This window comes from Bufo bufo, chromosome 3 (genome assembly GCF_905171765.1).
Source record: "Bufo bufo chromosome 3, aBufBuf1.1, whole genome shotgun sequence".
Taxonomy (NCBI): domain Eukaryota; kingdom Metazoa; phylum Chordata; class Amphibia; order Anura; family Bufonidae; genus Bufo; species Bufo bufo.
In genome coordinates, this window is record NC_053391.1 from 460633093 (window position 1) to 460767877 (window position 134785).

The 134785-nt window shown below is 43.6% G+C and overlaps 1 protein-coding gene across 1 annotated transcript; it reads right to left on the reverse strand.

Moving 5' to 3' along the window:
- Window positions 1-3129: 3129 nt before the first annotated feature.
- TFDP1 (transcription factor Dp-1) lies at window positions 3130-106438 on the reverse strand. The gene is made up of 12 exons (XM_040425172.1): window positions 105923-106438; window positions 99824-99888; window positions 90401-90467; window positions 73649-73746; window positions 68314-68435; window positions 52847-53012; window positions 37254-37400; window positions 35282-35350; window positions 34908-35059; window positions 6219-6385; window positions 5316-5397; window positions 3130-4290 (listed from the first exon to the last, which is right to left on the reverse strand). Exons 2-12 carry the CDS (start codon window positions 99833-99835, stop codon window positions 4149-4151), a joined length of 1224 nt encoding a protein of 407 aa, XP_040281106.1. The 5' UTR covers window positions 99836-99888; window positions 105923-106438; the 3' UTR covers window positions 3130-4148.
- Between the last annotated feature and the right edge of the window lie 28347 nt (window positions 106439-134785).

Below are 134785 nucleotides of genomic sequence, written 5' to 3' on the forward strand. Positions count from 1 at the left end.
ATATACAAACATTGTGAGAGTAGCTCCGGGTACACCCACAAGTTCCGCATTTACAAAGTGAAAGATTCCCGGATAGAACCCCCAGAATGCCACCCCCACCTCTATGTGGTTAACTATTATACCAGCATACCCCTATTCATGTCCCTAACTGCCTGAGATACAGTGGCTTGCGTCATAGTGTGCAAAAATCAGAGAGGACTCCATAGATCCCTGGTAGGGTACCACTGAGAATGGGTGAAAGTAGTGCCAAGCAGGATATGTTGGCTAATCTCTCAATTTTATACCAGTACGAGGGTTAGTAAGACTGCAGTGTGCACCGGTTTTTGTTAGTATAATTTTACTGTTTATTACATCCACACATTTGCTATCCTGTGTAGGATGTCCATTGTGGTACTTGTGGTCCGCTGCAGGCATCCTCCATTGTATGCATCTTTGCTGGGGGATTGCCATTAGCAGCAGACCACAAGTGCAGGATCTGCCCCCCTGGTATAGATGCAGCACTGCATATGGGGTTGAGCACTTGCTGCTTTCTAATACCATGCCAATCTGTAGTTTGGATAAGGAAAGACCATTTACCACTGCGAAACCTGCCCTGAAAAACCTGGCCTGTGCATGCAGAAGTGTTTAAAAATCTACCACTCATCCATAGAGTATTAATTTAATGTCATCCATGATGTATCCTGTAGTTTTACCACCTTATATCTCTGATTTAGTCTGCATAGCTGACAGATCCATTTTTCACCAACCACTACATATTCATTTCTGTGAAACACCTGTTTGGTCAAAAGTGCCCTTTCCACCCCTTAAAATGTTCGTATGGGGGTGCTCTTTCCAAAATGGGGTGACTTCTTAGGGTTTTTAATTTCTGGGGACCTCAGGAATGTTTTAAATGCGACATGGTACCTAAAATAAATGTCTGCCAATTCAGTTCAATTCAGTTCAGCAAAATCCATATTTTGCTGTTTGACTCTAGAGCCCTGCTGTGCACCCATACATTGGGAAAGTGAAAAATGTGGGTGTAAAGCAACTTTTTTTTATAGAACCAATGCAATTTTACATTTTCACTGCCAAGTGTTTCCTAATTCTAGGAAACACCTTTGAGGTCAAAGTGCTCACTACACACCTTATAGGATTCCTTGAGGGGTGGTTTCCAAAATGGGGGTCACTTTTTGGAGGTTTACACTGTAGTGCAACCTTAGGGTGTCTTCATATGCAACATAGCTCCCAATTACCATTCCAGCTAAGTCCCCTCTCCTAAAGCCATATGGTGCTCCTTCCACACTGAAGCCTGCTTTGCGCCCATTCATCAGTTTTTGAGCACATATGGGGTGTTTCTGTAAACTCCATATTCAGGGTAATAGATGTGTTTGGCTGTTAACCCTTGGTGTTGCAGAAAAAAAATAGATTAACATTTAAAATCTGGTACAAGTAAAACATTTTAATTTCATTCCCAATTTGCTTTAATTATCGTGGGGCACCTAAATGGTTAAAGTTTGTAAAATCAGTTTTGAATACCTTGAGGGGTGTAGTTTCTAAAATGGGGTGATTTATGGGCAGTTTCTAATATGTAAGCCCCATAAAGTGAATTCATAACTGAACTGGTCCTTAAAAAAATTGGGTTTTGGAAATACTTAATGTTAAGATTTGCTTCTAAACTTCTAAGCGTTCTAACGTCCCAAAAAAATAAAAACGGCATTTTTAAAATGATCCAAACATGAAGTAGACATATGGGAAATGTAAAGTAATAACTATTTTTGGAGTTACCATCTATTATAAAAGTAGAGAAATTGAAATTTGAAAATTTGCTAATTTTTCCCAATATTTTGTAAATTTGGTATTTTTTTATAAATAAAAATGAAATATTTTGACTCAATTTTACCACCGTCATGAAGTACAATATGTGATGAGAAAACAGTCTCTGAATGGCTTGGATAAGTAAAAGCATTTTAAAGTTATTACCACATAAAGTGACGTCATTTGCTAAAAATGGCCTGGTCCTTAGTGTACATTCACACAACCATATCATTTTATCCGCGTCCGAATGGCATTTTGCGGAATAGATGCGGATCAATTCTTTCCTATGGGTGAATAAAATGTGCGAACAACGTTCAGCATGTTGTCCGCATCAGTGTTTCCGCATAAATATGAAGCTTGAACTACCATTGTGTGCATGGATCAGTCCGCAGCCTCATTCAAGTCAATAGATCTGCAAATTGCGGATGACATACGCAATGGTTTTCGTATGTCTTTTTTTGCGGATCCGTCTCCGTATTGTTGAAGGACTTAATTATTTTTTTCCCCTTCTGTTTTTTGCAGACCGTAGAAAAATGGAAGACATACAGAACACAAACTGAAGTCATTCAACTGCAAAATGCGGACACACGGTTCTGTTATTTGCAGACCGCAAAATGGAAAGGATTAAAACACGGTCGTGTGAATGTACCCTTAAGGTGAAAAATGGCAGGGTCCTGAAGGGGTTAAACATAACCTGGCTGCGGAAGGGTTAAAAATTTGAAAAAATGTCACAGTTTTTATAACCTTTACAATACAAGAGAGAGATGGGTTACAACACCCATAAACATAAGTCACACAAAATGCAGCATACACAAACTATGAAAAATAAATATAACAATGTTGCCTTCAGTAAAACATGAACTACAGTTGAACACAAAATCTTTGCAACCCTGGATGGCAGATAATGTGCTTACCATTAAAGCTCACAAGTGTCCTAGAAACCCTGCTTCCAAACTGCTGTGGAAATAAGCAGATTTGCCATTCTGGACGCAAGCTGGGTGACAAACCCTATGGGAGCTATACCAGAAAGGTCAGCCCAAGGACTACATGTGGAGTATTTACTTGGGGGTGGTGGTGTCATCTCTACTAATATATATATATATATATATATATATATATATATATATATATATATATATATATATATATATATTATATTGAAACAGTATACATGAATATGACGGCACATTTAATAGCAAGTACCAGGAAACCTTACAAAACCATAAAAGTTTTCAAACCATATTGCATATTAATGCATACTTTTAAAATTAATTTCAAAATAGCAGACCTTTCTAAAATTTCTTCGCAATTAAATTCAAGAACAACTTTTCAATGCCCATGCACTTTTTATTAATAAAACTAACAGTGCCAAGTTAAACAAATCATTTATAAGTCTCTGTATAGTTAATAAAATTACATAAGTGTATGTATGTTCCAATAAAAAGAATATTGTACTTCAGCAGGCAGCTGACAGCATTTGTGCAGTTAACCATTTTGTGAATTGTTATCCAAAACCACTACAGCTTGCCTTTAAATTCATCATATAAAATATGAACTGCTAAAAATTATTCACAAATCCAAAATGGCAAGGGATGGGGGAAAAAATAAAATAAAAAGCTTAAAACTCTATAATTTCAACATTATAATAGATTACAATGCAAGTTTAGGAAACAAATACAAAACATTTGCTTCAGAACACAAATGATAATTATGTAAACTATATATAACAAAAAATAAAATCAAAGTTTTACCTGGAAGAATTCAGGCAAATTATACTATAAGCAATATTTATATTTATATACTGTATATAGCAACCTTCAAGACATTTCACATAGCTGCACCAGCACTGCAGAAATATCCTTTGCCAGAAAATGTAATTTCCCCAAAACATATATTTTACAATAGAAAGCATAAAAATGGCTATAGGTCAAATTATGAGTGTTTCATATGCAAATTGAAAAATGTGCCTTTGGACGCTGCATGATTTCACAAAACCATACTTTACCCCACATTATCGAAGAATTCTGAGAAAAATGCCAATTTGAAAGTGTGGTTTCATTTCTTTATACTTCAGCATAAAGTTTTATTTTGTATTTAAGGTGGACAATACATTAGAAATTAAAAACTTTGGGGCAGGGAAAAACATTTAGAATAATAAATGTAACCAAACATCCACTGCACAAAAATGGAGATAGGAAAACAAGTCACCTAGATTAGAAAAACCTTTGCTTTGCTACGACGAATTGCCTTGGCAATTTAATTTCATAGAAGTGATGTTAAAACAGAGGAAAAGAAACACACAAAACAAAGTTCCTGTAGCTTTATAGTCTTTTTTTTACTGAATACATTTCACATCAGTCATCATCATCATTCTCATAGTCATCATCATCATCATCTTCCTCCTCTCCAACATAAGAGACAGGCGTCTCCACCCTGGAGCTGCTGTACTGTGATCCGTTGGAACTAGTTGCCAGCATCCCATCAGTGGTCAAGTCACTACAAAACAAACTATATTACTACACGCATCTTTCTTGCACACAACGGACTGCTTAAAGGGAGTCTGTCACCTCCATATGGCCATATACAGCGCTTACATGGCTCTGTAGCACACCTATACAGGATTGTAACGGTACCTTTGTGCTTTTCTTTAGACTTGCACAAGCAGGAAAAACGAAGTTTAATTTATATGCAAATGAGCTCTCGCAAGTGCCCAGGGGCGGCGTTCAGTGTGTAGGTGCCCAGGCTGCTCTGCCTTCTTTTCACTTTACTCCTCCCCGGCCTCTTCCTTTGCCCTATCGATGAGGCAAGAGACTTGGAGGGCGGGCAAAGGAAGAGGCCGGGGAGGAGTAAAGTGAAAAGAAGGCAGAGCAGCCTGGGCACCTACACACTGAACGCCGCCCCTGGGCACTTGCGAGAGCTCATTTGCATATAAATTAAACTTCGTTTTTCCTGCTTGTGCAAGTCTAAAGAAAAGCACAAAGGTACCGTTACAATCCTGTATAGGTGTGCTACAGAGCCATGTAAGCGCTGTATATGGCCATATGGAGGTGACAGACTCCCTTTAATGAAAACCTGTTACCGTCAGTGACAGCATAAAACAATGTCATATTTGGAAAAGCGTATCACTTTTTGTATGTTAAAGGGAATATGTAAGCTCCAACACCCCTCCAACTAGAGTGTATATGCCATTTTTATCCTCATCCACGCTTGCATTCCCGTGCTCGCACATAATGGAGAGGAGAGTCCTCTCAATGCATTTTACTGCTGGTTTGTCAGCACACAACAATGGAATACAAGCGAGGATGAAGATAAAAAGGACCAAAAACTTTAATACATTCCACAACGGTCAGACATTGACATGTACAAGCTGCAGGTCCACATAGCATTGTATCCTGTGTAAATCTGCAGCTGTAATGTGTGTATACAACTTACTGTAAAACAATGGTAAGGGAGAAATATGCACACTGGAATCTCCTACTGAACAAAGGTCTGAAGAACTTCTGTAAAAGCAAACTACTTACCTGGCAGAAAACCTTCGGCCATTCGACACTGAACCTGACGTAGACGACACATACACACTGCTGATGGATCCCTGAGCCATTTCTAAAAAGGAAAAACTGTTTAATAAAACAACTCAATACTTGGGGTTCACAAATTCCACGTTTCAGTGGAGCTGATGCGCATGAATGTCAACAACTCCATTAACTTCTATGGTACTGTCACAGAAGGTTTGAAGACACTTTTTGCTCATTCAGTTGCCCTTTAAGATTGACCAGTACTGTTCGTGTGAGCAGTGCTGGTCAATCCGAGAGCAGCAGGACGCATTTTGGACTAGCAAGTGCACCCCCTGCATAAGGTAGTCTTGCCATCTTGGATGGCAGAAGGCGAGCCTGGAAAAGGTCATGTCTGTATACGTTAAACGGATTGCAAACACATGCTGTGAGCCCACGGTTTATTTACCACACTGTATTATGCTGCAATACATGTTTATACCTTAAAATGGTAAGCTAAAGCATAGTCACTATATAGAAAGGTCTGTTTTCAAGCAGCAAACAAGTTGCTAGGACAAGCACAGTATTAACCTCTCCATCAGCGACAGTAGCCACTTACAGGGGCAGGATCTCCTGGTCGGCAAATGCACAGGGGCCCACACAAGCCCTCATGTCACTGGCCAGGCACATAACCTGATGCCCTCAGCATCAACTAATGCTAGGAGCATCAAATACTTATGCATTTGGCTGGCAGCTACAGGCACAAGGCCTCAGGACTGCAATGCAGTTAAATACTGCAGCAGGAGCGGCACTATTTTGTGCTGCACTACGGTATTGCTCGCCCTCCTACTACTGTTGTCCCACTTCTTTCAGTTTGAACCCATCTACAACATAGGTCTACTTTAACGTCCCAGTCTGCCTCTGTCCACTTACCTGTAACATATGGTTCTAGAGCCTTTGGTACTAAGCTTCTTGCAGTTTTTAGATCTTCTGCTGAACAGCTACCAGATTCCAACCCACATGCCATTCCCATTCTTTTCAGTACTTCAATATCATCATGTATTTCAAATGTGTTGTCAAAATTAAAAAGATATTCAAACCTGAAACAAACAGATAAAGCATTAAAAGATGCTGTATGGAAAAAAGATGCTGTATACATTAAAAGCTGTATGGAAGCAGATGGACAATGATGCTGAATTATAGCGTACAGAGTAGGGCTGCAACGATTAATCAAAGTTATCGATAATATTCGATAACGGGATTCGTTGTCGACGAATCCCATTGTCGAATAATCGGCCGATTAGTTGCTATGCGGGCGGTTTACTTTAACTTTAAATCAGTGCATCTTTATTACCTTACAATGAAGTTCCAGTAACAGGCAGAGTGGGCGGCGTAACGTCACTTACTCACGTGACACGCATGTTCCGCCTGCTTCATTGATAAAGTGGGCGGAGCAGGGGCATCACGTGAGTGAGTGATGTTACGCCACCACCCGCTCTGCCTGTTACTGGAGCTTCATGGGAAGGTAAGATGCGCTGATTTAAAGATAAAGTTACTGCCGGGCCTGTTATGGGGAGGGGGATCTCTGGCTGGCGCTGTGGTCCCCCTCCCCATAACAGAGTCATCCACAGATCCCTCCCATAACAGCGTCATCCACAGATCCCTCCCATAACAGCGTCATCCACAGATCCCTCCCATAACAGCGTCATCCACAGATCCCTCCCATAACAGCGTCATCCACAGATCCCTCCCATAACAGCGTCATCCACAGATCCCTCCCATAACAGCGTCATCCACAGATCCCTCCCATAACAGCGTCATCCACAGATCCCTCCCATAACAGCGTCATCCACAGATTCCCCATAACAGTGTCATCCATTATTTGTTTTAATATGGCCTTTGAACATAATCTTTCAAGTAAAATCATATAAACCCTTTTTTTTTTTTTCATTTTAGCGTTTTTCCCTGATCGATAAAATTATCGACAACTAATAGATTACTCAATCGTTGGCTGCAGCCCTAGTACAGAGTTTAAGTTGCTCCGGATGTAGAATAAAACAGTGAAAAATCCTGTCTCGACTTTCCGGTAATGATTTTACCCCTCAGATTGACAATTTTACTCATTTCTATTGAAACCTGAGGGGATTGAGCCATTTGAGCCCCCAGATGAACTTTACAGCATCCATTGGTTGCCTAAGTTAATCAACTATCCATTAGGTAGTAGAATCTGGTCCGATTTGTACCCAATGGATAAAAATTTGATCACAATCTGCATGTGCTGTGTACAGTATTGCAACTTGTCAACATGGCTGAAACTCAATACCAGAAAGAGCCCACAGACAATACCGACACGGTTACTCATTGTCAAACATACTGGTTCTCAGAAACTTAAAAGTGATTAATACGGTATACTACCTTTACAGATTTCTGGTCTGGATTTTTCACAAATTTATAGAGGACATTGTATATGACATCCTATGTGCTTACAGGAACATTGAGGTTAAAGCACAGTATTTTTATTTATTTTTTAAAGTAAAAAATTTGCAGTACAGCCAAATACAGTCCGGTCCATAAATATTGGGACATCGACACAATTCTAACATTTTTGGCTATCCACAATGGTTTTGAAATAAAACGAACAAGATGTGCTTTAACTGCAGACTGTCAGCTTTAATTTGAGGGTATTTACATCCAAATCAGGTGAACGGTGCAGGAATTACAGTTTGCATATGTTCCTCCCACTTGTTAAAGGGACCAAAAGTAATCGGACAATTGGCTTCTCAGCTGTTCCATGGCCAGGTGTGTGTTATTCCTTCTTTATACCAATTACAATGAGCAGATAAAAGGTTCAGAGTTCATTTCAAGTCTGCTATTTGCAACGGAGAGCTCAGCAACACCAAAAGACCCGGAAGACCACGGAAAACAACTTTGGTGGATGACCGAAGAATTCTTTCCTGGTGAAGAAAATTCCCTTCATAACAGTTGGCCAGATCAAGAACACTCTCCAGGAGGTAGGTGTATGTGTGTCAAAGTCATCAATCAAGAGAAGACTTCACCAGAGTGAATACAGAGGGCCTCAAAAACATGGGGGTATTACTATGTATTACAGAAGTAGAGAAACTGAAACTTTGAAATTTGCAGATTTTTCAAAATTTTGGGCAAATCTGGTATTTTTTTATGCAAAAAAAATTAACTTTTTTGACCCAATTTTAGCAGTGTCATGAAGTACAATATGTGACGAAAAAAACAATCTCAGAACGGCCTGGGTAAGTCAAAGTGTTTTAAAGTTATCAGCACTTAAAGTGACACTGGTCAGATTTGCAAAAAATTGCCAAGTCCTTAAAGGGGTTATCCCATCATAATGATCACTGTTAAATCTGTTAATGATTTGACAGTGATCATTTTTGTAAATATACTTTATTAACAAATTCCCACCGATTAGGATAAAATTCATCCCCACTTACCTTATTGTTGTGACTCGGTCTCCCCTGGTTACGACCACCGCTCTTCTGCAAAATCCCGATGGTCGCGCTTGCCCAGAAGACTCCTTTTCTCCCGGCCGGGCCACTCGCTGTCCTGAACGCGCACGCTGCCGCGCATGCGCGACGGTGACTTCTTCCCGGCCAGAATAGTACAGAGCTGCGAACGCGCACGCCGGCTCTATACTATACTGGCCAGAAATAAGTCACATTGCGCATGCGCGGCAGCGTGCACGTTCAGTCCAGTGCGCGGCCCGGCCGGGAGAAGACTTCAATCAAGATGAAGCCCGCCCCCAGCCATAATCCAGGAAGTGAACGCGCGGTGGCAGCAGGTAAGTATAAAAACGCAAAGTGGGATAACCCCTTTAGGACCCAGGACGTACCGGTACGCCCTATTTCCCGAGTCCTTAAGGACCCAGGACGTACCGGTACGTCCTGACTTAAAATCTGTATTCCGGCGCCCCAGGGGTTAATTGGAACGGGATTTCGGCCTTTGCAGCCCCCCGATGGAGAGGGAGAGAGCCCCCAGAGAGCCCCCCTCAGCCCCGTGCTTACCCTTCCCCGTCTGCGAAGTTCTGAGCAGACGGGGAGGGTTCCCATGGCAACAGGACGCCTGCTCAGGCGTCCTGCTGTCCATGGTGCTGAACAGATCTATGCTGAAAGCAGAGATCTGTTCAGTGTAAGTAAAATACAGTACAGAACAATATATATTGTACTGTACTGTATTATACAGACATCAGACCCACTGGATCTTCAAGAACCAAGTGGGTCTGGGTCACAAAAATGTAAAAAAAAGTGAAAAAAGTTAAGATAAAAAAAAAACATTTTTTACTGAATAAAAATTAAAAAAATAAAATACACTACACATATTAGGTATCGCCGCGTCCGTAACGACCTGATCTATAAAACGGTCATGTTACTTTCGCCGCACGGTGAACGCCATAAAAATAAAAAAATAAAAACTATGAGAAAATTGAAATTTTGCCCACCTTACTTCCCAAAAAAGGTAATAAAAGTGATCAAAAAAGTTGCATGTACGCCAAAATAGTACCAATCAAACCGTCATCTCATCCCGCAAAAAATCATACCCTACTCAAGATAATCACCCAAAAACTGAAAAAACTATGGCTCTTAGACTATGGAAACACTAAAACATGATTTTTTTTGTTTCAAAAATGAAATCATTGTGTAAAACTTACATAAATAAAATAAAAAGTATACATATTAGGTATCGCCGCGTCCGTATTGACCGGCTCTATAAAAATATCACATGACCTAACCCCTCAGGTGACCACCGTAAAAAAAAGCCATTTTTTGCCATCTTACGTCACAAAAAGTGTAATAGCGAGCGATCAAAAAGTCATATGCAGCCCAAAATAGTGCCAATCAAACCGTCATCTCCTCCCACAAAAAATGAGACCCTACTCAAGATAATCGCCCAAAAACTGAAAAAAATATGGCTCTTAGACTATGGAGACACTAAAACATTTTTTTGGTTTTAAAAATGAAGTTATTGTATAAAACTTGCATAAATAAAAAAAATTGTATACATATTAGGTATCGCCGCGTCCGTGACAACCTGCTCTATAAAATTACCACATGATAAAACCTGTCAGATGAATGTTGTAAATCACAAAAAAAAATAAACGTGGCAAAAAAGCTATTTCTTGTTACCTTGCTGCACAAAAAGTGTAATATAGAGCAACCAAAAATCATATGTACCCTAAACTAGTACCAACAATACTGCCACCCTATTCCGTAGTTTCTAAAATGGAGTCACTTTTTTGGAGTTTCTACTCTAGGGGTGCATCAGGGGGGCTTCAAATGGGACATGGTGTCAAAAAACCAGTCCATAAAAATCAGCCTTCCAAAAACCAAACGGCGCACCTTTCACTCTACGCCAAGCATGTCAAACTCAAAGGCTAACATGGGCCAAAAAAAAAAAAATTTAAGTTTATGTGGGCCGCATCAAAAAAAAAAATTTTTTTTACAATATAATGCAGACGGATCCGTTCTGAACGGATCCACCGTCTGCATTATATGAGCGGATCCGTCTCAGACGGATCCGCTCTGAACGCAAGTGTGAAAGTAGCCTTAGGGGCGAGAACCTGGGATCTTTCATCCCTTGTCCTATTCAGCTCTATTAGGGTGAATAGGACTTCAGGGATGTTACCATGGCAACCAGGGCTTCTGTAGCGTCCTGGCTGCCATGGTAACTGATCGGAGCCCCAGGCTTACACAGCTGGGGCTCCGATCAGAAGCTGCCACTGCACCACCAATGAGGGGGAGGGGAGAGGTCCCTGTGGCCACTGCCACCAATGATTTTAATACTGGGGGGGTTGAGAGGGGCTGGCGCACTGTGCCACCAATGATTTTAATGGGATGGGGGGTTGAGGGGGGCACACTGCACCACCAATGATAAATTTCCCCTTTATACAGGAGGCTGGTACTGGCAGATCAGCAGTTAACCCCTCAGGTGCAGCACCTAAGGGGTTAACTGCCTCTGATCGCAGCTCCCTGTCAGCGGCAGGGTGCCGGCAATGCGATTCTGCTGCCGGCACCCGCCTCCTGTATTGTGTTAAAGACTGACTCTTACTATCAGGCCACACAGAGCGGCGCCCAGCGATGTCTCAGCACTCACCATTAGTTCTGTTCGCCGCTCCGTTCGCCTGCAGTGCTCCATTACTGTCTCCTCTCCTGCTCCACATGCTGCTGATTACTATCGGAGCGATGGGAGGAGACATCAGCTTCACTAGTGGGCGTTCCTTCTTCCTGGCTGTAGCGCTGTCCAATCGCAGCGCAGGGAGAAGGAACGCCCACTAGTAAGGCTGATGTCTCCTCCCATCGCTCCGATAGTAATCAGCAGCATGTGGAGCAGGAGAGGAGACAGTAATGGGGCACTGCGGGCGAACGGAGCGGCGCCCAGGACTAATGGTGAGTGCTGAGACATCGCTGGGCGCCGCTCTGTGTGGGAAATGGGAATAGTCCGTCCTATCATTGGTGGCTCAGTGCGCCCGCCCCTCCTCCGCCCCTCTCTCCTCATTGGTGGCGCAGTGCGCCCGCCCCTCCTCCCCCCCTCTCTTCTCATTGGTGGCAGCGGCAGCAGCACAGGGGGGAGGGAGGACAGCTTCCTTCTCCCCGTGCTGCTGAGAGAACATGAGCGCGCCGATAGCAGCGCTCATGTTCAGAGATACTAGACTGCCGGGCCGCAAAGATATTCATTGCGGGCCGCATGCGGCCCGCGGGCCGCATGTTTGACACCCATGCTCTACGCCCAGCTGTGTGGCCGTACAGTAGTTTACGGCCACATATTGGGTGTTTCTGTAAACGGCAGAGTCAGGGCAATAAAGATACAATCTTGTTTGGCTGTTAACCCTTGCTTTGTTAGTGGAAAAAATAGGTTAAAATGAAAAATTTGACAAAAATATGAAATTCGCAAATTTCCTCCCCATTTGCCAATAACTCTTGTGCAACACCTAAAGGGTTAACAATGTATGCAAAATCAGTTTTGAATACCTTGAGGGGTGTAGTTTCTTAGATGGGGTCATTTTTGGGTGGTTTCTATTATGTAAGCCTCGCAAAGTGACTTCAGACCTGAACTGGTCGCTAAAAATTGAGTTTTTGTAAATTTCTGAAAAATTTCAAGATTTGCATCTAAACTTCTAAGCCTTATGACATCCCCAAAAAATAAAATATCATTCCCAAAACAATTCAAACATGAAGTAGACATATGGGGAATGTAAAGTCATCACAATTTTTTGGGGTATTACTATGTATTACAGAAGTAGAGAAACTGAAACTTTGAAATTTGCTAATTTTTTTCAAATTTTTGGTAAATTAGGTATTTTTTTGTGCAAAAAAAATAATTTTTTTGACTTCATTTTACCAGTGTCATGAAGTACAATATGTGACGAAAAAACAATCTCAGAATGGCCTGGATAAGTCAAAGCGTTTTAAAGTTATGAGCACTTAAAGTGACACTGGTCAGATTTTCAAAAAATGGCCTGGTCCTTAAGGTGAAAATGAGCCCGGTCCTTAAGGGGTTAAGGTAAAATAGGGCTGAGTCCTTAAGGGGTTAAAGCACATCTTGTTCGTTTCATTTCAAATCCATTGTGGTGGTGTATAGAGCCAAAAATGTTAGAATTGGGTCGATCAGGGTGGATAAAAATCAATGATTTATAAAATGCTTTTTGAGGAAAATATATTACCATACAAAGGTTATTCCATCATGAAATAAAGATTATTTTTTTAATTATGTAGAATAAGGCTGTACGTGGACTCCCATATTGTTGAATGGATTAGGCAGTGGCTGAGGGACAGACAGAGGGTTGCAGTCAATGGAGTATATTCAGACCATGGTCTTGTTACCAGTGGGGTACCTCAGGGATCTGTTCTGGGACCCATATTGTTTAATATCTTTATCAGCGAAATTGCAGAAGGCCTCGATGGTAAGGTGTGTCTTTTTGCTGATGACACAAAGATTTGTAACAGGGTTGATGTTCCTGAAGGGATACACCAAATGTAAAAGGATTTAGGAAAACTAGAGGAATGGTCAAAAATCTGGCAACTAAAATTTAATGTTGATAAGTGCAAGTTAATGCACCTGGGGAGTAAAAACCCAAGAGCAGAATATAAAATCAGTGATAAAGTCCTAACCTCAGTATCAGAGGAAAGGGATTTAGGGGTCATTATTTCAGAAGACAAAAGGTAGGCAGACAATGTCATAGAGCAGCAGGAAATGCTAGCAGAATGCTTGGGTGTATAGGGAGAGGAATTACCAGTAGAAAGAGGGAGGTGCTCATGCCGCTCTACAGAGCACTAGTGAGACCTCATTTGGAGTATTGTGCTCAGTACTGGAGACCATATCTCCAGAAGGATATTGATACTTTGGAGAGAGTTCAGAGAAGAGCTACTAAACTGGTACATGGATTGCAGGATAAAACTTACCAGGAAAGATTAAAGGACCTTAACATGTATAGCTTGGAAGAAAGACGAGACAGAGGGGATATGATAGAAACTTTTAAATACATAAAGGGAATCAACAAGGTAAAAGAGGAGAGAATATTTAAAAGAATAAAAACTGCTACAAGAGGACATAGTTTTAAATTAGAGGGGCAAAGGTTTAAAAGTAATATCAGGAAGTATTACTTTACTGAGAGAGTAGTGGATACATGGAATAGCCTTCCTGCAGAAGTGGTAGCTGCAAATACAGTGGAGGAGTTTAAGCATGCATGGGATAGGCATAAGGCCATCCTTCATATAAGATAGGGCCAGGGGCTATCCATAGTATTCAGTATATTGGGCAGACTAGACGGGCCAAATGCTTCTTATCTGCTGACACATTCTATGTTTCTAGGTGTGTAATTTTTTTGGTAAATAAATTCCATGAATCCATTCACAAGGTCATGCTCTTCCAGAGGTTTTTGTAAGATTATTGGGCAGTTTCTCTGCCTACAAGATATCACAGATGCTTGGTTTACTTTTGCAGTTCTCAAAACTGAAATTGGCTCAGCAGAGATCACATGCCTCTACACAGCAAAAATATTATAACATGAACAGAGTTGAGAAAAATACCTTAATACTAACTTCTACAAACCTATGAATGCAGAATCAACCTAATCAAACTAATATGAAAAGTTGTTATTCTAAAAATCTTCATCTACTTGCATATTAGGGCTCTTTCACACTTGCGTTCTTGTCTTCCGGCATAGAGTTCCGTCGTCGGGGCTCTATGCCGGAAGAATCCTGATCAGTTTTATCCTAATGCATTCTGAATGGAGAGAAATCCGTTCAGGATGCATCAGGATGTCTTCAGTTCCGGAACGTAACGTTTTTTGGCCGGAGAAAATACCGCAGCATGCTGCGCTTTTTGCTCCGGCCAAAAATCCGGAACACTTGCCGCAAGGCCGGATCCGGAATTAATGCCCATTGGAAGGCATTTATGCGGCTCCGGCCTTAGGCTAAACGTTGTTTCGGTGCATTGCCGGAGCCGACATTTAGCTTTTTCTGAATGGTTACCATGGCTGCCAGGACGCTAAAGTCCTGGCAGCCATGGTAAAGTGTAGCGGTGAGCAGTATACTTACCGTCCGTGCGCCTCCCGGGGCGCTCCAGAATGATGTCAGGGCGCCCCACGCGCATGGATCATGTGATCGCATGGATCACGTCATCCATGCGCATGGGGCGCTCTGACGTCATTCTGGAGCGCCTCGGGAGCCGCACGGACTGTAAGTATACCGCTCCCCCGCTGCCCGCTCCTACTATGGCAACCAGGACTTTAATAGCGTCCTGGGTGCCATAGTAACACTGAAAGCATTTGGAAGACTGTTCCGTCTTCAAATGCTTTCAGTACACTTGCGTTTTTCCGGATCCGGCGGGCACCTCCGGCAACGGAAGTGCACGCCGGATCCCAACAACGCAAGTGTGAAAGAGGCCTTATAAGTTATACCAGAAAGAATTAGTCTTTATGTAGAAAACTATGATTTAAATCAAGCCTTACTGACTAGCGATTTAAATCAAAACCACGCTGGTGTCGAAGTACCAATATTTATGGACCTGACTGTAGCTATATAGTATAGACAAGTCCATCAAATTCAAGCAAGCTACATGATGTGAACACGTCCTCAGACGACTATTCCACAAACTTGGATTTTTTTGTTTTAAGAAATATTTTTTATTGAAATAAGGAAAGGATAACAACCATTACTCCAATACTCTCAGAGTGCAAACAGAACAAAAGAAGTCCTAATAATCTAGAAAGAAAATGTAGAGTGCAAATGAAAAAAGAAATGTACAAGCATGAACACATACATATGGTGGAATTTATCAGGAGGGGAATATCTGGCCAGTTCTGCTGTGTGATATGCCACATTTATCAAATGTCACATGCTGTTTGATAAATTTGTGTCACCCTTAAACCTAACATGTCTAGAAAAGAAAGCTACCCCAGTTTTCCTACTCTACCCTCCTACTGAGATTTTGACTTAAAGTCTGAGGGATAAATCTGGAGTAAAGCTCCTTAACATAACTACTACACCCACTTTCCCAACCCTATTTAAAAACTGGAGTGGTGTAAAAGTGCAAAAGGTTGCAATATTTTTTGAAAGAAAGCTCAAAAAAGGGTCACAAAAGCCTCATTTTGTGACTTTGAAGCCAAAATGTAGGAGTGAAGGCTTGATAAATCAGGGCCACAGTTCCCAGATATATGCAAACACAAGATATTTTGCTTGTCAGGAATATGTATAGTTGTAGGCTTGTCATAAGAGATGGAAGTATTACCTCCAATAGTCTTGTCACATACAGAGGTTAAACTTTTTCTTCTCCAGGTGGACACTGTGCCCCCTTGTCTCTTGAGGGGGATTATACATGGAACAGCTTTTCACCATATTTATTGTACAAGCGATTTATCCATTTGTATAGTTTAAGCATGACATCTTTTCTTAAGACTAAATAAATGTAATTTTAATCTTATCCCAAATTAATTTTTTTTCAATCTCTCCTTAGAACTAATACCCTCCGTGCACCTCATCAGGTGAGTCGCTCTTTGTACTTTCCAGCTCCAGGGCATCCTTTCTATAAACTAGTGTCCAGAACAGATGTGCATATTCCAGATGAGGCCGCACCAAAGCTTTGTAAAGTGATATTACATCCCTTCCCCGCAAGTCCATGCATCGTTTAATGCATGACAATATCCTGGTAGCCTTAGAAGCAGCTGATTGACATTGTATGCTGTTATTCAATCTATGATCAACAGGTACACCCAAATCCTTCTCTACAAGCGACTCTCCCAGATTATTACTACCCAAATGCATAACTTTACATTTCTCCACATTGAACCTCATTTGCCAAGTTGATGCCCAAACACTCAAGTGTTCAAGACAGCTTGTAGTTTATGAACATCTTCCACAGACTGCAGTACTACATAGCTTGGGGTCATCTGTAAAAATAGAAATGGTGTTATCAATTCCATCCTCTATATTTATTTATTAACCGCTTTACGTCCGCCCATAGGATATAAACGTCCTATGGGTGGACGTCTATTTCTGAACGGACGTTCCAGAACGTCTTTTCAGAAAGTGCAGCTGCACGCTAACCGTGCAGCTGCTGATCGGGTTGCCCGCTGTCAGTGACAGCAGGGCAACCCTAAGACAAGGTAGGGACAGTGCCCAGGTGTCCCTGCCTTCTAGATCGCTGCAGACACAGCGCTCACCGAGCGCTGTGTCTGCAGAGAAGGAAGCGCTATGCGCTTCCTGTTCCGGCCAAGCGGTCATGTGACCGCCGTGACCGGAGAGTGCAGGGGCTGTGTGAGGTCTCTCAGAGACCTCGATCAGCCCTGCTGTGAAGCTGTACAGCGCAGAATTATGCTGTACAGCCTCTCTAGGGGTGCATTTGTCCTGTAACTGGGGCTACTATGTCAGCCCCAGTTACAGGAGAAATCAACAGTGAAAAAAAAAAAAAAATAATAAGTGAAGCAAATGTCCCCCAGAGGTCTTGTATGACCTTATGGGGGACGAAAAGTGTAAAATAAAAAAAATAAAATAAAAAGGTTGAAAAAAAAAAAAAAAAAAAGTTTCACATGTAAAAAAAAAAGTCCAAGTAAGGAATGAAAAAAAAAAGTTAAAAATAGAAAAAATAAAAAAAGTATACATATTAGGTATTGCCGCGTCCGTAAAAACCAGCTCTATAAAAATATCACATGACCTAACCCCTCGGGTGAACACTAAAAAAAAAAAAAAAAAAAAAAAAAAAAAAAACAGTCAAAATGTCAAAACAAGCAATTTTTGTCACCTTGCATCACAAAAGTGATCAAAAACGCGTATGTCCCACAAAATAGTACCAATAAAACAGTCACCTCATCCCGCAAAAAATGAGCCCCTACATAAGAAAATCTCTCAAAAAATAAAAAACTATAGCTCTCAGAACATGGACACATTAAAACATAATTTTTTTGTTTCAAAAATGCTATTATTGTGTAAAACTTCAATAAATGAGAAAAAGTATACATATTGGGTATCACCACGTCTGTAACAATCTGCTCTATAAAAATGTCACTTGACTGAACCCCTCAGGTGAACGCTGTAAAAATAAATAGAAACTGTGCTAAAACAACCAATTTTTTGGTCACCTTGCCCCATAAAGTGTTATAATGAATGATCAAAAAATCATATGTACCCAAAAATAGTACTAATAAAACTGGCACCTTATCCCCTAGTTTCCAAAATGGGGTCACTTCTTGGGAGTTTCTACTGTAAGGGTGCATCAGGGGGCTTTAAATGGGACATGGCATCTAAAAACCATGTGGAGTTCCTTTTCTTCTGCGCCCTGCCGTGTGCCCATACAGCAGTTTATGACCACATGTGGGGTGTTTCTGTAAACCGCAGAATCTGGGTAATAAATATTGAGTTTTGTTTGGCTGTTAACCATCGATGTGTTAAAGAAAAAAATTGACTAAAATGGAAAATCTGCCAAAAAAGTGAAATTTAAAAATTTGATCTCCATTTTCCTTTAATTCTTGTGGAACGCCTAAAGGGTTAACAAAGTTTGTAAAATCGGTTTTGAATACCTTGAGGGGTGTAGTTTCTACAATGGGGTCATTTATGGGGGTATCCACTATGTAGGCCCCACAAAGTGACTTCAGACCTGAACTGGTCCTTAAAAAGTGGGTTTTGGCAATTTTCTTAAAAATTTGAAGAATTGCTTCTAAACTTCTAAGCCTTCTAACGTCCTAAAAAAATAAAATGACATTTCCAAAATGATGCCAACATAATGTAGACATATGGGGAATGTTAAATAATAAATATTTTATGAGGTATCACTTTGTTTTAAAAGCAGAGAAATTAAAATTTAGAAAATTGCGAATTTTTCAAATTTTTGGGTAAATTTGGGATTTTTTCATAAATAAAGGTGAAATATTTTGACTCAAATTTATGACTTTCATGAAGTACAATGTGTCACGAGAAAACAATCTCTGAATGACTTGGATAAATAAAGGCGTTCCAAAGTTATTACCACATAAAGTGAGATATGTCAGTTTTGCAAAATTTGGCCTGGTCAGGAAGGGGGCAAATGGCCCAGATGGCAAGTGGTTAAGTTAAATAGTAGAGGGCCCAGCACTCAACCTTGGGGTACACTACTTATCACCTGGGACAATTCAGAATAGGAATCATTGACCACAACTCTGGTCACGGTCTGTCAGCCAGTTTTCAATCCAATTACAAACTATACTTTCTAAGCCTATAAACATTGGCAAAATCCACCACCACTATCCACAGCCGCCCCTCTGTCCAGGCTTCTACTCACCTCCTCATAAAACAAATTGGGTTAGTCTGACAGCTTTTGTCCTTGGTAAACCCATGCTGGTTATCACTTATAATATGAACGGTCACATACTCCTGTATATAGTCCCTTAAGAGCCGACAGCCACATACTCCTAAAACCCCATTCTCACAGTCTAAGCGTAGAAGGGCAAGTGTCTCTCTTTAGAAATCACCTCAGACTCCCTCTTCTGAAAGGTGGGTGGGTAGTATTCAGTCTAACACAGGGGTGCATAACCTATTTTGGTCTAAAGGCCATACAGTCAAATTGAATCAATCCCAAGGGCTGCAATAAAGTTTAAGGGAGTATTACCATCTGAGACATTTATAGCAAATACTTTGAAATGCCATAAAATGTCTAATAGGTGCCAATTCCATTTCCAGGACTGGAACCCATTTAGAGAATGGGAATCCTCATTTGCACTCAAGAATTTTAAGGGGCTGTATAATCTCAGACATTTGGGGAACATCATCACTAGGATATGCCCCAATGTCTGATAAGTGCGGGTCCCACCTATCTTTATAACACAACACGCATGCGCAGTTGTCCTCCATTCACTTGTATGGGACTGCCAAAAATAGCCGAGTGCTGGCTCGACTACTTCCATCAGGCCCATAGAAGTGAATGGAGCGGTGGCCACGCTTGCGTAGTGCGCACTATTCATTTTAATGAGACTACCGAAAACATCTGAGTGTGCTCCCATAGGAACGAATGGAGGGAGGGCGGCCTCTGCGCACAGTACGCCCTCCATTTTGCAGGCTACGTGCTAAAGATAGGTGCAGGTCCCAGAGATGCCCCCATCATCTGAGATGAAACAACCCCTTTAAGAGATGACACATACATACATACATACCAGTATTCCAATACTGCCCAAAAAAATAAAAATAAAAACAAAGATAGCCATGCATTCATATTCTACTTCATCTACTCTTTAGTGGAGTTCCACACTGGTGAAGATACCCCCTTTCTGCAAATATAATGGGATTCCAAAGACGGCCACAATACTTGCACACCACTGAGCTGCATGACACTACTCCTCTAACACTAATAATAATAATAATAATAATAATAATAATAATTAAAAAAAAAAAAGGCATGGTGGTCTGCAAATGTTCCTCAGGCATTGGACTCTATACCCTGGTCTAAAACAAAGGATGTAGGAACCACTTTTAAACAGTCACATGGGTGGAGATCAACGCTGGTGTAAAGGAAAACTGGTTTAGTTGCCCATATCAACCAGATTCCATCTTTTATTTTCCAAAATAGCTCTGAAGAATGAAAGGTGGAATCTGACTGGTTGCTCTGGGCAAGTCAGTCAGTTTTCCTTTACACCAGTTTTGAAAAATCCCCCCATGGTGCTGTGCCAGAAATAATAGGAGGGAAAATAACTTCTAAAATTATATGGCTCTAACCCTAGTGTTAAAATGTAACTGTCATTTCAGATATTTTTTAAGAATAAGCTGCCACGTGGGTGTACATGAGGAATGACACTTTCCGACCATAAAATTATCTGGCAATTTTAGCAGTTTTCCACTATGCACCTTGTCTGAGTTTTCAGAGCTAATGGGCAGAGGCTAGCTGGTTTCATGTCTGCCCAGTCACAGGATATGAAGAAACAGGAAAATCTGCTTGTTATAAGGGCATTTTACATAATTAAGTGCCGATTGGTTCTGTCCCCTCTAATTATTATATCACCTTCTATATTCTTTGCAGTGTAGTGAGTTACAGATAGTTAGACATATACAAACCCCCCATTGGGCTGAGAAGGCTGCATTCCCAAGTGATTATCTCCAAAACATACATGCTGCGCACTGGACATTCTTAGGAGGAGGGGCAGAAAGGTATCAACTTTTCTGCACAAAGAAACAACCGAAACTCAGCCGAGAACATCATCTAGGTAGGATGTTGTAAGGTCACACTCTCTCTCGAATCAGCATGGGGTGTCGGCCATGTGCTACAACATGGCGACAGAAGTCCCCCAATTGTGTTGCAGTCCAGTGTTTTACTTTTACTACCCTGGATGTGATTTTTCTGTTTCATATTTATCACATTTAGTAAATATACTTATTCACTTAGCTTGTGTAAGCTTATTTATTCCCAGATCTTTTTAACTCCCGTTTAAACGCTGCTCCTTAACTCGGTAAACTCCGAATCAGCAGCTGTAATGGAGGACATTACACAGCAAAACTAGGCAGTATAAAAATGTGAATCCAGCAGTTAAGGTTACTTTCACACTTGCATTGTTAATTCCGCTATTGAGATCTGGCAGAAGATCTGAATACCAGAATTAAATCGGTACTTAGAAATTTGCATTTTTTTTTTTACAAATCTTAGGTAAATTTGCTATTTTTTTATAAATAAAAATGAATTTTTTTTAACTTCATTTTACCAGTGTCATGAAGTACAATATGTGACGAAAAAACTATCTCAGAATGGCCTGGATAAGTCAAAGTTATCACCACTTAAAGTGACACTGGTCAGATTTGCAAAAAATGGCCGGTTCTTTAAGGTGAAATAGGGCCGAGTCCTTAAGGGGTTAAAGGACCAGTTAAGGTCTGTAGTCACTTTGTGAGGCTTACGTAATGGAAACCACCCAAAAATGACCCCATTTTAGAAACTACACCCCTCAAGGTATTCAAAACTGATTTTACAAACGTTGTTAACCCTTTAGGTGTTCCACAAGAATTAATGGAAAATGGAGATGAAATTTCTGAATGTCACTTTCTTGGCAGATTTTCCATTTTAATAATTTTTTTCTGCTAACAAAGGAAGGGTTAATAGCCAAAAAAAACCTCTATATTTATTGCCTTGATTCTGTAGTTTAGGGAAACCCCCCATATGTGGTCGTAAACTGCTGTATGGGCACACGACAGGGCGCAGAAGGAAAGGAACGCCATATGGTTTTTGGAAGGCAGATTTTGCTGGACTGGTTTTATGACACCACGTCTCATTTGAAGCCCCCCGATGCACCCCTAGAGTAGAAACCCCCTAAAAAAGTGACCCCATTTAAGAAACGATAGGATAAAGTGGCAGTTTTGTTGGTACTATTTTAGGGTACATATGATTTTTGCTTGCTCTAAATTACACTTGATGTGAGGCAAGAAATAGAAATTCAAAAATGTAATCTCCATTTGCCATTAACTCTTGTGGAACACCTCAAGTGTTAATTTCACACCTGCGTTCGGTGCGGATCCGTCTGGTATCTGCACAGACGGATCCGCACCTATAATGAAAACGCTTGTATCCGTTCAGAACGGATCAGTTTGCATTATTCTTTTTAAAAAAAAAGTCCAAGTCAAAACGGATCCGTCCTGACTTACATTGAAAGTCAATGGGGGACGGATCCGTTTTCAACTGCACCAAATTGTGTCAGTGAAAACGGATCTGTCCCCATTGACTTACATTGTAAGTCAGGACGGATCAGTTTGGCTCTGCATCGTCAGGCGGACACCAAAACGCTGCAAGCAGCGTTTTGGTGTCCGCATTCAGAGCAGAATGGAGCCAAACTGATGCATTCTGAACGGATCCTTATCCATTCAGAATGCATTGGGGCTAAACTGATCCGTTGTGAACCGTTTGAGATCCCTGAAACGGATCTCACAAACGGAATTCAAAACACCAGTGTGAAAGTAGCCTAACAAAGCTTGTAAAATCAAAAATCAGTTTTGAATACTGTTAGCGGTGTAGTTTCTTAAATAGGGTCACTTTTTTTGGAGTTTCTACTGTAGGGGTTCATCAGGGGGGCTTCAAATTGGACATGGTGTCAAAAAACTAATCCAGCAAAATCTGCCTTCCAAAAAAAACACATATGGTGTTTCTGTAAACTACAGAATCAAGGCAATAGTTTTGTTAGGCTGTAACCCTTGCTTTGTTACTGGAAAAAAATGGATTAAAATTGAAAATTTGCCAAAAAATTGCTGTTTTTGCACAGTTTTTAGTTTTTGTGTTTTACAACGTTCATCTGACAGGTTAGATCATGTGCTATTTTTATAGAGCAGGTTGTTACGGACACGAACGTACCAAATATGACTACTACTTTAGTTTTTTTGTTTAACCTCCTCAGGACCGCCGCACGCAGGATTGCGTCCTGGCGGCGGCCCTGTTATTCCTCCTGGACGCGCCATCGCGAGAGAGGCGAGATTTCCTGTGAACGCGCGCACGCAGGAGTGCGCGTTCACAGGAACCGGAGGTAAACGAGTGGATCTGCAGCCTGCCAGTGGCGATCATTCGCTGGCAGGCTGTAGATGCAGTTTTTTTTTAACCCCAAAAAGGTATATTAGACGCTGTTTTGATAACAGCGTCTAATATACCTGCTACCTGGTCCTCTGGTGGTCCCTTTTGCTTGGATCGACCACCAGAGGACATAGGCAGCTCTGTAAAGTAGCACCAAACACCACTACACTACACCCACCCCCCCCTGTCACTTATTAACCCCTGATCACCCCCTATATAGACTCCCTGATCACCCCCCTGTCATTGATCACCCCCCCTGTAAGGCTCCATTCAGACGAAAACACGGACACCCGCAATGTGCTTTCCGCATTTTGCGGATCCGCACATTGTCAGAACTATATAGAAAATGCCTTTTCTTGTCCGCAATTGCGGACAAGAATAGGACATGTTCTATAGGCTCTACAAAAAACGCAGTGTTCGACCTATCAGGCCTGATCTTGTGCGCACACTTGCGCTCAGTCCGCCCCACCGCAGTCACTGCAAAAACGCCGTAAAATCGCTGCGGCGCTATAAAAAGATCACTTGAGGGGCATGGAGAGTTCATAGAAGATTTTTATTTTTGTCACAAGTTAGCGGAAATTGATTTTTTTATAATTTTTTTTTTTTCTTACAAAGTCTCATATTCCACTAACTTGTGACAAAAAAAATTTAATCTTACATGAACTCACCATACCCCTCACGGAATCCAAATGCGTAAAAAATTTTAGACATTTATATTCCAGACTTCTTCTCACGCTTTAGGGCCCCTAAAATGCCAGGGCAGTATAAATACCCCACATGTGACCCCATTTTGGAAAGAAGACACCCCAAGGTATTTCGTGAGGAGCATGGCGAGTTCATGTAAAATTTTATTTTTTGTCACAAGTTAGTGGAATGAGACTTTGTAAGAGAAAGGAAAAAAATAATAATAAATAAATAAAATTTTCCGCTAACTTGTGGCAAAAAAAAAAAATATTCTACATTCTACCCTGTAAAGCCTAAAGGTACTCGGACTTTCGGCCCCTTTACGCACCTAGGCTGCAAAAAAGTGTCACACATGTGGTATTGCCGTACTCAGGAGAAGTAGGGCAATGTGTTTTGGGGTGTATTTTTACATATACCCATGCTGGGTGATGGGTGAGAGAAATATCTCTAAAATGACAACTTTGTATAAGAAAAATTAAAAAAATGGGAAAAGTTGACTTTTACAGAGATATTACTCTCACCCAGCATGGGTATATGTAAAAATACACCCCAAAACACATTGCCCTACTTCTCCTGAGTACGGAGATACTACATGTGTGACTTTTTTGCAGCCTAGGTGCGTAAAGGGGTCGAAAGTCCAACGAGTACCTTTAGGCTTTACAGGGTTGCTCACAATTTAGCCCTACCCCCCCCCAAATGCCAGAACAGTAAACACACCCCACAAATGACCCCATTTTGGAAGGTAGACACCCCAAGGTATTCGCTGAGGGGCAAATTGAGTCCATGAAAGATTGAACTTTTTGTCACAAGTTAGCGGAAAGGGAGACACTGAGAAAAAATAAAAAATAAAATATAATCATTTTCCGCTAACTTGTGACAAAAAATAACTTCTATGAACTCACTATGCCCATCAGCAAATACCTTAGGGCAGTGATGGTGAACCTTTTTAAGGCCGAGTGCCCAAACAGTAGGGATCGACAGATATCGATTTTTTAGGGCCGATGCCGATAATTTGTCAACTTTCAGGCCGATAGCTGATAATTTATACCGATATTCTGGGAATTTCCATTTTTGAGAACAAAAAAAATTCCTACACAAATCTGCTGAAAATTAAATATGTTTATTGTTAATGTGTATCATTTTATTTTTTTTGTAAATCTTTTTCATTTATACTTAATATTTTTGTGTGTTTTTTTTTTTTACTAACTTTTAGCCCCCTTAGGAACTAGAACCCTTGTCCTATTCACCCTGATAGATCTCCATCAGGGTGAATAGGAGCTTACACTGTCCCTGCTGCTCTGTGCTTTGTGCACACAGCAGCAGGGAGCTGACCATGGCAGCCAGGGCTTCAATAGCGTCCTGGCTGCCATGGTAACCGATCGGAGCCCCAGGTTTACACAGCTGGGGCTCCGATCGGAGGAGGAGGGGACCCTGTGGCCACTGCCACCAATGATTAATACTGGGTGGGGGGGGGGGGGGGTGCACTGAGCCACCAATGAAGATAAGTCTCTCAATCATTCATATACAGGAGGCGGGAGCTGGCTGCAGAATCACATAGCCGGCTCCCGACCTCTATGACAAGTAGCTGCGATCTACGGTAGTTAACCCCTTAGGTGCCGCAGATCGCAGCTACCGCTCATAGGGGTCAGGAGCCGGCTATGTGATTCTGCAGCCAGCTCCCGCCTCCTGTATATGAACGATTGAGAGACTTATCTTCATTGGTGGCGCAGCGGCCACAGCCCCTCCCCTCCTCTTGTACTTCTTCCTCTCACTGGCTGCAGCATCACAGGGGGAGGGAGAAACTGCTTCCTTCTCCCCTGTGCTGCTGAGGGAACAGAGCGCTGAGAGCAGCGCGATCTGTGTTCTCCATACGTTATCGGTATATCGGCAAAATTGATGCCGATAACGTTCAAAATCCTCAATATCGGCCGATATCGGTAAAACCGATAATCGGTCGATCCCTACCAAACAGTAACCCAAAACCCACTTATTTATCGTAAAGTGCTAACCCGGCAATTTACCCTGAATACAACAGTCCAATATAGTATATCTTCCATGTACTTTATCATTTAGCTATAATAACCTGCCTACATTCAATGCGCTGCCTGTGCTGTTCATAGTGTGCCCTGCACTGATGAATGGCAGGAAAAGTCTAAGTCATATTGGTACACCATAGACTTTCCATGGTGTGGGTGCCCACAGAGGGCTCTGAGTGCCACCTCTGGCACCCGTGCCATAGGTTCGCCAACACTGCCTTAGGGTGTCTACTTTCCAAAATGGGGTCATTTGTGGGGTGTTTTTACTGTCTGGGCATTGTAGAACCTCAGGAAACATGACAGGTGCTCAGAAAGTCAGAGCTGCTTCAAAATGCGGAAATTCACATTTTTGCACCATAGTTTGTAAACGCTATAACCTTTGCGCAAACCAATAAATATACACTTAGATTTTTTTTTTTATCAAAGACATGTAGAATAAATTTAGAGAAAAATTTATATAGAAATGTAGTTTTATTTGAAAAATGTTACTACTGAAAAATGTCATTTTTTTGCAAAAATTTCATTTGGGTGGTAAGTTGTATGACCGAGCAATAAACAGTGAAAGTAGTGTAGGTCAGAAGTGTAAAAAGTGGTCTGGTCATTAAGGGTGTTTAAGCTAGGGGAGCTGAGGTGGTTAATAAAGCATTTAAAAAAAAAGAAAGTTTTTTAATGCCTCCACATTCTGAAAGTCATAGTCTATTTTTATTTTTTTGGGCGACTGTCTTATGTACAGTGCTCCAGACTAAAAAAAAAAATACCTAGTAGCCATTGGCTCCTGAACTGAAAAATTTAGGAGCCAAATCGAAACCGAATCAGATCGGCGTAGGGTTGTTTCAATAACAAAATTTTGATTCGCTTTCGTCACCATAAAAAAGTATTGCGATACTCCATACCACGCAAAAAAAAACAACACCCAAAAAAGCCATGTGCATTTCGCATTTTATGAAACGTTCGGCCCATAATAGAACAGTGCTATCCTATTTTTTGGGGTGACTAAAAAATGGCGAATGCTCACCGCATAGGAGATATCTTTTTATAATTTAATAGTTTGGACTTTTCGGACGCAGCGCTATGTAATATGTTTATTTATTGTTTATATATTTTATATGTAAAATTGGGAAAGGGGGGATTTAAACTTAATATTTTAGGGTACTTTCACACTAGCGTTTTTCTTTTCCGGCACAGAGTTCCGTCACAGGGGCTCTATACCGGAAAAGAACTGATCAGGCATATCCCCATGCATTCTGAATGGAGAGTAATCCGTTCAGGATGCATTAGGACGCCTTCAGTTCAGTCGTTTTGACTGATCAGGCAAAAGATAAAACCGCAGCATGCTACGTTTTTTTTTTTGAAATATAGTTTTTTTATTGTTTTTCTCCCAATCCAAAAAAAGTAACAATTCGACATCATATCATTGCATACATGAAGATGACTTTGACATAGATAGATCAGCATGTTACCTCTCTGGAATATTAACATAAATTAACATAGTGTAACATTTCCCCCCTCCCCCCACCCTTCCCAGCATCAGCTTAAGCGCCATACCTGGCTTCACATTACTATATAAGTTCTTGGCAATACCTATGTCACTTTCAAGACTCCCAGTCTATCCTTTAGGTCTTCTAGCATATACCACTCTGTCAATTTAAAAGGAGACATAATCCGGTTGTGTTCTCCTTGATCAATATGACCCAGAATAAATTTGCGCCATGTTAAGTATAATTTTTTCCCTCTAACCTCTTTTTGTTGTATCGCTTCCAGCCATTCTAGATGAAATACACGTCTGAGACGCGAGGTGACCATAGAAACAGAGGGGATCTGAGATTGAAGCCATAGACTTAACAAACACTTTTTGGCCCCTAGCACAATCTTGTGCTCCAGTGGCGAAAGAGATGCCGTTGTGTAGCAATCAGACTGGTCCTCCTTATTGTATTGGACATGTAAGATCACCATTGCAGGAGTGATTTCCGTCTCATTCCTACCACACTTTTTCAGAAGATCCGAGACTCCCTCCCAATATGACTTCAATCTCGGACAGCTCCATAATCCATGGTATAGATCCGATCTAGGAGAATCACATTTTGGGCATGCTACCAATCTGTCTTGTCTTGTACCTGCATTTGGGACATCAAAACCATATAATGCGTGGTGCAAAACTTTGAAGTGGGTCTCACGCCAATTTTCATCTGGAACAGCCTGATGTAACGCCCCTATGCCTGCCCAAACCAACTGATGCACATCTTTAACCTCCAATAGTATTTCCCACTTCCTAAACATTTTCTTGGGGTCAATTCTCTCCCATTTATTTCTTAAGGATTGATAAAGAAATGAAATTGTCGGTCTAACTTTTAACCGCAGGAGTCTATCAAATTCATTTGCACTCCATTCTTTTGTTAGATCCTTACACAGTCCCTTGCCATAGGACATAAGTTGCATGTACGATAGAAAAGTTAGACCTTGCAATCCCCACCTCTCCTTCATTTCCTCCTGCGTTTTCCATCTGGGTTCTGTCTCATGGAATAAATCACCCATTTTCCTTATCCCTTTACTTAACCACATTGCTATACCTTTGCTATTCCTTCCTGGCTCAAAACTAGGATTGGCTGCAATTGGGAGATGTTTAGATATTCGATAGGGCAAATCATACATCTTCCTCAGAATTTTCCATACTATAATAGTATCTCTTAATAATAATGACTTTTTAATTGATCCCGGTAGGTTAGGTATATTAGTATGTAATAATGCCATCAGGTCCCAAGGTTTTGCTAACTGTTTCTCCAAGCTGAGATTTGTATAATAAGAAGTCTGATTAGCCCAATCTAATATGTATCTGCTATTACACGCAATATTATAACCCCTAACGTCCGGAAAGTTGATTCCCCCTACCTCCCTTCTCAATTTCAGTTTGCCCAGAGCAATTCTCGGTCTCTTGCTTTGCCATATAAACCGCACAAATTTGCTTTCCAGTAATTTGACATCATCATGTCTTAGTAACAATGGAATAGTCTGCATTGGATATAATAATCTAGCGACTCCCATCATCTTCACCAAGCAGCATCTTCCCATCAGGGAGAGGGGCAGACCTTGCCATCTATCCAGATCGGCTCCTATGCGGGACAGTAACGGTGGGAAATTTAATTGGTATAAAGAGTGTGGGTCCCTCCCTATTTTCACCCCAAGGTATGTTATGCTAGACTTAGCTATACTAATTCCTTGATCCCTTTTTACCTTTTGTAAGATATTATTCATGGGCACCAAAGGTAGGAGTTCACATTTGGAAATATTAACCTTATAACCTGAGTAGCTTCCAAAAGCCTCTAGAGCCTCGAATACAACTGGGATGTGCTCCCCCGGTCTGGCCAAAAATAACACCACATCATCAGCAAAGAGCGCCGCCTTCACTTGTTTAGTTCCTACCTCAACACCCGTGTATAAATCTGACGAGCAAAGAAGCCGCGATAGGGGCTCAAGCGCTAGGTTGAAAAGCAAGGGAGAAAGCGGGCACCCCTGTCTTGTACCCTTTTCCAATTTAAACGGTTTGGAAAGATAGCCCTGGGTGTATACCCTTGCTTTTGGGTTATTGTATAAATTTGTAATAAATGTCCTAAAAGCCCCTTCAAACCCCAGTCTGTCCAGTACCGCCTCCAGCCATGCCCACCTTACGTTATCAAAAGCTTTTTCTGCGTCTAAGGTGAGCATGGCTGGATGTTCCCCTGGCTGAGGGTCATTCCTAACCCTATCCAGAACTGCTAAAACTGTCCGAATATTTTTGACCGCTGAACGGCCCTGAACAAACCCCACTTGTTCATCACCTATCAAAGATGGTAAAAAAGAAGCTAGCCTGTCCGCAACGATTTTTGATAGGATCTTTGTGTCTACGTTTATTAGGGATATAGGTCTATACGAACTAGGCATAAGGGGGTCTTTCCCTGGTTTAGGCAGGAGTTTAATGTAAGATACATTGTCTTTATCCGGATGGGATTTGCCCTTCAATACATCATTATAAAGCTGTACCATTATTGGGGAGATCTGTGCAATTAATATCTTAAAATATTCTCCCGTGAAGCCATCAGGCCCTGGAGCTTTTGCGTTCTTCAGACCCCTGATGACCAGCTGGAGTTCCTCCACGGTCACATCCGCGTTCAATTTCAGAAGCTGTTCCGATGTCACCGTGGGCAACTCCACCCTATCTAAGAGAGTATCCACTAGTGATGTTGAGGAATGATCTTTATATAATGCCTCATAATATTGGCCTACTATCTCGCTAATGCCTGCCGGGTCAATGACTACCTTCCCTTCATCGTTTTTTAGACAGGATATATATTGAGGCTTTCTCTGTCCTTTTGCTAAATTGGCTAGCAAGCGGCCCGCTTTATTACCATAACGGTATAATTTGGCTTCAAATTGGGTTTGTCTGAGAGATTCTTTATGTTTTTCACTAACTTCAAAGGCCTGACGTGCCTCTACCCATTTTGCCTTATTATCCACTGTAGGCATTTCAGTGAATTGCCTGTACATTTGTCTTACTCTATTGCTTGCTCTTTCTAGTGACTGCTGGCACGCTTTTTTCCTGCTAAAGATGTAGCTCATGATGCGCCCCCTCAAGACCGCCTTTGACGTTTGCCAGAAGAGCTCTGGCTTGTCCATGTGAACCTGATTATCCTCTTTATATTCTTCCCACCAGCCTATTAACTTATTCTGAAAATCCTCATTTCCCAACAGACCAGAAGGAAATCTCCACAGATAATCTGAGCCCTTTGCGAAAGTGTCTCTCAAGTTCAGGGTTACCGGAGCATGGTCTGATACAATAATGTCCCCCACCTCAGCATGTTCCACCAACCCAGATAGAGAGCCCTGTATAAAAATGTAATCAATGCGTGACCAGGAGTTTTGGGCATGAGAGTAGAAGGAATACTCCCTGTCATCTGGATGAAGCTGCCTCCAAGGATCCATCAGACCCACTGACTCTATCACCTGTCCCAAAACTGCGTCATGAGCTACTGTAGTTCTGCCTCCTTTCGACTCAGTCTTCCTATCCTCCTGCCCTACCATAACTGAGTTGAAGTCTCCTCCCACTATTAGGTTTGAGGTCTTGTCTAGTAGTAATTTACTTTCTAGCGTCCTGAAAAATTGTGAGCTATTGGCGTTCGGACCATATACATTGAAAACAGTGTATTCCATATTTTGGACCTTTATCGACACTTTGACCCACCTCCCTTTGTCATCAGCTTCTGAACCCAGCAAGGTAAAGTTGAAAGCCTTGTTGAACAGAATCAGGACCCCCGCTTTCCGCTCTGAGGAGGACGAGCCTATCACCTGGCCCACCCATAATTTCTGCATCCTACCGAAATCCCCTGCTGTTAGGTGAGTTTCCTGGAGTAGCGCTATATCAGGCTTTAATTTTTTAAGATGGCGGAGGATCATCCATCTCTTCTGCGGAGAGCGGAGGCCCTTCACATTTCAACTAACTATTTTCATATTTAATAATAACTACAAAGCTTGATTTCCTCATGGCTAGGATAGTGACTGGATAAACATAGCTTATTACCAAGATACTCCCAGGATAGGCGCCGGCTAATGCATCGAAATAAACATGAACATTATCACATACATTTTTGTAAACTACCCCCCCCCCCCCCCCCCCCCCCCGCCCCCATTAGGAACCAACCTGTCATTATGACACATATTACCTACTTAACAGCCTCCTTCCTTATTCCTGACTTCCCTTTTTCTGGGCTGCAGTACTCAAACACCTGTCCCCCATACTTTATACTACCCTGACCGCAGTGCTTTCTAAATCATATAACCATGTAATCACATTGGCTAGACTATAGATTTCCCTTCTGCGTATATTCCCGCTCCCACTGCGCAGGTTAACCCATGTCCACATTTTGTTGCTGGTAGAAACAGGAAAAATAACAAGAAGTGGGCTATCAACAGCTCATAACGGGACTTAGCATAGCTACCAGCAGCGTCCACTTTATCTTGACCAAGAGTCCCTTCTTCTTGCAGGACGAGGTCCTCTCTTATCAGCCGGGACCACCTCCCAATCTCTTCCCCGTCTATCTGTGGGGGGTGAGCGTCTCCACTCCGGGCTCCTTGCGATCTCCCTGCTCCGTTGTCGTTGTCTTGGCGACCTCCCTCTGCGTCGTGGCTCACCTTCTAAGTTATTATCACGCAAGAATTCCTCCGCCGCTCCCGGATCTTGGAACGTTTTGACCTCGCCGTCCGCATTTGAGATTTTCAATATTGCCGGATACAATAATTGGAACCGTATCTGTTGCTTGTACAGTTCAGAACAGACCATGCTGAATTCACGCCTTTTTTTTGCCACCATTGCAGAATAGTCGGCGAACAATAGTAAGGTATGTCCTCTGACCTTTAGTGGACCTCTGCGGGCCCTAAAAGCTCTTAGAATGGCTTCCTTGTCATTATAATCTAGGTACCGCATGATGACTTGTCGCGGTCTAGACTGAAGGTTTTGTGAAATATTGCGATTTTGTGCTTGAAAGTCCATGGCAGGGCCTACTCTGTGGACCCTCTCCACTATATGTCTGCCATTCAGGTTTAAGGCTTGAGGCAACTCTACCTCACAGATTTCTTTCAAGGCAGGCTGCTTAATGCTTTCTGGTAAGCCCACTATTCTTAAATTGTTCCGCCTGGACCTATTTTCCAGGTCCTCCAGGCGGTCTTTCAGCACTATATTCTGTTTAAAAAGATCTTGAGCTTCGTGGGTATATCTGGTCACATCATCCTCCATCGCTGAAACCCTTTGCTCCAGCTCCTCTATGCTTGCCTCATGTCTTGCCACCGTGCTGTGCAGTTCATGCAGGGACTGTGTGAGGGTCTTGGCTAGAGTTTCTCTGATATCTGGGGCAAGGTATTTAGCTACTTCGATAGCCAGAGTCTTGTAGTCTATGCTACTCAGCTCCCCAGTGAGCTTGCTGCCACTTTCCACCACCTCTGTGACCTCTTGGGTCGCGATCGGGGAGTGAGGGCGGGTATCCGCCATTTTGTCCAGCACGGCACTTGCGGTCTTTTTTGTCCCGCTCACCACTTGTCGTCTGCCGCTCCTCAGTAAATACCGATCCATGGACCGTCGTCCGCCGCTCAGTGAGATCCCCCAGATGACTTTCGGGGTCTCTTATTGTTCTCTATTTCGGAGCGCAGGTGAATTTACAGGGACAGGCGCCGGAGCTCACTCACTCCGCGTCCTGCATCCCAGCGCCGGAACCGGAAGTCCTGCATGCTACGGTTTTATCTCCGGCGGAAAAAACTGAAGACTAGATTCCGGCGGATCCGGCAGGCAGTTCCGACGACGGAACTGCCCGCCGGATCACACTGCCGCAAGTGTGAAAGTAGCCTTAGTGTTTGTGTTTTTTCTTTTTACTTACTATTAGCCCCCTTAGGGGCTGGAACCCTTGTCCTATTCACCCTTAGGCTTCTTTCACATGGGTGAGATTTCTGCGCGGGTGCAATGCGTGAGGTGAACGCATTTCACCCGCATTGAATCCGGACCCATTCACTTCTATGGGGCTGTGCACATGAGTGGTGATTTTCACGCATCACTTGTGCGTTGCATGAAAATCGCAACATGCTCTATGTTGTGCGTTTTTATGCAACGCAGGCCCCATAGAAGTTAATGGGGCTGCATGAAAATCGCAAGCATCCGCAAGCAAGTGCGGATGCGGTGCGATTTTCACGCACGGTTAAGATTAAAGTCTATTCACTGTGTTATTTTCCCTTATAACATGTTTACAAGGGGAAAAAATAGCATTCTTAATACAGAAGGCTTAAGGTCAATATAATAAACATTGGTGGCGCAGTGCGCGCGCCCCCCCCCCCCCCTCAGTATAATAAACATTGAGTGCGCCCCCCCCAGTATAATAAACATTGGTGGCGCAGTGCGCCCCCCCCAGTATAATAAACATTGGTGGCGCAGTGCGCCCCCCCCCCAGTATAATAAACATTGGTGGGGCAGTGCGCCCCCCCCAGTATAATAAACATTGGTGGGGCAGTGCGCCCCCCCCAGTATAATAAACATTGGTGGGGCAGTGCGCCCCCCACCCGTATAATAAACATTGGTGGGGCAGTGCGCCCCCCACCCCAGTATAATAAACATTGGTGGCGCAGTGGGCAGTGCCAATGAGGGCTAAAAAAAAAAAAAAAAAAAAATTATACATTAACTCACCTCCTCCAATTGATCGCGTAGATGCCGGTCTCCTGTTCTTTCTTCAGGACCTGTCAAAGGACCTGTGGTGACATCGCTGTGGTCATCACATGGTACATCATATGATCCATCACCATGGTAATGGACCATGTGATTAGCTCAGTGACATCACCACAGGTCCTGAAGAAAGAACAGAAGACCGGCAGCTGCGCAATCAATTGGAGGAGGTGAGTTAATTTTTTATTTATTTTTTTAACCCTCATTGGCACTTCCCACTGCACCACCAATGTTTATTATACTAGGGTGTTGGGGGGGGGGGGCGCACTGCGCCACCAATGAAGATAACTGAGCTGTTAATACAAATACAGGAGGCGGGTGCCGGAATCAAATAGCCGGCACCCGACCTCTATGACAGGGGGCTGAGATCAGCGGCAGTTAACCCCTCAGGTACCGCACCGCGGCACATCAAGGGTTAATGTGCCAGCATCAGCGATTTCACTGATGCCAACGCATGCAGCAGGGGTCCGGCTATCAGTGAGTGCTGGACCCCTGCCGCTCATCTGGCGGGCGCTGCTCCTGCACCCTCCCGATCACCATGAAGTACATGTACGTCATGAAGTACATGTACGTCACGAGTCCTTAAGGGGTTAAAATCAGTATACACAAGGCTGAGAAAGAAACTTCAAATTTTTAACCCTATTTACTTACTTGTCATTAGAAATGCTACAATCAATCACAGTTTTCTTGCTGGTGTTCACTATGATGAAAGGTAAATGTATGACTGAATTGGCAGGAGGAGATCGATTTGCTTGCTGCTCTGCCTGACGATTTCTTTGAACTAGGTTTTTGAAGGCAATTTGCTGAAACACAAACAGAACACGTGCGTCCACTAAATCAGTATATTGGTTATGCCATTTATGGATATGTTCACCAATTCTCAGTCCCCATAAATGTAAAGGAAAATTTTGCTTCCAAATGACATTCTACAATGTTCCAGGGTCACATTCAAAATCGACATAAAAAGTTGTGCAAGTCAATTATGTAAAAAATGACAAGCAGGTCACTATGCATGCTGAGATTACCTGTAGTATAAGTTCCTGTAGCTGGGACTGTTTTTGTTTTATTCTTTCAAGACGTCTCTGTCTTTCAACCTGAGAAAAGAAAATTCCAATAACTAAGAATTATTTCTGTGCCCGAGATAGACTAAGCCAACATTTTGTGTACTCTCCGCACCAGTCTAGCATCCATCATATATGCAGATGTCACAAAAGGTCCAAGTTCTGAAAACCACTTTCAAGAGTACACTGCTCATAATAAAAAATTTCCAGAGGTTAGAGGCTAAAATGGTCTACATATTTGTCCTGGTTCATTTTTTAATCTTGTTTTATAGGGGCAGATTTTTTTTTTAACCCCTTAATGAGCAATGACGTACTGTGTATATCATGATGGGTTGCTAGTTACCGTATCATGACATACACAGTACGTCATGAGATAAAAGCATCACCGCAAATGTACTTGCAGCGACACTGGCATCTAAACAGGTGTCACGGACAGCTGAGTTGTCCAGGCACTCTGCAGGGACCAATGAGCGTGGTCCCTGCCTTTAGATCGCTGTGATTGGTCAGTCAAATCCAACTGACCAATCACAGCATTGAGCAACACAGCTCCGATCTCATCAGTGAGTGTTGAGGAGATGGGTGCTGCGCTGTTGTGAAGTCCATGCAACACCGATCCCCCCAATTTAGGATGGCAGCTGGTGGAGGAAGGTACCACTGACCAGGCTTAAAAGGTTGCATGTCAGCATAATGCTGGCAGTCATAATACACTGTGCTATGTGAGTAGTGATCATGTAAGTGATCAAATGATTGTCCTGTGTTTCCCCCCTTAAAGTGTGTGGAGAATAAAGCTTTGCATGCTTTGTACTGCGGCATCCATAACAACCTGAACTATACAATTATTGCATTATTTATCCTGTACTGAGAACTAAATTATAATTTTTTTTCATAAAAAAGATCAATACGTTTTATGTACCGATTAAAACTACAAGTTGGCCTGCAAAAATAGGAGGCTTTCAGCAGCCAGTATGGCAGTCAAACATACTAAGTGGCACATCTGCCATTTAATAAACTCCTGTTAAGAGTATGGCGACACGTGGCATGAATACTGCAGATTCTCCACAGCACAACACTAGGATGAAAATTCTGCAGCATTTACAGTACCAACAAAGTGTAAGGGCTGTATCACACATTCCAAGGATCAGCCAGGTAAACGCTAACAAGCATTCCTAGGAAAGCTCAATAGTGATCAGAAGGTGTAAAGGCGATTGTTTGGGTAATCCATCGTTCATGTGGTCACAAAAACCGCCGCTTGCCGGCAGCAGATCGTGCCATCTAATCACATTCTGCTGCCGGCAAATAATGATTTTGTATGAGGACAAGCGATGGCATTAGTGATCCCTTGTCCTCATACAATGAAGGAGATTGCTGCAGGTAAATGCAGCGGCCTCCTCCAATGACAAGCAGGTGATTGTCAGGAAGAAACGTTTCATTCCAGAGAATTGATCAAAAACCCTATACAAATGGTGCAGAGAAAACCAACAGTGTAAATTGACTTAAGCTGTGGGTTTTAAATTCCCAGTATGTCAATTTTACATGCAAAGAAAAAAAAAAAAAAAAGACCCACTGTGTTCCCAGCAGCAATGCACTAGGGTTGTTGCGGCTATCGAAATATCCACAACACACGACCACTACAGCCAAAATCCAGCCTGTGATGCACTGAAGATGCCTGCAATGGTCATTTATTGTTCACGTGACGTCACTGCTGCAGCTGGGAAAACGGAGCGGTGGTGCGGTATCTCATGTATTCTTTATGGTTAGTAATGTGCCCCTTTGGTCCTGATCCTCTCTTCATAAAGTGGAGCACTAGGCTCCTAGAAAGTTTAGGAATCTGTACACTGCTTGCTTGGCTCTGAGGAGGCACCATCATAACCAAAGAGCACAGAGCTCAGAGTGCCTCTTATAAGATCACAACTTACACTTCACAGACAAAATGTACCTCTAAATTTTGACATTCCTGAGCAGAGTTTGTTGGTAGACCAATCCACTTTATTTCCTTTTTTTCTTTAGAAATAATGTTCATAGCCATAAGTACATTTAAGGCATCATAAACCCGACGTCTGATGTTCTTCTGGTCATAGGCCTGCTGTAAATTAGAACATTTACAACGTTACAAATTTCTCATATTAAATTTGGTCACCCAACTACAATAACAAATTCCTTATTAAAATAAAGTACAGCACAGAAAATATTCTAAACTGTTGGAGAACTATATGTGAGACCTAAAGAAGGAAGTTTAGGGGCTCTACTAGATTACTGCACTTTCGGTCTCTTGTGTAAGGCAGAAACTCGATCTTTAGCAGCACTATGTAAGTGAGGAAGTACAGATGAAAAAGGAGGCCTGAGTTTGGTGAGATGTCTAAGAGCTGCCCAGAGGGATCTGACAGATGCTGACGGAGCTCTATCACAGGAAGCCAGCCACACAGGGGAGACTGACTGCCTGTCTACAGTGGAAAGAAATCTTCATTTTTAGAGCCCTTTAAGAAATGAAAGCAGAGCTCTGACTGATGGGCCATGGGTAACAAACAGTTTTACTGATGGTTTTGATAAATGAGGCCACGTATATGTCCAAAAAATGCTGCAGTGCTTGTTGACGGATTAACATTATACACATTCTACATATGTCCACTAGAGGGCAGCAAAACCTGGAACCCATAATTTGTAGCAGCTCTTGGCTCAACATACAACTGCTGTACACCAGTGGTAAGAGAAAAACCTTCACTTCCTGCAAGGGCAGAACAGGAAATGGGCAATGCTTCATAAATCAAGGAGAGTTGGACTGTGCCAGCAGAAGGACCATGGGAACACAGAAGAGGGTCCCCCCTGAAAACTGAATGCAATATTACACTGACTGTATGTCTAATACACAGAAATAGTTATATTACTACACTGTCTGTGCTGAATGCATTACCTGCTAAGCACAAACTGAACCAAATATTTGGATCCAACCATGTTAACTGTATATATGACTTTTTCCCATTCAGCTCCTGGCTTCCCCTTAACAAGCCTCTGCAATAGCACACATTTGGAGGGGTGGTTTCAAAAGTGCAGTGAATCCTCTGCTTCACTGAGTAACCATTCATTTTAACCTTTATATAAAAAAAAATTAAAAAAATAAAATGTAATTTTATCTGCGTTAAAAATTTTTCTTTTTTTTTTTCTTTTACAGAGGAACCCAAAGCCTAGCTGATATGTTTCCATCTGCTTAAACAACCTGGCCTCACATGACCCTGAAAGGGAAGAATAAAAAATAACAGCCATGTGATCCATAGAATACATGTTATGTACACTGAGTTGGCAGTTACGAGAAGCAACCTAACAGAAAAAAGGGTTAATATGGTTTTAACAGGTTATGCCATCATGACGCAACTGTATGTCATGGATAGATTTGCATTAAAGGGAATGGAAACCCTTGCATTTTACATATCTTGGGCTAAAAAAAATAAGGAGATTTTTGTATAACTTACCAGTAAAATCTCTCGCTCTTCATTGGGGGGGACACAGGAACCATGGGTATAGGTATGTCCTCTAGGAGGGGTTGACACTAATAAAAGCTGTTAGCTCCTCCCCTGGCAGCTATACCCCCTCCAACCTGGAGAGAGAGCTTCAGTTTGTGCACAAAGTAGTAGGAGAAGTAAACCAACGAAACAACGTGGAACACCAACCATGCCAAGGACCCAACGGGGTTCAAACCAGCAACAGCTACAACTGTGGTTGAACAACAATACTGGGTGGGTGCTGTGTCCCCCAATGAAGAGCGAGAAAGATTTTACTGGTAAGTTATACAAAAATCTTGTTGGGGGACACAGGAACCATGGGACGTCCGAAAGCAGTCCACAGGGAGGGAAAAACCACAGACCCATGGAAGCAAGCATCCCTGCAGGCATCTAAGAAACTGCCGCCTGCAAAACCACGCGGCCCAAGGCAGCGTCCACCGATGCCAAGTATGCATCTGGTAAAATCTTGTGAATGTGTGTAAGGAGGACCGGTAGCCGCGTTACACAACTGCGCAGACGAAGCACGATTCCTCAGAGCCCAAGAAGCGCCCACCGCTCAGTGGAGCGAGCCGTGACACCTAAGGGCGGAACCCTGCTGCGGGTGCGGAATGTACAGTATTTGCAGACCGAATCCATCGTGCAATTGTCACCTTGGAGGCCGCCAATCTCCAGCGTGGACCCTTCGGGTGACAAAAAAAAAAGAAAAAAAAAAAAGAAAAAAAAAAAAGAAAAAAAAAAAGGGGGGGGGGGGGGTGTCCGTACGCCAGAAGGAACTGGAGGCTGCCAATAATGATCAGAGCCCTGACCACGTCAATGACGAAACTCCCTTCCTAGGGAGTAAAGGAGAGGGACAGTGAAAGAAGGACAACTTCTTCATAGATGTGGAAGACACAGACCACCTTCGGGAGAAAAAAGAAATGGGCCGGAGAACCGCCTTATCCTTGTGAAGACCCAGGAAGGGTTCTCTGCAAGAGAGCACCACGAACTCGGAAACCCATCTGATGGATGTGATAGCCACAAGAAAAAACTACCTTCTAGGGCAGGAGCCGGAGAGAGATCTCCCCAAGGGCACAAGGAAGAAGACTGGAACGCTGGGAGAACTATATACAGATCCCAAGGCGGTAAAGGATGGTACGGAGGAACCGTATGTGCCACTCCCTGAAGGAAGGTTTCCATGGCCACCAGAAGACATTGGAGGCTGCCCCAGGATAGAAGCACCAACACCTGACCCATCAAAGTACTAAGGGCTAAACGAAGGTCCAACCCTGATTGTAGAAAGTATAGGATCGTGGGGAGAGAACAAAACGGAGTGAGGGAATGTCCCAGCTTACACAGAAGCCCAGGAGGACCGCCAGGTCCTATAACAGATCCTGGGAGGTGCAGGCTTCCTGGTCTGAATCACAGTGCGGATGACGTTCGTCGAAAACCCTCTCCATGAGGTAACCCTCTCCTCTGATGTAAGACAGGACCCTGTGAAAGAAGGTAGTCGCTGAGTGGCAGTGACCAAGGAACGTCTCCTAGAAGGAGAACTAGGTCGGCTTACCACGCGCAACAGAGCCAATCCGGCGAGACTAGTATTTGTTGGAATGCCCTCCTCTGATCCTCCATAGAACCCTGGTAGGAAAAAAAAAAAAAACACGTAAGAAGGAAGAAGTCCCGCCAAGGAGATATCAGGGGGTCCATGCCGTATGCTTCCGGAACGCCTGCTCAGGAGAGAAAGGTGGGGAGCTTCCGTGATGATACCGTTAGCACACCCAGACCAATGGAAGGAGTCCCTGTAGAGGGAGGTATGTGGAGGGCACCACCGCCCACCAGTCGGGACCAGAGCTGGTCTGGAATGGAAGGCCACCAAACGAATACCCCGTGCAAATGCAGATGAGGGAAGGTAGTAACGTAGGAACTACCAAGGCATGCGGGGTGTCTATGAACCATGAGCCAGAGGAGGAAAAAGACATGAGAAGAATAAGCTAGGTCAGAGACCGGCGCTATACAGAAGTAGCCAAGGATTAAGTGGCTGCGCAAAAAAACTGCCTGAGGTGGCCATCACCTGACGAAGCGCTGAGCAGTAAGAACCCAAGTATGTAGTGGTAAGGCAATACCGCTCCCACAGGAGCAGCCAGCGTTCGGCCCGTCAGCGCAATACTGAGGGGGAGGCCTTGAGACTATCTGTAGAAGCCATGTACCATACTGCCCCAGGTTAAGTAGAGCAACCTTAAAAACTCTACCTGGAAGGGCGCTGGACAGGAGCAACTGCCAAGCTAGCGCCAGGGTAGGACCCCTACCTGAGGTGACGTCCCACTGCTGCGACCACTAACTCAAGCATTAGCAAAGGGCTGCAGCTGTGGAGGAAAACAAGCTGTAGGCGCTAAACCAGAGTGCCAGCAGAACCACTTCCCCAGAGAAGGAGAAGTGGTGATAGAGAATATAGTCAGTGAAACACTTGACTCGCTGGAACGTACTCACCATATATGTGAAATGGTGTACGCACGACGTATTGATGTGGACAATATCTTGACCGACTGGAACAATGGAGGCCCCCCGGAGATTGGTGTCTCTAGGACACAAGTGATGCTAGTAAACCCTCTGAGAAGAAGAGGATGTCATAATCATGCTCAAAACCAGCACCAAGAAGAGAAGGATACAATGAGGGATAGCCCCCGTGTCCACTGGCGGCACCCATATAGCACTAGAGTAAGAGTGCCGGGCACTGTCAAGTACCGACTGTTGCCGCTCCCTCTCATGAAATAAGCGAAGGCACCTAGAGCCGTGGCGCAGTTGAATTGCAGTATCTGAAGATGTTTAGTTATTCCCCTGCTAGAGGATAACTTGTGAAGGGGGGAATGCAAACAGGAAGCACGGTGATGTGCAACACTCTGCCTATGGAAGGATAGCGCGACAGTCGGGACCGTATCCAATGGTGGTGCAATTACCCTACCTATGGAAGGAGGAATGCGTACGTCAAGTACATAAGCCAGTGGTGGGGTAAATGCCCACGGCGAGAACTAGTGCATATGGTGAGTCCTGTACCCTGTGGGAGTGCATTAGCATCTAACAAGGGGGTAATGCATACAGCACACCTTGCAACCGGTGAGAATGTCATCACGCCACCTATGGAAGCGGCTAATAAATACGGCAGGTACTGAACCCAGTGGAGATGCAATTCCGCCACTTACAGAAGGGGGAATGTATACATCCAGCATTGAAACCAGTGTTATTGTACTTAGTCCACCAGGGCAGGGGACAATGTATAAGGCCAATACTGCATCCTGAAGTAGTGCAATCACTCCGCCTATGGAAGGGGGTAATGCAAATGACAAGTGCTGCTGGCCACTGTAGGCGCAATCTTAGAAGATTGCAGGGTCTTAGTGACTCCACCACCTCCCTCGGACGGACCCATCCCTGTGAGAGAGGGTACGTCTGAGCATGACATGGGGAGAAAGGGAGGGGGTGTTGAGATATTTGAGGGGAAGATGATTTGCTGTGGTCCGCTAGCGCGTAGGTCTACCCCTCAGAATCTTGCCCCTGGCAGTTGCGGACTGCGCAGGTGGGGACCTATCAACCAAACTACCAAGGGGGTGGAATGGGAACTTCTAGAGGTCCGTCCACCGGATCCATCAATCAAACTACTCCGAAGAGTGCTTGCACAGGTGGAGAATTATCAACCAAACGACCCGGGAGGGTGGATTGGGAAGTTCCAGTTGTCCCCCACTGGATTGCGCAGGTGGGGAATTGTCAACCAAACGACCCAAAAGGGTGGATTGGGAATGTCAGCGGTCCCTTATTAAATGCGCTGGTAGAGAATTATCAACCAAACGACCCTGGAGGGTGGATTGGGAACCATGAGAGGTCCTCCCTATCCGAGATAGGACACGGCCCCAGTGTGGTACCACACAGACAGGGTGGTCCTGCGGCTGAGGGGGACGACCCGTATGGACGCACATTTATTTAAATTTATTTTATAAAACCAAGATGCCGGCCTCAGAGCACAAGAGGCAGGAAAGGGTTATTCCTCTGCATTACCAGCTTGCACAAGGGGTAGATCCCCAGATATGCTGGCCTAAAGAAGTGGCTGGGCATGGAAGGGTTAAAAAAAACTATTTTGAGGACCGGGGGCGGGCTCAGTATGCTTCTGGGGAAGGGAGAGCAGGGCGGGAAGAACTTTGAAGATCTCCAGTCTCAGATGCCGTCTAATGGTTATGGGGCTGCAGTCAGTATCAGTAAGGGCCTTCATTTGGGTCGAGGATCGCCCAGTGTCTTGACGGACAGCCAATTGGATCCTCCGGCTCAGTGCTGATGAAATTTTGTTGGGTCTTCCACTTGAATTTTTTGTTCCATAACCCTCAGAATCTTTTAAGAAATTCCAAATGACTGTCTTACTGCGTCCCACCTCAGCAGCGATGGCGCGCTGTGAGAGACCCTGCTTATGCAGTTCAACAACCCGTCCACGTTTAAAAAGGGAGTTTTTTTGCCTTTGCCATCACAACGTGTGACTACCTGACAGAGAATGACAATGAATCCACATCTTTGCACAGATTTGGCCTTTTAAAGGCATGTGGTCCTAAACTTTGGATCAGCTGAAAAACAGCCTGTTTCAGTTTAATTATTTTCAATTAATTGAATGCTCAAAAAATGTTTTGTCTCACTCATTTCTTCTTGTTGCATGTTGAAGCTCTACTTGGAACCTTGTTAAGATCCAACAATGTAAAATAGGATTTTTTGCCATTTTTCAAGTGGTCTTAAACTTTTGATCAGGACTGTAAATACCATCATATAGCCCATGTAAACGGCTCACTTTTTTAATATGCTGACAGGTCCTCATTAATCCAATTTGTATTTCACGTGCCCTTGTTAATTGTTTCTATATGTTACACCAACAGCTCTCTTCCCTGACTGCCACATACATGCTCAGCCAAGCATGCATGTCTGCAGTTAGTGGAAAAGTATAGTGCAAATAATAATAAAATATATAAAAAAAATTATTAGGGTACTTTCACACTTGTGTTGCTGGATGCCGGATCCAGCAATTTGTATGCAAACGGATAACATTTGTAGACTGATCCATCTCACAAATGCATTGCAATACCGAATCTGTCTCTCCGGTTGTCATCTGGAAAAAACGGATCCGGTATTTTTCTTTTTCACATTTTTAAAGGTCTGCGTATGCGCAGACCACAAAACCAGATCCGCATTAATGCACTTCAATGTAAAATAATGCCGGTGTAACGTTACATTACCCTACTTCGTGAGATTTCCCTACCTCCTAACTTCCGGTCGCACCGCTAAAGACGTGAGGAGGCGTTCCTGAGTTTTGATGATCTGCGCATGCACAAACCAGTTTAGGGAAAATCTCACTGCGGCATTCAGCTGCACACCGGGAAACTGTGCATGCGCCGGAGAGCCTCAGTAGGGAAATATTACGGCCCAGTGCGCAAGCGCGGCAAACTCCAGAAGATCCATCCGATCTCCGCGCCTGTGCAGTGTGGGGGTAGGGAGATCTCATGGCCATATTTTCTGTTAAATAAATACATATAAATATTTATTTATTTAACCCCTTAAGGACTTCAGCCCTATTTCACCTTAAGGACTTAGCCATTTTTTGCAAATCTGACCAGTGTCACTTTAAGTGGTGATAACTTTAAAACGCTTTGACTTATCCAGGCCATTCTGAGATTGTTTTTTCGTCACATATTGTACTTCATGACACTGGTAAAATGAAGTAAAAAAAAATCATTTTTATTTATAAAAAAAATACCAAATATTTTTTTTAAAAATTGCAAATTTCCAAGTTTCAATTTCTCTACTTCTATAATACATAGTAATAGCTCCAAAAATAGTTATTACTTTACATTCCCCATATGTCTACATGTTTGGATCATTTTGGGAATGATATTTTAGTTTTTGGGGATGTTACAAGGCTTAGAAGCAAATCTTGAAATTTTTCAGAAATTTTCAAAAACCCAATTTTTAGTGACCAGCTCAGGTCTGAAGTCACTTTGCGAGGCCTACATAATAGAAACCACCCAAAAATGACCCCATTCTATAAACTACACCCCTCAAGGTATTCAAAACTGATTTTACAAACTTTGTTAACCCTTTAGGTGTTCCACAAGAATTAATGCCAAATGGTGTTAAAATTTCAGAATTTAGATTTTTGGGCAAATTTTCCATTTTAATCAATTTTTTCCAGTAACAAAGCAAGGGTTAACAGCCAAACAAAATGCTATATTTATTGCCCCGATTCTGTAGTTTGCAGAAACACCCCATATGTGGCCGTAAACTACTGTACGGGCACACAGTAAAAACGTAGAGGGAAAGGTGCGCCGTATGGTTTTTAGAAGGCAGGTTTTGCTGGACTGGTTTGTTTGACACCATGTCCCATTTGAAGCCCACCTGATGCAACCCTAGAGTAGAAACTCCATAAAAGTGACCCCATCTAAGAAACTACACCCCTCAAGGTATTCAAAAATGATTTTACAAACTTTGTTAACCCTTTAGGTGTTGCACAAGATTTAATGGAAAATAGAGATACAATTAAAAAATTTCACTTTTTTGGCAGATTTTCCATTTTAATATTTTTTTTCCAGTTACAAAGCAAGGGTTAACAGCCAAACAAAACTCATTATTTATGGCCCTGATTCTGTAGTTTACAGAAACACCCCATATGTGGTCGTAAACCGCTGTACGGGCACACGGCAGGGCGCAGAAGGAAAGGAATGCCATACGGTTTTTGGAAGGCAGATTTTGCTGGACTGTTTTTTTTGACACCATGTCCCATTTGAAGGCCCCCTGATGCACCCCTAGAGTAGAAACTCCAAAAAAGTGACCCCATTTTGGAAACTACGGGATAGGGTGGCAATTTTGTTGGTACTAGTTTAGGGTGCATATGATTTTTGGTTGCTCTATATTACACTTTTTGTGAGGCAAGATAACAAGAAATAGCTTTTTTGGCAGTTGTCTTTGTTATTTACAACATTCTTTTGACATGTTAGATCATGCGGTATTTTTAAAGAGCAGGTTGTCACGGACGCGGCGATACCTAATATGTATACAATTTTTTTATTTATGTAAGTTTTACACAATGATTTCATTTTTTAAACAAAAAAAATAAAAAATCATGTTTTAGTGTTTCCATAGTCTGAGAGCCATAATTTTTTCAGTTTTTGGGCGATTATCTTAGGTAGGCTCTAATTTTTTGTGGGATGAGATGACGGTTTAATTGGCACTATTTTGGGGTGCATATGACTTTTTGATCGCTTTCTATTACACTTTTTGTGACGTAAGATGACAAAAAATGGCTTTTTTTACACCGTTTTTATTTTTTGACAGTGGTCACCTGAGGGGTTGGGTCATGTGATATTTTTATAGAGCCGGTCGATACGGACGCGGCGATACCTAATATGTATACTTTTTTTTATTTACGTAAGTTTTACACAATGATTTCATTTTTGAAAAAAAATAAATAAATACATGTTTTAGTGTTTCCATAGTCTAAGCCATAGTTTTTTTCAGTTTTTGGGCGATTATCTTGGGTAGGGTATGATTTTTGCAGGATGAGATGACGGTTTGATTGGCACTATTTTGGCGTACATGCGACTTTTTTGATCACTTTTATTACCTTTTTTGGGAAGTAAGGTGGGCAAAATTTAAATTTTCTCATAGTTTTTATTTTTATGGTGTTCACCGTGTGGGGAAAGTAACATGACCGTTTTATAGATCAGGTCGTCGCGGACGCGGCGATACCTAATATGTGTAGTGTATTTTTTTATTCAGTGATAAAAAAAAACACTTCTTTACTTTTTTCACTTTTTTAAAAAAAAAATTGACTCAGACCCACTTTGTTCTTGAAGATCCAGTGGGTCTGATGTCTGTATAATACAGTACACTATATAGTGTTTTGTACTGTATTTTACTTACACCTTGTCTGAACAGACCTATGCCTTTAGCACAGATCTGTTGAGCACCATGGACAGCAGGATGCCTGATGTCCTGTTGCCATGGGAACCTTCCCCGTCTGTTCAGTTGTGGCCACAACTTCGCAGAGGGGGGGGGGGGGGAAGGGTAAGGAAGGGGAACTCCCTCCCTCTGTGACCCCATCCTGTCTGGGGGCTGCAAAGGCACAGCAGCCCCCCGATGGGAGAGGGAGGGAGCTCCCTGACAGTTAACCTTTTCCATACAGCGGTCCGTAGGGACCGCGGTAAGGAAAGGGTTAAACGGCTGACATCTGCACAGATGTCAGCCGTTTATATCAGAGTGTCAGCAATGTGCTGACACTCTGGTATACCACTGGCCACCAACGAATTTTCATAGAGGAGGCGGGCGATCGTGATCCCGCCTGCCGCACCGCCCACAACCCCCACCTGCCGGCAAAAAATCATGCAGGGGTGCAAGGGGGGGGGGGGGGCAAAATCGATATTCTAGGCACACTAAAGTTTCTGATCCCCGCGGGGATCAGAAACTGCAGGAAGCGCAGCAAACCGCAGGTCTGAATTGACCTGCGGTTTGCTGCGATCGCCGATACGGGGGGGGGGGGGGGGGGGGGGGGGGGGGGGGGGTGTGGGGGGCGGCATCCTGTTCGGATTAACCCCGGGGGCGTCGCAATCGCGATTTAAACTTAGGACGTACCAGTACGCCCCGAGTCCTTAAGGATTCGGGAAAGTCCTTAAGGGGTTAATAGAAAATATGGCCATGAGATCTCCCTACCCCCACACTGCGCAGGCGCTGAGATCGGATGATCTTCTGGAGTTAGCCGCGCTTGCGCACTGGGCCGTAATATTTCCCTACTGAGGCTCTCCGGCGCATGCGCAGTGTCCCGCTGTGAAGCTGAACTCCGCTGTGAGATTTGCGCATGAGCAGATAGTCAAAACTCAGGAACGCCTCCTCACGTCATTAGTGATGCGACCGGAAGTTAGGAGGTAGGGAAATCTCACGAAGTGGGGTAATGTAATGTTACACCGGATCCCACATTTTCTCCATCCAAACACCGTACAGTGACTGAACTGAAGACATCCTGATGCATACTGAACAGAATGCTCTCCATTCAAAATGCATTAGGATAAAACGGATCAGTTTTTTCCCGGTATTGAGCCCCTAGGACGGAACTCAATACCAGAAAAGTTTAACGCAAGTGTGAAAGTACCCTTAAGGGCTCATGCACACAACCATAGCAGTTTTTATGGTCCACAAAATCCAGATCTACAAAGCACAGATAACAGCCGTATGCGGAACATCCTCTCATCTATAGAATAGTCCAATCCTTGTTCATAAAATGGACAAGTATAGGACACGTTCTATTTTTTAGGTGCCGCAGAATGGACAAGTGAATGGCTCTGCATCTGAACCGCAATAACTGTGGATGGGATGTGGACAAAAAACATGGTTGTGTGCAAGAGCCTCAAGTCCCCAATGGTCGTTTCTGACATTGGAAAAATAAAAGACCAAAGAAATAATACCGAAATAAAAACTGAAAAAGCTATACCAAAGATAACTCAACCCAAAAAAGTTACCCATGTGAATTGTCACGCCGCTAGCCAAGACCAGATTACCAGTGGACAAGTAATATATCAAAAATAACAGTATACAATGACAAATAATGGGGGTCATTTATTAAAACCAGCGTTCTAGACGCCGGTCTTAAAGAGGACCTTTCACCCGGATACATGTATTGAAATGGTTATATTACCTTACAATACGGCCCCCAGTGATGCCTTTCCGTTTTTTTTTCAAAAGCCCCCCCCCCCCCTTTGTCCGCTGTGGTCCCCGTTTGTTTTGGCGCCTCATATGCTAATGAGGTGATTCGGTTCAACTAATCGGGGACTTGAATTTGTTTTGGGCGCGGTTATCTTGTCCCTGGCTGCGAGCGCATCCAATCAGAGTGCCCCGCTCTTAGCCAGGGGGAAGGAGCTCAAGTTCTCGCGAGATTTGCGAGAACTTGAGCCTTTACACATCCCGAGCCGTGCGCCATCTTGGACTTTGAAAAAAAAAAAAAGCGGATAGACGTCACTGGGGGCCGCACTATAAGGTAATATAACTATTTCAATACATGTAACATGGTGATAGGTCCTCTTTAAGGCCTCATGCACACGACCGTTGTGTGCATCCGTGTCCGTTCTGTCATTTTTCACAGTTTAGCGGAGGTCCCTTTCATTTCTATGGAGCTGTGAAAAAAAACTGATAGTCCTCAGTTTTTTCTCTGCGTCTGTGATCCGTGATTCCAGTCCGTCAAAAAAATATAACCTGTCCTATTCTTGTCAGTAGAAAACAGAGGACGGACCCATTCAAGTCAATGGGTCTGTCAAAAAAACGGATGCGCAACTGGTATGTCATCCGTGTCAGTTTTTTTCTACAAGACCTTGGTGCAATAAAATTACACTTTTCATTAACCTTCCTTTTTTCCCCCCGTCAGACATAAAAAAAAAAGGAAGATACAAGGAAACACAACTGACGCAAAATCGGACACCGACCACTGAAGCCAAATCACTGACAGTGAAAAAACACTGTCGTGTGCATGAGGCCTAAGGCCCTGTGCTGGTGGTGAATCCGCTGGAGTTATGTAGAGGTGCCAACTTCTACATGACTTTGGTGGATCCAGGGAGCTGGCATAGATAAAGACCATTTTTTATGCCTAAAACAGAAGTAGAAAATGATGAATAAGACTGGCCTGCTGGCCCTTTCCCTTTCGCCGCCCACCTTTTTTTTTTAGACATGGTGTGAGCAGGATAAAGCAGATTGCGGTGCAATGGTTCTTCTGTGCCAGAAATACTCCCAATATAGATGTATTTGTTAGTAACTAAGCCCAATGAGTCTATTTTAGATTATATTACCATAAATAAAATGTAAAAAAATAATAAAATATTTATAAGCCTAAGGATGCCTTCAAACGCGGCAGAATTAGTTGCAGAAATTTGAGACGGAAAACTAGTTCCATTTACCTGAATGGGTTTGGTTTTGGCTGCAAGCACATGGATTTCTTCAAGTGCCATTCAAGTGAATTGAACCAATATATGCAGATATTTTGTGCAACAAAAATCGGCTGCATGTGAAGGCACTGCAAAAACCTAAAAAAAAAGTTTGAGCATAAAAATGGATATTCCTGACAAAAATGATGAAAAAAAGCACATTGCTAGCCGAATAAAGTTATAGCAGTTAAACTAATTGTTTGAAGACCAAAATTAACCCAGTCCTGAACCAGTTAAAGGGGTTATCCCATGAATTTCTAAAGAAAAAAAAACCCTGAAGTATCAACTGTATCAATACCAAAAAAGTGAGTTGGCAGCAGCTTGCTACAAGAAAAGCACCTACATCTCCCAGCTGCACACAGAGCTTCCACTACAGCACTATGGTATGTGATGCCACCCAATTTCCTTCGTCACTGTCTAGAGAAACACAACTATATCTTTATATGAATTTAGAAGTAGGGACAAGCAAATTAAAGATGTTTGGGCAACTGGACTAGGAGATCACTACACCATCACTGGGAAAAGGGCATGCAGGAGAAGGTGGATGAGTATTTTGGCCACAGGAGAAACAGCAGGAGGCCCTACTAGAGAAAAAAACATAAAAATCTTACAATATTTTTATTGCATGAACTATATATTGCAATACTACGTAATTTTAAATGCCCTTCAACATTCAAACACTTGAGTAATTAAAAGGGGTTCTCCAGGAATTTTAAAAATGAAAATACTTAAATATTACTTTATTATAAATATATTCCCAAATACCTTTCATTAGTTATAATAGCTCGTTTTGTCTAGGAAGCAATCACCAGGGGAAATAAAATGGCTGCCGTCCTAATCTCTCCTATGATCCTGAAAACAAATGATCAGAATTTCAGCCGAATCTCTGTAGGAATGGAGTTCATGACAAGCAATTAAGTATAGAGAGGAGGTGGGGATCTGACTAATGAGGAGCAGCAGCACTTGTATGCAGTCTCCATTACCAAGTGTGTCCCAGCCGTCCTCTGCTCTTCATGTCTCCTCATGAACTCTATTCCTACAGAAATTCAGCTGAAGACCTTCTAAACTGTATTCAGAATCGTAATCCCTGACAAGTAGAAGAGGAGGATGAGGCAGCTCTTTAGCTCAGTGTTCTGAAGTAACTTGTCCTGCTGTGTGATTAGGACAGGTTTTGTGTGTGCTAATAGGACAGCGGCCATTTTATTTCTACTAATGATTGCTCCTTAGACAAAATGAGCCATTATAATTAATGAAAGGTATTTGGGAATATAATTTATAATAAAGTAATAAAGTATTTTCATTTTCTTAATTCCTGGAGAACCCCTTTAAAACAAAATATGATGAGACATGATAAACTTATCATTGGAGAACAGTTACATTTAAAGGGAACATGTCACTTCCAAAAACCCTCCCAAGCCACCAGCAGTACCTGAGTAGCCAGCAGTGTTTCTGACTATCATTTTCTTCCTAAAGGCAGATGCGGCAAAAGCTCTGAAAACATTCCTTTATCCCCTGCCGGCAGCAGCCTCCTTGCTCCAAGCCATGGTAACCACGACCCCTTCCCTGCGACTGACAGCGCTAATGCAGAGAGTTCGGCTTACTTTGCCGAACTGCCGACTGTCAGTCACAGCGAAGGGCCAGGGAAGGGGGTGTGGTTACCTTGGCTTTGAGCAAGTCGGCTGCTGCCCCCTTGACTTCAAGCATGACTAGAAAATCGCGTCGGCAGGGGATAACGGAACGTTTTCAGAGCTTTTGCAGCATCTGCCTTCAGGAAGAAAATGATAGCCAGAAACACACTGCTGGCTACTCTCAGGTACTGCTGGCAGCTTGAGGTGGTTTTTGGAAGGGACAGATCCTCTTTAAAGAGGACCTGTCTCCTTTCCGGATGTGTATTTGCAACTACTTGCCCTGTAATAACCCTTCAGAAGCATCTTTTCATAAAACCCTATGTTGTGAGGTTCCTCTGTAATAAATTTGGAACTGGGTGTTACCAGCTGGAGATGTGTCAGTACACAGTCTGACACCAGCAGCACAGCTTGGACAACATCAGAAAGTGCAAGGCCACACTGGTGACACCTAGTTGCAGAAAAAGTTATATGAAAAAGATGCTCTAGAATAGTTATTGCATGGGGCATAAATTAGTAAAACAGACATGTCGGGAGTGGTGACAAGTCCTCTAAAGCAGTGGTCCCCAACTGACAGGCCGCAGCAAAAGGGCCCATCGCCGACAACACGATTGCGCCACAGTAATAGCCAATTACATATCTGCACCAGCAGCGCTTCACTTACCGCTGCCTGCTGCAGACTAACAGACGCGTTGGTCCCGCCCCCATCAGCGCCGCTGTGGGAGAGGATGGGCTCCGTGACTCAGTCACTCCTCCGGCACAGAAGCCGAAGCTGCATTGCTTTATCCCCACCAGAGCCCATGTGCGGCTGCAGATTAGAAGTGTCATTGTGGCAACTAAGAAAGAGGACTAGCAGCAGCCAAAGCTCCATCAATACTACATTTTGATGAATGTTGAGGGGACGCGGGGCAGGGTATGTATAAGTGAGAGGCACTCGGAGCAGCAGAGAGATTTACTGAAGCCAGCAGCAGCCATTTGAGTCAGATTACAGCCATTCTGCAGTTTTGGCTCTAATCGGACTGAAATGGCTGCTGCTGGCCTTAGTCCTCTCTCTGCCTGCTCTGCCTCTTTTTTCACAGGTGCCCAGCCCAGCACAAAGTATATTTGACCCTCAAAATGGTGTATTATATTAAATCGCACATCAAGTGTTTCAATATCAAAATGGTGGATTATTAATCCTTCTCTACACAGGTGCCCAGCCCACCAAGTTTTTGAACCTCAAAAAGCCCCGCCCACCCCGGTCCCTGGGAAAATTGTCTTGCATTAAACTGGTCCTTGGTGCAAAAAAGGTTGGGGACCACGGCTCTAAAGGGAACTGCAGCATGTGCACGAGAAACTGGGAAGAAGGCTGAAAAGTCATTATACACAACAGTAACAGTACACTACTGACATGTATAACTGTCCATACAGCATGTGTGCGCTGAGGCAGAAGCTCCAGCTGAACCGCCAACTTACCGATTCATTAGGCGATATGTGATTATCTGCTGAACTAAATTCTGCCACCAGTTCATCAGCCACCTCATTATAAGACGTTGTGCCCTTTTTCTGTACTTTTTCACAAACCTTCATAGAAAAGTGACGTAAGCCCTTGCCATTTTTCTCTCCTTTTTTATTCCTTTTCCTATATAAAAACAGAAAATAAAAAGTATATGGCATCAGGCATAGCTTCTGTGGGATGTACAGCTGATCTGTCATATCTAACAAGCCCCACATGCATTAACTGGGCAGAACGCTATATAGCAGCAGGAGTCGTCCCACAGTAGTGACTGACACACAGATGTCAGTGGTCTCTCATTTACTGTGCGGTAGTTTTTTAAAACGTATATCTTATCCTTTGCAGTGAAATATTGTGCTGCCTCGCTGATATGAGTTATCTAAATATACAACTCAAAGTTATGTGTCTGCTGTGCTCAGGAGGAAAGGACGGCGTGGATGCATTTGCACACAGGAGCCTGTCAATCACTTCTGAGATGGGTGGGGAACATAACCGTGGCCACACATTAAAAATTTCACAAAATTGATTTCAACCAAAATGATTCATTAAAAATCGGGGGAACTTTCACAGCAAATGATAGTTTTATCCAACCAATGGCAGGCTATTATTGCTTACATGTCAGCCATGATGGAAATTTCAACCAATGGCTGGACAAGAGCTCTTTACCAGAAAGATTAGGCCATCGCCTGTAATGACTGCCCTGCAGCATGGTACAGATCCACAGAAGAGCATATGGGATACGTACTACGCTCACTGCTGCTTGATCATGGTTTGACCAAAACGTTAGGTGCCCTTTAAAGAAATTTTCCGGTACTAATGATTTAGCAATTGCCGAAAGTATGAATTTTCTGACCGATCCCTTTCACATCAATCACTGCTCACTCAATGAGTGGCTGTCTCACTTGTAGGATTGTGTGTATATATACACACACACACACACACACACGTGTAAGCTATTCCCCTCATCAGTCTGCATTTTGTAAAGCAGATTGGTGTCCATTGCGTCAGATCAGCTGTAAGCAATCCTTAGGCCCCTTTCACATGAGCGTCACGGATTAGATCCAGATGCGTTCAGTGAAACTCGCACCATTTGGCAAGCAAGTTCAGTCTGTGTTGTCTGCGATTGCCTTCAGTTTTTTCCGAGTGCAATGCGTTTTGAAGAGTTTTTCACGCGTGCGATAAAAAAAACTGAAGGTTTACAAACATCTCTTCGCAACCCTCAGTGAAAAACGCATCGCACCCGCACTTGCTTCCGGATGCAATGCGTTTTTCCCTAAAGCCCCATTCACCTCTATGGGGGCGGGGCTGCGTGAAAAACGCAGAATATAGAACATGCTGCGATTCTCACGCAATGCAGAACTGATGCGTGAAAAAAATGCTCATGTACACAGCCCCACTGAAATGAACGGGTCAGGATTCAGTGCGGGTGCTATGGGTTCACGTCACACATTGCACCCGCGTGGAATACTCGCTAATGTGAAAGGGGCCTTTAGGAGTGTAGATCAACAATTTCCAATTCAATTCTCATTGTTACACTGACTAATGCCTGGGGTACAAAATATTGTTACCGTGATCATTTATCCACCCCCCGTACAGGTGGCATTTTGTCATCAGCATATTCCTTCTTTACACAGGGCAATGCGCTAACAAAATAATTTAGGCGGACACCCGCTCAGCTGACAAACAAGTGTATCAGCAGATCCACAGGCCTTTTACATTTACATGGGCCAGTAAATGGCTGAAAGGAACGCCCGTACCCAATCACTAAGGGCCCGTGCTCCAGATTAATCTCGGTGTGGTGAATGGGCACAGCATTTCTATAAACATAGGAGGTACGGGGCTGATGACTGTCTAGAGCTACTTATCGAGAGAATTTATTAACCTTTATTGATATCTTTAAAACCATCCCAGATACTGAAAAGTAACACGCATAGTGACTTTATGAAGGGTTGTGGAACCGCGCTGCTCTGGACTGTGTCTCCCGACAAAAGTGGATGGCATAGGGTGAGCCCCTTTTCCCAGCACCCAAAGGATCCAATCCTCCACAGATCTCCTCTTCTAAGGGTTCAAATGGGATAGGCAGAATAGTGAAGCACCCTTTGCAATCTTTTGTTAAAAGGTTTTATTATACTCACAAGAGTTGGTAGACAAAAAGCATGTAATACAAATATCAGAACGTCAGGTTCCTGCCCGACCCGGGTTTCGCTGCCTCGCTTCTTCAGGGGCACTAACTGCGCATGCTTACACTCAGGCCCTTAAATAGCCCAGTTGATCTCAATCAATAAGCCGGTGTGATTCCGGACCATGCAGCAGTTTACAAAACACAATTATCTATCTTACATTTTCAGTTTATCATTAACAATCCTTTATGTATTCACATCCGCATTAAATATACAAAATAAATAAAAAGGGGAAATGACTCCCTCTATTACAAAATCATCCACATATATATCCTTTTGGTTACCGCAATATTGCACATTATATTTCAGCCTTATTTCACATTAAAACTATACCATCAAATACCCAAAATTTCCTCCAGCATACAGTATCTATATTGCCGTCCCTTATGCTCCACCCACTCCTAAAGCATAGTACCGGTGTCCTCCACCCACTCCTATAACGTCATCCGGGTATCCTTGACCCCGCCTCCCTCCTCTGTCGTGCACAGCATGTGGCAACACCGTCCAATTAAACGGTCCGGCCACCATGACGTCACCCACAGGTCCTTAAGAGGCCAGGTAAAGGAAAGCCAGATGCCGCTACGGTAAAGACAAACTTCTATAGCATATAATATATATATCTAGGGGCAGTCCCTTATACTGCCCACTCCTGGATCTTAAATCAAATAATCTCCACCTGCTCCTATAACGTCATCCGGGTATCCTCGACCCCGCCTCCCTCCCCCGACGTGCGCATCATGGGGCATCACCGCCCAGCCCCCATGACGTCACCCACAGGTCCTTAGGAGGCCAGGTAGAGGAAAGTCAGGCGACGCTAATGGTAAGAACAAATTACAGTATACATGGTTTCAAGTCAAATTCAATGTTTAGCCCGCCTGGTTGTAGGGTTCCTAGTTGATAGATCCACTCTACCTCTTTTCTATTGATCTGTGCCAAAGCATCCCCTCCTCGCCAATGTTGTTTAACGCTTTCTACTCCGACAAATTTTAAGCCCCGTGGATTTTTTTCGTGCTTTAATTTAAAATGAGCTGATACACTATGGGTCATCAGGCCTTTTCTTATGTTACGCAGATGCTCTTGTATTCTGACTTTCAGCTTCCTGACCGTCCTGCCCACGTACTGGAGCCCACAAGGGCACTCCAGCACGTATACAATGCCCTCTTTTTCACATGAGCAATCTCCTCTTATGCGAAAATCAGCCCCATTCTTTTTGGATGTTACGGAATTAGTGTATCTCTGCCGTTCTTTCAAATTCCGATTCTTACACCCTGCGCAAAATCCGCACCAGGTAAATTTTCCTCCTTCTTTATGTGTCTTTATATTTATTGGGGGATGGCACTATGTACAAGTTTTTGTTCTAATGCTTGCTGCTTTCTTAAAAATAAGAGGGATTCGTAGGTATCGTTTTTCCTAGTATCGGATCATTCTTTAATATTCCCCAGTTCTTTTTTACCATTTTCTTAATGTTATCGGACATAGAACAGAATTTAGTTACAAAGGAGAATCTGTAGTCCCTATCCACCTTTTTGCTTATCCCTTTCATATGTTCCTTTCCTCCCCCTTTTCCTAACTCCACATTCTGTATACACTCATCCAGACTAGCCTCATCGTAACCTCTTTCCAAAAACCTATCCTTTAATACCCCGCATTGTGTCCTATAGTCACTCGTCACTGTGCAATTACGGGCCATCCTCTTGAACTGACCTTTCGGTATGTTCTTGAGCCATGGGCCGTAGTGACAGCTCTTTGTATCGATGTAGGAGTTCACATCTGTTTCTTTGAAGTACGACTTAGTCTGATTGCAGAATGGACCAATGATTCTGTAAAATGTTGGACATTTTTATGGGCTTTATCAAAAGTTGCGACAATTCTGGGTGTGGGGTCTTCACAGTTGGTATTGGAACTAGGAGCAGTGTACGATCTGCACTCAGAGTGGTGGAACGCATTCTTTAGAGTGTATTGTGGGTACCCCCGATTCATGAATCGGACTCTTAAGTCAGAAGCAGCGGCTCTAAAATCACCCAGCTGTGAGCAGTTCCTCCTTGCCCTCAGGTACTGACCTTTCGAAATACCTCTTTTGAGGGCCAGTGGATGACCACTTTCCCAATGCAGGAGATTATTGGTCGACGTTTTCTTCCTGAATAGGTTCGTAGTGATCTTCCTGTCAGTACCAATGGTGATCATTAGGTCCAAAAATGCAATCTGTTCTTGTACCTCAAAACGTGAAAAACAACCCCATCTGGTTCACATTTAGTGCTGCCACAAATGCCATAAAATGCTCTCGTGTCCCTTTCCACAGTATCAGCACATCATCAATGTACCTAATCCACAGTTGCACGTTTGATGTGTACTGCTTCTACTGTGAAGACCCAACACCCAGAATTGTCGCAACATTTGATAAAGCCCATAAAAATGTCCGCGACATTTTACAGAATCATTGGTCCATTCTGCAATCAGACCCAGATATTGGAGAGCTTATTCAGGATTATCCTTCAATTACGTACAGACGTAGTTCTAATCTACGTGACCGCTTGGTACATAGCCTATATACACAACCTCAGTCTGAGACCTGGTTGGAAAATACCTTAAAAGGCAATTTCCCTTGTGGTTCATGTATCATCTGCAAGTATATCCTGAAAGGTGGATTTTTCACCAGCAACACAACGCGAAAAAGATACAAGATACGTTCATTTATCAGATGTACGTCTATAGGTATTGTGTATTTAATCAGTTGCCGTTGTGGGTCACAATACGTTGGTAAAACAAAATGTGAACTGAAACGCAGATTTGGTGAACATATGTCTGATATCCGGAATAAGCGTGACACATCAGTGGCACGTCATGTATGTGAGATGCATGACGGTAACCCTGATGTGTTGAGAATACAGGGAATTCATCAAGTGAAAATATCCGTCCGTGGAGGTGATATTGATATACCCCTTCTACGTAAAGAAGCAATGTGGACCTATAAGTTGCAGACAGTTCAACCACAAGGGCTTAATGAGGCCATATCATATGCCAGCTTTATCTGATGTATCAGCCACACTATAACTAGTAGGATGTACTGTATCCTACATTAGAGTTGCATGTTTGCCTTTGTTGTACTGCTCCATGGCATTATTCATCTATTACTTTTTCCATTTTCCAGTGCACTTATGTGTGTACATACCTATATACCATCATGTACACTGTTTGGATATTATGGATTTGTTTAGCTGAGGTTTGAAGTAACAAGGTTACAGCCTGTATTGAGTGGCGTTGCCCCTCCCCGCTGGTGGTACAACGCTCAGACGGGGATCGGCATTTGCTATTTCGTGTGTATCACCATTAATTGTGGGTCTCGATTACCGGACATGTCCTTGTATCATTGGACAATACATGGGCCGCGAGTGTGTTTCCCCCAATAAATTGCGCTATACTTGCCGAGAGGGGTAAGTATCAGTACGGCTTCCTCCGGTCAGAGGACGGAACTATTCAGTCCGCCCCTATTTCTGATTAGCTGTGGATTCGGCACACCCCTCCCGATAGGCGGGTCTTCGCGCGCGGCCATTACAACGCCGGAGCCATAACACGCTACAGTGTGGCATTTTTGTCCTGACTTAAGCACACAAGCTCCTGAAGATACGTGACAATCACATGTCGCGTGGAAACGCGTAGAGCTGCTGCTATCTATTGGAGCACGGCTCTCTAGGCAGGGTGCACTTGATGCAATACTTTACCCTGAAGCCATAGTGTGTATGAATTGAGCCAAAATATACTGGCTATAGTGATTGTGTATTTGTGTATAGCCTTGATACACTGGCTTCAGGTGCTGGGTTGTGATGTACACACTGGCCGCAGTTACACACAGAGGCTGGTCAGATCACTGCACTACATTATAGTACAGACGTGTCCCTAGAGACTTTATCTATGTAGAGACAGTGCAACCAACTGTGTGTAGGATCACGCGACCTATGACCCAGGTGGCACAACTGCACCTGTGTGTATATTATATGTATCGACCGATATTGATTTTTTAGGGCCGATACCGATAATTTGTGAACTTTCAGGCCGATAGCCGATAATTTATACCGATATTCTGGGAATTTTCATTTTTGAGAAAAAAAAAATTCCTACACAAATCTGCTGAAAATTAATATGTTTATTGTTAATGTGTATTTTTTTTTTATAAGTCTTTTTCATTTATACTTAATATTTTTGTGTTGTTTTTTTTTTACTAACTTTTAGCCCCCTTAGGGACTAGAACCCTTGTCCTATTCCCCCTGATAGATCTCTATCAGGGTGAATAGGATCTCACACTGTCCCTGCTGCTCTGTGCTTTGTGCACACAGCAGCATGGAGCTGAACATAGCAGCCAGGGCTTCAATAGTGTCCTGGCTGCCATGGTAACCGATCGGAGCCCCAGGCTTACACAGCTGGGGCTCCGATCGGAGGAGCAGGGGAGAGGGGATCCTGTGGCCACCGCCACCAATGAGTAATACTGGGTGGGGGGGGGGGGGGCGCACTGCGCCACCAATGTTTTTACTATTGGCCGGGATTGGGGTGGGGGCGCACTGCACCACCAATGAAGATAAGTCTCTCAATCATTCATATACAGGAGGCGGGAGCTGGCTGCAGAATCACATAGCCGGCTCCCGACCTCTATGAGCGGTAGCTGCGATCCGCGGCACCTGAGGAGTTAACTACTGCGGATCACAGCTATCGCTCATAGAGGCCGGGAGCCGGCTATGTGATTCTGCAGCCAGCTCCCGCCTCCTGTATATGAATGAATGGCTTATCTTCATTGGTGGCGCAGCGGCCACAGCCCCTCCCCTCCTCTTGTCTTCTCTTCTATCATTGGCGGCAGCAGCAGCACAGGGGGAGGAGACACTGCTTCCTTCTCCCCTGTGCTGCGAAGGGAACACAGAACGCGCTGAGAGCAGCGCGTTCTGTGTTCCCCATACGTTATCGGTATATCGGCAAAATAGATGCCGATAACGTTCAAAATCCTCAATATCGGCCGATAATATCGGCCAAACCGATAATAGGTCGAGATATATAGATATATATATATATATATATATATATATATATATATATATATATATATATATATATATATATATATATATATATATATATATATAGTAGAGAAAGTAGAGTATACATATATACACACACACACACACACACACATATATATACACACACACACCTAATAGAATCACCGGCTAGAAACACACTAGCGTCCATTTACACAGAGTCCGTGCTCCAATTTTGGACTTTCATATTAGCAACTACCAGCTAGCAAGCCAGATTTTTAGTCCAGTCTCTCAATTGCACATAGGATTTATGACCGTCCTCTGTGCATTTTTGAAACTGGTGCCTGATGGTCACAGACTGACATATAGGCTTTTTGCCCCCTTTTAAACAGACTATAATAAAAGTTTTGTTTTAATTTTTAAACGTTCATCAGGCTGTGAATTTATTAGTACCAAGGAACATCTACCTACTTATTTGTCTTAGTGTGAAATTGTTGTAATCATACTGACGCAGAGAATGAAGGGCACATGTCAGTTCTGCCACAAACTGAACGCCATGGGAACAAAACCCATAAAACAGTGGAGGAGTCGCTTTTTATTTTACCCAATTTAGATTTTTTTTTCCCGCTTCCCACTACATTGTTTGCCATATTAAATGGTGGCATTAGAAAGTACAACTTGTCCTGCAAAAAATAACCCCTTATACAGCTATGTTAACGAAAAAAATAAATAAGTTAAAGTTATGGCTCAAGGAAGAAAAATGAATACGCAAAAACCTATGGTATTCTAAGGGTTAAAGTAGTATGGACTTGTCACTGTACCATTCATAAAAGAAAAGTGTAAGGCAGGTTCTGTATAGACTAGTTTGTTTATCTTGGGACAGTTGGTCCCCACATCAAAACATCCTCATGGCTTACCCGTTCTTGGTGTTGGGACAAAATTACTATTTACGAGGACATCCCTAATGCTGCTCCCCATCCTAAAGCCGATTTCAGGTCTGTCACATAAAACCTGTGCTAGTCGTCAGATTATGGCTCACCGCCTCCAAGAAAGCATCCTCTAGATTACGATCCAAAAAAAAAAAACACAGAGCACAGAACCGCTGCCTCAGGTCATCCGCCTGGTGTCATTCTTTTCATGTCAGAACATAAGACGCTCCCACTCTCAGGAGGCTCGCCCACACTGGACCAGTGGGAGTTTGTTTTTCTTAGCCAAGAGCCTTTTTACTCTCCTTTGATAAGAGGTGTTCAGCCACTGGAGTAGGCAGAGTTATCTATATAAAAAGCCCACTCAACACAGTCCTTCTAGCCAATATTATACATTCAGGGCTGTAAGTGTTGGTACCGCTGAACTTTTTTCAGAAAATTAAGTATTTCTCCGAGAAAATTATTGCAATTAAACGTGCTTTGTTATACACGTTTATTTCCTTTATGTGTATTGGAACACAAAAGCAAATTAGACATAATTTCACAGAAAACTCCAAAAATGGGCCAGACAAAATTGTTGACACCTTTTCAAAATTGTGGCTAGACAACTTTATTTCAAGCATGAGATGCTCGTTCAAATTCACCTGTGGCAAGTAACCGGTGTGGGCAATATAAAAAAAAAAAAAAAAAATATCACACCGGAAACCAGATAAAATGGGGAAAAGGTGACTCAGTCTGAGATTTGTGCATTTGCCACACTAAGCATGGAGAACAGAAAGATGAGAAGAGAACTTGACTTCTCCAAAGCATTTGACACTGTACCACATAAAAGGTTAGTATATAAAATGAGAATGCTCGGACTGGGAGAAAACATCTGTATGTGGGTAATTATTAGTGGTACACACTCAGATTGGGTCACTGGTGGGGTACCACAGGGGTCAGTATTGGGCCCGATTCTCTTCAATATATTACACACTAAATGGTAAAACACTGGGTAACACTGACATGGAACAGGACCTTGGAATTTTAGTGAACAAACTAAGCTGTAGAAACCAGTGTCCGGCAGCGGCTGCCAAGGCCAATAAGACAATGGGCTGCATCAAAAGGGGCATAGATGCCTGTGATGAGAACATAGTCCTACCACTTTACAAATCGCTAGTCAGACCACACATGGAGTACTGTGTACAGTTCTGGGCTCCTGTGAACAAGACCGATATAGCAGAGCTGCAGAGGGTTCAGAGGAATTAAAGTAATAACTGGAATGGGGCAACTACAATACCCTGAAAGATTATCAAAATTAGGATTATTCACTTTAGAAAAAAGACGACTGAGGGGAGATTTAATTACTATGTATAAATATATCAGGGGTCAGTACAGAGATCTCTCTCATCAGCTATTTATCCCCAGGACTATGATTGTGACGAGGTGACATCCTCTGCATCTGGAGGAAAGAAGGTTTGTACACAAAAATAGAAGAGCATTCTTTACGGTAAGAGCAGTGAGACTGTGGAACTCTCTGCCTGAGGAGGTGGTGATGGTGAGTACAATAAAGGAATTCAAGAGGGGCCTGGATGTATTTCTGGAGTGTAATATTACAGGCTATAGCTACTAGAAGGGTCGTTGATCCAGGAAGTTATTCTGATTGCCTGATTGGAGTCGGGAAGGACTTTTAGTTCATTTTAAGTGGGGAAAATTGGCTTCTACCTGACAGAAAGCTGGGTTAGCATCCTGACCCCAAACAAGAAGCACCCAGAAATTGATGTGAACAAAGCACTGGAGAGTTCGGATGTGGCCAGCAATAAGTCTGGATCTAAATTATATTGAACACCTCTGGAAAGATCTTAAAAATGCTGTTGGAAAAACGAGATTTTTGTAAAACTTACCAGTAAAATCTCTCTCGATCTTCAATGGGGATACAGAAACCGTGGGTATAGCCATGTTCTCTAGGAGGCGTTGACACTAGTAAAAGCTGTTAGCTCCTCCCCTGGCAGCTATACCCCCTCCAGCCTGGATAGAGAGCTTCAGTTTGTGAGAAGCAGTAGGAGAAGCAAGTAAAGCAACGAAAAAACGTGGAACAGCAACAATGCCAAGAACCAAACTAGGTTCTAACCAGCAACAGCCACAACTGTGGCTGAACAACAATACTGGGTGGGTGCTGTGTCCCCCAATGAAGAGCGATAAAGATTTTACTGGTAAGTTTTACTAAAATCTCGTTTTCTCGTCCGTATTCATTGGGGGACACAGAAACCGTGGGACGTCCGAGAGCAGGACACAGGGAGGGAAAACCACAGACCCATAGAGCAAGCGCTCCTGCAGGCCACGATGAACTGTCGCCTGCAAGACTACGCGGCCCACGCAGCGACCGTCAATGCATAAGTATGCACCCGGTAATTTCTTGTGAACATGTGTAAGGAGGACCGGGAGCCACCTTACACAACTGTGCAGCCGAAGCGAGATTCCTCCGAGCCCAAGATGCGCCCACCGCTCAGGTGGAGTATTCGTGACAGCCAAGGTCGGAACCCTGCCTCAGGCGCGGAATGCTTCAGCAAATGTAGACCGAATTCGGCATGTGATTGCCACCTTGGAAGCCGGCGGAAGGGACCGGAGGCTGCTAAACAGATCTACAGAGCTCTGACAACGTCCAATGGTATGACCCCAGTTCCTTAGGGGGAAGGAGATGGGCACAGTGAGGGAAGGACAATTTCCTCGTCAATATGGAAGTCAGAGACCCCGTTCGGAAGAACAGAAGGGACAGGCCAGCTAACCACCTTGACCATATGAAGAACCAGGAAGAATTCTCTGCAGAGCGCCGCCAACTCAGACACCCGTTGATGGAAGTAATAGCAACCAGAAAAAAACTACCTTCCAGGGCAGGAATCGGGGATTGGGGGGGGGGGGGGGGGGGACACCTCCCACAAGGGCTCCAGGGAACCTGAGAGCGCTGGAAAGGATAGAAGGCGACGACGCCTAACTCTGCAAGAACTAAGGGCCAGACCAAGGTCCAACCCTGATTGTAGGACAGAACCGTGAGGGAGAAAAATGAAGTGGCAGAACATTCCACAGAAACCCAGGAAGAACCTCCAGGTCCTGAATAGAATCTGGATGATGCAGGCCTGCGGATGACATCCGCCAAAAAAAAAAAAAAACCTTCACATAGAATGGCGGTCTTAATAGCCACACCGGCAACGAAGAGACCTAAAATACTAATGAAAGATCGGACTCTGCGAAGGAAGGACATTTCTGAGTGGCAGTGACCAGAACGTCTCCAGGAAGGAGACTAGGTCAGCGTACCACGTGCGACGGACAATCCCCAGGGCGACTAGGATAGTCGGAATACCCTCCATCCTGATCTTTCGTAGAACTCTGGGTAGGAAGGGGGAAAAAGCAAGGAGGGAGAACCCTTACCAAGGGAAACAGGGCGTCCACTCCGCAAGCTGCTGGATCTTTGCTCGGGAGAGAAAGGTGAGAAGCTTCAGAGACACAGTCTGGAAGCCATCAAGTCCACACGCCCAAGTTCGAACACAGGGAGAGGCCGGCAGCAGTTTGTCCGAGGGGGAGGGAAACCGGCTGGTGGGATATGGCGAGCTCCACATCTCTCCTTTTGCAGGTGAATCCTTCCCATTGGTCCTGGGTGCGTTACCTGTATATATTTTATATTACCTCTCTTGAGACATCACTAATGTCTAGGTCATGTCAGCCCTCTGGTGACCATACTTCCCACCGCCCATTCCAGGGGTAGACTGCGAGACTCCCCACACCAGACGGAGCGGGGTTGCTGTCACGTCTTGCCGTGTTGATAGATGTTCCCTACCAGGAATGGAACGTCTATCAACACGGCAAGACGTGACAGCAACCCAGCTCCGTCTGGTGTGGGGAGTCTCGCAGTCTACCCCCGGAATGGGCGGTGGGAAGTATGGTCACCAGAGGGCTGACGTGACCTAGACATTAGTGATGTCTCAAGAGAGGTAATATAAAATATATACAGGTAACGCACCCAGGACCAATGGGAAGGATTCACCTGCAAAAGGAGAGATGTGGAGCTCGCCAGATCCCACCAGCCGGTTTCAAAACTCTGGAATAGAAGGCCACCTAAGAATACCCTGTGCAAATGCAGATGTAGGGATTGAGTGGCTGTGCCAAAAACTCCGTCAGAGGAGGAAGACCAGTAAAGGGGAGCCACAGCTGTATCGCTAACCCAAAATCCAGTGGAGGAGGGAGCCACACCGCAGAGGCCACCAATTCAGATCTAGAAGAATCCGACACCTGACGAAGGAGCTGTGCAGTAAGAAAACATAGTATGTAGTGGTAACGCAAATACCACTCTCCCAGAAGTAGCCAGTGCCTGCCTCGTCAGCGCAAAACTAAAAGGGAAGCCGTGAGGCCATCCGTAGAAGCCATGGTACCATACTGCCCCAGTTAAGAAGCGCTAGCTTTAATACTTTACCTGGAAGGGCTCTGAACAGGAGCAACAGCAAACTAGCGTCAGGGTAGAACCCCCAGCTGAGGGGAAACTACAGTCAGTCAACACTCGACTCGCTGAAACGTACTCGCCAGAATATGCGCAATGGCATATGCACTACGTATTGATGAGGAAAATGTCCTGAACGACTGGAACCGAAGAGGCCCATGGAGAAGGGTGGTCTCCAGGACACATGCGTTGCTAGGCAGAGGATGTCACAACCATGCTCCAAACCAGCACCGAAAGATAAGGATACCAAGTGGAAACCGCGACCGTATCCACTGGCTGCACCCATACACCGCAGATGCAGAGCACCAGCGGGTATCAACTGTCGCCACGCCGCCCTGAAGAAGCTAAGGCAGCTAGAGCCGTAGCGTAGATGAACTGTAGCAATCTAAGCTGCTCAGGTATACACCCCTGTAAGCGGATCACTTGTGGAAGGGGAATGCAACAGGAAGCACGGTGATGGGAGAAAGACTAGGTACAGAACCCAGTGGAGATGCAATGCCGCCACCTACAGAAGGGGGGATGCATACGTCCAGCACTAAACCCAGCGTAACTGTACTTGGTTCACCTACCGCAGGGGGCAGAACATACAGCAACTACTGTATCCGTAGTAGTGCAATTACCCCACCAAGAAAGGGGTAATGCCTACAGTAAACACTAACCGGTGATAATGCCAGAACGCCACCTATGGAACAGGTCGATGCATACGGTACATACTGTACCCAGTGGAATGCAATACCGTCCCCTAAAAAGGGGGAAACGCCCACTGGCGTCACTGAATATCGCTCTAGCATTTAGTTCACCTATAATGCCTACGGTAGTATGTGTATGCAGCAGTGGTGCAATACTCCACCTGAAGGATGGGGTAATGCAGACAACAAGGACTGCTGGCTACCGTGGATGCAATCTTAAGGTTGCAACGGATTCAAGAGCGAGCCCGAATCACAATATCCCAGGGAGGCGAGGCGTCCACTGTTTTCCCATCTGAAAAAGGAAAATAAATAAAAATAAATAATTCTTCAGGAGATCCCTGCAGAGCAGGGAGGTCTTGCCTCCTATTGACACTAGAAAAAAACAGAAGCTCTCTCTCCACAGGCTGGAGGGGCTATAGCTGCCAGGGGAGGCGCTAACAGCTTTTACTAGTGTCAACGTCTTCTAGAGGACATCGCTATACCCACGGTTTCCCAATGAATATGGGCGAGAAAAGGCACCCATTAAATATGAGAGACCTGGAGCAGTTTGCAAAAGAAGAGTGATCCTAAACTCCAGTTGAGAGAAATATTAAGTTGAGGGTGGCAGTAAATTTGTCTGCCATTATTAACAAATGGATCCCACAGGAGGTTACCACGCTAATCATTAAGGAGAGAAAAGAAAAATCCGGTGGTCTCTAGGACCTTAGCGTGTTGTTGCAACCTCACCGGCAGTACATTAAAACGAATCTTTATTATAATTCCTAAAATGAACATGTGAATCTTGGGATCAAACAATTAAAACTATCAGGAGTGGGTCATGAACGGGATACAATCTTTAATACGGAGATGTGATTCACTTCTTCAACTAATGTCACCCCAAAGGGTTTAAGCCGCACACTAAGTGCTCACATACATCGATTCCAAATCCCTACATAGCCTTCCTGCCTAAAATCTGAAGCCTGCTTCCCTACATGTTAATAAGACCTCAGATCAAACCCCTATATCAGCCCCTATGCCTCATCAGCCTCCATATCATCCCTTATGCCGCTCATTATCCCCCATTGCCTCATGCCAGATAAAATAAAACACTTTGCTCTCCTGCTCCTGGATAACGCCACTCCTCACCACCCTGTATTCCTCCTGCTGTCGGCTGTGCTGTGAACTGGGGCACACAGTGCCCTCACGCTGTGCGCAACCACAGCACAGCCGAGGACCAGGAAGTGGCGAGTACAGAGCCTTCAATGCTTCCTGGTCCTCCTGTACTAATGAGCGCTTCCATAATGGAAGCACTCATTAGTTGTCGCCCCATAAGACGCTGGGGCATTTTAACCCACTTTTGGGGAGAAAAAAAAAATGCGTCTTATGGGGCGAAAAATACAGGTGATCTGCTCGTATCCAGCTCAGAGTTAGCTTTAGGACGATATAGGACATACAGCACCTGCTCCTAACACTCCATTCCTAACTGCTGTAGGATGTCATTCAGCTGTACACTTAGGCGAGACTAACCAAACTAGTACCCTTAGCACTCAATATATGCAGCAGGCTGTATAGCAGCATAAGAACTTGTTAACTAGTTCATGAACTGGTAGTCTAACACTCACTCACTACGTATATTACTTTACAATATCTGGGCTTATATTTTAAACCATATCAATAAAGGTTATGTTTTATCAACACCTATTATCTCCTACTAGTTTGAAACATTGAGTCAGACAGTAGAGATGCATCCTCTACTTATCTAAGGGAAGCAAGAATGGATAGAACTAGTTTCTCCAATCTCTGTCTCCCACAACAGGTGACAGCAGGGTTCCCCTAAAAACATGAGATCAGTGTGAAGTTTTAATGTGACGTGAGAAGACCGCCTGCAGAGCGAATACTGTTGCTGAGGCAGCCATAAGATGGCCCCATTGATAAAATTTAGACTTCTGGTAAGAAAATGCAGATGGTAACAGAACAGTCAAAAGTCCTAAAGAACACAGCACTGTCTGAGAATTATTATACTAATCAATGTTCACCTAAAATATTAGGCTTGACAGCAATGCACAAGAAAAAAAATAAAAAGCTTCATTTTGTTTCCTGGTATGTACTTTCCTTTGCTACAAAAGGAAAATTTACTGGAATACACCAAAAGCATGCATCTTACCCAGCAGACCATGGAGAAGTGTCTGTAACTTGGTTCTGTGAAACAAAGTGCGTGTTGGGAGTATGTGGACTTCCTAATAAAATCGTACTCTGTGCAGACTGTCTTTGTGGTGTGGTAATGACCTGTGATTGAAAGAAAAAAGCATGGACAATTCTGCTACATGTTCAGAAGAGGCAAGGGTTCAGCCACATGTTTATAGTAAAACACCAAACCTAATGCTGATTGATGTTCTAATAGCATATAGACTCCACAACACACAAAACGTCCATTTACTCTACACAAACCTTCCAAATGGATAACAGTCATTTATGTAAGTAAAGTCCTGGAACACAAGCTCTTTATGGGTCAATAGGCCATGAAAACACATTGTATAAAAGTTCACATTGACCAGTGCATCTATTTTTCCAGGTAGCCGCTCAAGTTCACAAAAGCAGGAAGGACATTTCCCCCCCCCAACAATGGGACTGCACTGCTCAGTAGGGAGCATCAAGGGTGAAGCTGTGAAACATGCACTACATGGGTAAAAGCATTGTGACACCTACACGTTATACCTACAGGAGCTTTTATGACATTCCATTCTCAAGGGGTCCATACACATTTAACAACTGTTGGCTGAACGATCGTTCGGCCGAAAGCTCTCACACCCGACTCCCTGACAAATCGCTCATACACGTTGAACTTGGCTGAACGTGTGTTTTTAATTGGGAGAGATGAGAAAGATGTTGCCAGACAACTTCAGGCAGCAGCTTATCGTCTGGGAAAACAAATGGATTGGTTAAAAATATTCATTCTGACCGATCCTCAAACTGTCTGCCTTAAATCCATATGCATTAATATGAAGTTGGTCCCCACCTTCCAGCTAAAACAGATTTCACTGTAGAAGACTTGAGTGTCTGTGGGACATTTGGCCCATTCATCCAGAAAAGCATTTGAGAGGTCACAAATATTGGAGAGAGGGGGCCTTGGCTCAGTATTTAGTTAATCTAAAAAAAGTGTTCGATGTAGTTGAGGTCAGGGGCTCTGTGCAAGCTAGTCAAGTTCTTCCACACAATTCACCCAACCATGCCTTTATGGACCTTGCTTTATGCACAGGGGGAAATAATGCTACGAGTTTGATATTCAGGGACTGCCCTCAGTTACAATGACATTTTAATGATTTAGCATATCAAGACATTGTCAACAATTGTATGCTTCCAACTTAGTGGGAACAGTTTGAGGAAGCCCCTTCCAGAATAACTGTGCCCCAGGCACAAACCAAGGTCCATAAAGGCATGGTTGGGTGAATTGTGTGTGAAAGAACTTGACTGGCCCACACAGATACAGGACCTCAACCACAGTGAACACCTTTGGGACAAACTAGAACAGACAGCGAAAGCCAGGCCTCTTGTCAACAATCCGTGTCTGACTTCACAAATGCTTTTCTGGATGATTGGGAAAAAAAATTAACAGTCACACTCCGAAACCTTATACAAAATTTTTCCCAGAAAAGTGGAAGCTGTTTTAGCTGCAATAGGAGGGGGGGGGGGGGGGGGAGAGAGCTCCATATTAATGCCTATGGATTTAGAATAGAAAGTCAAAAGCTCCTGTACGTACAGTATCTCACGAAAGTGAGTCCACCACTCACATTTTTGTAAATATTTACTATATATTTTCATAGAACAACACTGAAGATCTGACACTTTGACTACTTTACATTGTATCAGTGTACAGCTTGTATAAGTGTACATTTGTTGTACCCTCAAAATAACTACACACACAGCCATTAATGTCTAAACCACTGGCAACAAAAGTGAGTACACCCCTAAGTGAAAATGGTCAAATTGTGCCCAAATTGTCAATATGTTGTGAGGTCACAATTATTTGCCAGCACTGCCTTAACTCTGTTGGGCATGGAGTTCACAAGAGCTTCACAAGTTTCCACTGGAATCCTCTTCCACTCCTCCATGACATCATGGAGCTGGTGGGTTTTAGAGACCTTGCGCTCCTCCACTCTGTTTGAGGATGCCCCACAGATGCTCATAGGGTTTTAGGTCTGGAGACATGCTGGGCCAGTCCAGCACCTTTACCCTCAGTTTCTTTAGCAAGGCAGTGGTTGTTCTACAGGTGTGTTTGGGGTCTTTATCATGTTGGAATACTGCCCTGCGGCCCAGTTTCCAAAGGGAGGGGATCCTACTCTGTTTCAGTATGTCACAGTACATGTTGGCATTCATGGTTTCCTCAATGAGCTGTAGCTCCCCACAGCCGGCAGCACTCATGCAGCCACAAACCATCACATCCCCACCACCAATGCTTGACTGTAGGCAAGACACACTTGTCTTTGTACTCCTTACCTGGTTGTCACCACAGATGCTTGACATCATCTGAACTCTAAGTTAATCTTGGTCTCATCAGACCACAGGACATGGTTCCAGTAATCCATGTCCTTAGTCTGCTTGTCTTCAGCAAACTGTTTGCGATCTTTCCTGTGCACCATCTTTAGAAAAGGCTTTCTTCTGGGACGACAACCATGCAGACCAATTTGATGCAGTGTGCGGTGTATGGTCTGAGCACTGACCTTGCACCCTTTAACCTCTGCAGCAATGCTGGCAGCACTTATATGTCTATTCTGAAAAGACAACCTCTGGATATGATTGGCCACCGTGCTGCTGCTCGGTTTCAGGGTGTTGGCAATCTTCTTATAGCCTAGGCCATCTTGTTGTAGAGCAACAATTCTTTTTTCAAGATCCGCAGAGAGTTCTTTGCCATATTGAACTTCCAGTGATCAGTATAAGAGAATGATAACACCAAACTTACTACACCTGCTCCCCAATCATACCTGAGACCTTGTAACATTAACGAGTCACATTACACGGGGGATGGAAAATGGCTAATTGGGCACAATTTGGCCATTTTCACTTGGGGTGTACTCACTTTTGTTGCCAGTAGTTTAGATGTTAATGACTGAGTTATTTTGGGGGCACAACAAAATTTACACTGCTATACAAGCTGTACACTGACTACTTTACACTGTAGCAAAGTGTCAGATCTTCAGTGTTGTCCCATGAAAAGATATAATAAAATATTTACAAAAATGTGAGGGGTGGATGCTAGCACATCGCAATACCCAGTCCTCATAGCTCTGTGCGCCTTTATACATATTTGATACATATACAAATTAACCTGAGATGAGTCCTGTACTTGAGATAAGTCAGGGACAGGACTCATCTCAGGTTAATTTGCATATGTATCAAATCATTTTTTTTTTACACAATAAAAGCACACAGAGCTATGGGGACTGGGTATCGCGGATGTCCTAGCGGCCATCTATCAACCCATGTCCGCAGCGCTGTACAGAAATTCCCGTTGACAGGTTCCCTTTAAAAGCGGTTACTCAGCTCTTTGAAACGGATAGCCATTAATATGGATCTGTGAGGGACTTGATCAGCTGTTTGAAGGGGCAGCAGTGCTCCTATAAGCACTGTGTCCTCGTCATTATTTACATGCGCTATACTTCAGAACAATGCCGTTTTATAAGTGCTTTGCAGTGCAGCTACATTACCAAGGACAGGTGCTACTAGAAGTAGGGAGTTGTGTAGTATGGAGCAAGAGATAAGGAATGACGGGGATCCTTCAAACAGCTGATGTGCTGGGTATTGATCAGATGATACGTAAAAATGGATGGAGACAGCACATCCTCAAGTGAAGATTTATTCCAGATGCAACGTTTTGGCTTTACATTGTATCTGGAATAAATCTTCACTTGAGAACGTGCTGTCTCCATCCATTTTTACGTATATTTGATCAATGTGGGGAAGCTTACCACTCCCCTGGAGACGTGCACCTATTGCTCACTAAACTAGGTGTGCTGTCCTCCCTCCTTTTTTCCCAAGTGTTGGGTATCGAGTCAGGACCTCGCCAACCTAAAACTGATGGCCTATCCTAATGAACACATCACTATCGTACCAAAGCATATTCAAACAGACTATATAAAACTGATGAAAAAAAATAAATGATGCCTCATCCTCATCTGGCGCAGCATTTCTTACTAAGGAAGCACTGTTCCAAGGGAAGTATCTAATTTACTATGATTTTCATACACAACAGTGTATATGAGCATCTACAGAAGCTTATAGTACTTATATCTAATGCTATAGGGATCTTGCCTGGTGAAACATTCCCTTCCATGTACTGGTAAGCAACTTGTATAAACATGGTGACATCCATGTGACCACTCTGCCCGTGTGCACATGTCGGCTTGCCCAGCGCTGTGAACACATGATCAGATACAGACCGTGCCAAAGCTTATATACGATGAGGTCACATGACATTGTTTGTACATTTCGTCACATGCAAGTCTCCAGAGCTGGAGTGTGGGGAGGGCCAGCAACCCTGGCGAGTCTCACACTCTGCACTTTAAAATAAATTTTATTGTAATGATTAGGGCAATGTCACAATTTGCATTAAGTTAGCAAAAACCTCAGTGTTTTGCCTAGATTTCGCTTTAATCACGTGAATAAACTGCAATTTGATTGCAGAGTCAAAAAGCCTTAAAGGGATATTCCAGTTACAACAAGTTTTCCCCTATCCACAGGATAGGGGGTAAACTATCAGATCGGTGGAGTCCTACCGCTTGATCAAGAAGAAGGGGGGCCCCGTTCCCTGTGGAGACTCCCTGAAATGGATGGTGCGGCTGGTCGGAAACCTGCACCACCTCTCCGTTCATTTCTATGGGAGTGCCAGAGATAACTGGGTGCAGCGTGCATTTCCAACCAGCGGTTCCATCCACTTCAGGGGGGTCCCAGAGTTTTTGCAATTGGTAGGGCCCCAGCAGTAGGACCTCCACCAATCCAATAGTTATACCCTATCCTGTGGATAAGGGACAACTTGTTATTACCGGAATACCCCCTGAACTTTGAATTTCTGCAAGGAAAAACACCAGAAAAAACCTGCTTAAAAAAAACAGTGTGATGCTACAACGGGTGCCAAGATTTTATGTGCAGATTTACATAGACTACAGACTTTAGATGGCCTAAAGTCAGAATTTAAAGTCTCTTACGGAATAATCAAGAGCAAGGTTAATATGGAACTGAAGATAATATCGGGAGTTATTTTAAGCACTACTTACCTTGACCCTATTAGTTGCTGAGAGGGGATTTTTTTTATTATTATCTGTCTTAAGTCCAGGTGACCTCGCTCAATGTTAGCAGCACATAACCAGATGCAAGCAGCTTGCTATACATTAGACAGGGCACATTTCTATGGACCTGGAGATACCAGAGGCAAGTGTAATAGAGTACATGACAACAAATATGCCACGTCCAACAGTAAAGATTACCACAAAAGAGAAATTGCTTACCACTTGCTGAGAAATATTAACATTGGACTGTCCAAAAGTTTTGGGCAATAGCTGTTTTCCGACGGAGGATGGATGAATAGCCAACAGCGACACTACACCTGCAAATTACCAAAGATACAGCAACTCATTTCAGCAGGAATTAGCATCAATTAGGAGCAAAAGTAAAGCAAACATTTCATACAAAAGCACCTATTAATCTAGAAATATATACAGAACAGGGTGCATCATTACAAATGATCGCTTCCCAAAGGGGGAATTATTTGTTGCACATCTGTTCATCTTAATTTGGGCTTGCAGAAATTCAGGCACCATGGAATAGATTGTACTGGTGCAGAAACAAGTCTGCCAAATGTGAACAGAGGCCAGACAAAGACGAGCGAGTTCATTGTGAGAAACTCGCAGCATGCGTCAGCGAGTGGTCTCCTTCTGATAATTGCACAGCATAAGGCCCCTTGCAGACGAGCGTGTCCACATGCATTGCAAATCCGTTCAGTGAAAAATGCGCGATTTCGCAGGCAGAGTCATTCAGTTTTGCCTGTGATCACGCTCATTTTTTTCCAAGCGGGTGCAATGCGTTTTTTCACGTGCGTGATAAAAAAAAAAACGGAAGGTTTACAAACATCTCTTAGCAACCATCAGTGAAAAACGCATCGCATCCGCACTTACTTGGATACAATGCGATTTTCACGTAGCGCCATTCACTTCTATGGGGCCAGTGTTGCGTGAAAAATTGCAGTATATAGAACATGCTGCGATTTTCACGCAACACACAAGTGATGGGTGAAAACCAACGCAGTCGCAGATGTACACAGCCCCATTGAAATGAATGGGTCCGGATTCCGTGCGGGCGCAATGCTTTCAGGACACGCACTGCACCCGCGCGGAATACTTGCTCATGTGAAAGGGGCCTTATACTGATTTATAATGCTGTGTAACCCTTAGAGTCCTGGAATCAACTAAATTACACTGACATAATGCTGCCAGTGTAATTCAATAGATTCCAGGACTCTCAGGCTCACACAGCATTATACATTATAATCCTGTATGAACCTATCAGAGGTCAGAAAGGGAACTCGCACTGCCACATGCTGTAAATTCCTCATATTGAACTTGCAAAGTAAAAATAAATAAAAAATAAATATATTACACAAAAAAAAAAAAAAACACTAAACACGCTGCCGTAGCCTTGAATCCCAGTTCCATCAATACATTTCCAAATTTCAAGAGGAGCTTACTGTCCTCTCACCCAACATGTCTGTTTTAGTAACTACTTTCATTACCCAACCTATATTAGGGACGAGCGAATAGACTTCTGATGAAACATCCGAAGTCGATTCGCATAAAACTTCGTTCTAATACTGTACGGAGCAGGAGCTCCGTACCGTATTAGAATGTATTGGCTCCGATGAGCCGAAGTTAATGCTTTGTGAAGTCTCACAAGACTGCGGTTAATAACTTCGGAAATTAATTTGTACTGTAAAAAAAACATTTCCCCAATTCGGGTTTGGTTCCAAGGTACCATTTGGAACGGAACCAGAGTTCGGGAAATTGTTTTTTACAGTACAAATTTATGAAGTTATTGAAAGTCCCGTGAAACTTCGCAAAGCAATAACTTTGGCTCATCGGAGCAAATACATTCTTAATACTATGTGAAGCATAGAATCTACCCAAGATGGATTTCTCTGTGACGGTCGCGTTGTAGTCGCAGCATGTCACATGTCGCAGTGCAACACCATAGACTATCATTATAAAAGTTGTCACGCGACATATGTAGCAGTGCAGTTGTGCCCTATGTGTCATGAGACTTATTGTCGTCGTGCAGTCCTAGCCTAAAGCTGACCTACAGCAGTGAAGAAAAATGACAGTTATGGAACCCTGGAGTAAAACTGTGTGTATGTGGAGACTAAGGGCCTAAGAGCTTCTATTGGCGGATAAGGGACATGTGACCGTGTGTATGACAGTTGGGACATGAAGAGAAAGACTTGCAGTCTTGCATTGGCTAATGCAGATCATTTTTTGGGAATATCTTATGGTACGTCCTAGAGAGCCATGACCCCACAAGATTTCTTTCCAGGTAGCAAGGGATGTTTATACCAAGTTTCGTTTAAATCGATGGTTACGTTTTTGAGTGTAGTGCAGGTGCCATTTTGTGCTTCAAGAATTCAGTGCTCTGGATTTTTTTTTATTGAAGCACAATTTCTGTAACTTACCCCTAAGTCAATTACCATAATTTTCGCCCTATAAGACGCACTTTTTCCCCCAAAGGGAGGGGGGGTGAAATAGGAGTGCGTTTTATGGGGTGAATGCTGCATTTTGCCGAACTGTCAATGATACACCCGCCACGCGGCGTATCAGCTAAGAGGGAGGAGGGGCCGGCATCTGGTTTTATGACGACAGCGGGGCCCGTGCAGCGACTGTATTCTACTACATGGGCCCCGGTCACTGTATATACCGTAATCTTATCTATAATTGTAGGCATTGTTAATATATACAAATTCAGGGTAATCAGCGCCTGTATTACTTACAACAAGCGCTCGGTAGCAGAGAGGAGGGAGGAGGCAGGCCGGGCGCTGGCAGCGTGAGTCACTACGTCACGCGCCAGTGCCACCCACTTTATGAATGAAGCAGGCAGCGTGGGCGCATGACAGTGACTCACGCTGCCAGCGCCTGGCCTGCCTCCTCCCTGCTACCGAGCGCTTGTTGTAAGTAATGCAGGCGCTGATTACCCTGAATTTGTATATATTAACAATGCCTACAATTATAGATAAGATTACGGTATATACAGTGACCGGGGCCCGTGTAGTAGAATACAGTCACTGCACGGGCCACGCTGTCATTATAAAACCAGATGCGACCCCCCCACCCCCTGTATTGGGGGTCATTCACACTACAGGGATACTTATGGAGGGGATCTGTGGATGACACGTGTATACATACATACATACACACACACACACTAGTATTTTTTTTTTTAAACTTCGAGGACTCCTGCATAATGGAAATTAGACGGATCCGTTATGCGGCCCATAGACTTCTATTATGACGGAATGCCTCGTAAAGGCATTCTGTTACGCATTCTGTCAAAGAATTCCATTATGGCCCGTGGTAACAGAATCCATCACAGAACTGTAGTAAAACCCGAATCCCGAACTTAAACCTGTAAAACCCAAGTTTGCTCGTCCCTACAATCCATTAAACGCACTGCAGGCCCCTAGTCTGGTTTGTTTTGGCAGAAGAAAATAGTGTTCTTTATTAACGGGAGTGAGAAAAACTAATGCACATAAATGCAATGCATTTGTCAAGGAACAGTTTATTGCGGCCTGAAAATTGGATACAGCCATGTGTATAAGACCTAAATCTCTCTTCAATAGTTGCATCACAGATTCAACCATAATGTAAGTTACTAATGCCATAAAACTGACAAGCATGTGACGGCAGACAGCGCCACTGAGTGGACAGATTTATCATTGCTAGCCATCACTTACAATACAGCAGTATGACTTGCTTCAACATCTATTCTGTAATAAAACCCATATGTTTTTTCCGATTTCTTTTTTTTTTTTTTTACTTTGAAAGCTCCTTGATGAGACTTTCTACAAATTTCTCAAATTGCTGTGGATGGCTCCGCAAGGCCTTCTTCTCACAAACGTTGCGTGGCCGAGAATTGCACAATACTGTACATATAAAAGTGGGGGATAGAGAATCTGCAAAAAATAGTTGACTTTTCCTTGCCCTTCTACTGAGCATGTAAAAGAAAAATGGTATTTTCAACCTTTTTTTCTGTCTGATCCCACATTAGTAAAATAACTTGCAGCATTAAAGCATATTAGCTGGCCAGATACACGAAACTGATGACAGATCATATCTAGGTGAAATCATCTGTGAGAAAGCTCATGGAAGAGATCATGGCTGTGACCAGACTTCTCTCATCAGGGCACAAAGCGGACGTAGTTGGATTTTGGAGCACCAGCTATAAACTGGATCCAGTCATCAGCACAACAGATACCTTGGCAGAGACTGATGAACATTGAAAGTCGGTGTGGCCCATCAGACACCGTATTCAGCTATGCATTATGGTTTCTCTCAAACTGAAGAGCCTTAAAAGGGGCTATCTGATAATAATGACATTTTACCAAGTGCCAGCAGCTTGCCCCACTAAGCTAAGGATTTATACATATCTGCTCCCTGCCACTAGTCGCCCAAACTACTTCCATGTTCATTCCAGTCCCCGCGGTGTTGACATCTGACGCATCATGGTCACTTGATCCACTGCAGCCAATGACTGGCTTCAGTGGAAATGTAGTAGTCACGTCACCGCTGAAGCCAGTCATTGGCTGCAGTGGATCATGTGACAATGCTGCACTGGAAATCTAGACTGCGAGGACCAGTATTGAACATGGAGGCCGCACAGAAGACCGGAGCAAATATGTATAAATCCTTAGGTTAGTGGGGCAGGCTGTTGGCACTTGGTAAAATGTCATCATTACTGGAGAACTCCTTTAAGGTTCTTCACAGTTTAGGACACAAACCACAATGCATAGCCGAATATGGTGTCTGAGGGACCACACCACCTCTTAATGAAGTTCAGTCTCTGCCAAAGCATCTGTTGCATCAATGGGAAAGATGGTGATGACCAGATCCAGTTTATGGCTGGGGCTACAATGCGATTTTGGTGCTAGCTCCTTTCAAACAACCGGAGATCATTGTGTAGCAGTGGAGACTGAATGGAGGCCTCAAATGCAACCTGTTTCCGCTCCCAAGAGGGTCAAAGGGGAACACCCTGTTGTGCCATCATGACGGATGAACTGGAAAATACGGAAGACGTCTGTGCACATTCTGTATTTTGCGGAACGGAACAACTGGCCCCTAAAAGAACAGTACTATCCTTGTCCGTAATGCGGACAATAGGACATGTTCTGTTTTTTTGCGGAACGGAAATACAGAAACGGAATGCACAAGGAGTAACTACTTTTTTTGCAGACTCATTGAAATAAATGGTTCCATATACAGTCCGCAAAAAGAAAAAAAGGAAAAAAAAAAAAACAACTCACATGGGTCCAGAAAGCTCCACTTTAACTAGTCCAATTGCACTACTAGATTCTCTTCAGGCTGGCAGCTCAGAGGGCATGTCCTTTCTGCTGCAGCTCTATCCCCGCAACAGCCACAGCTTCAAACAGAACATATGGCTGGTGACCGTTGAAGATTACGGTAATCTGTGCACGTTCAACCAAAGTGAGACAGACAAAAAAAAAAACAAGCAGCAGGTGGCACTATACAGATACATTTTAATGAATAGCTCACACTGTCTACACTAAAGATTTTTATTACATGCAGACCCAAAAGTATTCTGAGAGACCTGAGCTCCTGCACTTTTCTCTCTCCCTGCCAATGCCAACCTGTGCAATCAGTGCAGGCACGAGGGGAGGGGAGGGTGAGCGACCTTTGAGGATGTCACCAGTGGAAGGGCAGAAATGTGAGTTTTTAATAAAAAAAAGTGTGTATGTGCAGGATTAGAGGCTCATTATTAGTGTATCCAAGTTCAGGCCAGCAAGTGGCATCACTGAACTGGGATATAGCGATTTCTGTGCAGAATAATGGAGTAAATTCCATTATTCTGTACAAGTTGCAATCTGATGACTGCAAGTAGTGGTCCATAAACAATTTATGGGCATCGGCGTGTGCAAAAAAAAATTAAATGAGCCACTACATATCTCCTTAGAAATAACTATGAAAAAAATTTATGCGGGTCAGAATATGGCAAAGAAAAAAGTTTTTTTTTATTTCCAGTATTAAAATGCAAGAAAAACAATACATATGTGGCGTTTCAGGATTCATAATGACCTGGAGAATGACGAGTACAAGTTTTACCGTAAAACTGTGGGAGAATTGCGTTTTTTACCAATCCACCTCATTTTGAACTTTATCCCCACACCCCACTACATCCTATGCAATATTAACTGGTGGCATTAGAAAGTACAACTTGTCCTGCAAAAAACAAGCCCTAATACGGCTATATGAATGAAAAAATAAGTTATGGCTCTGGGAAAACAGGGAGGGAAAAAGGAAAACGCTAAATCATGAAAGGGTTAACGGGGGAGGATGCAGCTGTGCTGGGGAAAGAATGGTTAGATGGCTGGAGTGGTTTTTAAATTAAATCTTGGAGGGGATGATCCAAGGTAAAGAATGGAATACATAAGGGGACAGTGGGGATTTAGTGGTGACTGGGGTCAGTGAGGAAAGTAGGGGACCACATAAGCGTACACCCAAGAAAATACAGCTGTTGGTAACATTAAATGTCTGCTGGCGAATGCCAAGTCTGGCAAATAAAATGAATTGGAAATTTTAATGACAGACAGATTATCATTCAGTGGGCAGAAGCCTGGCTGGATGAATGTCATTACTGCATAAAAATGAGAAGGGTTATACTGTATTTAGAAAGGCCAGGAAAAAAATAAAATAAAAAACTTCTAGCACAACCTGTTAGGGGCGCCTTCATAATATGGCGAGTTTCATTATAATAATCAATAAGGTTCTAGAAAAGGGAGATGCAAAAACCTGGAACTTCTGAAAAGCTACAGGAAGAGCTCAGTCTTCTAGACAGGGATCATTTTCTGGTAAATAGGGGCAACAAAGCTAAACAGGAAGCTTTTAAAGAGGTATTATATGAATAATATAGTAAGTTTTTACCCATAGACAAAAGTCTAGGAATATAAGAAAACCTATATGGATAAAAAGATTGAAAAAGCTCAACAGTTTAAAAAAAAAAATAATAATCCTTAACCCCTTTGGGACACAGCCTTATTTTTGCAAATCTGACCAGTGTCACTTTAGGTGGTGATAACTTAAAAACATTTTGACTTATCCAGGCCATTCTGAGATTGTTTTTTCGTCACATATTGTACTTCATGACACTGGTAAAATTAAGTCAAAAAAAATTCATTTTTATTTATAAAAAAAAATACCAAATTTACCAAAAATTTGTAAAAAGAAAAAATGCAAGTTTCTAATTTCTCTACTTCTATAATACATAGTAATACCTACAAAAATAGTTCTTACTTTACATTTCCCATATGTCTACTTCATGTTTGGATCAATTTGGGAATGATATTTATTTTTCTGAAATTTTCAAAAACCCACTTTTTAGGGATCAGTTCCGGTCTGAAGTCACTCTGTGAGGCTTACATAATAGAAACCACCGAAAAATGACCCCATTCTAGAAACTACACCCCTCAAGGTATTCAAAACTGATTTTACAAACGTCGTTAACCCTTTAGGTGTTCCACAAGAGTTAATGGCAAATGGTGATAAAATTTCAGAATTTAGATTTTTTGGCAGATTTTCCATTTTAATAGTTTTTTTCCAGTAACAAAGCAAGGGTTAACAGACAAACAAAATGCTATATTTATTGCCCCGTTTCTGTAGTTTACAGAAACACCCCATATGTGGCCGTAAACTACTGTATGGGCACACAGAGTGAAAGGTGCGCCGTATGGTTTTTGAAAGGCAGATTTTGCTGGACTGGTTTTTTTGACACCGTGTCCCATTTAAAGCCCCCCTGATGCACCCCTAGAGTAGAAACTCCATAAAAGTGACCCAATCTAAGAAACTATACCCCTCAAGGTATTCAAACCTGATTTTACAAATTTTGTTAACCCTTTAGGTGTTCCACAAGATTTAATGGAAAATAGATACAATTTCAAAATTTCACTTTTTTGGCAGATTTTCCATTTTAATAATTTTTTTCCAGTTAAAGCAAGGGTTAACCGCCAAACAAAACTCAATATTTATGGCTCTGATTCTGTAGTTTACAGAAACACCCCATATGTAGTCGTAAACCGCTGTACGGGCACACGGTAGGGCGCAGAAGGAAAGGAATGCCATACGGTTTTGGAAGGCAGATTTTGCTGGACCGGTTTTTTGACACCATGTCCCATTTGAAGCCCCCCTGATGCACCCCTAGAGTAGAAACTCCAAAAAGTAACCCCATTTTAGAAACTACGGGATAGGGTGGCAGTATTGTTGGTACTAGTTTAGGGTACATATGATTTTTGGTTGCTCTATATTACACTTTTTGTGAGGCAAGGTAACAAGAAATGGCTGTTTTGGCACCATTTTTTTTTTTGTTATTTTCAACATTCATCTGACAGGTTAGATCATGTAATATTTTACAGGTTGTCACGGACGCGGCGATACATAAATAAAAAAAATAGTATACATATTAGGTAAGTTTTACACAATGATTTTATTTTTGAAACCCAAAAAATCATGTTTTACCGTCTCCATAGTCAGAGCCATAGTTTTTTCAGTTTTTGGGCAAATATCTTTGGTAGGGTATGATTTTTGCGGGATGAGATGATGGTTTGATTGGCACTATTTTGGGGTGCGTATGACTTTTTGATCGCTTGCTATTACACTTTGTGATGTATGGTGACAAAAAATAGGTTTTTACACTTTTTTTTCCGGTATTCACCTGAGGGGTTAGGTCATGTGATGTTTTTATAGAGCAGGTTATTACGGACGCGGCGATACCTAATATGTATACTTTTTTTATTTATGCAGTTTTACACAATTATTTCATTTTTGAAACAAAAAAAAAATCATGTTTTAATGTCTCCATATTCTGAGAGCCATAGTTTTTTCCAAGTCGTTACGACGCGGTGATATCAAACATGTGTAGGGAATTTAATTTTTTTCATTTTTAATCAGTGATACATGTGTTTGATTTTTATATTTTTTTTTTTACATTTTTTTGACCCAGACCCACTTGGTTCTTGAAGATCCAGTGGGTCTGATGTCTGTATAATACAGTACACTGTATAGTGTACTGTATTTTCACTTTACAAAGTCTGATTAGACTTCTGCCTTTAACAGAAGTCTAATCAGCACCGTGGACAGCCTCTGATCAGTACCATGGACAGCCGGACGCCTGTGAAGGCGTCCGGTTGCCATGGTAACCATCACTCGCTGCCACAGCAGAGCAGTGGGTGATGGGGAGTGAGGGGGGGCCCCTCCTCTTTCCCATCAGGGGCTGAAAATGCACAGCAGCCCCCGATGGGAGAGAGCTCCCTCCCTCTTAACCTTTTCCATACAGCGGTCTCTATGGACCGCGGCATGGAAGGGGTTAAACGCATTGGCATCTGTGCCAGCACAGATGTCAGGTGTTTCAAGCAGGCGTTTTTATCAGGTGCAGGCACATCAATCATCATTTCAGGGCAGCAGATCATGCAGTATAAACGGCCACTTGCCATTGCTTGTCGTTTTATTTGCGAGTAGTCCATGAGACTCCAATTAACAATATTCTGCAGGTTATGTCAGCTCTAGTGCTCAGAATACATGCCCCCTATTATTCACCGACTGCAATTATAGACATTTCTTAAAAATTCTTAAGGGAACCTGTCAACTTTTCACTGACGGCAGTATAAAGTGACAGAAATGCTGATTTCAGAGGTGTGTCACTCAAGAGCTAAAAGTAAGTGGTTGCTGAGAACCGGCATCATAAACATTGCAGCACAGGCCTTGTAAAGAGTCAAATCTACCGAAGAGTCATGGTTCTTCATAATCTCCTGCCCACCTGCTGATGATTGGCAGTTCTCTACTAGAGAGAAAGGGAGAAAACTACATGGAAGACTGTCAGTCAACAGCAAATGGGCAGGGACAGCAGGAGATCATGAATAACCATGACTCTCCTCAGGTGGCCATGACTCTTTTCCAGGCCTACTCTACAATGATTGTGATGTTGGTTCTCAGCAACCACCTACTTTTAACTTATAAATGACAGACCGCTGAAATAAACTCGCCTGCCTCTACTTTATTCTGCCGATAGCATGGGCAGCAGAAAGTTGATGACTGGTTCCCTTTAAAGTGGTTTTCTGACCCAGCCTCAGGATAAGTAATCAGTATCTGATCAGTGGCGGAGAGAGTCAGACTGCTGGGGCCCTCAACGATCAGGTGTTTCAGGTTTACCCTAGGCCACTGACGTTACATTCATATGTCCCAGGCGCTGCTCAGTTCCATTCAAGTGAATGTGGCTGGCAGAGGACGCACTACGTTTTTTTCCAGAAGAGTAAAAATACTCTTATTACCATTTTTGAGGAGTATTTGTACCCAAGGAGGAAAGTTGCAGTAATACAAATACATAACATATAGGCCTACACTTGCTCACTTCTGCGTTGGAGGCTGCGTTTGGAGCGTCTGTTGCAGATTCTGTCCAAAGACCAGATAAAAAAGCCTCACATGCAGCACTTTGGTAAAAAGACAGATCCCGAACGGAAACTGAACAGAATTAATCATAGTCGGCGGAGTCTGTTCAGCTTCTTCCCCGTCAGGCTGGGTTCACATCACATTTTTGTCACACATTTAATGAAAAAAAAAAAAAAAAAAAAACGTACGGTGTATAAGATAACAGACGCCATACTGTGGCACCTGTTACCATAGAATTCCATTTTAAAAATTAGTATACCGTACGTTAGTCTACACGTTTTTTTTGCTGATCTTTAAGGATGGAAAAAAGTGGTACGCTACGCTTCTCCATCCCGGAGAGTTCTGCAAACTTTTTTTTTAACGTAAAAAAACGTGTGTATAATAAAAAAAAAAAAAATATATATATATATATCATTACAGACCAAAAGTTTGGACACACCTCATTCAAAGAGTTTTTTTTCATGACTATGAAGGCATCAAAACTATGAATTAACACATGTGGAATTATATACATAACAAACAAGTGTGAAACAACTGAAAATATGTCATATTCTAGGTTCTTCAAAGTAGCCACCTTTTGCTTTGATTACTGCTTTGCACACTCTTGGCATTCTCTTGATGAGCTTCAAGAGGTAGTCCCCTGAAATGGTTTTCACTTCACAGGTGTGCCCAGTCAGGTTTAATAAGTGGGATTTCTTGCCTTATAAATGGGGTTGGGATCATCAGTTGTGTTGAGGAGAAGTCAGGTGGATACACAGCTGATAGTCCTACTGAATAGACTGTTAGAATTTGTATTATGGCAAGAAAAAAAGCAGCTAAGTAAAGAAAAACGAGTGGCCATCATAACTTTAAGAAATGAAGGTCATTCATTTAGCCGAAAAATTGGGAAAACTTTGAAAGTAAGGGCTATTTGACCATGAAGGAGAGTGATGGGGTGCTGCGCCAGATGACCTGGCCTCCACAGTCACCGGACCTGAACCCAATCGAGATGGTTTGGGCTGAGCTGGACCGCAGAGTGAAGGCAAAAGGGCCAACAAGTGCTAAGCATCTCTGGGAACTCCTTCAAGACTGTTGGAAGACCATTTCAGGGGACTACCTCTTGAAGCTCATCAAAAGAATGCAAAGAGTGTGCAAAGCAGTAATCAAAGCAAAAGGTGGCTACTTTGAAGAACCTAGAATATGACATATTTTCAGTTGTTTCACACTTGTTTTTTATGTATATAATTTCACATGTGTTAATCCATAGTTTTGATGCCTTCATAGTCATGAAAATAAAGAAAACTCTTTGAATGAGAAGGTGTGTCCAAACTTTTGGTCTGTACTGTATGTATGTAATATATATATATATATATATATATATATATACACATACATACACACACACATATATACATACACACACACAGAGTCAGGTCCATAAATATTGCAACATCGACACATTTTGAGGGTATTTACATCCAAATCAGGTGAACGGTGTAGGAATTACAACAGTTTGCATATGTGCCTCCCACTTGTTAAGTGACCAAAAGTAATGGGACAATTGGCTTCTCAGCTGTTCCATGGCCAGGTGTGTGTTATTCCCTCATTATCCCAATCACAATGAGCAGATAAAAGGTCCAGAGTTCATTTCCAGTGTGCTATTTGCATTTGGAATCTGTTGCTGTCAATTCTCAAGATGAGATCCAAAGAGCTGTCACTATCAGTGAAGCAAGCCATCATTAGGCTGAAAAAACACAACAAACCCATCAGAGAGATAGCAAAAACATTAGGCGTGGCCAAAACAACTGTGTGAAACATTCTTAAAAAGAAGGACCGCACCTATGAGCTCAGCAACACCAAAAGACCTGGAAGACCGCGGAAAACAACTGTGGTGGATGACCGAAGAATTATTTCCCTGGTGAAGAAAACACCCTTCACAACAGTTGGCCAGATCAAGTACACTCTAGGAGGTAGGTGTATGTGTGTCAAAGTCAACAATCAAGAGAAGAAAAGTGAATACAGAGGGTTCACCACAAGATGTAAACCATTGGTGAGCCTCAAAAACAGGAAGGTCAGATTAGAGTTTGTCAAACGAAATCTAAAAAAGCCTTCACAGTTCTGGAACAACATCCTACGGACAGATGAGACCAAGATCAACTTATACCAGAGTGATGAGAAGAGTATGGAGAAGGAAAGGAACTGCTCATGATCCTAAGCATACCACCTCATCAGTGAAGCATGGTGGTGGTAGTGTCATGGCGTGGGCATGTATGGCTGCCAATGGAACTGGTTCTCTTGTATTCATTGATGATGTGACTGCTGACAAAAGTAACAGGATGAATTCTGAAGTGTTTTGGGCAATATTATCTGCTCATATTCAGCCAAATGTTTCCGAACTCATTGGACAGCGCTTCATAGTGCAGATGGACAATGACCCAAAGCATACTGCAAAAGCAACCAAAGGGTTTAAGGAAAGAAGTGGAATGTTATGCAATGGCCAAGTCAATCACCTGACCTGAATCCGATTGAGCATGCATTTCACTTGCTGAAGACAAAACTGAAGGGAAAATGCCCCAAGAACAAGCAGGAACTGAAGACAGTTGCAGTAGAGGCCTGGCAGAGCATCACCAGGGATGAAACCCAGCATCTGGTGATGTCTATGCGTTCCAGACTTCAGGCTGTAATTGACTGCAAAGGATTTGCAACCAAGTATTAAAAAGTGGGAGGCACATATGCAAACTGTTGTAATTCCTACACCGTTCACCTGATTTGGATGTAAATACCCTCAAATTAAAGCTGACAGTCTGCAGTTAAAGCACATCTTGTTCGTTTAATTTCAAATTCATTGTGGTGGTGTATAGAGCCAAGAATGTTAGAATGGTGTCCATGGCCCAATATTTATGGACCTGACTGTGTATTAAAAAAAAAAAAAAAAAAGGTATTTTTATATAAACACACAACGGAACTCTATGGTGATGGATGCCACTGCAATACAAAGCACAGCCGCTATGCACGGCCCCAAAATATTCATTTCTATGGGGCAGAGCTCGCCTAGGCCACGTGACCAATGAACGTGTCATCACTGGCCTAGGGAAAGCTATGAGAAGACCAAAGCGCTACTTCAAGCACCGCTGCCTTCTTGAACAGCTGATTGGCGGAGGTACGGGTGTCGGACCACTACCGATCAGATAATGATGACCTATACACAGGATAAGTCTGTATTAAAATGTCGCAAAACCCCTTTAAACCTAACACTTGTCTAGAAAAGCTATCGACTGGAGGGACCGTACACGAGCATGTTGAAATCTGACCGTATTCTGGCTCCAAAATGCTCATTCTATACGATATAGATCATTAACATCAATATTTGGTCAGTAATTTATCTTGATTTATGTGCATATTCCTTCCTTCATTTTGATGCACTCCCGTAGACTACAATAAGTATATTTGGAAGCAAATATGAAAAAAAAAAAAAAAAAAAAAAAAAAACACACATGCTGCCTATTTAAATACTGATGGAAGTTATACACCTATGTTAATAGCCCTATTCACTGGATCCATATGCGAGCGAGAATTTTGTGTACTGGAATCCACTGCCGATGTCAATGAATAGAGCTATTAACATGGCGTATAATTTCTGCCAGTACTTGAGGTACATAGCATGTCCTAGTTTTGTGCATATTTGCTTCTAAATACGCCCACTATAGTCTTTGGGAGTGCAAAATCCTGTGTGAAAGGGGCCATTAACATTAGAAGTAGATTCCAGTACACAGAATACACAGCATCTAAGGTGTTAAATGGTTTCAGATCAGCGTTCTCTGACCACTACAGCAGTAGCTGTCAGTCGGTGACAGGATCCTGCAGTGTTTGTGTGGCCCAATATTAGCTCCACCTGGAGGTGACAGAGGATGCTCACTTCATGTTAGAATGGCAGCTGCCTTACCATGTGTAGAAGCCAAAACGTGAAAGAAAAAAAGATTACATATAAATGCCAGACACTAGCACTACTAGACTTGAGTGGAGTCTATTAGTTACCAACGTCCAACCATAACCACGGCTGGACTCCACTCAAGGTTTGGTCTCACAACTGGATGAATGAAGCACCATCAGTCCCTTCACCTACTTCTAGAGTAGAATATTTGAAGTCAGTTTTGCTTCAGTCTGTGTTGGTGTACTTTATGCCACATTTAGATATCCTTAAAAAAGGGTTCTCCAACATTTTAATACCAATGATCTATCCTCTGGCTCCTCGTCCATGTGACCGATGAACGCGTTGTCCCTGGCCTAGGGAAAGCTACAAGAAGGCCACTACTGTGAGCGCCACTGCCTTCTCAAACTGCTGATCGGCAGAGGTCTCAGTGTCGGACCACCATCGAACAGATACTAATCACCTATCCAGAGGATAGGTCCATCAGTATTAAAATGGTGGAAAACCCCTTTAAACCTTACAACTGTCTAGAAAAGCTACTTACTGGAGTGAGGTTGTGACAAAGCCCTAGTGATAAATCTGGAGTGAAGCTCATTAACATCGCTAACACCCACTTTTCATAACTGCAGTGAGTGGTGGAAAAATGCTAAGTTTTGAGCAAGTGCAAAAAGTCTGGCGTGAAGGCTTGATAAATCAGGTCTCATGTATATATTTTATATCTGCATGTTCTCTGAGGAGGTTATTAAAGGGGTTGTATCACTTCAGCAAATAACTTTATGTAATAAATACAAGCCACTTACTAACGTATTGTCATTACTAGGGATGTCCTGATACCAGTATCTGTATTGGGACAGATACCGGACATTTGCACGAGTACTTGTACAAATGTCGCAGATACCCGATGGTCGGGCAGCGGTGGGTCCCGTGTCCCAGATGATCAGCGAAGAGGATGGCGGCGGTTCCCGTGTCGGCTTCCGTGTGGCGGCAACGCTCCCAGCCGATCAGCGTGGGGACCACAGCGTGTCCCAGCTGATCGGCGTGGGGGCAGGACTTCTGTGCGGTGGCTCCCAAGTCCCATGCGGTTGCCTAGCACTGGGAGGAAGTTAAAGCCACTTCCTCCCAGTACTCTGGTGCATCCACATGGGAAGGATTACAGCAGGCCAGGTGGGTATGGTGCATGAAATGGAGGAGAAATTCAGTTAATTTCTCTCCATTTCATATTCAAACAGTAAATATAAAATAAGGTGGGGGGGGGGGGGAATGGTCATATAATAGTGATTCCCAACCAGTGTGCCTCCAGCTGTTGCAAAACTACACCTCCCAGCATGCCCAGACAGCCAAAGGCATGTCTGGGCATGCTGGGAGGTGTAGTTTTGCAATAGCTGGAGGCATATTGGTTGAGAAACACTGTTATATGCCCATTAATTAACCCTTGTACAAAGGAAAAGTAAAGCAGTTGTCCATAGCAACCAAATTCCAGCTTTAATTTTTCTCATTGCCATCAGCAACTGCGCCGCTGTTTCCTTGTACAAGGTTTGATAAATCTCCCCTATGACTAAATTAAACTGAAATTTGCTGTAAAAACATTACCACACCAGAATTGGTTTCGGTGAGTACATAAATAAAAGTATTGGTACTCTTATTTGGTCTTAAAAAATTGTATCGGGACATCCCTAGTCATTACCCATATTGCCTCCTGGATTCAGTTTTCCATCACATTATACACTGCTCGTCTCCATGGTTACAACCACCCTGTAATCCATCAGCGGTGGCTGTGCTTGCACATTATAAAAATTTAAAAAAGCACCAGCCTATGTGTGCTGCCATAGTCCGGGTCACCAGAGAGGCCAGCATTTTTTCCTAAAAAGTGTGCAAGCAAGACCAACACTGATGGATTAAAGGGTAGTCATAACTTGTATTCACTTTCTTTACATTGTAAATGCCACTTGCTGAAGTAAGACAACCCCTTTAAAGAGGACCTGTCACCTCTCAGTACATGCATTCCCCCATATAATAATTCTGGAACATCTATTCCTATGTCTCTATGTTGTACCGTTCCTCTATTATTTGCACTAGAAGTTATAAATGAATTGCTATTAGCCTTCAGTAAAGGTACAGAGGGGAGGTAACCAGTGGGGGAAGGGGGGTACCTGCATGGTCTATAAATGGCAGCACTGATTGGATATAGTGAGTCTGTGCAGGTACACACCCCCAACTGGTTACCCCCCCCCCCCCCCCCCCTGTACCCTTACTGCAGACTGCTAGCAATTGATTCATAATTTCTAGAGCAAATAATAAAGGAACGGCACAACATACAGACATAAGAATGGATGCTCCAGAATTGTTATTACATGGGGAATGCATGAAGCTATACATGTCAGGAGGGGTGACAGGTCCTCTTACTGACTACCTACCAGCCATAAGGCACAAGTCAACCATGAACATCACAATGGAGCCGCTTTAAGTCGTGTTTTCTGATACACAAGGAAATTTTACAATTCATTTGAAACCTTTTTTTTCTTCCCCTTATAAATAAACAGGTAGAATAGAAGACAGTGTTTGGATACCTCTGCAAATGAATTGGTTTCCAAAATAAAAAGGAACAAGTTCTGATAAGAAATGCTCCAAAAATTTTACTATCTTACCTTTTCCTGGACTAAGATTTTGATCTACAAAAACTTTCAGTTCTCCATTTGCTTCAATTAATCCAGCCTAAAAATAAAAAAAAAACATGAATGAGATGATAAATCTGCCACACGGGATAAATACAAGGCATTTTCCATTCACAGACCTTTATGAACCATCTTGTTCACAAAGTCTGTAGCTGACCAATAGGCTTCCACCAGCAGCACAGTCTTCATGCTGCTCAGAATAGTCAAATATACTTCATAATACTCAATCACTACAATCAATGGGCCACCTATATAATGACTGGAGCTCTTCTAGCTAGCTGTTAGGCTACTGCTACACGACCACATGTTTTGCGAGACATTTTATAATGATAGTCTAAGGCAGGGATGGGCAAACTGCGGCTCTCCAGCTGTTGTAAAACTACAACTCCCAGTATGCCCAGTCTGCCTACAGCAGGACCTGATGGGATTTGGAGTTTGACAACCGCTGGAGAGCCGCAGTTTGCCCATCCCTGGTCTATGGTGTTGCACTGCGACATGCTGCAATACAAAATTAACAAAAAAAATCAATTCAAGATGAATTGTTCTGCGACTGTCACGTCACAGCATGTTGCAGTGCGACACCATAGACTATCAATATAAAAATTGTTGTGCAACTTTTGTGCAAGTGTACCCTAGGTGTCGCACAGCACATATCGCCGTAGCCTTAAGGGCCCTTTATACGGGCTGATAATCCTCTGAACACTCATTAGTGATTGTCTGGCAGTGTAAATGTACCGCATATTTACACAGCACGCTCTGCTGCCGGCAAATGGCGATTTCTGTGTTTGCACAAATGACCAGATTATCCCCAATGAATGAGCATTTCGCTCGTTCATCGGGTAATCTGGTCACTTGTGCACACACACAAAATAAAAAAAATTTCAAAAAATTGCCATTTGCCAGCAGCAGATCAAACTGTGTAAACACGATCTGCTGCTGACAAACAATGATTCAGTATGAGCATGAGCCATGGCATGAGCGACCACCTCACTGCATCCAAATGTCCCCTCCACCAGTGCGCAGCTTCCTTCCCGACAATCTGCTGCTCTGTCGTCCCATGTAAAGGGACCTTGGGCCCTAAAGTAGCATATAAAAAGGGGGTCGGCTTATCAGCTAACCCCTTTAATGACATTTCTAAATCTAGCCATACATTGTAGATAGCAATCAGCCGAACCACCCAACAGCCATCTCTTAGGCCTCTCATATACATGCATGCTTGCATGTGTTTTAAATGGGGAGAGGGCAGCAGGACATTTCATCACACCTCTGGTGGTGGCTTCTCTCCCAAGAACAAAAGGATCAAACATGCTGAAATTCAAGTGCCAGAATCTTCTGCTTTCAACACTGGCCATCTGGGGGACAGTCAGGAGGAGCCCAATGGATGGCAAGTTCCACCAAAATGGTCACATTTGGCAGACATTAAAGTGTAAACAGCAGAATCACTCATAGCATCTAAAACCAAGCTGTATATAAATTGCAAAAAGCATTAAATGCTCATGAGCCGATGACTGGGGCAATTACTGGCAACAAGCAAACGTATGCAGCCAATCACCCGACAAAGGGGCAAATGCCTATTCGATGGACGATAACATTTTTCAGCACACAATCACTGTTTGCAGGCAACGTGTCACCCTGTGTAAATGGATTAACTGCAACAATAAATCTTTATGGGGACAAACAACTGCAGTAACAACTGTTCATCCCAATACAGAGGGGGCCACAGCCTTATGTCAGCTCAGCAAGCAATCAGGAATTAAGGGTTAATTCTCACCTTCCTGTTCATCGGTCCATGTAAAAGGGACTTTATGTGTGACCCTCAGATTAAAAAAAATATTCACATTGGCTGGGGAACAAACAGAACACATACTGTACAAGGAGCGCTGCTTATCATTTTTTTCATCCTCGGATGCACCAGTTCCCAAGCTCCGATTGCGCCATCCAAGGGGTGGCTGCACCGCTTCTTAAACTACCTGATGCCTACCTTGCATTTGGCAGTGCATGTAGCAGTGTCATACGCTGTGGATGGCCCCTAGGGGGTCTTCTCTACTTGTAGATGCATTCTACCTGTTCTGAGACTTGTAGGTTGGTTGAACAGACAGACGTGTGTTATGGTAGTGGATATTAGGGATTAACCGATTATCGGTTTTACCGATATTATCGGCCGATATTCAGGATTTTGAAAGTTATCGGTATCTATTTTGTCGATATACCGATAACGTATTGCTGCTGTCAGCGCAATCCGTGTTCCCTCAGCAGCACAGGGGATAAGGAAGCAGTGTGTCCCTCCCCCCTGTGCCACTGCCACCAATGAGAGGAGAGGAGGGGCTATGGTCACTGCGCCACCAATGATGTTAAATGACTCATTTATTCAAATTCAACAGGAGGCAGGAGCTGGCTGCAGAATCATATGCGGCACCTGAGGGGTTAACTACCGCAGATCGCAGCTACCGCTCATAGAGTTCGGGAGCCGGCTATATGATTCTGCAGCCAGCTCCCGCCTCCTGTATATGAATTAATTAGAGAGTTATTTAATTGGTGGCACTGCGCCCCCCCACCCCAACCCCAGTATTAATCATTGGTGGCAGTGGCCACAGGATCCCCTCCTCATTGGTGGTGCAGTGGCAGCTTCTGATCGGAGCCCCAGCAGTGTAAGCCTGGGGCTCCGATCGGTTACCATGGCAGCCAGGACAGTACTGAAGCCCTGGCTGCCATGGTAAGCTCCCTGCTGCTGTGTGCACAGAGCACAGAGCAGCAAGGAGAGTGTGAGGTCCTATTCCCCCTGATGGAGCTCTATCAGGGTGAATAGGACAAGGGTTCTAGTCCCTAAGGGGGCTAAAAGTTAGTAAAAAATTTATATTAACTATAATTGACAAAGAAAGATTTACAAAAAAAAATAATAATTACCCGTTAACAATAAACATGTTCATTTTCAGCTGATTTGTGTAGGAAATAAAAAAAATTCAAAAGTGAAAATGTACTGAATATCGGTATAAATTATCGGCTATCGGCCTGAAAGTTCACAGATTAATGGTATCGGCTCTAATTAAAAAATCAATATCAGTCAATCCCTAGTTGATATCTCCCTGGTACCAAAGACTGAGTGTGGAAAAACTAACTAACAGAACACGGTGGAAGCAGGTTTGGTTACAGTAAAGAGGATCTCACAGTGGTCACCAGTTATGAGAAGAGAAAAGCTCCATTAGTTAATTGGGGGAAAAGGCAGAGAAATAGCTTTAACCGCAGACCGAGCCGCTCTGGCAGACATATTGCAGCCATTTGATAAGCATTGTGACCCCAACAAGAATAAGACTGGAGAGATAGGTCCTTCTCAGAAGAATCAGGAGAATGTGGACAGAACTCAGGAGACTGGCTGCAACATGTGGATTTGGAGACAAAGACAGAATAGTGAGTGGCATCAGAGACTAAGAGCTGGTCTGTTTATTTTTATTTAACCCCTTCAACCACCGTGATGTAATGGAATATAGAGAGCGGGCTGCTGCAGTAAGCCTGCTCCATATGCGGCAGGTGCCAGCTGTACCATACAGCAGGCACCAGGCCACAATGACGGGGCGGGGGAACAGCAATCCCATCATTTAACCCCTTAGATACTGCGATCCACACGGATTGCAGCACCTGTGAGGCAAGGCAGAGGGATGCGGCCCCCTCTGCCTTCCAATCAGAGCCCCCGCAGTGAAATCGCAGGGCTCTGACTGGTTACCATTTGGAACCGAACCCAAGGTACCATTTGTAACCAAACCCAAGTTTGGGAAATGTTTTTTTACAGTACAAATTAATTTATGAAGTTATTACGCGAAGTCTCGCAAGACTTCGCAAAGCAATAACTCCGGCTCATCGGAGCCAATACATTCGAATACAGTACGGAGCTCCTGCTCCTTACAGTATTAGAATGAAGTTTTATGCGAATTGACTTCGGATGTGTCATCCAAAGTCGATTCGCTCATCCCTACTGATGACGTACAGTTATGCTATATAGCATTAAGGGGTTGTCCAGAATTAGAAAAGCATGGTTGCTTTTTTCCCCACCACCACCACACCTGTCCATGGGTTGTGTCTGCAGGTTGCAGTGTACCGACACTGAACTGAATGGAGCTGAACTGCAATACCACACACAACCTGTGGACAAGAGCAGCCATGTTTATCTCATCCTGAACAATCTAATATTCTCTGCTTTCTTGGTCATATTTGGTGACAAATGTGTGTCCCAGTAGATTTCCCCCACCTCCTTCTCATAAATGTGTCTGTAAGGTTACTTCTGCCACTTCTCAGTTTGCCGTAAGAGATCTGGAATGCTAAGCCACAGCACCCCAGCCATCTGCCAGCTCAAAATGGAAGACTTCTTGAAGGGCCAGTTCACAGTGTTTTGGCGTTGATTTTAGAGCCTCAAAATCTGATCCAAAAATAACAAAAAAAAAAAAAAAACAGCCTCCCATACAAATCAATGAGAAACAGCACTTGCTTTTTTTTTTTCCCCACTTGGGCGGAATCAGCGTTGATTCTTTCACTGGAATAAATGCGAAGTGTCAAAAAACGCTCTGTATATGACCATATGGGATTTGGCACAAGCTAGAAATGCTGTTTTGTATTGAAGTAAATAAAAAAAAATAAAAAATAAAAAAAAATAAAATGCATTCCACACTGAATGTTAGGGTACTTTCACACAAGCTTTTTTCTTGTCCGGTATTGAGTTCCGTCCTCGGGGCTCAATATCGGAAAAAACTGATCAGTTTTATCCTAATGCATTCTGAATGGAGAGCAATCCGTTCAGGAGGCATCAGTTTAGTCCCTCTTATGTTTTTTTGGACAGAGAAAATACCGCAGCATGCTGCAGTTTTCTCTCCGGCCAAAAATACTGAACAATTGGTGGAATGCCGGATCCGGCATTAATTTACATTGAAGTGTATTAGTGCCGGATCCGGCATCAAGTGTTCCGGCAAGTCTGATCCGGCTTCACTGTCTATGCATGCGCAGACCTTTAAAAATGGAAAAAAAAAATTTTTTATACCGGATGACACTGGAGAGACGGATCCAATATTTCAATGCATTTGTCAGACGGACCCGCATAGAATGAACAGAGCAGGTTCACAAGCGAGCCTTCTCCATGCATGGTGGGTGCCGGCTGTTAGGCCCCTTTCACACAAGCATGATGGATTAGGTCCTGAAACTCGCAGATTGGTCTGCAATTGCGTTCAGTTTTTTCCACGTGGGTGCAATGCGTTTTCTGCACCTGCTTCCAGATGCAATGCGTTTTTCACTGAAGCCTCACTCACTTTTATGGGGCCAGGGCTGTGTGAAAAACGCAGAATATAGAAAATGCTGCATTTTTCACGCAACGCAGAACTGATGTGTGTAAAAAACGCTCATGTACACAGACCCATTGAAATTAATGGGTCAGGATTCAGTGCGGGTGCTATGCGTTCACGTCACGCATCACACCTGCGCGGAAAACTCGCTCGTTTGAAAGGCTCCTTACGCAGTTAACACATGGTTACAGCAGCCGGGATCAAACATAACTCAAATCCAGGCCGTTTAACCAATCAGATGCTTCAGTCTATAGTGGCCATGGTATCTGAGCAGTTAGAGGGAGCGTACTTCTGTCCCCCCAAATGACAACCCCGTGACCCAATTGCAGAGTACTGACAGGTAGCTATGGCAGCTGAGGGCCTTCCTAAGACATGAAGACCTCCCCTGTTACGACTCCTGCCCCTGGCAAAACAAATTCACGGCAATACAGAAGTATTGTCGACTGCAGTTTCAGAAGTATTGCTGTGAATAGTACAAGTGAGCAAACAATCAGCTGAACACATTTTTTAAGACAATGTTAACCATGAAAACTAGAGATGAGCGAATGTCTGCTTACGAACTATGTAGGCCTCCATAGGAACTACAGCACTGATACACCGGGTCTCTTCAGGGCGAAGGAACGGCTCCTCGGATTGCCACATGGGGGAGCCGTTTCTGACCCAGAAGCACGCACTTCCGGTTTTTCTGCATTTAGATGTTGTGGTCACATTTGACCCTGGCACCTAAAGGGTGAAATGCCTGCAATTTATGTCACTGATGGCGTCGGTTTAAGACCTGGGCCTCCTTATAGTTAAAACCCTTCATTCCGCTGTACATGTACGGGGTAAAAAAATAAAATAAATCATGACAAGAATATAAATTTGCCATCACCGTGGTGGTTTTTATTGCACCGTGAATGCTGTAAAAATAAAACCCAAGGAAAAGGTGGAATAGCATTTCTTTTCTCATTCCTACCCCCACAAGTTTCAAGAATATATATAAACCATTAATTCCACTGAAAAGTACAACTTCTCCAACAAAAAAACAAGCCTTTCCACCGCTCTGTTGGCAGAAAAAATAAAACTTATCGGAAACAGACTTTGGCGTCACAAAGTATTGCCTTCATTTTTTAAAAGAACATAACCAATATAAATTTGCTATCATAACCATACACGGCACTTTACTGAACTGTGAACACTGTAAAAACTGGGGCTGAGAGTAAAACAACAATTCCATTACTGCTCGTCTAGCATAAAAATAATACATTACAATTGAGAAAAGTCGTTAAAGGGAACCTGTCACCGGGATTTTGCGTCTAGAGCTGAGGACATGGGTTGCTAGATGGCCGCTAGCACATCCGCAATACCCAGTCCCCATAGCTCTGTGTGCTTTTATTGTGTAAAAAAAAAAACAGATTTGATACATATGCAAATGAGCCTGAGATGAGTCCTGTCCCTGACTCATCTCACGTACAGGACACATCTCAGGTTAATTTGCATCAAAAAGCCTTCACTTGACCCATCTGCTTTGTCCAGTTATCGCCCCATATCACTTTTTCCGTATGCCTCAAAGCTACTTGAACAACATGTCCATTCTGAACTGTCCTCTCACCTCTCCTCCGGCTCCCTCTTTGACCGGCTACAATCTGGCTTCTGACCCCACCACTCGATTGACACTGCCCTTACCAAAGTCACCAATGACCTACTAACAGCCAAATCCAAGAAACAATACTCGGTCCTCCTTCTCCTTGACCTGTCCTCTGCCTTAGACACTACCGACCACTCCCTTCTGTTGCATACTCTCCTCTCTTGGCATCACTGACCTGGCCCTCTCCTGGATCACATCATACCTCACAGACCGGACGTTTAGCATCTCCCACTCTCACACCACCTCCTCGTCTCATTCCCTCTCTGTTGGTGTAACGCAAGGCTCTGTCCTAGGACACCTGCTCTTCATCTACACTTTTGGCCTGGGACATCTCAGAGTCCCATGGCTTTCAGTATCACTCTTATGCTGACGACACACAAATCTACCTCTCTGGTCCAGACATCACCACCTTACTATCCAGAATCCCACAATGTCTATCTGCTATATCATCCTCCTCCTCCTCCTCCTCCTCCTCTCGCTTTCTAAAACTTAACATGGATAAAACAGAATTAATCTTTCCCCCATTTTGCCCCCCCCCCCCCCCCCCCCCTTCCCAACAGACCTATCCATCACGATCAATGGCTGCACACTCTCCCCAGTCAACCAAATCCGCAGCCTTGGAGTGACCTTAGATTCTACCCTCTCCTTCCGACCGCACACCCAAGCCCTTTCCACCACCTGCCGCCTCCAACTCAAAAATATCTCCCGCACCCGCGCTTTTCTTAAATTTGAATCTGCGAAAATGCTTGTACATGCCCTCATCATCTCCCGTCTAGACTACTGCAACACTCTCCTCTGTGGCCTTCCATCTAGCACTCTCGCATCCCTCCAATCTATCCTCCACTCTGCTGCCCGCCTAATCCACCTCTCATCCTGTTACTCCTCTGCCAATCCCTTCACTGGTTTCCCATTGGCCAGCAAATTCAGTTAAAAAATACTAACAAATACATACAAGGCCGTCCACAACCTGTCCCCTCCCTACATCTCTGAGCTACTTTCCCGAGACATCCCCAAACGCAATCTCCTCCTCTCCTCTTATCGCCTCTTCCCACAATCACCTCTAAGATTTCTCCCGTGCATCCCCCACACTCTGGAACTCGCTACCCCAACATATCAGACTCTCACCTACAGTGGAATCCTTCAAAAGAAACCTGAAAACCCACCTCTTCAGACAAGCCTACAACCAGTGACCCTGCTGCCTCTATACCACCATGACCAACTTCACCCCCACCTACTGTGTCCTTCTCCCATACCAGGTAGATTGCAAGCCTCACGGGCAGGGTCCTCTCTCCTTCTGTACCAGTCTGTAGCTCGTCTTGTTTATGCTTAGTGCAATTGTCTGTATTATGTATGTATACCCCTTATCATATGTACAGCGCTAAGGCATGAATGGCGCTTTAATAATAAATAATATGCATCAAATCTGGGTTTTTTTACACAATAAAAGCACACATAGCTATGGGGACTGGGTATTGCGGATGTGCTAGCGGCCATCTAGCAACCCATGTCCTCAGCTCTATACACAAAAACCCGGTGACAGGTTCCCTTTAAAGGGCTTCTGTCACCCCACTAAAGTGATTTTTTTTTTGGGGGCTAGTTAAATTAGTTATATAGCGATATATGAAAATATACTTGTGTTACTTACATTGATCCAGCAGTTTATTCAAAAAACAAAGTTTTATCATATGCAAATTCGGTCTCTACCAGCAAGTAGGGCGGCTACTTGCTGGTAGCTGCTGCAGAAATCCGCCCCCTCCTCTTGTTGATTGACAGGGCCAGCCGGGGTCTCCTCCTCCGGCCAGCCCTGTCGGCGTTTCAAAAATCGCGCGCCTATGTTGAATCGGCGCAGGCGCTCTGAGATGAGGAGGCTCGTCTCCTCAGAACTCCCTCAGTGCGCCTGCGCCGATGACATCACCGAAATAGAAGACGTCATCGGCGCAGGCGCACTGAGGGAGTTCTGAGGAGACGAGCCTCCTCATCTCAGAGCGCCTGCGCCGATTCAACACAGGCGCGCGATTTTTGAAACGCCGACAGGGCTGGCCGGAGGAGGAGATCCCGGCTGGCCCTGTCAATCAACAAGAGGAGGGGGGCGGATTTCTGCAGCAGCTACCAGCAAGTAGCCGCCCTACTTGCTGGTAGAGACCGAATTTGCATATGATAAAACTTCGTTTTTTGAATAAACTGCTGGATCAAAGTAAGGAACACAATTATATTTTCATATATCGCTATATAACTAATTTAACTAGCCCCAAAAAAAAAAATCACTTTAGTGGGGTGACAGAAGCCCTTTAAGTTTCGGGGAAAAATAACAGATTTTAATTTTAAGCCATATTGCCCAGCGCTAAACTGGGTTGCACTCCTTTTGAAGTGATTCTTATTCATCCAATAACACTATTTGTTCCACATTTTTAAGAATTTCTGACATGCTAATAATGTTATGATACTTACATCTTTTGCCATGATACCAAATATGCAAGAATTAAGAGAGCAGGACTGCCACCCAGATGAATCTTCTGCAAACAAGAGAAAAAGAAATGGAATGAACAGAAATAGTAGAGATGAGCGAATTTCCGCTTATGAAATTCGTTCACGCTTTATTTACTGGTATAAACTGAATTGTGTTATGGATTCAGTTACCGCGGACCATAACGCAATTCTATGACGGAATGCCTTTAGAGGCATTCCGTCATAATAGAAGTCTATGGGCTGCAAAACGGATCCTTCCCGTTTCCATTAGGAGAGGACATGAAAACTGGACAGAGCCGTTATGCAGGCCATAGACTTCTATCATGACGCACTGAATAACGGAATGCTTCTAAAGGCATTCAGATATGCATTTAGTCATAGAATTGCGTTTTGATCCGTGGTAACTTTTTATGGGAGCCCAGTCTAAGCGCTGCACAGGCCCCCTGTGCAGCTGGGAGTGGGGGCCCGGCTCTCATAAGAGCAGCACTCCTGCTCCAACAGCCCGGACCGGCAGGGGTCAAGGCTGTTTAACACTTTACATGCCACAGGCAATGACGCCTGCCGCATGTACAGTGCTGACAGAGGGAGCGGAGTTCCTCTGTCTCACATCGGCACCCCACAAATGCAATCGCGGAGTGCCGACATGTGTGAAGAGTAGCTGGGGTCTGATGTAGGCCACAAACCAGCCTTGAGTAGTTTCCAGCAGGCTGTGCCAGAGTAAAGAACTCACATTAAAATGCAATGCACTATAGGGATAGTGCATTGCATTTTAAAATCAATCAGAAAGTTGACTGTTTTAGTCCTTGTGGGACTATTAAGTGGTAAAAAAAAAAAAAAAAAAATTCCAGTAAAAATTAAAATATGCCGTTTTTTTCCATTGAAAATACGCTTTTCAATGGAAAAAAAAAAATTTGGAAAAGAAAATAAAAACACCTCACCCATATGTTTGCCATTGCTGCGTCTGTAACGACACACACTACATAAATATCATGTACATTATCCCCTACAGTGAACGCCAAAAAAAAAAATCTAAATTACACTTATACTTGGAAAAAAAAAACGTAACAAGCGATCAAAAAATCATCATTTACTCCAAAATGATACCAATGAAAACTACAAGTCGGCCCACAAAAAGCCCTCACACAACCCCATAGAAAAAAAAAAAAAAAAGTAGTTATGGGTCTTGGGATGTGGCAATGAAAACTTTTTTGTTAAAAAAAAAAAAAAGGAAAAGTGGGTTTTATTGAACAGTAGTAAAACAGAAAAAAGACTATATGCATTTGGTATCACTATTCTCTGGATCAGTACCATTACAAAGATATTATGTCATCTATACCGAAAAATGAACGTGAAATTTAGAATATAAAACCTACAACTTGTCCCACAAAAAACAAGCCCTCATAAAGCTTTAAAAAAAAAAAAACACTTGGTCAGTAAGGCCCAAAACAGGCTGGTCACTAAGCGGTTAATAGTCCAGCTGGGCATTACCGTACCAGTTGAGGGCGTGTCCCTGCATAGCACTGCCAGCGTCAGACTGGGCATAGACAAACTCAACTAGTAGCACTCAGATGGACTTTTACTGCAGACTTCCAGCAATTCAGTCAAACTTTGGTATGAATAATAGAGGAATGGCACAACTGAGTTATAGCAAAAGATGTCCAAAAATTATTACATGGGAAATGCATGTAGTCACTAAAACAAACGTCAGGAACAGTTATTTAGCCGAGCGGACTGGGCCCCTTTCGCTCCGCTCACTTGAAAGCTCTGAAGAGCAGCATGTTGTTACAGGAGAGCCTTCAGTGAAGCAGGAGCCCCCTCCGCTCAGCTAAATCCTGGCATAGCGCAAACACCTATTTTTTGTACTTATGGCCATAAAATAAAAACTTCTGTTACTGGTACCTCCAGTGATGCAGCTGATTGCTTCCTCTGCCAGACTTTTAAGGGTACTTTCACACTAGCGTTATTCTTTTCCGGTATTGAGTTCCGTCCTAGGGGCTCAATACCGGAAAAGAACTGATCAGGCATATCCCCATGCATTCTGAATGGAGAGCAATCCGTTCAGGATGCATCAGGATGTCTTCAGTTTAGTCTTTTTGACTTTTCAGGACGGAGATAATACCGCGGCATGCTACGGTTTTATCTCTGGCCAAAAAAACTGAACACTTGCCTGAATGCCGGATGGAGCATTTTTTCCCATAGGAATGTATTAGTGCCAGATCCGGCATTCAAAATACCAGAATGCTGGAGCAGACCAGTAAAAATGTGGAAAAAATAAAATAAAAATTGAAACGGATCCGTTTGCCCGTATGACAAACGGAAAGACGCATCCGTATCCTGATCAGTCTTAAAATGCATTCAGTTGGCATACGTTTTGCCGGATTCCTCTGCCGCAAGTGTGAAAGTACTCTAACACGAGGGGTCACAATCTAATTTACACGTCTCAAACACACTGCAGACATTGTTCTTACAGGAAGCCGATTAACCTATCATTAGGTTTATAGAGTTAAGGGCGTGCCAAAAATCCACAAAAAAAAAGCCATCATGTGAACATCCCCTGAAATTGTGGCAAAACCAACGGCAGGGCCATAACTGCAGCTAGCAATATACAATACTACTAATGGCTCTGCTTCCCATCTGCAAGAAAACACAGATCAAGTGCAGTCAAAAAAGTATGGTCATGTGCATGAGACCTTAGCTAGCATGCTGTCCGTTCACCCTATGTTTATGTGGGCTTTCTCCAACACACCAAAGCCTGGCATTTCTTAGATGCCATGTGAAAGGATTGCAGCAGAATCTGTGGAAAAATCCTCATCTGACATCCCCAGGCAAATCTACTGTAGAAAGCTCCAGCCACAATTGACAACGGCCTAAGGCCTTATGCACATCAGCCTATGTATTTAGTAGACTGCAAATTGTGGATCTACAGAATACGGATACTGTCCGAATAGATCATCAGTGTCTGAACAGTGGGGGTCCGACACCTGGGACCCCTGCCAATCAGTGCCTCGGCCTTCTCTCCGTTTCCCTCAGGCCCAGTGACGTCACGGCTAGTATCACTATCCTGGGCGGGGCTAAACTCAGTTCACTTGAATGGAGCTTAGCCCCGCCCAGGCCAGTGATACTAGTCGTGACATCACTGAGCCTGCGGTAAACAGCGAGAAGGCCGCGGCGCTACTGCCACAAGGACCTGCTCATTTGTAAGATTCTGAAAATAAATAAATGACAGACCGCAAAACGATATGGTCGTATGCAGGAGCCCTAAGGGCTTCTTGAGAGGCACAATACGTACAAAGAGAACCCATGACACCAAAGAGACGGGAGCTGTAACATTTAGGTGGTACAGGACTCTGGTGTAAAAACCAGGATCTGTCACCTAAGATAATGCATTCTGAACTTGCTTTGAGGCTCCTACAGCGTGTGCAGAAGTCTCTGTACAGCAAGAAATTCTAAGATTCAGGGAGCCAGGCAGCTAATAATGCAATAAATCTATGGGAGAGAGAAAAAAAAAAAAAACAGCTGCAAGAATTCTTTGGCTCATAGGCCCCGGGGATGGTAGGAGACATTCAAGTAGTGGCAGGAAGGTCACTGTGCTGCAATACCAAATGGGGAAGGAAGAGAGACTAAGGAGCCCTTTAGATTACTTGAAGTACACGTTAAGACAAAGATGAAAAAAGTGCAAAGCCGAGCAACATACTGCCTGACCGCATACACACCCCAGACATTTTCATGTAAACTATGCCACATATAAGTTTGGGGAAGGGTTGGTATTATTTCTGGAGAGGAGCAAGTTTGTGTAGAATCTGGTGTGCGAGTCAAATTTGCTCAAAAATCAGACATCTGCACCAGTAGTGGCGCAAAAGCAGAGGCTCAGCTGCTGCTACCTGAGCAACGCAGACACAAACTGTGCATGCGCCCCTCACCTCTGGGTAAACCCAGAAGTGCAGCAGCAGCACATGTACAGTAGACATCTGTACTGCTCAGGCATCAGCAGAGGAGCCCCTGCGCATGTGCTGTTAAGTAGAGCAATGGTGCCTGAGCAGGACTGACAGGGCCCAGTGGGATGTCTGGTCCTATCAATCGAGAGGGACGGAGGAGTCTCTTGAGCAGCGAGGGGCTGGCCACAAGGAGGATGATTTGTACAAATGGATTCACTTATTACCATTTCTCACTGAAGAGAATCCGGGTGTATGGAGACTTACTTTCAGGCAATGCTCAGGTCAGACCAGAGGCTCCTCCAAACTGTAGACTGCCGCTTCAGGGTTTATGCCCCTTAGAACTGAGAAAGCGTACAGGATCCCCCTGACCTGGTCTAAGGGCTCATGCACACGACCGTGTGTTGGCCAGGCACAGCCGCCGCCTGCGGATCGCAAACCCATTCACTCCGTAGTGCTTCCGATTCGCATCTCCCGGATTACACCAGTAATGCGGGACGCAATACAGCCGGGCAACGGCCGTGTGCACGAGCCCTACGGCAGGGATGCACAGCCTTTTCTAGCCCAAGAGCCACACTGTCATACTGAACTACTCTGAAGGGCCACAACAGGGCTGGGACTATACAGCAACATGTATTGTGGGCCGCAAATCTCAGAAAAAATATAAAAAATAAAATAGCCAAAACAACTTGCCATCATGCGACTACTTGCACTGGGATCTGTATTGGTCCGATGCCAAAGTTGCTTGCAACCAAAAATCTGATTTTTTTTTTGACAATTGTGTTACAGTAGGTCCCATTGTGACTAAGCAACGCAACTTCACAATCCTACTATGTGGCAAAATGCCTAAAACTTATAGGGCTATCACGATCTGAGACATTTAAGGCATATCAAAAGGATGTCATAAATGTCTGATAAGAGCAGGCTCCACTTCTAGGACACCCAACTTTTGGGATGATGGAGGTCTTCTCCACCAATGAGCCCTTCAGAGGATAGAAGACCAGGCATGCATGTGCCTCTCTCCATCATTGGTTATAGATGTAGTGGTAGCTGCTTAGCATTTCACAACTACTATAAACTACAATGGAGAGAGCCACATGCATAGATGTCCACCTCTAACTCATAGAACCCTTTCTAGAGTGGCCAACAGGGTTCAGACCCCCATTCTCCTGATATACGAGGGTCCCAACATGCTCTTCTGCGGGGGGCCTCACAGAATGGCATCTTTGGCTGCAGGTTGTCCATCCCTGGTCTACAGAACCTCATCCAGTTCTGTACCGATGAGGGGCATGGACCCAGGAACAGTTGTCTACAGTCAGGTCACTCTTCTGGTAGAGTCTCCGATTAGGCCTAAAGTAAAAAAGCAACGCACAGACTACAGGTAGCGCTATATAGGGAGTGAACTACACATACATATATAATGGACATGCAAGATCCAATCCAAAATGATGTAAGCGCAGTGCTTGAGCACTACAACCACCATAAAGACAGGGCTGGCCACCCGCTGAGGGAGCATGGGAGGCTTTCCGATCACTAGCCGACCACATAGGAAACAGTATGTGCAAAGCTGCCTTCTCATTGCACAGCTGGCACCCTGGGCCCCAGCACCTAGAGATCATAATTTATGAAGCGCTGAGTTCACTCCAGGTCGAGGAACCCTGCATCTGTTCCAGTCCCCCCCAAAATAAGCTCTTTCAGAGAAGGACCCTAATCCAGCGGGGAGATTGGGGTCTAATGGAAAGTCACGTGCTGCAGTAAGCCAAGGACCCCTGAGGAGGAGGATGGGGGTGCACTTTCCAACACACACCCCCCTTCATATAACCCTTACTTTCCTGGAGCAAGGGACACCCTTCCTCTTCAAAGTATACAGGAGGAAGAGGAGGGCCAAGTAGTGAAGCCAACAGGAAACCGAGCCATGGTGTGCACACAGGCCCTGCAGTGTAGGGGCCCAGGCCTCAGGCCCGCTGCTCATCAGGAGCCCACACGACATCCCCGGTCACCCATTTAGCTGCCCAGTCCCCGGAGGTGGCACGGAGTAGGCCTCTGCCTGCACACACAGCGCCACAACATGTCAGGGTGCAGGCCCGTGTCAACAAAGGGCCCCGCCAGGGACCAGAGCCAGGACTAGCGTCCATCCAGCGCCGCTCACCGTGTGCTGAGCTCAGGGCCTCATGCAGGAGACCAACCTCTCGGCAGCGCTCCAGTTCCGTCACCACAGGGGCTCTGATACAGCAGGGGGTGCAGCCCGGTTCATGGGAGTGGGGGAGGCGGAGAAGGGCCAGCAGCTGCCGAGCACGCAAACGTGACTACGAGGCCTAGGCCTGTCACGGGAAGAGAGGTGCGGGAGCGGGCAGGACCAGTGCGCGGGGATGCAGCATCCTCAGCGGCAGGAGGTTGGCCCTATTTGTGACAACAGCCCGGTACGGGCCCCGTCCACACTGCGGCCGCACGCGGTATCTGCGCGCCCTGCCGCTCTCCCTTACTGCCCCGGCTGTCAGATGCTCGGACCCGGTGATTAGCTCCTCTTCTGCCCGCGCACCGCCGCCTCCGTCCCAGACCCGTCTCCTCTTCCTGCTCTCGCTGTATTCTCCCTTCCCGTCACCTCAAACAAAAAACCGAGCTTGGCGGCGTCTGGCCGACCTGCACGGTGATTGGCTGCAAGGGGTTTTACGTCAGGGAACGTAACTCCGCCCCGCGCCGGCTCCGGTGTGCCATTCTCCATTCTGTTTGGGTAGAATCCTAGCTGGGAGTGACGTCACGGCAAGTTCCGACTGCTTGAGCGCTGATTGGCTGTCCTGAGCGTCAAACGAGGGGGAAGAGGTGTGTTTATGGGAACTCGTGCACGGGGACGTGACGTAATCAACTGCCTGAAATATTTACCTGGCTCAGGTCCAGCTGCTCCTGAGTGGCCCCTGGGAGGGCTGCTCACCTGTGGCTACCTGGGAGCGGTACGCTCTGTTCTTCACTTACCCAGTTTAAAGTTGTGTTCACAGAACTCGTGTACAGACTTCTACAGCTGGAAATCTATTCTAGGCTTCTGGATCCGTTGTTTTGGCAGGAAACACATGCATGTTTGTAAAAGTTACAGAACTGTGTCCGAAATCTGCCCGGATACCGGTTTTACACAGTGATAAGTGATTACAGAGCAGTTACGGCACACGGCCGTAAGCGCGTTGCGGTCTACAAATCGCGGATCCGCAAAACACAGATCCTGGCCAAGCGCATGCCACTTTCTTTTTTTTTCACTTCTGTAAAAAAAAAAGTCCTATTCTTGTCTGCAGAATCAGGGATGACCAACGTGCAGCTCTCCAGTTGTTGAAAAACTACAACTCCCAGCGTGTCCAGACTGCCCACAGCTATCAGCCTACATCAGGGCAGGGTGGGAAGTGTAGCTGGAAACCCACTGGTTGGCCTTCCCTGATCTACAGTGGCGGAAATAATTATTTGACCCCTCACTGATTTTGTAAGTTTGTCCAATGACAAAGAAATGAAAAGTCTCAGAACAGTATCATTTCAATGGTAGGTTTATTGTAACAGTGGCAGATAGCACATCAAAAGGAAAATCGAAAAAATAACTTTAAATAAAAGATAGCAACTGATTTGCATTTCATTGAGTGAAATAAGTATTTGAACCCCTACCAACCATTAAGAGTTCTGGCTCCCACAGAGTGGTTAGACACTTCTACTCAATTAGTCACCCTCATTAAGGACACCTGTCTTAACTAGTCACCTGTATAAAAGACACCTGTCCACAGAATCAATCAATCAAGCAGACTCCAAACTCTCCAACATGGGAAAGACCAAAGAGCTGTCCAAGGATGTCAGAGACAAAATTGTAGACCTGCACAAGGCTGGAATGGGCTACAAAACCATTAGCAAGAAGCTGGGAGAGAAGGTGACAACTGTTGGTGCGATTGTTCGAAAATGGAAGGAGCACAAAATGACCATCAATCGACCTCGCTCTGGGGCTCCACGCAAGATCTCACCTCGTGGGGTGTCAATGGTTCTGAGAAAGGTGAAAAAGCATCCTAGAACTACACGGGAGGAGTTAGTTAATGACCTCAAATTAGCAGGGACCACAGTCACCAAGAAAACCATTGGAAACACATTACACCGCAATGGATTAAAATCCTGCAGGGCTCGCAAGGTCCCCCTGCTCAGGAAGGCACATGTGCAGGCCCGTCTGAAGTTTGCCAATGAACACCTGAATGATTCAGAGAGTGACTGGGAGAAGGTGCTATGGTCTGATGAGACCAAAATAGAGCTCTTTGGCATTAACTCAACTCGCTGTGTTTGGAGGAAGAAAAATGCTGCCTATGACCCCCAAAACACCGTCCCCACCGTCAAGCATGGGGGTGGAAACATTTTGCTTTGGGGGTGTTTTTCTGCTAAGGGCACAGGACAACTTATTCGCATAAACGGGAAAATGGACGGAGCCATGTATCGTGAAATCCTGAGCGACAACCTCCTTCCCTCTGCCAGGAAACTGAAAATGGGTCGTGGATGGGTGTTCCAGCACGACAATGACCCAAAACATACAGCAAAGGCAACAAAGGAGTGGCTCAAGAAGAAGCACATTAAGGTCATGGAGTGGCCTAGTCAGTCTCCGGACCTTAATCCAATCGAAAACCTATGGAGGGAGCTCAAGCTCAGAGTTGCACAGAGACAGCCTCGAAACCTTAGGGATTTAGAGATGATCTGCAAAGAGGAGTGGACCAACATTCCTCCTAAAATGTGCGCAAACTTGGTCATCAATTACAAGAAACGTTTGACCTCTGTGCTTGCAAACAAGGGTTTTTCCACCAAGTATTAAGTCTTTTTTTGTTAGAGGGTTCAAATACTTATTTCACTCAATGAAATGCAAATCAGTTGCTATCTTTTATTTAAAGTTATTTTTTCGATTTTCCTTTTGATGTGCTATCTGCCACTGTTACAATAAACCTACCATTGAAATGATACTGTTCTGAGACTTTTCATTTCTTTGTCATTGGACAAACTTACAAAATCAGTGAGGGGTCAAATAATTATTTCCGCCACTGTATATACACTGCTCAAAAAAATAAAGGGAACACTTAAACAACACAATGTAACTCCAAGTCAATCACACTTCTGTGAAATCAAACTGTCCACTTAGGAAGCAACACTGAGTGACAATCAATTTCACATGCTGTTGTGCAAATGGAATAGACAACAGGTGGAAATTATAGGCAATTAGCAAGACACCCCCAATAAAGGAGTGGTTCTGCAGGTGGTGATCACAGACCACTTCTCAGTTCCTATGCTTCCTGGCTGATGTTTTGGTCACTTTTGAATGCTGGCGGTGCTTTCACTCTAGTGGTAGCATGAGACGGAGTCTACAACCCACACAAGTGGCTCAGGTAGTGCAGCTTATCCAGGATGGCACATCAATGCGAGCTGTGGCAAGAAGGTTTGCTGTGTCTGTCAGCGTAGTGTCCAGAGCATGGAGGCGCTACCAGGAGACAGGCCAGTACATCAGGAGACGTGAAGGAGGCCGTAGGAGGGAAACAACCCAGCCGCAGGACCGCTACCTCCGCCTTTGTGCAAGGAGGAACAGGAGGAGCACTGCCAGAGCCCTGCAAAATGACCTCCAGCAGGCCACAAATGTGCATATGTCTGCTCAAACGGTCAGAAACAGACTCCATGAGGGTGATATGAGGGCCCGACGTCCACAGGTGGGGGTTGTGCTTACAGCCCAACACCGTGCAGGACGTTTGGCATTTACCATAAAACACCAAGATTGGCAAATTCGCCACTCGCGCCCTGTGCTCTTCACAGATGAAAGCAGGTTCACACTAAGCACATGTGACAGACGTGACAGAGTCTGGAGACGCCGTGGAGAACGTTCTGCTGCCTGCAACATCCTCCAGCATTGGGTCAGTAATGGTGTGGGGTGGCATTTCTTTGGAGGGCCGCACAGCCTTCCATGTGCTCACCAGAGGTAGCCTGTCTGCCATTAGGCACCGAGATGAGATCCTCAGACCCCTTGTGAGACCATATGCTGGTGCGGTTGGCCCTGGGTTCCTCCTAATGCTAGACCTCATGTGGCTGGAGTGTGTCAGCAGTTCCTGCAAGACGAAGGCATTGATGCTATGGACTGGCCCGCCCGTTCCCCAGACCTGAATCCAATTGAGCACATCTGGGACATCATGTCTCACTCTATCCACCAACGTCACGTTGCACCACAGACTGTCCAGGAGTTGGCAGATGCTTTAGTCCAGGTCTGGGAGGAGATCCCTCAGGAGACCGTCCGCCACCTCATCAGGAGCATGCACAGGCATTGTAGGGAGGTCATACAGGCACGTGGAGGCCACACACACTACTGAGCCTCATTTTGACTTGTTTTAAGGACATTACATCAAAGTTGGATCAGCCTGTAGTGTGTTTTTCCACTTTAATTTTGAGTGTGACTCCAAATCCAGACCTCCATGGGTTAAAAAATTTGATTTCCATTTTTTTATTTTTGTGTGATTTTGTTGTCAGCCGATTCAACTATGTAAAGAACAAAGTATTTCAGAAGAATATTTAATTAATTCAGATCTAGGATGTGTTATTTTTGTGTTCCCTTTATTTTTTTGAGCAGTGTACAATCATTATCCCATCCCCTTTTTTTAATTATATGCCCATGCGCCTCCTGCTCATGGAAGGTTTGCTGGAATAGTGAGGCAAAAAGTCCTTGCCTGCTCACCCAGCTAGGTAGCAATCCATATCAAGATCACTTTGCTGTTGGTGGATGGACCCAGATAATTTTTAATCAAAAATATATCTGCTAAGAACCTCTGATTGCATTTTACATGAGATATTAGTTTGTATATAGACTATACACAGTTAGTTTGAAGAATTCTGCTAGCCTGCCTGACTTTCCCTTTAAATGGGACTGTGCACCTGCATTTCTGTTCTACCATGTTGTTCTGTGGTTGTTTTATACTATTACTACCTGCAGCAGCACCTGGGGATGTCAGTGTCTATGTAGAGGCTGATCTCTGTGTATTGTGTATGCTTTTTCATATTTTTTTTTTTCTTTACACTAAAGTTTATTAATAAATAGAACCACCTAGAGACAGGCGGCCATATAAACACACAGTGATATAGTTACTGTAATAACCACAATAAATATCATGATTCCACCACTAGTCCAATTTACATATCACATGAATGTGTCCTTTGTGCTGCCCCAGCACATATATGTCATGTAACACTGCATCAGAGTGTCACACCACTGATGCCATGTTTAAGTTAGGCCATGCATACATTACACAGTACTGATACCTGGGCTATACCATTCTACTGCATACAGGGGTTAACTGCCTGATATAAGAAAGGTATGTATGCAGAAGTTTAAATATGTGTATATTAGAAAATTGCATGATTTCCTATCATATAGATAAAAAAAACTGCAATACCCCATTAGTGATCTGTGGGTTCAGTTGGTTTGTGGACTTTTCTCTGTTAAGGGACTCAAAACGCAGCTTGGAAATTCAAGTCGTCATGGAGGAGGGAAGTCAGTGGCTGCCATCTATCTGCTCACCCCCAACACCCACTAAGGAAGCCAATTACCCAGCGAAAACAAAAGTACCCAGAGGAAACCCATACAATCATGGGGCATACAAATTCCATGCAGGTGTATCTTACATGTTACTTTAAGGCCTAATGCACACGACTGTTGTCCTGGTCCGCATCCGACCCGCAGTTTTTGCAGCTCGGGTGCAGACCCATTCAATTCAATGGGGCCGCAAGGAAGATGCGGACAGCCCTCCATCCTATTCTTGTCCGTTTTGCGGACAAGAATAGGCATTTCTACAACGGGCGGCGTCCGTGTTTTGCGGATCCGAAATTTGCAGACCGCAAAAAAACTGAACGGTCGTGTGCATGAGGCCTAAGAGCGACACAAATGACTGTTCACAGTAAGCCCTGGCACTGAGTACCCAGTGAGTGCCATGTGTCAAGAAGAAAACCCACACACATCCTCCAAACGTGTGAGCAGTCAAATACAATGTCAGCCGCCTTCGCCTTCTAGAACTTTATTTTTCTAGCCGTCTATGACTGACTGAACATGAAACTTGCCTGCAATTTAAGTGTCTCTGCCCTTCCTGTTCCGAATGACAGAAATACTTGCTGTGTGACCTGTAGATGTGAAAGGGTTTGATGAGGCAATGCTGAAAGTCAAGGCAGCAGCAAACAGTATACTAGTATTTTACTTGTATTAACACTTTAAACCCCAAGCCAGTACTCCCCCTCCTGCCCAGGTCATTTTTTGCAAATCTGACATGTGTCACTCAACGTGGTAATACCCTTGGAACACTATTACTTATCTAAGCCATTCTGAGATTGTTTTCTCGTGACACATTGTACTTCATTACAGTCGTAAATTTGAGTCAATATATTTCACCTTTATTTATGAAAAAAACAAAACAAAAATTTACCAAAAACTTTAAACAATTTTCAAAATTTTAATTTCTCTGCTTTTAAAACAAAAGTGATACCTCATAAAATATTTATTACTTAAAGGGGTTGTCCAGGTTCAGAGCTGAACCCGGACATACCCTTATTTTCACCCAGGCAGCCTCCCTGAGCATCTCATACTCCGATGCGCTCCTTTGCCCTACGCTACATCGCGCAGGGCACAGGCTCCTTTGTTTATCATAACAAGCTTCCGCCCGGCAGTGTGTCCGGTGACGTCACTGACTCTGATGGGCGGGCTGTAGCGCTACTCTAGCCGTTTTACTGGCTAGGGCAGCGCTAAAGCCCGCCCATCAGTGCCGGTGACATCACCAGGCTTCCTGGCAGCCCCATTGAGAGCCCCGGTACGTCACCGGAACTCCTAAAAATGCCTTTACCCGGCATGATTTAGCGCAGGGCAAAGGAGAGCATCGGAGCATGAACTGCTCCGATGCTCAAGTCAGGGGGGCTGCCTGGGTGAAAATGGGGATGTGTCCGGGTGCAGCTCTGAACCTGGACAACCCCTTTAACATTCCCCATATGTCTACTTTATGTTGGCATCATTTTGTAAATGTAATTTTATTTTGTTAGGATGTTAGAAGACGTTTTAGAATTTTAGAAGCAATTCTTAAAATTTTAAAGAAAATTTCCAAAACCCATTTTGTAAGGACCATTTCAGTTAGACCTCCTTCACATGAACGTATGTGTTCTGTTCCATGCATTGGGTACTGCAATTTTCAGTCCCTAATGCACGGAGAACGTCTGTGCGGCCTCCGGGACGGATCCAGACCCATTCAACTTGAATGGGTCAGTGAACCGCCCAGTCCGCAAAAAGATAGAGCAAGTTCTATCTTTTTGCGGAACGGAAGTACAGAACGGAACCCTACAGAACCACTCAGTAGTGCTTCCGTAGGGTTCCGTTCCGTGCTTCCATTCTGCATTTCCGGATTTGCGGACCCATTCAAGGGAATGGGTCCGCATCAGTGATGCGGAATGCACACGTAACGGTGTGCGTTTATTGCGGATCCGCATATGCGGTCCGCAATACAGAAACTGAACACATACGTTCGTGTGCAGGAGGCGTTATGAAGTCACTTTATGAGGCTTACATAGTAGAAACCGCCCATAAATGACCATTTTAGAAACTACACCCCTCAAGTTATTCAAAACTGATTTTACAAACTTTGTTAACCCTTTAGGTATTCCACAAGAATTAAAAGGAAAATTGAGCTAAAATTTGAGCTAATCCATTTTTTAAAATCCATCAAGGGTTAACAGCCAAACAAAACTCAATATCTATTACCCTGATTCTGCAGTTTACAGAAACACCCCATATGTGGTGGTAAACTGCTGTAAGGGTACACGGCAGGGCTCAGAAGGAAAGGAGCGCCACATGGTTTTTGGAAGGCAGATTTTGCTGGACTGGTTTTTAGACACCATGTCCCATTTGAAGCCCCCCTGATGCACCCCTACAGTAGAAACTCCAAAAAAGTGACCCCATTTTGGAAACTACGGGATGAGGTGAAAGTTTTATTGATACTATTTTGGGATACATATGATTTTTGATCACCCGGTATTACGCTTTTTGTGAGGCAAGGTAGCCAAAAAATGGCTGTTCTGGCACAGTTTTTATTTTTATTTTTTTACATTGTTCATCTGACAGGTTAGATCATGTGCTATTTTTATAGGGCAGGTTGTTACAGACATGACTATCAAATATGTCTACTTTGTTTTTGAAACAAATTATGTTTTTGTGTCTCTATTTTCTGAAAGACATTTAAATTTTTTTGGGGGGGCGATTGTCTTATGTAGGGGCTCACTTTTTGCGGGATGAGGTGACTGGTACTATTTTGGGGTACATACGACTTTTTGATCGCGTGGTATTGCACTTTATGTGATGTAAGGTGACAAAAAATGGCTTTTTTGGCACAGTTTTTATTTATTTATTTTTATGGTGTTTATCTCATGGGGTAGATTATGTGATATATTTATATAGCCGGTCGTCACGTACGCGGCGATACTCAACATGTGTGTCTTTTTTTTTCTCTAATTATTATTATAAAATTTGGGGAAAGGGGCGTTTTTTTTTTACTCAAAACTTTACTTTTTATCATTAAAAACAATTTTTTTAAATATTTTTTTTTTAACTATATTTCTGTCCCACTCTGAGACTTCAACTTTTGGGGGTCCGATTCCCTCTGCAATGCATTACATCTGTATTGTAATGCATTGCCTGTTAGTGTATTACACAGAGTAATACACTAATAGTTGCCTAGGAGACCCAGCCTGAGGCTGAATCTCCTCGGCTTCCATAGACGGCAGGTCCCAATGCCTCTGCAAGGCATCGGGCTGCCTTCTCACACATCGGGTCACCACAGAGCGGGGACCCGATGGGATTACTCACTGACTGCAAACACGTCCTATGCCACGGTCAGCGCTGACCAGCGGCATAGAAAGGGTTGATCCGCCAGCATCGGCTCTTACAGAGATGCCAGCGGATACAGCAGAGGCACGGCTATCAGTGACCGTCAAGCCCCCGCACTAATCACGTGGGCACCGCTCTGGTGCCTGTCCGATCAGGATGACGTAGTAGTACAACAAATTGCGGGAAGTCACTTCCCGCTATGATGTACTATTACGTCATACAGTTAGGTCCATATATATTTGGACAGAGACAACATTTTTCTAATTTTTGTTCTGTACATTACCACAATGGATTTTGAACACAATTTAGATGCATTTGAAGTTCAGACTTTCAGCTTTAATTCAGTTGGTTGAACAAAATTGCTGCATAAAAATATCAGGGACTAAAGCTTTTTTTAAACTCAATCCCTTCATTTCAGGGGTTTAAAAGTAATTGGAAAATTAAATAATTGTAAATGTTAATATCTAATACTTGGTTGAAAACCCTTTGTTGGCAATGATTGCCTGAAGTCTTGAACTCATGGACATCACCAGACGCTGGGTTTCCTCCTTTTTACTGCTCTGCCAGACCTTTACTGCAGAGGTTTTCAGTTGCTGTTTGTTTGTGGGCCTTTCTGTTCAGATCAGGTGAGTGACTTGGTCATTCAAGAATATTCCACGTCTTTGCTTTAATAAACTCCTGGGTTGCTTTGGCTTTATGTTCTGGGTCATTGTCCATATGTATTATAAAACGCCCGCCTACCAATCAGTTTGGCTGCATTTGGCTGGTGTTAAGGGGTTTCTCTTCACCATGGTAATTATTCTGCGATCATCCACCACTGTTGTCTTCCGTGGGCGTCCAGGTCTTTTTGCATGAAGTGCTTTCTTTCTTTCTCGGGATGTACCAAACTGTAAATTTTGCCACTCCTAATAGTGTAGCAATTTCTCGGATGTTTCTGTTTTCACAGATGAAGGATGGCTTGTTTCACCTGCATGGAGAGCTCCTTAGACCGCATGTTTACTTCTCAGCAAAATCTTCAAAATGCACGCCCCACACCTCAAATCAACTCCAGGCCTTTTATGTGCTTAATTGAGAATTAAATAATGAAGGAATTGCCCACACCTGCCCATGAAACAGCCTTTGAGGTCAATTGTCCAATTACTTTTGGTCAGGGTGCCTTCATCCAATTTTAATGTGGATACCCTCAAATGAAAGCTAAAAGTCTGGACTTTTTGTCTATGTCCATTATATAACTATAACTTGAATATGTTTTAGTAAACAGGTAAAAAAAAAAATGTTTGTCAGTGTCCAAATATATATGGACCTAACTGTCGGGACGGGGTTAATACACTTTCAAGCACATGGTAAAGGGGTTATCCAATACTTCCGCCAATGCCCATGCCCCTCATATAGATTTTACTTACTCCGCTCCCTGGCACCCTCGCCGCTTCTGGTCCCCGCACAGCTGCCGCTGCATCTCCCGGTCATGCGGATCAAAACATCTGGCAAAGAGGGGAGCAGCCAATAGCAGGCTGCAATGGGGACGAGCCTCCCTAGCATCACCCACAATGGTAGGAAGGCTCGTTCCCGTTAGACATTGGATAACCCCTTTAAGTGTTACCTAATAGTTCAGACACTGAGGGTGCTGTCACAGTTTTTCTGATGCAGTTTTTGAAGCCAAAATCAGGTGTGGATCATAACAGGAGAGAAAGTATTAAGGGTGCTGGCACACAGTTCAGTTCTGACATGCAGTTTTTTATTATAGCTAGCTGAAATTACCTAAATCATTCTCACAAGAACACCAGGGGTTAACGAGGCTGCTAAACTGGTTAAATTGAAAACTGCATCCTGAATGCATGTCAGAACTGCACTGTGTGCCAGCACCCTTAGGCCTCTTTCACACGGGCATCACGTTTTGGCTCAGGATGCATCCAGGGTGCATTGCGGCAAACCCGCGTGAGTAGGTACGCAATTTCAGTCAGTTTTGACTGCGATTGCGTTCTGTTGTTTAGTTTTTATCGCGCGGGTGCAATGCGTTTTGCACGCGCTTGATAAAAAAACTGAATGTGGTACCCAGACCCGAACTTCTTCACTGAAGTTCAGGTTTGGGTTCAAGGTTGTGTAGATGTAAATAGTTTCCCTTATAACATGGTTATAAGGGAAAATAATAGCATTCTTCATACAGAATGCATAGTACAATAGGGATGGAGGGGTTAAAAAAATATAATTATAATTTAACTCGCCCTAATCCACTTGTTTGCGCAGCCCGGCTTCTCTTCTTTCTTCAGGACCTGGGTAAAGGACCTTTGATGACATCACTGCCCTCATCACATGATCCATCACCATGGTGATGGATCATGTGACGGACCATGTGATGAGCGCAGTGACATCACCACAGGTCCTTTTCCTCAAAGAAGAAGAGAAGAGAAGCCGGCTGCGCGAACAAGTGGATTAAGGGGAGTTAAATTATTTATTTATTTTTTTTAACCCCTCCAGCCCTATTGTACTAAGCATTCTGTATTCAGAATGCTATTATTTTCCCTTATAACCATGTTATAAGGGGAAATAATAATGATCGGGTCCCCATCCCGATCATCTCCTAGCAACCATGCGTGAAAATCGCACTGCATTCGCACTTGCTTGCGATTTTCACGCAGCCCCATTCACTTCTATGGGGCCTGTGTTGCGTGAAAAACACACAAAATACAGCATGCTGCGATTTTCACGCAACGCACAAGTGATGCGTGAAAATCACTGCTCATGTGCACAGCCCCATAGAAATGAATGGGTCCGGATTCAGTGCGGGTGCAATGCGTTCACCTCACGCATTGCACCCGCGCGGAAATCTCGCCCGTGTGAACGAGGCCTTAGGCTACTTTCACACCAGCGTTTTTGCTGGATCCGGCAGGGTTTAGCAAAAACGCTTCCATTACTGATAATACAACCATCTGCATCCGTTATGAACGGATCCGGTTGTATTTTCTTTAACATAGCCAAGACGGATCAGTCATTAACTCCATTGAAAGTCAATGGAGAACGGATCCGTTTTCTATTGTGTCAGAGAAAACTGATCCGTCCCCATTGACTTGCATTGGGGGCCATGCCGGATCAGTCTTGCTCCGCATCCCAGGACGGAAAGCAAAATACAACATGCTGCGGTTTGCTCTCCGGTATGGGAATGCAACTGAACGGAATGCATTTTGGAGCACTCCATTCTGTTCAGTTCAGTTTTGTCCCCATTGACAATGAATAGGGACAAAACTGTAGCTTTTTTTCTGGTATTGAGCCCCTATGACGGAACTCAATACCGGAAAACTTAAACGCTAGTGTGAAAGTAGCCTTAGGGTAGATTCTACTTCTCCAGTTTTTCCAATCCACTCCACATGACAGCACCCTAAGAACGCTGTATCAGACAGTCTTTGGTGGGGCTCAGAGCTCTCTGCCTCCTCCCATTGTATGCATGGTTACATGCTGGAGGTTACTGGGAGATTGCTTTGAGTCGGACCTTGCGCACCTGTAATTCGCCCACTGGCTCCTGGTATTGCCCATACGGCCCAGGTAGGTTTAGAGTTAGGTTCCCGAGCTACTTGAGAAACCTTGGCGCGGTGCTTGGGCTCAGACATGTCCTCCCGTAGGACATGTTGACTAATCTCTCAATTTTAACACCAGTTTGAGGGCTTAGTAAGACCGCAGAGTGCACCTGTCTTTGTTTTTGTTATATTATATATACTGTTTATCACATCCACACATTTGCTATCCTGTGTAGGATGTCCATTGTGGTACTTGTGGTCCGCTGCAGGCATCCTCCATTGTATGCATTTTTGCTGGGGATTGCCATTAGCAGCGGGCCACAAGTGCAGGATCTGCCCCCCTGGTATAGATGCAGCACTGCATATGGGGTTGAGCACTTCCTGCTTTTTAATACCACGCCAATTTGTAGTTTGCACCCTAAGAACGCGCCACGAATACCCTGATAATTATAGTATGCAACCATTGGAATGAGAGTGGAGAACTGCATTGGTTACAAACAGGAATTGCTGGTTCAACCATTTAAAAAAGACACAAATTCCTTGAAACTACTGGTTTCAGCAAGTACATAAATATTTTGCCTGTTGATACAATGATGGACAGCTAGGTTTTGTGATTATCCTGAAAGAGAACCACGGTGTTCACATAACCATGGAGTCTGTTTGTCCTTAAAGGGGTTATCCAGGAAAAGATAAAGATGTCGTCATTAACACATCAGCGGGGGTCCGAGTATCGGCACCCCCACCGGTCAGCTGTTTCAGGAAGCTCCACAGTGAACGCTGTGGCCTCCCAGCAGCTTACCAAGCACACCGCCATACATTGTGTAGCAGCTGTGTTTGGTATTGCAGTTCAGCCCGATTGACTTGAATGGAGATGATCTGCAACTAGGCCATGTGGCTGATTTACTGTGACATCACTGGCTGAAGCACTTACAGAGCCCCCGGCCTCTTCTAATACCCGTTCTGATATCAAGGATCTATCCTGAGGATAGGTCATCAATGAGCTGCAGCTATCGATTATTTTTAGTAATCAAGTATTCTACCGATTAATCCAACAATTAATAGAGTACTCTAGTAAGAAAAGAAAAAAATTAAAAGAACGTTTTCTATAAAAGCTCATCAGCCCCCTCCTATGCCATCATCAGCCCCATACCACTAGTCCCCTCCACCCTGCCATGAACTCCCCCATGCCATCAGCTCCCCCCAGTGCCATCAGTTCCTCCTCCAGTGCCATCAACTCCCCCATGCTTTCAGTTTCTCCCAGTGCCACCAGCTCCCCAATGTTGCCATCAGTTCCCCCACCCCCCTCCTAACCATCAGTGCCCAGCCGCAGCGCCAGTGATACTTACCTTTCCTGCTAGGGATGCCACCGACACGCCACAGCTCTTCCATCCTCCTCTGCACACAGCATCAGGTCATCGTGCGTGCTTACGTGCACTACATCCTGATGATGTGTGTACGCCAGGAGGACAGTGCAGCGCTCTGCCAGCCGACGAGAGACCACAAGCGCTTCCCTCATGTTCCATTGTCACATGGTACAAACGAATCCTTGATGTGAAAAATTTGCATCAAGGATTTTTTTTCTGTCAAGTTACTCGATTGATTCAAGTAATCATTTCAGCCTTGTCATCAATATTTTTTTCCCGGATGACCCCTTTAATTAACCCCTTAAGGACCGGGCTCATTTTCACCTTAAGGACCAGGCCATTTTTTGGAAATCTGACCAGTGTCACTTTAAGTGCTAATAACTTTAAAACGCTTTGACTTATCCAGGCCGTTCTGAGATTGTTTTTTCGTCACATATTGTACTTCATGACACTGGTAAAATGAAGTCAAAAAAATTATTTTTTTTTGCACAAAAAAATACCAAATTTACCAAAAATTTGGAAAAATTTGCAAATTTCAAAGTTTCAGTTTCTCTACTTCTGTAATACATAGTAATACCCCCAAAAATTGTGATGACTTTACATTCCCCATATGTCTACTTCATGTTTGAATTGTTTTGGGAATGATATTTTATTTTTTGGGGATGTTACAAGGCTTAGAAGTTTAGAAGCAAATCTTGAAATTTTTCAGAAATTTACAAAAACTCAATTTTTAGGGACCAGTTCAGTTCTGAAGTCGATTTGCGAGGCTTACATAATAGAAACCACCCAAAAATGACCCCATCTAAGAAACTACACCCCTCAAGGTATTCAAAACTGATTTTGCATACATTATTAACCCTTTAGATGTTGCACAAGAGTTATTGGCAAATGGGGAGGAAATTTGAGAATTTAATTTTTTTGTCAAATTTTTCATTTTAACACATTTTTTCCACTAACAAAGCAAGGGTTAACAGCCAAACAAGATTGTATCTTTATTGCCCTGACTCTGCCGTTTACAGAAACACCCCATATGTGGTCGTAAACTACTGTACGGGCACACAGTAGGGCGTAGAGTGAAAGGTGCGCCGTTTTGTTTTTGGAGGGCTGATTTTTATGGACTGGTTTTTTGACACCATGTCCCATTTGAAGCCCCCTGATGCACCCCTAGAGGAGAAACTCCCTAAAAGTGACCCCATCTAAGAAACTACACCCCTCAAGGTATTCAAAACTGATTTTACATACGTCGTTAACCCTTTAGGTGTTGCACAAGAGTTATTGGCAAATGGGGATGAAATTTGAGAATTTCATTTTTTTGCCTAATTTTCAATTTTAACCCATTTTTTCCACTAACAAAGCAAGGGTTAACAGCCAAACAAGACTGTATCTTTATTGCCCTGACTCTGCTGTTTACATAAACACCCCATATGTGGCCGTAAACTACTGTACGGCCACACAGCGGGGCGCAGAGTGAAAGGTGCGCCGTTTGGTTTTTGGAAGGCTGATTTTGCTGGACTGTTTTTTTGACACCATGTCCCATTTGAAGCCCCCCTGATGCACCCCTAGAGTAGAAACTCCATAAAAGTGACCCCATCTAAGAAACTACACCCTTCAAGGTATTCAAAACTGATTTTACAAACGTTGTTAACCCTTTAGGTGTTGCACAAGATTTAATGGAAAATAGAGACACAATTTCAAAATTTCAAATTTTTGGCAGATTTTCCATTTTAATATTTTTTTTCCAGTTACAAAGCAAGGGTTAACAGCCAAACAAAACTCATTATTTATGGCCCTGATTCTGTAGTTTACAGAAACACCCCATATGTGTTCGTAAACCGCTGTACGGGCACACGGCAGGGCGCAGAAGGAAAGGAATGCCATACGGTTTTTGGAAGGCAGGTTTTGCTGGACTGTTTTTTTGACACCATGTCCCATTTGAAGCCCCCCTGATGCACCCCTAGAGTGGAAACTCCAAAAAAGTGACTCCATTTTAGAAACTACGGGATAGGGTGGCAGTTTTGTTGGTACTAGTTTAGGGTACATATGATTTTTGGTTGCTCTATATTACACTTTTTGTGCAGCAAGGTAACAAGAAATAGCTTTTTTGGCACGTTTTTTTTTTTGTTATTTACAACATTCATCTGACAGGTTAGATCATGTGGTAATTTTATAGAGCAGGTTGTCACGGATGCGGCGGTACCTAATATGTATACATTTTTTTTATTTATGTAAGTTTTATACAATAACTTCATTTTTAAAACCAAAAAAATGTTTTAGTGTCTCCATAGTCTAAGAGCCATAGTTTTTTCAGTTTTTGGGCGATTATCTTGAGTAGGGTCTCATTTTTTGCGGGATGAGATGACGGTTTGATTGGCACTATTTTGGGGTGCATATGACTTTTTGATCGCTTGCTATTACACTTTTTGTGACGTAAGATGGCAAAAAATGGCTTTTTTTTACACTGTTTTTATTTTTATTTTTTTACGGTGGTCATCTGAGGGGTTAGGTCATGTGATATTTTTATAGAGCCGGTCGATACGGACGCGGCGATACCTAATATGTATACTTTTTTTTTTATTTATGTAAGTTTTACACAATGATTTCATTTTTGAAACAAAAAAAAATCATGTTTTAGTGTTTCCATAGTCTAAGAGCCATAGTTTTTTCAGCTTTTGGGCGATTATCTTGAGTAGGGTCTCATTTTTTGCGGGATGAGATGACGGTTTGATTGGTACTATTTTGGCGTACATGCGACTTTTTTGATCACTTTTATTACCTTTTTTGGGAAGTAAGGTGGGCAAAATTTCAATTTTCTCATAGTTTTTATTTTTTTATTTTTATGCCGTTCACCGTGCGGGGAAAGTAACATGACCATTTTATAGATCAGGTCGTTACGGACGCGGCGATACCTAATATGTGTAGTTTATTTTATTTTTTTAATTTTTATTCAGTGATAAATGTTATTTTTTTTTATCTTAACTTTTTTCACTTTTTTTTACATTTTTTTGACCCAGACCCGCTTGGTTCTTGAAGATCCAGTGGGTCTGATGTCTGTATAATACAGTACAGTACAATATATATTGTTCTGTACTGTATTTTACTTACACTGAACAGATCTATGCTTTCAGCATAGATCTGTTCAGCACCATGGACAGCAGGACGCCTGAGCAGGCGTCCTGTTGCCATGGGAACCCTCCCCGTCTGCTCAGAACTTCGCAGACGGGGAAGGGTAAGCACAGGGCTGAGGGGGGCTCTCTCCCTCTCCATCGGGGGGCTGCAAAGGCACAGCAGCCCCCCGATGGAGAGGGAGGGAGCTCCCTGACCGATGACAGTTAACTTTTTCCATACAGCGGTCCGTACGGACCGCGGTATGGAAAGGGTTAAACGGCTGACATCTGCACAGATGTCAGCCGTTTATACCAGGGTGCCAGCAATGTGCTGGCACCCTGGTATACCCACTAGAAGCCAACGATCATTCATGGGGAGGCGGGCGGGGGATCGCGATCCCACCTGCCGCACCGCCCGCCTCCCGCAACGCCCCCACCGCATGCGACACCCCCCCCAGCACCACCCGCCGGCATCAAATCATGCAGGGGTGCAGGGGGGGGTGAAAAATATAGATTTTAGCCACTCTAAAGTTTCTGATCGCCGCGGTCAGGGACCGCGGGGATCAGAAACTGCAAAAAGCGCAGCAAACCGCAGGTCTGAATTGACCTGCGGTTTGCTGCGATCGCCGACACGGGGGGGGTCACATGACCCCCCCTGGCGTTGTCACAGGATGCCGGCTGAAGGATTTCAGCCGAAATCCCGTTCCGTTTAACCCCTCGGGCGCCGGAATACAGATTTTAAGTCAGGACGTACCGGTACGTCCTGTGTCCTTAAGGACTCGGGAAATAGGGCGTACCGGTACGTCCTATGTCCTTAAGGGGTTAACAGGGTTGTCTCATCTCAGACTTTGACGGCATATAGTTAGAATATGTCATCAAAATCCAGAAGGGGCCCCCTGAAGTAAAGGAAAGCGCGCCATGCAAACACAGCCACCCTCCATTCATCGCTATGGGAGTTCTGAAAACAGTCAAGTGCTGGTTCGGCTATTTCCGGCGGTCCCATAGAGGTGAGTGGAGAGGTGGCAGTGTATGTGTGGTGTGCTCTCCATCCACCGCTGTGGGACTTCCAAAATCAGCCAAGCCTACTCACTCAGCTAATTTCTTAACTCCGATAGCAATGAATGTGGAGCAGCGGCGTATGCACAGTCCACTCTTTTACTTCGTGGGCCTTGGTCTCTAGATAGCAGTGGGTCTGAAAGGTGGAACCTGCACTTATCTGACTTTGATAACATATCCTAGTGATATGCCATCAAAGTCTGAGATAAGAGAACCCCTTTGAAGAAACTTAGAATATTCCTAATAATGCAGAAATATCAGAAGTTAGAATTTCAGTATAAAAATAGCAGTAACACCAGTGCTTTATAGGGTGCATTATACGATTGACCCTTATGATATTAGACGTCACCAGTTGAGAACTTATTTGACCAGAACAACTTGGTCTAATACTGGTGGTATACACAAGAATGCTGTCGTATGGTAACATTGGCAGTGGGTTAAATCCATGGCAAAAATCATTGGCCAATTGAAAACAGCAGCATAATCATAATCCACTGCTTTTTAAACCCCAATTTACATGCACTGTATTGTACTTTGCTAATTTTGATGCAAATCCTGCAAATTAAAGATTAAATGGAATGTGTCATCAGAAAATGACCTATTGTTTAAATCATGTTTTATCTTTAACATATTTTTATTTAATAATTTTTTATGTTATTTTTAATTTTCCATGTCACTATCTATATTTAAACAAAAACTAAAAAAAACTGCAATTTTCGCACTGGCCACTAAGCCTAATAATGGTCTGTACAGATCACTTCACATCAGTTACCTGCTTATCTGTCATTCTAATCCTGCTTGTAATGATATCACCTCTGTGTATAGATAGGACAGGATCCACCTTTCAAAATAGGCGATTGTCAAAGCTTATCTACTAATAGCTTGTACAATGACTTCTGCACAGGTTACAGAGCATGCCTAGAAAACTCTCCTATAGAAGTCAATGAGGTAACCTCCTGACCATTGTGTCTATGGCTCGTGGGGCTGCCATAAAGCAATTTTCCTAATGCTTTCTAAATGTTGTTAAAGGCTATGTACACCTTCAGGGGCCTTTTTTTATGATTGCATTTTACCCATTTTCGGCTAAAAATCTTTTTTTCAATTGGTCTTTATTAAAATTATTGAGGCATATTCTGGCACAAAGGGTTAACTGTCTAGCTGTGTGAATGTTACTTTCACTTAGTTCTGGGCTCCTGTGAACAAGGCAGACATAGCAGAGCTGGAGAGGGTTCAGAGGAGGGCAACTAAAGTAATAACTGGAATGGGGCAACTACAGTACCCTGAAAGATTATCAAAATTAGGGTTATTCACTTTAGAAAAAAAAGATGACTGAGGGGAGATCTAATTAATATGTATAAATATATCAGGGGTCAGTACAGAGATCTCTCCCATCATCTATTTATCCCCAGGACTGTAACTGTGACGAGGGGACATCCTCTGCGTCTGGAGGAAAGAAGGTTTGTACACAAACATAGAAGAGGATTCTTTACGGTAAGAGCAGTGAGACTATGGAACTCTCTGCCTGAGGAGGTGGTGATGGTGAGTACAATAAAGGAATTCAAGAGGGGCCTGGATGTATTTCTGGAGTGTAATAATATTACAGGCTATAGCTACTAGAGAGGGGTCGTTGATCCAGGGAGTTATCCGATTGCCTGATTGGAGTCGGGAAGGAATTTTTCCTCCCTTAAGTGGGGAAAATTGGCTGGTACCTCACAGGGTTTTTTTGCCTTCCCCTGGATAAACTTGCAGGAAAACAGGCCGAACTGGATGGACAAATGTCTTTTTTCAGCCTTATATACTATGTTACTTTGTGTAGTCATCTAATACCTCTATCTCTAAAATTACTATTAGGTCATAAACACTTATTTTCCTTCTGGGATTCGCGTCCCCACCCATCCCTTGGTTGAACTTGATCAACGTATGTATTTTTTCAACCGTATTAACAATTTTTATCAGTAAGATGAGGATTGAGCTTTGATGAGTGTTTATAAAGGTTAGAGATAAAGAGCCCCTCAGCTCCCTGCCTGACGGAGCTGAGAGAAAATTCAGATCCTACTACTAGATAAACTCAAAGCTGTGCAGGGAAAACAGATCAACATTTGCAATAAAGACCAATTGAAAAAAAAGATGTTTAGCCTAAAATTAGTACAATGCAATAATAATAATAATTAAATAAAAATTGCCCTAAAGGTGTACATAGCCTTTAACAACAGCCCAGGCAAGAACAGCCCATAATCATGTTCCGAAATAGAATAAATCTGCAATCAGAAAATAAAAACATTAGAAAAAAGGATATATGTGTATCTTTTTTTAAAGGGCAGAAATTTTTTGGGGCGACACATTCCTTTAAATTCACTGCTTCGTATTCCTTAAGAAACAATTTAGAACAGCATGCTTGTAGCACCAGTTATTAATGTGGTCCTAAATATACACCTTTTTTCACTTGACCCTTCCTACTCTCTAAATGCAGGTCAGGAATAGAAACAGCTTTTAGCTGCTGCAGCCTCCTCTGACCCTGTGATCTGTCTCTTTTCATTGCACTTTGTCTGGAAACACAGAAGAGCACCAAAATGAATGTCTTGGATCCGCATTTTTAACTATGGTGAAGCTACTTTTAGCTTTATGCTACCTGCACGCACTGTTGATTACGCGCCACTTTTCCACGCCAATTCTCGTGCAGAAAAACCGCAGCATAATACAGTACCAACAAATGAGTATGGAAATGTCGTTCAGCTCATCACACCTCCATTGACGGCCCGGGTTCCTGGAAGTCTAAACGGTATATGGGGAAACCTCACCGGACACCGTAAAATACTTGAATGTAGAATCCAGCACAACATCTGTATAAAATGAATATAATTTATTGATCCCATTAAAAAGTACATATCGTAAAGTTTAACAGCTACACGTGTTGAAACTTGCACCTTATGGATTTTTTTATGTGATCAATGAAGGATATTCATTTTATACGGATGTCGTGCAGGATTCTACTTTCAAGCATAATACAGTACCAGCAAAATGAATGGGATTAGACTATTCTCATGTACACTGTGGGGTTTTTTCATGCAGAAATTAACCTGCGGTAGATTTAAAAAAATCCACAGCATGTCAATTCTTTGTGCGTTTTTTTTTTTTATGCAAGGGTGAGATTTGCAGAAAATCCACACCAAAAGTCATGTGTCTGACTAAAAGGGTATCCCCATCTCAGACACTGATTGCATATCACTAGGATATCCCATCAGTGTCAGATAGGAGTGGGTCCCTGAGGTGGAACCCGTACCTATCTCGGGAATGGGCCCCTGAAGTGGAGAGTGCACCATGCAAGCACGGTCACACTCCATTATTTGCTACGGGAGTTCCAAAACTAGCTGAGCGAGCACGCTCATCTATTTTCAGAAATCCCATATTAGTAAATGGAGAGGTGGCCATGCATGTGTGGTGCGTTCTCCATTCACCGCTATGGGATTTCCTAAAATATCTAAACATGCTTGCTGTTTTAAGAATTCCCATAGCAATGAAAGAAAAGCATGCTGTGCATGCGCAGTGTGCTCTCCTTCACTTCGGGGTCCCATTCAGGAGATAGGAGCGGATCACAATGGTGGAACCCACACCTATCTGACATCCTAGTTATATGCCATCAATGTCCGAGATGGGCAAACCCCTTTCATTTTCATAATCTTGCCCAGCTCTGTACAGCACCGTTGTTTTGATGCTGCTAGGGCTTGATGTGGATGGAATTGCTATGTAAACTGGTTTCCATTATTCCTCTAACAGAGGTTGCCTCTATTCACTGCTGCCTGAATACCCCTCTTACAAGGCATAATATACTGATGTAATTACTCAGAGACTTCACATACAACACAGCTCTACTACTGATCAAACTGTTCTGCGACCCAGCATGAGAAATACAATCCTAGAAAGACAGAGGACAAGAGCCAGAGAGCAGTGGAGATAAGGGGCAAGAGGTAGGTGATGTCCTTTACATATGAGAGAGAAGGGAGATAACCATCTGCAGCATAGCAGGGGCTAAACAGTAGCATAGTCATGAGACTGGCTTAGGCTACTTTCACACTAGCGTTCGGGTGTCCGCTCGTGCGCACCGTTTGAAGGGGCTCACGAGCGGCCCCGAACGCATCCGTCTGGCCCCAATGCATTTTCAGTGGAGGCGGATCCACTGAGAATGCATCCGCCTGCCAGCGTTCAGCCTCCGCTCCGCTCAGTGAGCGGACACCTGAACGCTGCTTGCAGCGTTCGGGTGTCCGCCTGGCCGTGCGGAGGCGAGCGGATCCGTCCACACTTACAATGTAAGTCAATGGGGACGGATCCGCTTGAAGATGACACTATATGGCTCAATCTTCAAGCGGATCCGTTCCCCATTGACTTTCAATGTAAAGTCTGAACGGATCCGCTCAGACAACTTTCACACTTAGAAAATTTTCTAAGTTTTAATGCAGACGCATCCGTTCTGAACGGATGCGAACGTCTGCATTATCGGAGCGGATCCGTCTGATGAAACATCAGACGGATCCGCTCCGAACGCAAGTGTGAAAGTAGCCTTACAGAGCCATCTCAACCACAGACACTACATGTCTAATCTTACTGCATGTAAACCATATGCACACAATTTTAAAAGTTCAGAAAATCACATTAAAGGGTCTGTCCTAGAATCATAACTGTGGATAGTTAAGGGTCTGATTTCTTGACCCTGCACTGATCACAAGAATCGGAGTCTCAGATCAACCCTTTTCCATTCGCGCATGCATGCTGCCACTCTGTTTCTAACATACTACAAGCGATCCTGGCGGGGGAGGCAGAGTCAACGGGTGTCTTGAGCTTTATCCCTTTGACCTCCTCAGTGAAGGGAGTCATTTTATTTTATTTCTTTTAAACACTGAATTATATTGTTGAAACAGCTTTTTACAGCAACCATTGTAAGTTTTAATTATTTTTAGTGCTTTAGTCAGAGACCATTGGAGTCTGTGGCGCCCCCTTGGTGGCTTTATCCCTTTTTGGTTTCCGCATTTTATGGAGTAGTTGGTCTACTCACCGAGCCACCACTGGCAGCCTCCCGCTCTATCCACCTCCCACATCACTCCCCTTTTCCCCCTCATCTTCTTGTGTCCCTTCCTCTGGCGCCCTGCCTGGTATTCCGAGATTTCCTTTTTTCAAAGGGATTTCTCCAATAAACACTCTTATTTTCCCCCCCCCATTTTTTGTAAATCTCTGCTATCTTGACAGTGTTCAGAGCTCCCACTATTCAGCCCACAGACACAGTAGTCCTTCCGTATGGGTGGCTGTGCCTCGTACTGCAGCCTGTCCTATTGAAACATTCGGAATATGACCTGTTAACAGTATCAGGCCTGATGTAACTATCACAGAGAATATAACTGCACATAATATAGTCACCTCTCTACAAAATGATGTACCATATATTATAATATTGCAGGTCAGCATTTTTCACTTTTCAGAACAGTCATGACAAGATAAACAGCCAGCTTCAGAGGTAATGTAGATAACATATCATCTAAAATATTACCGCTAACAACTTTGGAGTGTAAAGGCATTAAATGCACATGCTGAGCAATATAGGTCAGTTACCGATATTTATCACTTTACAGCAGATGACAAGGGCGTGGGAGCATAAATAGTCAGTGCTTTTATCTAGCACATTTGTCAGGACGCTATCTATACGTTCATATTTAAAGGCACATTGAGCCTAAAATTAGACCTTAGTCTCCTTATTAGGGCCCATTCAGTAGTGCTTTGCGGATCCGCAAAACACGGATAACAGCCATGAGCCTTCCGCAATTTGCGGACCACACATGGCCGCAACCATAATAGAACATGCCTATTCTTGTCCGCAATCTTTTCTGCGGAGCCGCGGTACGGAATAACGAATGCGGACAGCACACGGTGTGCTGTCCACATCTTTTTTGGGCCCATAGAAATGAATGGATCCGCACCTTCATTGTGGAACCGGTGCGGATCCGTTCATACGGCCGTGTGAATGAGCCCTTAATACTGGGATTTTAAGACTTTAAAATGAGATTTTGTGTTTTTCTGTCTGTACTGATGGGAGAGCAATAGAGAAGAAGCTGACACTGGAAGTGCTACTTCTACAGGGCCTGCACTTGTTTAGTTTATTAAGAATGTATACATATTTGTGATAGGTATAGAAAATATTATTGAATGAGAAGGGGTTTTAACTGAATATTTGGAGTTGTTTCACAAAGTCCATCCCTGCTTGGAACGAACCGGCCGCTGCACAGGAAATCTAATAGTACCTGTCAGTCATCGAGATGAATGCCCGTTTATGTAGTACACGGAGCTGTTGGGAGCCGCCTGAGCACCTCTTTGCTGAGGTTTATAGGCTTATAACAATTGTATAAAGTTTGCAATATGTGTGTGTCCTACGTGGGTAAAGAGGATCTCTAACCAAATCCTGACTTGATTTCCACCCCCCCCTCCCCATTGCTGAGATTGGGTGGAGTTTGATTCCTAGCTCTGACTCTGTCCGCTTATGGCTGGGCAACGTCAGAGCGTGTGTACAGGACCAGAGGAATGAAGAGAAGTCATCGGGAACCGGAGTAAGCAGATGCAGCAGACCCACATTCTCCTGGTTCCGAGGGGCTTTTCTTCAGTCCTCTCCCTCCTCAGATCTGTGTAGCAGGGCAAGGACATGTATACACACTGAGCCAGATACTCCGACACTGTCCAGCCATGATTGGGAAGTGCTGGGAACAGAACTTTTCCTAGTGAGTAGCAATTGTTGCACCCCCGTAGCAAGCTACTGTGTTTTTGCGTATTTAGTGCCCTGAAAATACTGGGGTCCATGTTTTGGCAAAGGGGGAGGGTGTCGGATCAAAATCAACTCCTAAATGTTCAGGGAGCCAATTATAAGGTGATAATGCGCACAATTGGAAATTCATGACCTACTGACAGGTTGTCTTTAGGCCCTTTCAGGTAGAAATGGAAATCCTCAATACTGTTCAGGAAATAAGAACATCTGTTGCTTTAAAGATATACTCCGTTCTTCATCACTGTACATTCTGGTGCTATATAATATCAGACGTCTGGCCAGGATCGTGCATGTAGAGTGGCAAACATGACCGTGTGAGAAAGACTAATATTGATTCAGTGAAGGAAAGATGGTAAAATCCGGCATAAGTGATCCGGTGCAAGACTGATGAAGATCACAAAAAGGAAATTTCCATGACTCCCTTCTACAGTCGTGGCCAAAAGTTTTGAGAATGACACAAATATTAGTTTTCACAAAGTTTGCTGCTAAACTGCTTTTAGATCTTTGTTTCAGTTGTTTCTGTGATGTAGTGAAATATAATTACACGCACTTCATACGTTTCAAAGGCTTTTATCGACAATTACATGACATTTATGCAAAGAGTCAGTATTTGCAGTGTTGGCCCTTCTTTTTCAGGACCTCTGCAATTCGACTGGGCATGCTCTCAATCAACTTCTGGGCCAATTCCTGACTGATAGCAACCCATTCTTTCATAATCACTTCTTGGAGTTTGTCAGAATTAGTGGATTTTTGTTTGTCCACCCGCCTCTTGAGGATTGACCAAAAGTTCTCAATGGGATTAAGATCTGGGGAGTTTCCAGGCCATGGACCCAAAATGTCAATGTTTTGGTCCAAGAGCCACTTAGTTATCACTTTTGCCTTATGGCACGGTGCTCCATCGTGCTGGAAAATGCATTGTTCTTCACCAAACTGTTGTTGGAAGAAGTTGCTGTTGGAGGGTGTTTTGGTACCATTCTTTATTCATGGCTGTGTTTTTGGGCAAAATTGTGAGTGAGCCCACTCCCTTGGATGAGAAGCAACCCCACACATGAATGGTCTCAGGATGCTTTACTGTTGGCATGACACAGGACTGTTGGTAGCGCTCACCTTTTCTTCTCCGGACAAGCGTTTTTCCAGATGCCCCAAACAATCGGAAAGAGGCTTCATCGGAGAATATGACTTTGCCCCAGTCCTCAGCAGTCCATTCACCAAACTTTCTGCAGAAGATCAATCCGTTCGTGATGTTTTTTTTGGAGAGAAGTGGCTTCTTTGCTGCCGTTCTTGACACCAGGCCATCTTCCAAAAGTCTTCGCCTCACTGTGCGTGCAGATGCGCTCACACCTGCCTGCTGCCATTCCTGAGCAAGCTCTGCACTGGTGGCACTCCGATCCCGCAGCTGAATTCTCTTTAGGAGACGATCCTGGCGCTTGCTGGACTTTCTTGGATGCCCTGAAGCCTTCTTAACAAGAATTGAACCTCTTTCCTTGAAGTTCTTGATGATCCTATAAATTGTTGATTGAGGTGCAATCTTAGTAGCCACAATATCCTTGCCTGTGAAGCCATTTTTATGCAACGCAATGATGGCTGCACGCGTTTCTTTGCAGGTCACCATGGTTAACAATGGAAGAACAATGATTTCAAGCATCACCCTCCTTTTAACATGTCAAGTCTGCCATTTTAACCCAATCAGCCTGACATAATGATCTCCAGCCTTGTGCTCGTCAACATTCTCACCTGAGTTAACAAGACGATTACTGAAATGATCTCAGCAGGTCGTTTAATGACAGCAATGAAATGCAGTGGAAAGTTTTTTTTGGGATTAAGTTAATTTTCATGGCAAAGAAGGACTATGCAATTCATCTGATCACTCTTCATAACATTCTGGAGTATATGCAAATTGCTATTATAAAAACTTAAGCAGCAACTTTTCCAATTTCCAATATTTATGTAATTCTCAAAACTTTTGGCCACGACTGTACTCTTCCATCAAGCCATAAATCCATAGAGTAGAAGGTGTGAACATGAGAATGAGTATATGTATTCACCATTATAGGTTGGAATACGGCACAGCAGAGCCATCAGACATAAAAAAAAAAAAAAAAACGTGAAGAGCAAAAAAACATTTTTACATTCTCTTTATTTTAACCTTCAAGTAATACAACCATTTACATTATTCCGATAAAGCAACATTACTGTCCATTTCATTTACATGGGGTATTTCCATGACAGCAAGGGATGCTAAATCTCTAGTGAACGCCAGGACTTCAAGGGATGGTCTGGCTTAGCCAATCCTTGGAGGGACTTAAAGGGAACCTGTCACCGGGATTTTGGGTATAGAGCTGAGGATTGCGGATGTGCTAGCGACCATCTAGCAACCCATGTCCTCAGCTCTGTACACAAAATTCCGGTGACAGGCTCTCTTTAAGAAAAATAAAAAAACCTGTCCGTCACATCATTTCCGCATTGTAGCCCTGTTCCTGGATGGTTTTGGTCCTTGCCAGACCAGAAGTGGCATAATTCTCTGACCAATCAATGGCATCCCTGCTAGTGACAAGCTAATTACGTGCCATTCTAGCACATTTGACCACTAAGGCATGGGACAAAGCCACATCCGGGCCAGTTGGGACCTATAGCTGCCGCAGTGTGGGAATGGCGGGACTGCAGAAAGGTGAGCTCTTTTTTTTAACTGAGCACAGGTTCGGAGGATTGGGTTGGTCAGCTGTAGGACAGCTCATCAGTATACTGAAGGAGAGCCAAGCTGCAGTAACATGACTACTACACAATAGACGGCGGCGTGCTTCAGTCTCCATCCACTGCGATATTTCTGGCGCTGGTGGCTGCAGAGAACAGCTGATTGGTTGGGGTTCCAGATGTCGGATGCCACCAATCTGATATTGATGGCCTATGCCAGGGATGGGCAAACTGCGGCCCTCCAGCTGTTGTAAAACTACAACTCCCAGTATGCCCAGTCTGCCTACAGCTATCAGCCTACAGCTGGGCATGATGGGATTTGTAGTTTTACAACAGCTGGAGAGCCGCAGCTTGCCCATCCCTGGTCTATGCTAAGGATAGGTCATGAATATCTACCGCCTGGACAACCCCTTTAATGATTGGTAAGGATGTCACTGTAGGGATCCCCCCTAAAGCTCAGGATGAAGGATCACCGGACCTGGTTAACCCATTGCTGATCCTTCACAGGTTTTAAAGAGTCTATCCCCATCCCAAAATGTTATGGAATATCCCAACATACTGTGCAGTGATCTACAATACCTGCAGACTGGGTGGCTGGGATCTCCAATGTGCAGGGAATAAGCAAACAAGACTTTGGCCCCTTCTTTATCATGATAGATGGGGTCCTAGAGGTCAGATCCCCAGTGATCAGGATGACACTATTTATATTTTTGGATGGGAATAACCCTTTTAAGCCAAGTAAACGAACAAAAATATATGGGTACATTTGTGCCAAATCTGAATATTTATCGACAATTTATAGCAAGAGTGTGATTGGCAGCAAACAAGGTGAAAGAAAGAATGTACAGCGTTCCTTTACGACAACAAAAACTTGGTCCTGTAGTTATCTCCAACTAACAGTAATCTATTTCAGGATATGATTCCTTTTCATTTGGAATAGCAGCATTCATAAGAGCTCTAACTTATTAAGACTCTGGTATACCATTTGGTCTCTGTGAAACTGGAATTAGTTAATACCAGTAACACAACTGGTACAGAGATGTGCAACAAGAGCAGTACATGGTCTAAAAGGAAATAAAGTATTATCTAAAAATAAATAAAAAATTGAATTAGTCCAGAACACGAGTCTCCCAACGTGCTAGATTTCGGCATGGCCAATCCCTTATTCCACTGGGAGAGAACGGAGCATGCATGTTTGTAGGGGATTCTGGACAGCTTTGTGCCTCTCAAAACCCGGAAATTCATGTCTGACTGCCAGAGATGTGATAAGTGTCTGTTTGGTGGAGGTCTGACAACTAGAGCCCCCACAGATCCCAGGGTCACTGTTTGAATGGAGTGGCGGTCGATCATGTGCACTCCTGCTTCTTTCAAGGTGTATGGGACTGCTAAAGGAAGCTGAATACAGCAGTATACAGTACTATATCCCAACTTTTAAAAAGAGGAGCTGAGATATGGGGGGGGATGTTTGGCTATCCTGGCGCTTTCCTGTGATGTGGAGGAAAGCCAGTACCGTGTAGTGACTAACAATCAAGATAGATCTTTGTAACAAACAAAAATATATTTCGACCCCCTAATTCTGCAGATTTCCTCTGTCCATAACTATTATG

Coding starts and splice junctions, on each gene's coding strand:
- TFDP1 (XM_040425172.1), bottom strand. Junction 35,351..37,253: donor AGGAATGTCAAAATTTAGAG/GTACATTTTGTC, acceptor TTCTTTTCTCAG/GTTGAAAGACAGAGACGTCT. Junction 5,398..6,218: donor TCTAGAACCATATGTTACAG/GTAAGTGGACAG, acceptor TTTCCTTTTTAG/AAATGGCTCAGGGATCCATC.